Source organism: Telopea speciosissima, chromosome 3 (genome assembly GCF_018873765.1).
Source record: "Telopea speciosissima isolate NSW1024214 ecotype Mountain lineage chromosome 3, Tspe_v1, whole genome shotgun sequence".
Classification (NCBI taxonomy): domain Eukaryota; kingdom Viridiplantae; phylum Streptophyta; class Magnoliopsida; order Proteales; family Proteaceae; genus Telopea; species Telopea speciosissima.
This window is the reverse complement of record NC_057918.1, coordinates 49,526,552-49,670,730: the sequence shown is the minus strand read 5'-3', so window position 1 is coordinate 49,670,730 and position 144,179 is coordinate 49,526,552. Positions and strand designations below refer to the sequence as shown.

Below are 144,179 nucleotides of genomic sequence, written 5' to 3'. Positions count from 1 at the left end.
GGGTCGAGGCTAGCCTTTCTAGGGGTTCTTGGAGGTCCTGAAGGCTCTGGTTTGGGCTCCGACAAGGGAAATGGGTGTTGCTATACAGATTCGGGCAGTGCATACTGACGCTACATCCATAGATACACAGGCTCTAGGCGCTGGAGGGTGCTCATCATCGTTATAGGAAACCTCCGAGGGGAAAGACAAAATGAGGTGTCTACATCTGGTTTGATAAATACAATAATTAATTAGATATTTTATCAAATAGGATGTCATCCATGAAGGGAAATTCAGGAAAGACTTTTATAGGCGATAATTTTGAAACTGAGACCAGTAATATCCATGCCTTAGACATTCCCCTGCTTATTGGAGACAGTCTCAAAATAAGTCAGAAGAGGAAACACATGAAAGCGCAAGCCTATAAAGCTATCCTGACAACTCGTATAACGGCTTTTAAGAGGTCTAAAATGCCAAGACCATCAGCGATAAGGGATTGGCCAGCTGAGTGCGATTAAATTGTGAAAACTTTCTCTGAAGAGGTGGATAAGCTAGAGTCACCTACTATACTCCAAGGTCCTTGCCAAGTGAAGATACTATATCTGAGGGGGTGGATAAACTAGGATCACTATTCTACACTCCCAGATCACCTAACTATTCACCATCGCACTTTGAAGATGAGCACTAGGTTTCTGATCAGGGGGTGAACGTGAAGTGAACGTGTTCCTATGAGATGGGGAAAATTAGATGTAGAAGCCATAGGAACCATTAGATTGTTTTGTTATCACCTACCCCATCCATCCTTATTGTCATCCACACCTTGGATGCACAAGTGGGCCCCTCAGTGCTAGGAATCAATGCACAGTCTAAACCACACTTGAGTGTTGGGCCTTGGCACTAATTTATATAATAACTAGGGCTTTGTTTAGGTTAACCCTTCTTTAAAATTCAAAAGAATATGAGTTTTGCATCTTTGGGTGATACACTGGGAGTTTGACCTAAAGGCCCAGTGCAAAGTCCCAGAGAATTATAATTAATGTTTGTGTATTCAAAGCTGGATCCAATCAAACCTAGACCAACCCTAGGACATTAACCAACTTTTAAACCATGTTTGACATATTTTAATGGTCTGATTAACTTAGGTTATAACCCCGAACTCGAGGTGCAGTATCAAATACTGGCTGGGACCGAGCTAACTGAAGAGCAAGCGGGACTAGTACAAGGTGAGTGGGATTACACCATGGGAGTAGGTGTAACATGACTGATGAGTCATGACAATAACAACAAAAATATTTAATATTTTAAATATTAAATTGCTTTATATTCCTATTTGTTTCTGATTCATATCTGATGGCTATTGGAATTGAATGTTAATGTTATACTTGTGTAATTACTAGATTAGATACCGTAGTCGGCTTGGAAATGAGGTCTATGGTAGCCCGTAGAATGGGATGCGGTTGACACCACCCAACTCATACTATGCCATATAGAATGCATTGGGCTAGAGTATCATCACCCATGTTACAAACCCTTACCATCAGGGGTTAAGGTGTTGGATGTCTGTGGGAGAACCGATATCAAAGAGAAAAAGGAAAAGAACTATGTTACACCGAAAAGGTGATTACTTAGCTGAATGCCAGAGAAAGAAAAAGGTTATACCGAAATGGTGAAAGGTGATCTCATAGACTAATCCCAGAGGGCTGGTTGGGCTGACCATGGAGAGCATGTTGGAGCTGACTGGTCCTCTCCGACAACTCAATGGGTTTATTGCGGGAAGGGGTTAGAAGCCCGCACCAGGGATACATATATTGGGGATTGTAGTAGCACTTCTACCTGCCTTAGTTGTGATGCTAGGTGGCTTAATAATAAAAAGAACCTCATCTCATGTAGGACTCATTTGGTTGTGCTTGCATGTGTATCATAGTTATATTTCATTTACGGGCTCAGTGGAGCTCACACTCTTGTATACTTCTTTTTGTTAGATGATATTGTAGGTAGATGTCATGATGGCAGGGAGGCTCATTTCGAGCAGGAGAGTCGTGATGATTATGACAGTGTGGTTTTGGACCCGGTCGGAGGTTATCCCTTTGGTGTAGGTGATTACGATGACTGTTAAAGATGGCCCTTAAAGGGCGAGCAGCTGATTTCTTCTAACCTAGGGATTCTTTTGATGTAGATAGGAATCTACTAATTTGTTCCCTTTTTGTGTAGCTTTATTTGGGGTGTATGTTGCCTTGCCCCTTTTGGATTCTTTTGTAAAGCTATTGGTTGGAAATATTGGGACTACCAGGTGTGAGATGTGAGAGAACAAGAACAAAAATAGTGTTTGTACGTATATTTGGCCTTGATGGCTTATTGTAATTATTAGTTTCCGCATCACTCTGTGTTTCTATATATCCATTGTTATGGGTGTGTGGGTTTGTGAATGATATTAACAGCTTCTGGATCCTTGGGGTTTGACGAATTGCTACATGCAATTCGGGTCACCTACCTAATCCTCCCAAGGGGTGGTTTAGGCTGTGACACTAAGATTCCACCATGTTCACACTCATATTATTGCACATTTGTACTTGCTTCACACATTCTCACATCTTTTCATTTTAGCTCGCATATTCATTCTTGCATTTTTCACGCTTATTCTCCATGCTTCACCATGTACATGTATAGGAGTGCCATTTTCGTTCTCATTTCTCTTCTCCTACCATGCTTAAATTAGTGCCAATCATGCTTAGGTTTATTAAGACTTAATTCCGTTACTTTTACATTCCTGTGTACTAACCCTTGCCTTGCAGCCAAACCTCCGGATATGTGTTTCTTAACATCTCTTGTATTTTATTTTCTCATAACTTTACTTGCACTTTACATTCTATTAAAACATGTTATTCATTCTATTATGCCTAGCAATAGAAGACCGGCAAGTCCAGACGGACCGGGGTGCCTAATACCTTTCCTAGACCGAAACTTGACCCGTACCTAGACTAATAGACCATTTATCCCCAAAAGGGCATTGCATGAGAGTCATTACATTTACAATTTCTAGGTCCTAGACCCTCCTCTAGGTGGTGGTTCCAACATTCAACTCACCTCTCTCTTCTCCCCAAGGAGGGATGAGGTAGAGGACACATGGTGGCTCCCGCCATGCGGTCATTTTCCTCACATCAGATAATGATAATAACTTAGACATTAAACTAATGCCAAATACTATGCTAGTTATAACAAGACAAACTAGCTAATAATCAAGAGTTATAACCATGTCCACATTTCTAACCAATGGGTTTTGCAATGCTGTTGACCTCTTCCATTTCTTATAGGTTTCCCCAGTTAGGGCAAGAACCATGGAAGAATATTACCCTTAATAAACATCATTGAGTCACTACTATCCAGGTAAATACATACTCTAGTCTATGGGAGCATAACTTGGGTATGATATAAGCACACCAAAAGAGTAAATTAGCAAGCATAGGAGACAATACAAATCACTAGCAACATAAATCACATGAAAGTCTCAACCTGGCTATAGCTTTATCCTTTGGGAGCATGTCATCATCTATGGTTAGGTTGGAAACCCCAAGCTATAACCCTTACCAGCAGGGGTTTAGGTGTTGGGTAATCAAGCACTAGATGGTTGGAGTAGGGGGAATACCAGGATCGGGTGTGTTGATTATCGAGGTCTGCCTGAAGGTTTGGTACAAGGTGCCAAGCTTGCAGGTGGGCTTCTTATGGTATTGGCTGAGGGAGTATGGCAACGATAAAAAGAAGTGACCCAAGATGCTTCGCAGGCCAGTACTGTAGCTTGAACTTAGTGACTTAGTATTCGCTTGGTGGTTAAGTCAAAGATGGGATGTTACATGCATCATGTGAATGATAAGTTTAAATAATGAATTGTTTTATGCATCATTTGAATGTTGTGTGTTTCCCCTCTCATTGGGCTTAGTGGAGCTCACAATCGTGGAAAACCTTCTTTAGAAGTTTGTGCAGGTGATGGACTACATGTATACGAGTACGTGGACGATGGTGGCGATGAGCTCATAGATCAAGAACCCGAGGAGCATGACGGGTCTTGTATCTGTGACCTGTGTACTTTTTCATAGGCGGGCCTAATGGTTTAGGCTGGATCTTTTGTTATATCTTTTGTGTTTATAGAACTTGATGTATATAGTCTTTTGGGATACTTTAAATATCTGTATATATGAAGTGTAAAGTCAAAAGAACAAACTCTATGTAAATATTAATATCACCGAATGCCTTAACGGGTTCTTTTGGTAAATTACTGCCTTTACTTGCTTCCGCTATTCGTTTATTTATGATGGTGCGTGCTTGGGTAAGAGTGCTGCATTGTGATCCTGGTTGTCTTGGATACGAGATTGCATCAGTTCATACCATGCCTAGATAATCCAAGGCGGGGTATGACACAAGACACGAGTCGGGTCTAGGAGGTACTTCTACAACATCGATATATGGAAGACATCGTGGACTCCAAACAATGAGGGGGGCAGAGTTAAACAACATGCTACCTACTCGATGCATACCAAAACCTCAAATGGCCCAAAGAGTCTCAGGTTCAACTTTCCTTTCTTCCAAAACCATATCACTCGTTTGGTAGGTAATACTCGAAGAAGATACATGGTCCCTAAGTACAGACTCTAGGTTTGTCCATCTAACATTGGCGTAGCTCTTCTATCGCTATTGACCCACCAAGATACGGCCTCTCAACAAATCTACATTCATTGCAGAAGCCTAGATTATCTCAGGTCCCAATATACGTCGCTAGCCATTCTCATTCCAATTTATTCCTTTAGTAGGTTGGATAATAGGTTGACCCATCCACGATACACCCGAGGAGGGTCCTCAAGTATCCAAGGTATAATACTCAAGTACTCATTTCAACTCCAATGGACCCAAGATTTTCTCTAGTACACTTCACATGCATCTCAGGTGAAGTTACACACCATTACACACCCAAAAGGGGCTTCGGGTATTCCCTACGGTCTTCTTCACACCATGGCACGTACATGAGGAGTCGTCATTACTCCTAATTGTCCTCATAACTGTAACATCTCACGAATCACTGGTGTCAATAGTCACTGGGGAAACACCCACTATTAATGTTCAAATTAGCCCAAAATTTTGGGTGCGGGTGTAACATTTCCTATACCTTATAAGAAATTTCACTCCCGAAATTTGGTGTTTGTAAAGCTTCGAATAGATGGGGATTCTTACACCAAAATCAGCTTAGCTTCTTAGTTTGGGCTGGACAGTCTAGATCCCTTAATGCACATGGCCTGCATCAAATTCAAGCTCAATTCAACTTGGAATTCGATGTGATAGAAAAACTCATGAACATCGAACTCCGAACTTATACTTCTAAAATTTAAAGGTCCAAACCCATTAGTATACCTCCTCCAGTACAATAAATCTTTAGTGTTGGGCCACACAACACGAATTCACATTACCTTCAATCTACGTGGCACTTCTATAATAACTTTCACATCCGGTTTTCCACTACTCGACTCAAATTTTGAATGAATTACAATATTGATGGAATTCCTGTAGTTCACTCCCAAATACGGAGGGGATATTCGGTGATCCATTACTCTACTCATACCTATTATTAAGTAAAGTTTTGTTAATCCTTTAGTTTCAGTTACATCCCATTCTCGACTGAACTTGGCCACAACAATCCCATGAACTTTGCTTAAATAAAATTTCAAATTTGTTACTCATCTCCAACTATCCCATGACAAGCAGGTGTGTGGCCACACCGAGATTCAAATACCGGTCTAAAGTCTTTCACTAACCCCCCAGAATTCAGGTACAAAATTGGGACCGCTTACAATAGTCCAAGAACTAGTCCAAACCACAAATCAAACTTGGCCTTTCCGGAAGGGTTGCCAACAAGTTTTAAGAATAGCTATCTTGTGAGACGCATGGGGCCGTAGGCTCACCCAAGGGTACATGAGGCTACTCTCAGCACTCCTGGCACGGTTACTATAAGTCTCTAGAATGGCACTCCCGAGAGATATGTGGGGCCATAGGCTTACCCAAGAATACTCGAGACCACTTTTCAGAATCACTGATGGTTCTCAAGAAAAACTCAAGATAACAACTGAGGTCAAATGATATAGGGGAAGAATTCCCACACTAAAACAAAACTACACGACAAGGTCTTCGGAGAGTCTCCCCTCCTCCAACGAGATATTGCAAGAAGAAAACAATTCTTACCTAGGAGTTTCAGAGATCTTGCCCAATTTGAAATGTATAAATTTTTAGAGCAAAAAGATCGAATACATTGCTATTTTGGGTACTAAATTATCAATAGGGCATGGCTTCCTCGATCAATCTCATGTGTCAGTAAGGTTTTGGCTCCATTACTTGGATTTTAGGGTTTTTCTCAATTAAGAGATTAGGGCATTTATGATTCTTCCCCAAATTGAGTAATTTCCAGCAATATAGGTTGATTCTTAGGATTCGCATGGATTGTGGCAAGTTGTTTACATGGTCAGCAAGTTCTCCCAACCATGAATCCAAAATTTTGCCTCAATTTGGGAATTTTCATTCGATCAAAACTTGAAATTCTTTACTTTCCCTATTTTTATGTATTTACATTTTTGAATGCTCAATACCTTTGCAAAACACTTCATACATCGCACAATGGAGATTGCTTCATGTACGGTTTCCTAACCATGCCTTTGGTTGGTCTTTTGCATGTGTGTAGGTTGACCAAAGTGCTAAGAAGAGATGTGAGGAATCAACCTCATCCTCAGATCTATGATGTCAACTGGTTTCGATTCGAGGGACACGAGGATTTGCGGGATAGTTTCAAGGATGCTAAGGTCAAATCGGAAGGACGGGTTGTTACCGACAACTCCCGATCTTTCCAGATAGCACAACGATTCACTCGACTTGGGTGGTCGAAGATTTCTGAGCCCGAACACAAGTGCTACCCACTATTGGTGTGTTACTTCTACGCCAAGTTGATTACAAGGTTGCTGCTTCACCTACAAGTGCCATCAGTTGATGAATGGAGATGACCATGTGATACACTCGTCAATAAAACTACACTGAGGAGAATGAAAATGATGGGACGAGAGGGTAGTCTAGTGCTACCATCAAACGGAGTATAACTAGCCAAAGGGCTGAAGAGGAGATGAGGAAACAATCGGGAGATGATGGCAGTTATGATGGTGACCATAGAGGGAGGGTGGTGGGGGTGATGTAAAGTTGTTGTCCCACCCAGATGAGGTTATAAGTTGCATCATTTCTTCGCCATGGAACGAAGAATGGAAGAACACTACAATGTCCTGAGGACTCAGTTGAATGAGAACTCTGTCGCCCTACATTGATGGTTGATTCAGAATTTACTGAAATTGATGAGAGACTGAGCGGTATAGAAGGTGGTCTTAATCATAGAGAGGATTCAGAGAGGGTTGAATAAATATCATGGAGAAGGGTAAGAGAGAAGAAACAATTAGATTAGACTTAAAATTTTTATTTTCTTTTTTTAGTAGGTTATGCTCTTTGTTAATCATTAGGTTAGTTTCTAGTTGTAAAGCAGCAAGGAGAAAGAAGAACTACGATGTACTTTTCTTTTATTATTATCCAAATGTAAGGGTCTCATTATCAATGAATAATAGCATCTTCCTATCTATCACACAATCCTACTTGTCTCTATTATTATTGTGTGTTGTTAAGTCTTTTATTAGGCGATACCTATTATCGAGTAAATCATTGTGGGTCAGATCGGACAGTGAACCTAGCAGAGCAAAATCGCTTTGATAGCATGTTGTCAAACCTCGCTCCCTATGCCTAAGGACGTGTGATTGGAATACCCCATGTATTCCATAATTACCCCATGATCACTGATCCCACAATCAAGTAAATATTCAAAGTTGCAGCAAAAGATAATTAATTATATAAATGGTATCTATATGTAATAATTATCGAAAGTAGGATGATAACATAAGTATAAGTTTCAGATTATCTCAACATCCACAAATGTCTCCACAGCCATAAAATATAAATACATATAAGTACCAAAGTTAGACCTCGTCCATAAATTTACATTGTTCTCAATATCAACCAGAGATAACTACAAAGTGAAAGTCCAGTCCAGTGGGCCCATAGCCCACACTACTATGGCCCATAGGCATACGCCTCATAAACACAAACTACACCATGGTCCTCCTCACCAGGAACTCCTTAGGCTTCGTACATCTTGCCGCCTTGGTATTCCTGGTTAACCTCAATTGGTTCAACTGCACCTTCATCCACATCTAGAAAGAACAGTCCCTCGAGGGATGAGCTTCCAACTAAGCCCAGTGAGCGACTAAACCATACAAGCAAACGCAGACAATCATGTATGCACAATCCACCAGGATACAAGGAATGTATAATGAATTCATTTTATTATTATCCACCTAATAAATAGCCTAAGTCTTTGGGATAACGTACTACTGCAACGTCCCTTAGGTGGCATCCCCAACCTCCAGAGTTCACACAAATACTATCCGGCGATGACACCCGAGTTGCAGTTGGAAACCTACGAGACTGGACCCCCTCAACGGGTTGTCTGCAAGCCCCCAATATAACCCTACCTCTCACCCAAATACCGACGATCTGTTGAGAATGGCACCCCAGTCCATCAGAAGCTACCATCGGTTACCTAACACCTTTCCCAACATTGGTAAGGGGTGTAGCACAACAGAATATGATCCTAACTATATGCATCTAAATGTATAAAGATACATGCATACGTATAGGTCAGAGGTCGAGTCCATAGTGCCAAAATACCGGTCGGACCACCTATCCTCTCGCCTCCTCTAGCTTACACGTACACATACAAGTAGATTCGATGTGATACCAAAAACACGGTCGGCCGATCACATCCCAATCCAAATCCATGACACCAACACATATCACAAATCACATTCTCACATATCATTCACAATACACCATTCTCATTTACCATTCACATTTCCATATCATGGCGATCCCAAGTCCGGCATCACTCACGACACTTGGCTCCCATCAATAATATTCACCACATATTCGCATGTTCATTTCATTCACTAATTCACAATAACTAACATCACCATAATCCATATCACATGATTCACAATATTTTATAATCAATAACATGTTCTAATTCTCTAGCATTCAACATGATGCATGTATTCCATCTTCACCCAACTACCTCATTCATCATTTTATCTAAACTCATAACCACATGTTCCCGCATATTCATAAGCATAATAATAATTAATATTTCACATACATGAATGGCATCCTACGTAATCCACACAAAAACATTCCATAAAATAAGGTCAAGTGTCTAATCCACTCACAAAGTCAAAGCGCGAGTAATTTTAGCTTTTGTGTTGTGTACGCTCCTCCCGTATACGTACGCTAGCCTAGCATGCCATCATATAAGTGCACATTATGTGAGAGAGTGTCAAGGTTTAAGCTCTAGAGTTGGAACTCCAAACAACACCAAAATGGCCTAGGCGGATGATGCATTGATGGATCATGCTGCATCATCTGCCAGCTGGTAAACTGTGCAGACAGTGGCCTCAAAGGAATAGGGCGGATGATGCTCTGATCTTCTAAGCGGATGATGGCATCGTCAGCCCAGGCTAGAAATTGTAGGAAATGGCTTAGCTAGAATCCAATCTTTGGTCAATGATCGTGGGGCCTTCAAGGGTATATGGGGGTGTCTCTAGCCTCCCGGGAAGCTACCAATCATGGGGGTTTGATCCAATTAGGATCCACAAGGTAAGGATTTGGTTTCTTACACCAAAATCCCCAAAAATGGAGGTCTACAGTGGGATTTCATGGCAGTTTGATCATGGGTTTGGGAATCAGTATATTAGGGTCACAAATTGATATTAATAACACCTAATAAAAGGTCTAACTACAGTAAAGCAAGAAGCCCTATGATTTGTATAAAGATTGGATAGATTTTAGCATCAAGAATCCTCGAATTGGAGGTTCGTCAAGAGGGTTTAATGGTATTTGGGTCATGGAATTGAGAATCCATCGATTGGAGCCATTAATGGGTGTTATTAACACCCAATAGAAGGTCTAAATATAGTAGGGCAAGAAGCCCTAAAGTTTGGCTGAGGTTTAGATAGGATTTCAATCAATTCTTAAAGAAAATTACTTAGAATTCACATAGGTTAATTTACTTACAATGGAGTTAGCTTAGGACAGCAAGGGGAAAAGCTTCTAGGCTGGAATTTGGCTGTAAATCCCATTCTCCATGGGCTCCTAGCTCTAAGCTTGGATCTCCAGCTGGTTGGGAGGTGGTTTGCACTCAAGAGGGGCTCCTCCCTTCTCTTCCTTCTTCTTCCTTCCTTCTTCTTCTCCTTCCTTCTTCCTCCTTTCTCCTTCCTTAGTCTCCCATGTTTTCTCTCCTCTCTAGGGTTAGGAAATGGAAGAACTGAGCAGAGGCTAGGTTCTGTCCTTGTCTAGCTAAGGATCCTAGGCCTTGTTTGGTTGGGAGTTAGCCTAAGGTCCTAAATGGGCTTTAAAACTTGTTAATGTCCAAATGAGTCTTAGGTTAGAGGTCTTAGGGTTTAGTTAGGTCACATGGGTCACAAATGGTCTAAAATAACCAAGGGCTAAGCTCTGGGTCAAGACAAGATGGAACCAAATCAAAATAACCTTCATAGGTCAGGTCTTTACACTGTGTGGATGATGCATCGTCCGTCGGTTACCCAGGCATGATCCGCAGGATCTGACATCTGCCCATTGTTTCGGCCATAACTCGGTCAAAACATAATGAAATGGGGCAATTCAAAATGTATTATAAACTAGACGTAAAGGGCTATATTTTTCATGAAGAAACCTTTGGCCAAATCAGAAGATAAGCACCTAGAAATTGGGTTAGAATCTGGCTGTTATGCAATGACAACAAACTAGAATCGATTTGACTCTGATGATCTCCCCTACTTAGAGGATCTTTAGGTATGGGTTGAGAGGGGTTCTAATTGTGGTTGTTGTATATGAAAGGAGGGCATCCAAGAGTATAATTAATGCATATAGAATCTAAGACAGTGGTCAACAACCAATCTTGCAAGATGGGAATACAACAAAGTAAAAAGTCTAAGTTTAAAGCTTACCTAGTCAAAGTCTTCCTCCAGGACTCCGAAGGGTTGTCCAAGCTACATTACAACATGCACACAAGTATCATAAGTGCAAATTGGGTCATGGGTATAATACAAGTTATCTTTTGAGTTTTTCAACTCAATTACAAAGCCTCTTAGTTAGGCAGTAATACAAATTAAAATTTCTATAAAAACCTCATGAAAGGTTGGATTTACAAATCATGATACACCAAACTCTCACAATTTTGGTCAAATATACTAAGGATTTAGCTGAGAAATAGCTTAGGTTGTTGTGTGGAAAAAATAATTCAAAGGGCTATTTAAGTAGCCCCAATCCAACATCTAGAAAACTAGTTGTTTTCTAGTTATTGCCCCAAATAGATTTTTTTTTCCCCAATAGCCTTTGGGCAATCGACCCCAAGATATGAGGGTCAACCATGCGGTCGATCCAACTCATTTCGAGGTCGACCTCGACTATACAAGATCAAACCACTCAACCATGGGAAGCCTGCTTCCAAGGGTTGTGGTTGACCTTGGCTATTTCAAAGTTGACCTGAAAATCGTTCTTGAGGGCCTAATAATTTATTCATTTAACAATTATAATTAAATAGATTTTTTCAAAAGTTATATGTCCAATCAATGGTCGAAATTCTCTGACAAAGTCATCCCGATGGGTTTGGGTTTTTTATGGTGTTTATTGTCCATACCCACAAGCCCAATATGTTAAGTGGAAAAACTTTAACGTAATTCTTTCTATCACTTTAAGGAGTTCAGCTATTACCATTGAGGGGTATACTTATTAGTAAATAACTTCGCAACTGTTTAAAAGTGAGACTTTTAAGTAAATACTTTTATTTATATCTGACTTTTATGAGAAAACTCTAATTAGATCAACTAATAAGATCCTGCCATTTTGCATGTGATCCCTTTAGTAAATTATAGTTCTTATTCTATATATTGTTATAATAGGACTACAGACAGCAAGATGTTGTAAGAATAAAAATATCGACAGCAATATGTGATTAAATTCTATATATAACAAAAACAGTGTAGACTTACTTGTCATCGGTTGGATGTTGCAAATGAAGACAAGTTTCAGTTTGAAGAAACAGAAACCAATTGAAGTTGGATTGAGTTGTATCAGTGTGACACTCTCCTTAATGTAATACCCATGCCCAAAATACAAGGGTAATTTGGACTTTTCACTTTGTGTGCAGAATCTATACCAGTGGATCAATGAAGGATGGAATTTTTGTTGTTAGCATGCACACTAGAGGTAAAACCTTGTTAGTACTTTATTAGTGTTAGTGTAGGGTATGCTTGTTTATTTATTTATTTTCCCTTCTCTGTGCATAGTTATATATTGCTAGTATCCAAATATTTTTATTTGTAAGTCTATTAATATCTAAAAGGGGTTAGCCTACGGGTTAGGACCCTATATGAAGTTAAAGAGGTCTAAGGATCAATTTTTTAGGGAAGCAATTAAAAGAAAATTCTTTTGTTTTGCCTTGGGTAGCTTGGTGGACCCCACACAATATTGACTTTTGACTTGAGGACTATAGATCGATTTGGAGAGAAAGGAAAAACTCCCTTTGACAAGGTGTACTTGAGAAGTTGAGATAAATTAAGGGAAGGGAGAGAATTAAGACACTTGAAGTTTTATGAATTAATAAACTGTAAAATGAATTAGGAGATTAAAACTTGAAATTTATTAAAAGGGAATTGAAACCTACTCCAAGAAATAAAGAAGAAGAAGTAAAGAAGAAGTAAAGAAGGATTGAGGAAGAAGAAATAAAGATGAAGAAATAAAGAAGAAGAAAAAAAAGGAGAAAAAAAAAGAGAGGGACAGAGAGTTTCACACAAGAGCAAGAGAGAAGGCTTAATTGGGCTTGTCATTTTTCAGAAGGTATACATTGTCATATTTTCATACTCTATTTCATAGTCATTTGAATAGAGGAGATTGAGTCTTAAGGTTGTATTGCTACAGTGTACTGTTTTGGACAGATTTTGTCTGCTGTTAGAAAAAGAATTGTATTTCTTAATCAGTGAGGATTTTGGGCCCCAATTTTAGTGGGATTATGGATAATATGTATATGAAATATTGTTCCAAATTTGGGACCCATCCAATTTCATTTGATAACCCATCTGAATGAGAACTTGGGACTAGTCTGCTGTCTTGGCAGAATTTGAACTTGAACTTGGGAATAATGAAAGCCCAACTAATACTTGGTATTTAGACTTAAAATTTGATGTGAATCATTATTATTTTGTCTATTTTCATACTAAAAAAATTCAGATTAAATTAGTTTTGGGATATAGTAATAAACTTTTAAATATGTTGCATAGATTCTGGCTGAATCTATGCACTAAGATTGAAACAAATGATTTAAATATGATATATGAGAATTTGGAGATGATTTTCGGTGGAGATCTTGGTATTAAGGTAAATTGGTCCCCTATAAATTTTGAGAATCTCTGGATATGTACAAGTGGGGAAAATATTGGATTGTGAGGGCTGTCCGTGTTTGCAAGTTGGGTACAGCCTTGTAGGGGTGGATTATCCTATTGATTTTGCTATTTATGATCTATGTAGAGGATATTGGATCATTATTTTGTGAGTTGAAGTGCAGTGAGAATTGATTTAAAATTTTCTAAGGTGAATGAGACCCCGCAGAACCTATGTATTATTTTTATATACAAATTTTTTTTCTTTGATTTACTATTTTATGAAATTTCATGATTTGAAACAACATAACTATTTGTGTATAATTGTTTTGAAGTCTACTTTGAAGTACTATGCATGTTTTGAAACATAATTTGATTTCTATGGAAAGAATGCATGGTTATGACTTTATCAAAAGCATAATGAGACTTGTCATTTTATAAGATACGATTTGAATGTAATACCGTTGCACTGCAACCCTTCCAATAGGGGGTTATGTGTTGGGGTGGATTGTTGAGCACAGAAGTGAGGTAAGAGCGTGGCGTTTAAGGACATGGTCCGATCCTGTGAGCCAAGAGCTCGAAGCTTACAACTCCATTATGTTTAGGCATGTGGACCGGGGGGTGAGGCAAGAGCATGACGTTTAAGGAACGTGGTTTCCCTTCCATAGGAGCATGTTACCAATTCTGTGAGCCAAGAGACTGAGTCCCATCCCGTTGATTATATTTGTGATATGTTGATTGTTAACAATGCCACTTTATGAATCTACTGAGGCTATTAATTGGAACTGGTGTTTTAAACATTTGAACTCATGGCATGTTTTACTGGAATTTGTAACATTTTCAGATTTATACAACTTATGTTTTGAGATTCTATTATATTTCTAAATATGCATTTGTTTATCGATATTTATGTTCTGTTTTCCCTTACTCATTAAGCTTTCCCCAAGCTTACCCCTTTATTTAACCACACAGAGAACAAGAGCCATGATCCATGCTCATGTGAAGAGTGCATTGGAGTTGTTGGAGGAAATGATACTTAGATTGAGGATGATTAGAACTTTTATTGATTCATTTACTTTCTTTTATTTGGAACGGTTGTAATGATTTTGGATTTGGATTTGACCTTAGATATATGGTTTATTTTAATATTTGGAAGGATAGATGTAATTAGGATTTATTCTTACTTTTAGTTGTGGTGCCACCAACACTATAGTTTTGAATATTCGAATTCATATTAATCGAATGCAGAATTTAACTGTTTAAGTCTTCCGCTATGTTATATGATGGTATTATTGAGGATATATTTGGAGATTATGATTAATAGTTCAATTTTGGTTCATCTATCTAAAACTATTTTGATCTTGTGGATTTGTGTAACGATCCTTACCCCTAGGCCGGTTTGGGGGCATTACATTTAAGGTCTTTAATCACCCTTTAAGAGTGCAGACCGGGTTGACGTGCGATTATACCTCTAAGATAAAACAATCCACTAATCACTTAAGGCAACACTCCTAATGTGATTATAGAAGGGGTCCAAAAGCTATACTCAATACTCTTTGAACACGGATACAGGAAGAGAAACCAAACCCAAAGGAAGAAAGAACTCTGGTTTCAGAAACCAAGTATGGAACTCTGTTTACAGGGACAAAATATGAACTACACACACTGTTATGTCTCAAAGAACCAGATACCCTTCTTCTGTCTATTCTATAGTATTTATAGAAACGTAGGGGTGAGTCCATACATATACAGACGTCCCTGTATACGTACAGATGTGACTGCATAGATATGCATTTCTATTGGTGCCTCTATGGGTAAAGAGTGTGTCTGTTTGAAGTTTGAAACAAAATTTAAACTAGTTATGTACAAAAAAATAATTATGTAAGACCACACCTACACCCGACCCAACCCGACCCCGACCTCGGCCACTGCCTGACTCGGCTCAACGCGTGCGTGCACGCATGTGTAACAGCACCCCAGACTCCAACCTCACACATGGGATAAGGGAGACTTCCCTTGGAACCCTATGTCTCTTAAGGACTCATGAACACCTATATACAAGTTCACCTCTTTGAAGCTAAGCAATGTGGGACTAAAAAGAATTAGATTCTTTACCCATTGCTTGCTTTTAGCTCCAACATAACAAGTGTAAATTCAAAACAAAGAAAAGGAGGGAAACAAAAGTGAGTGATTTTGCATATTTGAATAAAAAAATTCAACAATCCCCCACAAGATTCAAAATGATGATACAGAGAAAGAAGTATTGAGTATATTAAACATAATAGGACACATCGTTGCAGGTGTCTTTCGGACTTGAGCCTGCACTAGGTCTGATGAACGTTGCTATAGAGTACGGGTGAGGTTAGACTTCTTGAACCTTTTCTCATTGGTGTAGCCGGCAAGCTCACCACCCATATCCTATCAGTCGACTTTACATGACGTACCCTTTATACATTACTACAGACATTTTTTTAATAAAAAACTGGCCTTGTCCCATATCTTGGTATCATGGATGTTTAGAGAGTTCGCCTTTAAAACTCTCATCGGTATATGGTCTCACCTCATACATCCATTTAGGTCAGCCCACAGTGTGCACCACAGTTAACACACCCCCACATTTCATGAGATCTGGCTTAATTAAGAGTTTGCAACTCATCCTTTCTTCTTGTGGTGGTAGTACCTTTCCATCTAACCAAATGAGCAACTTTTGGTAGTACTAGTCAGGTCATCCGGTGTTACCGTTTATACCCTTTGAACCTAATTTAGGAGTTAAGCTATACTTTTAGCTTTAGCTATAGCTGTCATGCTATCAAAATGAAGTGATATGGATAATACAAGTTTTAGCTATAATAAAATATCTGCCACTAAATTTTTGAGTCATTCAGCTTCAGTTCCTGTCTTTTCTACAGCAATAAATTCTGCTTCCATAGTGGACTCTGTGCCACAGGATTGTTTAACCGATTTTCATGAAATCGCTCCACCTCCTAGTGTTAATATATATCCACTAGTTGCTAATGATTCATTTGTATCTAATATCCAGTTAGCGTCATAAAAATCTTCCAAGGCAGCTGGATTTTCGTAATAGTGAAGGCCATAATTAATTGTACCCTTTAGATACCTTAATAGTCTTTCAATAGCATGTCAATGTTCGTTGCATGGATTATGAGTATATTTACTCAATTTTCTCACAGCTAAAACTATATCAGGCCTGGTACAATTCATTAGATAAGAGACAAAACCTATAATCTATGAGTATCTTTTTTTATTCATAAGTTCACCCTTGTGCCATTGTAAATGGTATCACATTTTAAAAGGTGTTTTGATTGATGGTAAGTCAAAGTACCCATATTTTTTAAGCATATTTTCTACATAGTGAGCTTTAGATAAAATAATTTCTTTCTCCTTCCTTATGATTTTGATTCCAAGAATCACATCAGCCTCTCCAGATCTTTGATTTCAAAATTAGACATTAAGAGATTTATAGTATGTATCATTATGTCTAAGCTTATGCCCATAATCAACATATCATCTACATAGAATAAGATGAACACACATTTTCCGTGAGAAATTTACTATATAAACACATCTCGGCATCATTTATAAGAAATCCATTTGATATGAGTACTATATCAAGTTTTTTATGGCCATGCTTGGCTCGTTGGTCAAGTGCTCACTTGCCGAATGCTTGGTCATGGGTTCAAGTCCTGGAAACAGCCTCTTTGGAAACAAGGGGTAAGGCTGCATACATTTGACCCTCCCCAGACCCTGCTAAACACGGGAGCCTTGTGCATTGGGTACGGCCTCTTTTTTTTACCATATCAATTTTTTCATGCCATTACTTTGGTGCTTGTTTTAGTCCATACAAAGACTTAAGAAGTTTACATACCTTATATATTTGTCCAAGTACAGAATAGCCTTCTGATTGCTTGATGTATATCTCTTTCTCTAAGTCTCCATTCAAAAATACTGTTTTTACATCCATTTGGTGTATTACCAAATTTTATATTGATGCAACAAAGATCATTACTCTTATGGTGGTGATTCTAACTACTAGAGCAAATGTATCAAAGTAATCATAATTTTTCTTTTGTCTAGAGCCTTTGATTACTAGTCTGGCTTTAAACTTATCAAGTGATTCATCTAGTTTCAATTTCTTACGAAATATCCTCTTAGTATCTAGCACTTTAGATCCTTGTGGCAAGTCAACCAATTCCCAAGTATGATTGAATAATATTGAATCTATTTCATTTTTTATAGCCTCTTTTCAAAAGACGGCATCTTGAGATGTAACTGCCTGATCATACGTAAGAGAGTCCTTGTCTACAAGATGGATAACCCAATTATACGATTTAGGGTCCTTAAAATAAATAAACCAATTATTTTTAAAGTGCTTAGATTTCCTTTGCCTTTAACGTTTTCTCAAATGACTTGCATCATTATCACTAGATATAGGATCATCTTGATATATAGAATCATATTCTACACTCTTTGACAAATCATATTTTAAGTTTAAATCACCTTTATTATTAGTATTTTCTATTTCTTTCAACTTATGAGGAAATACATCTTCAAAAAGTTTTGCATCCCCAGAATCTATTATGTTGTTTTCTTCACAAACACCATCTATGGTTTTAAGGACCATAAAACGATATGCAAAACATATCCTATAAAAATACAGTTAAAGGTCTAAGGTTCTAGTTTCCTTTTCTTTGACTCGGGTATTAAAACTTTTGTCAAACAACCCCTTACCCTTAAATACTTTAAATTAGGTTTCCTATCAAACCATAACTCAAAGGGTACCATATCAATTTTCTTGTGAGGTGTTCTATTTAATATATAGCAAGCTATTAGAATAGCTTTCCCCCACATATCAAGTAGTAACCCAAAATATATAAGTAATGAGTTCATTATTTTTTTCAATGTATGGTTCTTCCTTTCAGCTATTCCATTGGATTCTGGTTGGTATGGACCCATAGTTTCATGTATAATACCATGCTCTTCACAAAACTTAGAGAGATTAAAATATTTAGAACCTCCAACGATTCGAAGCCTTTTAATTCTTCTCCCTAGTTGATTTTCAACTTCTCTTTTATAGGATATGAAAGCATCACTTGCTTCATATTTAAACTTAAGAAGATACAATATAGTAAATCTGGAGTAATAATCAATAAAAGTAACGACATATCTTTTGCCACCTCTTGATTCATATGATTTAAAATCACACAAATCACTATGAATTAAGTCAAGATGGTCACTTTGTCTTATTACTGACTTATGTGGCCTCTTAGTTAATTTGGCTTCTACACAAGTAGTACACTTAGTCACTGGGGCCTTTACAATGTCATATATTAAGTCTAACTAGCATAAATTAGAGATATAAGGAGCACTAATATGTCCTAGTCTATTATGCCACAAAAGAGTCAATGATATAAAAGGAAGAAGCACTACACTTATCTTTCATTAAATCCAATACACATAGTGCAAAAAGGCCATCACTCATATATCCTTTTCCAATGAAAACATAATTCCTCAACATTACAACTTTGTTAGATTCAAAGGTAAGTTTCAATTCAGCCTTATTGAAAAGTGGACCCGAAACCAAATTTCGCCTAATGTCTGGAACATGAAGCACATCCTTCAAGACCAGTTTCTTATCCGAAGTGAGCTTTAAGGTCATGGTTCTTTTACCGACAATATTAGAAGACTGGGAGTATCCCATAAAGACTTGATTACCGGAATTAATAATAGAGTGGTACAAAATGCATTGCGATCTCCACAAATATGTCGAGTTGCACCCGTATCAAGTATCCAATCTTTTCGTTTTTCAACCAAATTTACTTGTGTCTTTTCAAGCTTGCCAAAAATCACCCAAAGCAATCTTTTGGTGCCCCCCATTTAACTAAGTAAAACTCAATGTGGATGGGGCGTGTAAAGGGAACCCTAGGGTGGGGAGAGGAGGAGGTATTATCAGAGATATGGATGGCAGAGTCTTAGATGTTTTCACCAATTTCTATGGGGAATGCAGAGTCTTGAGGGATGGTCTCAAGCTCTGCGCAAAGCTGGGTCTTATGGGTGTCCATGTGAATTATGATTCTTCCTTGGTAGTTCTTTGCGTATCCAAGAAGGTGTGCAATCTCTGGAAGGGATGGTATTATTTTCATGAGATTTTCTCTTATTGATTCCTTTCATCCTATGATTTCCTTTTCTTTTAGAGAAAGCAACAGGGCCGTGGATTGGCTGGCAAATTATGCAAGTGAATCGATTGCCAACACTTTGTTTAGAACTGATGGTCAGCTACCTATTGAGCTAAAGAGGATTATTCGCGAGGATGCTGCAGGTCTTCCTATTTTGAGGCTTTAGGTTTTGTTGTTATTTTTGTTTGGGTTTTCTTGTAGGGTGGTGAGTCTCTTTAGAGGGATTTGAGAGTTTTGTGTCTCCTTGGGTTGGGGTAGGGCGGGAATGTCCCCCCCTATTTTTCTTCCTGTGACTTTGATTATTAATAAAATTCTAAGGGCCAGCCTGGGTCCCAAAGAAAAAAAAAAAAAAAACCAAATTTACTTATGTTATCATTGCGGTGAAAATGTCTTCCTCCAGTAAGTTAACCTTCATCTTCTCAGATTTCGTGAATTTTCTGTTCCGACAGACTTACTTGAAATGGCCCGACTTTTCACATGGGAAGCAACTTCCCTTTTGGTTTTAAAATTCTTGTCTTTCTTTACTTAAAGACCTCTTTTGAAATGACCTTGTTTGTTTGATTCGACAAGATTAGCTTTGAGCTTAGTATACCCAAGAGGCTTTCCACCATTGTCCATGTTCTTGTTCCTTTCTTCAATCTTGATTCTGATTACAACCTGTTCAAAAGTTCATTGCTTTTTTCATATGTTTCATATTGTTTTTAAAATCATTCCAAGAGGATTGGAGTTTCTCAATAAGAGAACCTGTAACGAAAGCATCTGGAAGAATAATATTTTCCTTAGATAACTTTCCCACTAAGATTTGGAACCTACCAATTTGGGAAGATATGTTTCGTCATCCTTCATTTAAAAATTCAAGAAATTTGCGACCACATACTTCTTACTCCCTGCATCATCAAGGGTATACTTGTTGCATAAAGCGTTCCAGGTCATATATGCATACTCGAATTAGTTATACACATTGTATAGATTAAGGGAGAGAACATTCAACATCTGATTTTACATTGAAAATTGGTTTGAATCCATGCAACACGTTTTAGATCAAAAACCAGATCCTCACTTTGTGGTGGTTTGGAATCCGTCAGTGCAAAGGCAACCCCTATTTGGGTTAATGCAAAAAGAAGCATTTGGCTCCACCTCTTGAAATTCTGACCATTGAACTGTTCAATCTTATCAAATTTTCCAACAATGCTCATTTTCTCCATTGCAAGTTGGAGAGTGGTAACAGTAGGAACCACGTTAGTTGGACTAGGAACAACACCAGATGTAACATTAGTTGCATCACTGTCAGGTGCATTTTCCTTTTCAACAAGTGTATCCGTTCCAGCCATAGTCTTATATCTGAATTAATAGTATTGATTAACCACCATTAGAAACAGTCAATACTAAATTAAAGACCATAAGATTTTTATAATAGGACTACAGGCAGCGAGATATAAGACTATATTCTGTAATTGTAAGAATAAAATATAGGCAGCAATATGTGATTAAATTCTATATATAACAAAAACAATGTAGATTTACTTGTAATCAGTTGGATGTTGCAAATGAAGACATGTTTTAGTTTGTAGAAAAATAAACCAATTGAAGTTGGATTGAGTCGTATCAATGTGCCACTCTCCTTAAGGTCTCTAATCGCCCCTTAATTGACCGGGTTGATGTGCGATTATAACTCTAAGATAAAACACTCCACTAATCACTTAAGGCAGCACTCCTAATGTGATTACAAAAGAGGTCCAAAAGCTATACTCAATACTCTTTGAACATGGATGCAGGAAGAGGAACCAAACCCAGAGGAAGAAAGAACTCTGGTTTCAGAAACTAAGTATGGAACCTGTTTACAGGGACAGAATACGAACTATGCACTAAGTAGGGTCCTTGTATATGTACAGATGTGACTGTACATACATGCATTTCTATTGGTGCCTCTACGGGTAAAGAGTGTATTTGTTTGAAGTTCGAATTTTAAAAACTAAAGTACGAAATTCAACTAACTATATATGTAAGACCACATCCAACCTCAACCGGCTCGGCCCGTGTATGAAAAGCACCCCAAACCGCAACCTCACACATGGGAGAAGGGAGAGTTCCCTTGGAACCCTATAACCCTATATCCCTTAAGGACTCAGGAACACTTATATACAAGTTCACCTCTTCGAAACTAAGTAATGAGGGACTAAAAAGAAGTAGATTCTTTATCCATTGCTTGCTTTTAGCTCTAACATAACAAGTGTAAATTCAAAACAAAGAAAATGAGGGAAACAAAAGTGAGTGATTTTGAATCTTTGAATTAAAAAATCCAACATATATAGAGAGCTTGGGTAGTGGGGTTATGATATGCTGGTAGTATCCTGCCTCTCTCTCTCTCTTCTTTTTACACTTTATCTACTTGGTGATGTTAGGGTTTTGAACCATAGTGTGAGGATTAATTTTTCTACTTGAGTTCTCGCTCAATTATTGAATGAGAGAACCTCTTCATTTGAAAAAGTATTTGTGCATAAGTGTCACATTCCTTTAGAGGTATTGTGCTTGTGGTACTAAGTGGTATATTGTGTTTGCCTTTATGTGAGTGAGGACCAATTCATAGTGGAAATTTTGATTTGTCGACACTTGGCATTGCTCAAGAGTTGGATCCAATCACCAAAAGTGGTAGGTAAAGAGATCACCCACGGTGAAGTAAAACTTGTCAGACAAAAGAAAAGTGTTGCTAAGTTTAAAGTGAAAAGAAAGACTTTTTTCAATTGATTACTACTTTTCCTTGATCTTTATGCTTTCACACAACTCTAAGCAGGAAAGCAATTCGGTCGGATGAAATTTTGTTAGAAAATGTTAGTAGATTGATGGTGTTGAAGTTGCAGAGCTAATCACAGTCACCAAGGAATAATTAACATTTTATGTTGTAGCATTGAATCTTGAAGCATGTGTTGACTGACATCAACCATTTTAATTAGTAAAATAAAATAAAAACTACTGTGATTAATTTTAGAGTTTTTTTTTTTTTGCACATGCATGAAATTAAACCAATCAGTTTAATTTATTTGTCATCACAGAATTCCCTGACAATTCTAAGCATCAAGATGTGATCTGAGGCATTTGTCAAAGAGTTAGATAAATTAGAAATAGAGGTCCCCCCCCCCTCTCCCACAACTCCATTGGCCTTGTAGTAATGTGAATGTGGTTGTTTAGTTTAGAAAGTAAGCCTTACAGTAATGTGAAAGTGGTTGGTTAGTTTTAGAGAGTTAAGCCTTATAGTAATGTGAATGTGGTGGTTGGTTAGTTTTATAGAGACTCCTTCAGCTTTTTTCAGTGTGTGGGTGTGGACAGTGGAGAATGAAGATAAAGATGAGGCTCTGCCCCCCCCCCCCCCCACTTAAAATAAAGGGTGAAAGGAAAAAACTAAGGCCTAATTTGGTATGATTTCTATTTCATGGGATGATTTTTATTTCGGAAATTGTTTGGTTTGATTTTTACATCTTATTTCAGTTAAATAGAAATCAGTTGGAATAGAAATTCTGAATGACCACCCTTCTTCTCCTAATGGTCTCACCACTACCATGCCATCATTACCACTGCTACCACCACCACCACCCCCACCACTACCCCACCACCATCACCACAACCACCGCCAACACTTCCATGCCGCCACCACCACCACCACCGCCACTTCCCCATTGCCGCCACCCCCACCCCCCATCCTGGGTCCACCCCACCTTGTCCCCGCCATCACAACCACCCTTCCCAAGAAATATAGAGAATCTATTAATAGAAATTGAACTACCAAATGGACTTTTTTATCCTTGAAATATTTCATATTGATACAACCAAAACAATTTCAAATTCTTGATAAAAACTCTATTTGTTGAATATTAATGAAATCAATCCGGAATTGAAATAAAAATCATACCAAATCTGGCCTAAATACACTGGCATGCATGTTTTTTAACATAATTAGTCAATAAACTATTACTGGAGAGTATGTCTGTTAGTTTATTGAGGAAGCCCTTTTTAAGTTTTAAGAATGGATGGCTGGGGTGCAACATTAGTCCTAATGGATGTCAAGCAAGCAAGCATAACCACTTTTTATTCTATAGTTAATGGTCTCAATCACTATGATTAATATTATTGCATAGTTAATTGCTTAGTTGGGCTATGTCAGGCCTACCTTTTTCCAATAACTAAAATTTACAAATTCTTAAGTCTTCCAGCCTACCTTTTTTTTCCATTAATAATTAGAACTTCTTAGAACTTTTCAACTCTAATCTTAACGAAATCCATGATGATCTCTTCCGGATAACAAGCATAGGGATTATCTATGCATTGATAAAAAAGCATGTAATGAGAAAGTGTCATATGTGGAAAGCAAAAAAGGGGATCTGCTTCTCTCTTAGGCTTCTCTTCGGCATATTCGACTCCTCTCCTTGGAGGGCATGGCCCAATGAGGCATCCAAAGGTTGAGGTGTGCCGCACACATCACGATGGCTGATTGGACGCGCTGGATGTATGCGGCACAGTCTTGCCATTGGATGCCTCATTGGGCACTCATTCGGTGATGCTCTCCAAGTAGAGAAGCCCAATCCCTACTAGCATGATTTATATTAATGTTTCTATTTTCTTTTATGAAAAAAGAAAACTAAAATAAAGATAACTATAAAGAGTCTACATGGTGCACACAACCATTCAAGCAAATGGTTCACTTCCTGTTATAAAATGACTACGAACAGAACGATATAAAATTATAAGCAATAATGCGAAATATAATTGTATATAACCAAACACATATATTTACTTGTAACTAGCAGATTATCGTCAAAGAAGACTGAAGTTGGATCGAGTCGTATCAATATGACACTCTCCTTAAGGTCTTTAATCGCCCCTTAATAGTGCAGACCGGGTAGCGTGCGATTATACCTCCAAGATGAAACGATTCACTAATCATTAAGGCAGCACTACTAAAGTGATTATAGAAGGGGTCCGAAAGTTATACTCAACACTCCTTGTTCAACACAGAAAGAAGCAGAACCAGAGAGGAACAATATCGGATTAAGGAAAATAAAAAAGGAACGTATTCTGTTCCAGGGGCAACAGAATACGAGATAACAAGAATACTCTCCTTGAGTTGCAGTAAAACAGGCAGAAGAGAAGTGATTTTAACTTTTGTCAATACTCATGTATTTATAGGATACATAAAGGTAGGTTCCAACATGTATTGTATGTATACAGGCATCCCTGTATACGTACAGGTACTTTAAGTGTCCCCTTGTGTACGTATAGGTAGCAGTACAGACTCCTACAGGTGGTTAGGGGTCCCTAAGTCCTTATACACGTACAGGTAGGTACATTGTATGGAGTTTAAATTTATAAAATAAAATTCAAATAATAAATGTATAAAATAATATATATATACATCACCCACACCTGGACCCGGCCTCAGCACGGTTCGGTTCGATTAGGTTCGGTTCGACATGTGCGTGATTTAAAAGCACCTCGGACCTACCCCCACACAAGAAAAGACACACTTCTCTCTAAAGTACACTATGTCCCTTAAGGACTCATGAAAACTAATAAACAAGCTCACATCCTTGAAGCTAACCAATGTGGGACTAAACATCTTAGGTTCTTTCACAAGTGCAACTCAAAAAAGGAAGAAAATGAAAAATCAAATTTGAACAAAAAGTAGACATCAATAATGACAATGACAATGACCATTACATTTTGAATCTTTAAATCCAACACTTCCCCTTTAGATTTATAAATACTCTTAGGTTTTAGTATTTTCTAAAATACCCTTTGTTAGAAATGTACGTTGGAGGGTAAAAAGGGAAAGACCCCTCTCGGGATTAGCATCAAACATTCTAGCACTAATACCGAGAGGGCTTCTCCCTCCTCTCTTTTGTTCCTTTTCTACCCCTGTATTACTAAGATATATATATGAGAGAATGTTCTTTGGGCTGTAGTGCAGGCTGAGCCCAGGCACATGGGTCTACCACTAAGGGGGGCAGGGTGGTCATTACGCCCACCCCCATGTGCCTGGGTGTTACACCCGCACCCCAAATATACCCCTATACCCCGGGGCAGTTAAGACTTTTACCAAAGGCAATGCCACGGTGGTGCTGGCCAACACCTGTAATCTCAGACTTAAAATATTATTATAACTATTCCCTTGAAGACCTGGAAGTGTAGGTCAAACCCCCGCAACTTTCCTTGAAGTTTGGGCCTTGACAGTAGCACCGGAGTCACGAACGGACTCACTCGTACTGAATCCGTTTGACGATCCTCCCGTGCTGTTACTTGCCCTTTTGGTAATTTCTCCTATGCGACCCACTTCCTCATGTTCTAGATACCTTAATTTGACCTTTGGGCCATGTGGACCCCTACCCGTACCATTGATTTGTTGAGTGGGCTATGAAAATGGGCCCATAAAGCCTAACTTAAGTGAATAATGGGTTTTATACACCCTACCCTAAACCAAACAAGCCTTAGAGGACAATTAAGTCCTATGGACTTGGACTCAACCCCAAACAAGACCCAACTAATTAATTGGACCCAATGGTTATGACATGGACCAAACATGCCCTAAGCCAAAAATCAAAACCCATTTAAAACCTAAGGGATTAAAATATATTCTAAGGACTCCTAGCCAAACACAACCTAAGGCCCCTTCTACCCCTTGAAGATAAGAAATCCCTCCCATTCACTTATCTCTCATCCTCCAAGCCAAATCGTGGAGGAGAAGAGACAAGAGAAGGAGGAGGAGGAAGGAAAGGGAAGAAGTAGAAGTGGAAGAGGAATGAGAGGGGAAGGGAAGAAGATGGGAGCCATGCCAAGATGGCTGGCTGCCCCACATCTCCTCCCCCAAGCTGACCGGCCAAGGGAGAAGAGAAAGAGGAGGAGAAGAGGTGGAATGGAAGGGAGGAGGTCAAGAGGGCTCACCTAGCCTTGTCCTTACTGCCTCCATTGAAGGTAAGACTCCAAACTTGGTACTCCCCCATTCTCATCTCTGTTTTTTTAGATTTCCTTGAGCTTGGGCTGACCTAGGATTCCATTTGGGACTCAAGGTGGAGCTCAGTCCCTAGTTGGAGCTCTAATGGAGCTGACCTAGACCTGGTTTGAGCTCTCATGAACAGCATTTACAACCATTGCTGCTAAGTGATTTTAGACTTTGAAACCCCACCCTTAAACCAAATTGAGACCAATCCTCATGAGATCTTGGATCCATGGGTTAAACCTAGGCTCTAGTGACCCTAGGAAGGCTTAGACACCCCTCCCCTGACCTTGAGCTAAGGGAGCTCCAAGCTTCAAGATGGAGCGAAAGCCCTTTGAAATCTCGGACTGGATTGCCGACGGATACACGATCGGATCCACCAATCATGGTACTGTCCGTCCGCCCGCCCAGTGTAAACCCTATAAGGTGGCCTGAGCGGACGAAGGCACGGATTCACTCTGTTTGCCTCTGCCCGAGGCCTGTTGCTCTCGGGTCTATTTCAGGGATTGAATGGATGCAGGGGTGGACTCAAGAAGCACATCCGCCCATTGATCCGCTCCCTTTCTGGTGTGCCTCAGGTGTCGAACAGATGCACGATCGGATCCAAGTAAGATGCTCCGCTCATGGGTCCGCCCACTCTGTTTTTACCTTTTGGCCTAAACAGAGTCAGGGGCGGATTCACCTCTGCTGAGACCGTCCGTGAGTACGCTTGTGCTGTCTTGGTTGAAACTTGATTTTAACCTTGGGGGTTTAGCATGGGACCCTTCTATACCTGTTTTAATGGTTTCTTCTGTATGTCTAGGATGGTGCACCGGTTAGATTCATGTAAACCACGTCGGATGGCACCTAATGCTTGGGGAGATTCATGTCAATCACGCCGGATGACACCCGAGTTTGATGAGTGGGTTCTGGGTGACTTTGTTGGGTTTGAATATACATATAATATACAAATCTTAAGCATGTATTATATAATTATAAGCATTGTACGCATTGCATTGTTATTCAACTGTGTACTATTGTGGATGTGATAGCAAGCTCACCATTGTATCGAGCTACGGTATCGTGTGTGCCTGTATCGGAACCCCAAATTTAATTAATTATGAAAACTATTATATGCCATCCTGGTCTGTATGTGTCGTGTCGTGCTGGTACCCGGGTACTAAATGAAATGGGATGTTGATGCACCCAGAATACCTCTCGAGATGATAGGACCTGCATATAGTGTATCTGTGGCTTGGATGCTTGCTCCCTTATGCTACGACCCTTGCCAACAGGAGTTTACGTGTTGGATAGTCTGAGCACCTGATGGTTGTGGAGGCGGGAGAGGCCAGATCAGGGGTAGTGATTGCTATCAGGGTCTGCCACTGGGTAGTCATGATGGTTTCTACCGGTGTAGGTCCCCTCGTGATAATTGAGGTTTCACTGGGGCGATAGGATAAGTGACCCTTAGTGTCTCCCGAGTTATCACAATAGCATACACTTGACCGATAGAATTGTGTGTGTTAGGTGAAAAATGAATCTAACATTAGCATGCATCATTCTATTTGATATTGATTGTGTGACATATGCGCATTACCCATTGCTCTCTTACTAGCTAGTGTAGCTAACCCCGTTGTATAACCCTTTTTAGTTTATATGCAGATAACCTCTTGACGAGCACCGTTGGATGTGAATCAAGTGGAGCCGGTGACTGTGACTTGGATGTAGATGTACACCCAAGAGTGTGGTATTTTTAGGGCAATTAATTATTATTTAATTTCTGTATTAGTTTCATAATCATGCATAAACCATATGATTAATTAGACGAGAGATCGATTGGTTACAAACATTGATATTGTACTATGTGTTATCAATAGAGAATTGATGCTCTATAATTTCACATGATTTAATTTAATTTTGCTTCCGCTAACTCTGTAATTGGAACGATTCATTCCATTTTGGTACGTTCTTTTCTGTCGTCATAATGTGATGACAGGGTGGGTTGTGGCTCGGGATATTGTATCTGTGATCCTGGTAGGTGTTGGGATGATGAGTGATAGTCCCAGTCATACCCCTATGTGGTAAAATATCTTACATTAGGATAGGGGCATGATAGAGTGGTATCAGAGCAATGATGCTCTGCACCAACCATAGTCTAAACTTAACCTCTTGATTTACTCTCCACAAATTAAGTTCTAAATTAAAAATCTCAATAACATAAATGGTTGTGTGCAGAAATAGGGAGAAGACTGATTGCGGTGAAACAAGAATCTAGAAAATAATAGGCAATATGGAACCTAGGGCTTAAAACATAGGCTAATAAGTTACAAACTGTGTAATTGCTTGATTGAGTTTAAGTAAGTAATAGATGGGTAATCGTGTACAATGATCCATAGTGAATAATAATGAATTAAATACAACCAACCCACAATTAGGGACAATGATCTAAAAGGGGGAGTTAAATATATATATAAAGCTAAATACAACTATTTCAATGATCCCAAATCTTCCTGAGGGCAACTATGTCCTTCACAATTTGACACCTGTGATTCTATCCTGCTAATCCAATTTGTTTTTTCAAATCCAACCATGAATGTATCAAATTTCTGTTTGGGCATACCTGTGCCCTCCCCAACCTAAAATATCAGGTTTCACCTGTTCGACCCAAAACGCCTGATGTTAACCACACAAGATCAAAATATATACATTCATTAATTCTAAAAGTTTCCAGATTGTTCAAACTAACTGATCAAAAGGAAGAAAAGAGAAATGCAAGAGAACTAAAGGCAAAGCAAATAAGAAAATGGTTCCACAAACTGTCCACCATAGGGTAAGAGACTAAAAGAACTGATAAAACAACTTCAGAGAACTGCTGGAGGAGAACTGGGCTAGTCATCTGCACCATTGCCACCACCGCGGCCAAGGAAGGCATTGATGTCATCTAATCCTTGCTCTATGGTCACAAGACGCCAAGCTTGGGCATTGAGTTGCTTCGTGACTCCATCGAAGTCATCCACCACCCTCAGGCTCAACCGCTTGATGTCCATCGACACGTCACTTCCTCCCCCTGGTACGCCTGAAGGCCCTGCTGTAGATGGTTCAGAACCCATGAACTCGGGATCATCATCACTGTCATCCTCATTCTCATCTCTGACCCCTCTACCCTCTCCGTACTGAACTTGCTCCCTTGCACTGTCATAATCATGGTACAAGTTCATCTTTTACAGTACATCGAACCCAATAGGCCCCTCAGTGCTTGATTCTTTGGGTTCATGGTCCAAATCAACCTCGAAGCATAAGAAAATCCAAGTGAGCAGCTGATCATAGGGTAGGGTGTGGTTGTGGGCAGGATTCATTACAGCGCGGGCCATGTGCTTTATGATCACATAAGGAAGGCAAATACGCTGGCCAGTGTATAGAGAGTGAGCTAGGACTACAGACATCAAAGGAGGATGAGTGCTGCGTGCTTTAGAGGGAGCCAGATTAGTCTTGGCAATGAAGACGAGAACCCACTGAGAAGGAGGAAATTTGGAGAGGTCTTCATTCTCCTGATATCTATTATTTATCAGAACCCTGAATAACTTCTTACTTTCCTCTGGGTGCAGGCATTTGTCTGGGTGACTGCCTGGAGGATAGTAAACCCTTTTTCCCTCTGCTGAGACATCGAGGATAATTCTCAACTCCTCTGTAGTAAAGCTAATGGCAACCCCTTTCACAAGGGAAGTCAGCCTGAGGTCATCATCGTCCCCCTCGGTCAGCAACAGATTAGAGTAAAACTCTCTGACCAAGGTAGGGTAATAAAGCTCGGGCAGAATCAACATGTTGCCCCACTCCAGCCTCTCAAACCCAGCCCCCACCTTGTAGGCCAATAACTCCTCCACTGTCACATCCCTCTCCATAAGAATCCTTTTGTTACAGAGGTGCTCCCAGAGAATCCCCTCGGTCCTTTCAGAAGTGAATTGATGTACATTGTAGGTGGTAGAGATGGTAGGCACAATGGCAAGGTCCCTTTTCCTCTTGGGAGCCATAACTAGTTACCTACATACAATGCACCACCAAGGGAAATAGCAAAGGTAAGCCAATTTGGAAAAATGGCATATGACTGGTAGTTAGGATTAGAGAAGTGAAATGCTTAAGTGATAAGGGAATGGTTTGAAGGGAGGACTATACATGATGATGAAAGTCAAAAAGAAATAATTATGTATGTGTTATATGACATAGATATCATTGGAGACGTGCTAGGGATAAAGGGAGGAGACAAGAACAAATTTACTTAAGGAAAAAGGGAAATAAATACAAGGAACTTACTAGCAATCACATGAAGAGAAAATGTACTTGAAGATATGTCAAGGAAATGAATTGGTGAAGTTTAGATGCATACAATGGATTAAGCATGGACTTGGAGGGTTTTTTCCCAAAGCATGAAGGGATTGAAGAGTTTATCCAATCAAGCCTAGGACTAATCCAAGTCAATTAACTAAACATAGTAAGCAATTTCTAAAAAGCTTGTAAAGGATGCAATGAGTAAGTAAGAAGAAGCCGCTTCTATAGTGTCATCGATCAATTGAGCATAATTCAAATCCAAAAATCTTAGCCTAGATCGATTTTGGCATGGACTTGGTGTACATGGCCATGAAAGTGCAAACAAAATCAAGACATGATCATACTTGGAATAATTCATCACAAATCCAAGAAGAAATGAAAGAGAAGATGAAGGGACACAAGCAAAATCTCACAGTGAGAAGAAAAGAGAATAGAAAGGAGATTAGAGAAGAGAACTCTTACTTTAGCTAAGTGAGAAGTAAACTTTGAGGCTTGAGGCTGCAAGAGATCCACTCAAGGAAGCCCTATGGAGCCTTTCTTTCCCCCCTTGCGGTTATGTTTTCCCGGGAGCCAAAAGTGAATTTTAAACTCACGGGTCTATTTTTGTTAAAATTTCGCGAACGGACGAACGAACGGAATCACTTATTGTGACTCTGCTCGCCAATCCTCCCCATACAAATTTGAAAAATTTGTCATTTTAAAGCTGAGCGGATCAACGAACGGATCCACGTCCATAAGTCTGTCCGTAGATCCATTTGATTCAAATTCCCTCGGCCGTTTGACATTCTGAGGACGGACAAATGAACGGATTTATGTTCCGCATCCACCCACTAGTCTGCTCTCCCTATCCCTGCGGAGGAACCACGAATGGAACCAGAGCATTGATACCACTCGTGAGTCCGCCCGACTTCTTTTAGTATTTTGAGCCCAAATTTTTGGAGACCTTTTGACCACACCCATATGTGTTGATTGTGTGCCTATATCCTAGATTTGGACACCCCTGTGTGTGACCCATTTATGGGGGCCACCTAAGTCTAGTTAATACCCTTAACTGAAATGGGGCTAAGACTTGTACCCGACCGGGCCAACCAATGAGAGATGGTAGGCATTAATGATTGTCGTGACTCCCCTCTTACCTAAAAGGGAGGAGAGTTACTCTTGGGGATGGAGATCCTTAGACCCTATGAATTGAAAGACCCAAACCTTATGGATAGGAAGCCTAAACCTGTGGGTAATTATTAAGAAAAGAAAATAATAGGTTGGGTTGGACTGATTCATCCGAATGAGCCATAAAAGCCACATGGTTTGGAGGTCATTCGTGACACCTTAAGCTAGTGACGACTCTATTTGTACTTTACTTGGTTCATCCAAACCTTCTTTAGACTCAGAGGGAGCCCTACACCTTGAGTTGACCCTCCAAAAAGACTTAGCAAACCGCACCCGAGGACTTTTGTTCTTGTGGATTGACCTAAATGACAGATATGTCCATAGGAATATGGATGTAAGTCTTAAAATCTTGCCTATGTCTTAGTGTGATATATATGTATATATATATACGCCCCTCAGGACCTTAGACTTGGGTGACTAGAGTGATTCTCTGGTACTACGAGTACAATTTTACTTTGGCCTTACTATGATTACTTAGTTGAGACCGGACCCTTGGTCATGTTGATCATGGGATAATATTTAATGAATTTAGCAGTAACTGGGTAAACTAAATGTTTAAAACTTAGTAAAATGTTTTGACTAAGATCAACATTATTGGAGGTTGTCTGGCTCTCGAAAAAGAACCATAGTAGACTTTTCCCTGTGAAGTAAGTGTGTGATAGGGTAAAAGACCTTGAAAGCTGAAACTGAAGGATGTAACAAGACCTTCTCCAACGCCAGATATGAATGGGGTAATGGATCACCAATGCGTTCCCTCCGTACTGGGAGTGAACAATAGGAGATTCCATCAATATTCCAAATCATTCTAAAGTTGGGTAAGGTAATGAGATAACCAAAAGTGAAAGCATCCAGGATGTGAACCCTATGTTTGGGACTGGACAGGTTAAGCCCTGTAACCCAAGAGTGACAAGAGTAGTAAAGGTCGGAATAGTGCTTTACACACTAAACTAAGCCACCTGGAATAGAAAGTTCCCTAGGTTTTCCAGATCAAGTGATACCTCTCTAACCTACTGATATGTTATGATCACCGGCTCAAAAAAAAAAATTTATTGTAGTCAGGGTTATTATGGACCACATCCCTGTGGTGATGTGATCCTATAAGGAGAAAGGAATGGTAGAATCTGACTTGCTGTGTCATGTAGGCACTGCCTCATCTTGACCCGACCTTGACTTAGCCCAGGTAGTGGACAACTAGAAGTGTTGTTACTTAACAAAGCCCTTACCTTTGATGACCGGGTTGCCCCAAATTTTGGAAACAAAATTTTTAATAAGGTTGGGGGGACGTTACACCCGCACCCCAAATGTACCCCTATACCCCAACGCAATTCAAACCTTTACCAAAGGCAATGCCATGGTGGCACTGGCCAACACCTGTAACCTCAGACTTAAAATATTATTATAACTATTCCCTTGAAGGCCTAGAAGTGTGCGTCAAAGTCCCGTAACTTTCCTTGAAGTTTGGGCCTTGACAGCAGCACTGGAGTCACGAACGGACTCACTCATACTGAATCCGCTCGAGGATCCGCCCGTGCTGTTACTTGCCCTTTTGGTAATTTCTCCTGTGGGACCCACTTCCTCATGTTTCGGACACCTTAATTTGACCTTTAGGCCATGTGGACCCCTACTCTTACCATTGATTTGTTGAGTGGGCTATGAAAATGGGCCCACAAGGCCTAACTTAAGTGAATAATGGGTTTTATACACCCTACCCTAAACCAAACAAGCCTTAGAGGACAGTTAAGTCCTATGGACTTGGACTCAACCCCAAACAAGACCCAACTAATTAATTGGACCCAATGGTTATGACATGGACCAAACATGCCCCAAGACCTAAATCAAAACCAATTTAAAACCTAAGGGATTAAAATGTATTCTAAGGACCCCTAGCCAGACACAACCTAAGGCCACTTCTACCCCTTAAAGATAAGAAATCCCTCCCATTCACTTATCTCTCCCCCTCCAAGCCAAACGGTGGAGGAAAAGAGACAAGAGAAGGAGGAGGAAGGAAAGGGAAGAAGTAGAAGTAGAAGTGGAAGAGGAATGAGAGGGAAAGGGAAGAAGATTGGAGCCATGCCAAGATGGCTGGCTGCCCCACATCTCCTCCCCCAAGCTGACCGGCCAAGGGAGAAGAGAAAGAGGAGGAGAAGAGGTGGAAAGGAAGGGAGGAGGTCAAGAGGGCTCACCTAGCCTTGTCCTTGCTGCCTCCATTGAAGGTAAGACTCCAAACTTGGTACTCCCCCATTTTCATCTCTGTTTTTGTAGATTTCCTTGAGCTTGGGCTGACTTAGGGTTCCATTTGGGACTTAAGGTGGAGCTCGGTCCCTAGTTGGAGCCCTAATTAAGCTAACCTAGACCTGGTTTGAGCTCCCATAAACAGCATTTGCAGCCATTGCTGCTAAGCTTTGGTTTTAGACTTTGAAACCCCACCCTTGAACCAAATTGAGACTAATCCTTATGAGATCTTGGATCCATGGGTTAAACTTAGGCTCTAGTGACCCTAGGAAGGCTTAAACACCCCTCCCCTGACCTTAAGAGCTAAGGGAGCTCCAAGCTTCAAGCTGGAGCGAAAGCCCTTTAAAATCTAGGATTGGATTACCGACGGACGCACGACCGGATCCACCAATCATGGTACCGTCTGTCAGCCCACCCAGTGTAAACCCCATGAGGTGGCCTGAGCGGACGAAGGCATGGATTCACTCTATTTCCTTCCGCCCGAGGTCTGTTGCTCTCGGGTCTATCTCAGGGATCGAACGCATGCAGGGGCGGACTCAAGAAGCACATCCGCCCATTGATCCGCTCCCTTTCTGGTGTGCCTCAGGTGTCGAATGGATGCACCATCGGATCCAAGTAAGATGTTCCGCTCATGGATCCGCTCGCTCTATTTTTACCTTTTGGCTTGAACGGAGTCAAGGGCGGATTCACCTCTACTGAGACTGTCCGTGAGTCCGCTAGTGCTGCCTTGGTTGAAACTTGATTTTAACCTTGGGGGTTTAGCATGGGACCCTTCTATACCTATTTTAATGGTTTCTTTTGTATGTTTAGGCTGGTGCACCAGTGAGATTCATGTAACACGTCGGATGGCACCCGATGCTCGGGGAGATTCTTGTCAATCACGCCGGGTGACACCCGAGTTCGATGAGTGGGTTCTGGGTGACTTTGTTGGGTTTGAATATACATATAATATACAAATCTTAAGCATGTAATATATAAATATAAGCATTGTGCGCATTGCATTGTTATTTAGCTTTGTACTATTGTGGATGTGATAGCATGCTCACCATTGTATCGGGCTACGGTGCTGGGTGTGCCGGTACCGGAACCCCAAATTTAAGTAATTATGAAAACTGTTATATGCCATCCTGGTCTGTATGTGCCGTGTCGTGCTGGTACCCGGGTACTAGATGGAATGGGATTTTGATGCACCCGGAATACCTCTCGGGACGATAGGACCTGCATATAGTGTATCTGTGGCTAGGATCCTTGCTCCCTTATGCTGCGACCCTTGCCAACCGAGGTTTATGTGTTGGATAGTCTGAGCACCTGATGGCTGTGGAGGCGGGAGAGGCCAGGTCAGGGGTAGTGATGGCTATTAGGGTCTGCCACTGGGTGGTCATGATGGCTTCTACCAGCGTAGGTCCCCTCATGATAATTGAGGTTTCACTGGGGCGATAGGATAAGTGACCCTCAGTGTCTTCCTGATTATCACAGTAGCATACACTTGACCGATATAATTGTCTGTGTTAGATGGAAAATGAATCTAACATTAGCATGCATCATTCTATTTGATATTGATTATGTGACGTATGCGCATTCCCCATTGCTCTCTCACTAACTAGTGTAGCTAACCCTGTTGTACATTCCTTTTTAGTTTATATGCAGACAACCTCTTGACGAGCACCATTGGATGTGAATCAAGTGGAGCCGGTGACTGCGACTTGGATGTAGATGTACACCCAAGAGTGTGGTGTCTTTGGGGCAATTAATTATTATTTAATTTCTGTATTCGTTCCGCAATCATGTATAAGCCATATGATTAATTATAGGAGAGATCGATTGGTTACAAACATTGATATTATACTACGTGTTATCATTAGAGAACCGATGCTCTATAATTTCACATGATTTAATTTAATTTCGCTTCCGCTAACTCTGTAATTGGAACGATTCATTTCATTTTGGTACGTTCCTTTCTGTCGTCATAATGTGATGACAGGGTGGGTTGTGGCTCGGGACACTATATCTGTGATCTTGGTAGGTGTTGAGATGATGAGTGATTGTCCCAGTCATACCCCTATGTGGAAAAATATCTTACATCGGGATAGGGGAGTGACACTGGGCGCAACCAGCACTGCGGCACAAAGAACAGCACCCCTATATGTATATATATAATGCTTTTGGGTCTGGTCTCTCTCAATATAGAAAAACCAGCTTCTCCCTCACTCTCTTCTCTTTTCCTTCTCTTATTTTCTTCTTCTTCTTCTTCTTTCTCTTTTCTTATTTACATGACATCAGAGCTCATCTGATCAAGAAGGGCTTGCTTCCATCTCTTTCTTTCTCTCGGTTCCTTTCTAGCACAATCGATTGAAGAAAGAGGCCTCTACTCAGTCTCGGTTTGTAGTCTCAAGGGATCTCCTCTGCTGTAAGGGGTATCTTACCCCATTTTTGAAGTGTTGAAGTGTTTGGAAGGCTGCTCCAATGGTTTGAAGACATCGATCAGACCTTCATCTCTAGTTTGCTATATTTTGTATGGATTTGTAGGTGATTGAATCCATTTTTTTTACCTGATTTCTATTGCTGGGGTATTTCCAGCCTTGATATCGATTCTTAGATCGATTTTTATGGGACTGTTATGATATGATATGGATTGTTATGGATGTTATTGAAGTTTTATGGACTGTTTTGGATGTTATTGAAGTTTTATGGGCTATTAACTGTTTGATTAAATGCCTGAGTCACTGATCTTGAACTGTTATGGATGTTCTTGAGTTGTATGGGCTATGACCTGTTTGATTAAATGCCTGAGTCAATGTCCTTGATACTTCCAAGTTGTGTACTATTTGGCTGTTCTGCTCTACTCTTTTCAGTGGCTCTTTAGTGCCCATTTGTGCTTTGGTTGCTCTGCTGCCTTTATCTTTGGTTCTTGTTTGTGGGATGTTACTATTTCTTTGGGGTTTTCTTGGTGGTAATTATGGGAGAAACATCGAAGGATTCAAAAGTTGTGCCCGAGGTTGTATCCTCATCCCAAAATTTTCTGACCTCTAAGAAGCTAGAAGGAAGTCAAAATTTTCAGCAATGGCACAATATTATGACCTTGGTTCTCACAGAAAGGGGTGAGAAACATCACTTGACTAGAAAGAAACCTGCTACCATGACTGATAATGCTTGGGGAGGTTGTTGATGCTCACATCTAGGGTCAAATGTTAAATTCTATGGATAGTAATATTGTAGACCTTGTGACCCATATTGACCCTGTGAAAGATCTATGGGATTATCTGGCTGTATTATACTTTGGACATAACAACCTCTCCAAGATTTATGAGCTTTCGCAAGAGTTTTATCGAGTTGATAGAAAGGGTCAACCCTTGACTCAACACTTTACTGATTTTAAGAGGATGTATGAGGAGTTGAATGCTTTGCTGCCCATTACCTTTGATGTTACCCAAATGCAGCAACAACGTGAGCAACTAGCAGTTATGAGTTTCTTGGGCAGTTTGGGCCCTGACTTTGACTAAGTACGGTCTCAGATTCTTAGAGGTGTTACAGTTCCATCTCTTGCAGACACTTTTTCCTCGAGTTCTTCGTGTGTCTCATAACACTACTCGAGTCTCTTCTGGTGATAGTTCTACTCTTGTGAGTAGTGGCCGCAGTGGGGGTTGTCAACCTGCCAAGTTCCCCCAGCTACACCTTCTGCTAGTACCCATGACTCATCTGAGAAGTCTGAGAAATCTGGTTCTCCAAGGACTTGCCATCATTGTGGCAAATCTAGTTACATTTAACATTATTGTTGGAAGCTACATGGAAAACCACCACAGTCCAAGATAGCCAACACTGCCAGTGTTGACCCTGCAGCCCTACTTGTACCTATTGAGGATCGCCGTGTGACTTTGACTATGATAGAGGAGGAATATGCTCACTACAGCTAGAAAGATAACGTCACTACGTGTCTCTGTACTTCTAGGCCCTGGATTATTGATTCAGGGGCTTTAGATCATATGTCTAGCATTTCAAATATCTTTTCCTCTTTACAACCTTCTCATTTAAGTGTCACCTTAGCTGATGGTTCTTGTGCTACAGTCAGAGGCACTGGTATTGTTCAACCCACTTCTTCATTGTCTCTTTCTTCTATCTTGTATTTACCTAAATTTCCTTTTAATCTCTTATCTATTAGCCAACTTACCAATGCCTACAACTGTTCCATAACATTTTTTCCTGATTCTTATGTCTTTCAGGATTTATGAACGAAGAAGACGATTGATAGAGGTAGGGTCTTAGGGGGGCTCTATCTTCTTGAGGACACATCCTCAGTTGCTTGCCCAAGCACAGCTACCCCTAATCAGCTTCAGTGTCGTCTTGGTCATCCGTCTTTACAGAGTTTGGAAAAATTGTTTCCTAGTTTGTGTTCCCTTTCAATTTTAGATTGTGAGTCGTGTCAGTTTGGAAAACTCCACCATGTGAGTTATCTCCCTCGTGTCAACAAACAGGCCTTACATCCCTTCTCTTTGGTTCACTCAGATGTATGGGGTCCTTGTCATGTGTCTTCCAAGTTGAACTTTATAAATTTTGTTACTTTTGTTGATGATTACTCTAGTGTGACTTGGTTGTACTTAATGAAAAGTCGTTCAGAATTGTTCTCTATTTTTTTCTTTATTTATTGTTGAAATTAAGAATCAATTTGGCTCTTATATTAAGATGTTGCATAGTGATAATGCACGGGAGTAATTTTCTGCCCCTTTTTCTGACTTTATGACCACTCATGGGATCATTCATCAGTCTTCCTGCTCTGACACACCCCAACAAAATGGGGTGGCTGAACGGAAAAACCGTCACTTGATGGAAGTGACTCGATCCCTTCTCTTTGAAATGAAAGTGGACAAATCTTTCTGGGCTGATGCAGTGTTGACTGCTTGTTATCTTATCAATCGGATGCTCTCTTCTATCCTAGGTGGGGGCATTCCTCATGCTTTACTCTTTCCTTCTGAATCTTTGCTCCCCTTGGCCCCACGAGTCTTTGGGCGTGTTTGCTTTATTTTGGACCATACTCCTGGTTTGTCAAAGTTAGATCCCAAGGCTATTAAATGCATTTTTATGGGATATTCTCCTGTTCAGAAGGGGTATCGTTATTATTCTCCTGTTCTTCGCAAGTAGTTTATTACTGTTGATGTTTCTTTCTTTGAGTCTCAAACTTATGTGTAAGAGCCTATTGAGGATCCTTCCTTGGATGAGGATCTTCCTCTTTGTGTTATTCATCCTCCAGTGCAACCTCGTGTTCGACCTCCAATCATTCATGTTTATCATCATGAACATCGTCCAAGGGAAGAAGTTGTTACCCCTGTTGATGCCCTGCCTGTTGCCACGTCTTTGTCATCTGTAGATCCTACCCCTGCTCCTATTTCTTCTAATTTGGATCAGCCCATTAAACATTGGAAAGGTACCCGTCAGTGTGTTAAACACCCCATTTCTTTTCATGTTTCTTATTCTGGTTTATCTTCTACCTTTCAAACCTGTCTTTCCACTATTGCTTCTCATCCCATTCCTAAGGGCATTGCAAAGGCATTATCTATTTCAGGGTGGAGGATAGCTATGGAAGAAGAATTACAGGCTTTGGACCATAACCACACTTGGGACCTTGTTCCACTACCCCCTGGGAAGTCTGCCATTAGTTGTCGATGGGTCTATGTGGTCAAAGTTAATGTTGATGGATCTCTTGCTCGCCTAAAAGCTCGATTGGTGGCCAAAGGCTATGCACATGTGTATGGTGTTGATTATTTGGATACCTTTGCTCCAGGTTCCAAGCTCACCTTTGTCCGGGTCTTGATCTCTCTTGTTGCCTCTCATTGGTGACCTATGCATCCGCTCGATGTTAAGAATGCCTTCCTCCATGGAGATCTCCAAAAGGAGGTGTATATGGAGTAACCTCTAGGGTTTGTTGCTTAGGGGGAGTCTGGGTTAGTTTGCTGATTGAAGAAATCCTTGTATGGTTTGAAACAGTCTCCAAGGGCCTAGTTTGGCCAGTTTACAGAAGTGGTTCTTAAGTTTGGTTTGTCACACTGCAATAGTGACTACTCTCTCTTCTACCGACGGATAAGTACTAGAAGAAATTTTCTGGTTGTATATGTTGATGACATTGTGATTACTGGTGATGACTCTATAGGAATTGATAGTTTGAAAACTCATCTACAACAAAGATTTCAAACTAAAGATTTGGGAAAGTTGAATTATTTCCTAGGGGTTGAAGTGGCACAATCCAGGAAGGGAATATCTCTCTCATAGCGGAAGTATACTCTTGACTTGCTTACGGAGACTAGGATGCTAGGTTGGAAACCTCTTGATAACCCAATGGATCCCAACATCAAGTTTGTTGCAGATGAGGGAGGTCCCCTTGATGATCCCAAAAGGTACAGAAGGTTGGTTGGAAAGCTAAATTACTTGACATTCACTTGACCTGATATTTCATTTTCCGTCAGTGTTATAAGTCAATTCATGTCATCTCCTAGGACACCTCATTGGGATGTTGTCATTCAGATTTTAAGGTATCTCAAGAAGGCTCCTGGGCAAGGATTAGTTTACACTAATCATAGCCATACACAAGTTGAGGGATTTTGTGATGTCGATTGGGCTAGATCACCGATGGATCAGAGGTCAACTATAGGCTATTGTATATTTTTTGGAGGAACTTTATCTCATGGAAGAGTAAGAAACAGAGTGTAGTGACAAGATCAAGTGCAGAATCAGAGTACCGAGCTATGGCCCATGCTGCCTGTGAGCTGGTTTGGTTGAAGATGTTGTTGACTGAGCTAGGGTTTGAGAGCTCTACACCAATGCAATTATGGTGTGACAACTAGACAGCGGTACATATAGCCTCAAACCCTGTATTTCCTGAGAGAACTAAACATATTGAGGTGGATTGTCACTTTGTAAGAGAAAAACTCCAACAAGGCGTAATCTCTACAAAGTATGTCAAGACTGGAGAACAACTTGCAAATAGTTTCACTAAGTCTCTAGTAAGTGGGAGGGTTGACTATATTTGTAACAAGCTGATATATCTGCTCTTGCTTGAGGGGGAGTGTTAGAAGTGTATGTTGGAGGGTAAAAAGGGAAAGACCCCTCTCAAGATTAGCGTCAGACATTCTGGCGCTAATATCGAGAGGGCTTCCCCCTCCTCTCTTTTTGTTCCTTTTCTGCCCCTATATTGTTGAGGTATATATATAAAGCTTTTGGGTCTGGTCTCTCTCAATATAGAGAAACCAACTTCTCCCTCACTCTCTTCTCTTTTCCTTCTCTTATTCTCTTCTTCTTCTCCTTCTTCTTTCTCTTTTCTTATTTACACCCTTTAAGTAGGGGTGCAAGTTTGGCCCTGTCGACCCGAACCCACCTGGCCCGCCCTGAGCCCAAACAGGGCCTGGGCTTAAATATTTGGCCTTGAGGGTGGGTCAGGGCTGGAAATTTCTGGCCTTGAGTGAGGGTCGGGTCAGGTGAGGGTTGAGGCCTCGAGCTAAGCCTGGCCCGGCCCGGTCCGACCTAATTTTAGTTATACTATAAAACATATATTGATAATATATATATATTATAAACTTTAAACGTTACCCACATTTTGTTATGTTATATATTATATATAAAGACAATAAGCGATATAATACATTTTATTATAGTGTTATTTTTCATGAAAGTGATAAATTTTCTCCCCGGCCCATTCTAGCTCATGCATTTCCTTCACCCTCCCCATGATCAAGGCCAATAAGGGTCAGGCCGGCCCGACCTTGAGGGGGGGTCAGGGTTGGATTTTTCAGGCCCTGAGTCAAGGTTGGGTCAGGCCTAGACGCAGCTAAGGGGACTTAGGGTTGGACTAGGGTTCTATAAAGCCCGGCCCAACCCGACCCTGTTGCAGCCCTACCTTTAAGATCCCATTTCCTTGGTTGCCAGCCTTGTAGTTTGAACCTCCATGCTACAAGTGTAGCAGCAAAATTTCGTCCAGCTTTCGTAGCCAAGTCATTTGCTACACTAACCATAGTTCTATCAGGCTTTAGAATAGTTACAGACTTGAAATAAGTTAAAAGTTTTCAAATTGTCAATTACCAAAATGAACAGATCCTAGGACCATCCTTCTTGCTATTCTGTGATAGCCAGTCTACCATTTGCTTACAACCCATCCAAACCTTTATCTCCTCCCATCCCTGCTTTCATGTTGCTTGAAGTCCTCGCAACAGTTCCCTACTTTTTGCATTGTGTGTGTTCTGTGCAAATCCATAATCAATAAAAACCAAAAGAAAACATGAGTTAAGGAAGAATATTCATGTCCAACAAGCTTCCCCAGTATGTTGGTCATAACTGCCACCACAAATAATCATCAACCGATCTACAAATGATATCCCATGGAAAAAGCAAATCAGAGAACACTACAATAGAAGATGGCAATAGCAATGATTTTTAGTGACAGAAATTTTTTCCATTGCTAATGGCTATCTATAGCGACGGTAACATCCTCCGTCCTTAATCAAAAGAAATGGAATTTATAAAAATTGCGACAGAATATTTATCCATCCCTTAAAAATGTAATAGTGTTGGAATATTATTTCCGTCCCAAACGCATAATACTTTAGAATAGAAACTTCTTTTTTGGGTTTTATTTTTTCCATCCATTAAAAACTTAGTAGACGAAAAATTATTTTCGTCCTTTAAAAATTTCGTAGCAAACTAGAAACAAAAAAATTATTTCGTCCCTTAAAAACTTTTAGTAGCAACGAAAAAATTATTTCCATCCCTACAATGTCCAATGTATCACAAAAGCGATTTCCATACAAATAATTTTTTCAACTTATAACTATAGGTACCGCGGCCTCCGAATGTAGGTGTCACCACCTTGCGGGCGGGATCCGTTGGTTTCCATGGCCCTTTTGGCGATAAGGGATTTGGGAATCAGTCCTATTTGGTATACATAGGGTTGGATTCATGCTTGATAAATTATAATGAATGGAGTCACCACCTAGGATTAGGGCCTAGGACCCAATGGGTGTGACCTTATCCGAACTAACGAATAAAGTCACTTGATTCCGTTTGGTCTAGTCTGAGAGTGGGTAAGGGGTTAGGTTACAAGAATGAGAAAGTATTAGCACCTCATCTCGCCCTGTCGAACCAGTCTTTCCATTATAGATGCTAGATATTGAATATTCTCTCCTTATGGTATTTCTATGTCATCATGTGAGGCTAAAAAAAAAAGATTATCAAAAACCATGCACAATTGTAATGTAAGCATGCATCATATCAAGATCTATAAAAAGAAAGTAAATAAAATAAAATAAAAAGATTTAACTATTATGTACACTAAAGTGGTGAGAATTAAAGGACTACATTATGCCAAAATGAAATATGAAGATTATACCTCTATGCAAAGATGCAATGGACCTCGGATTATTTGTCATCCCCTGGCTCAGGTGGAGACGGATGATCTGAACATCACCCTTCTTGCTTAAACCACTTGATGGTATTTGGATCAGGGGTTGGTTATTCGAACAGAATAATGGCATGACGGGGACTTTGTTATCTATTTGTAGACAGAATAACAATTATTATGGCATTGGAAGAAATGTGGTCGGTAGGATCACTCCTCAAGCAAGGTAATCGATGGATCTACCCATTACTAGAGCGAAAAGGATACCCCTCGAAACTCACTCAAAGTAAAAAAATATGGGGAGAAAACACTCTCAAATCTCACAGAACGCAAAGCTGGGTCCTCATCTCTCCTTTCTTCTTTGTTTTGAGGGTAGGGGTCCCTTCTATTTATAGGGGTGACCCTCACCCTCGCGGCGCCACCTAGGATCATTGCAGTGGGCCCCCATATCTGTGGCATCGCGGGTTTTTTTGCGTCGCAAGGGTTAAAAAAACCTGCGGTGCGTGGTGGAGAGGTGCCTCCAGAGCTCAAAAATGGGCTTTTTCATGGGCTTTTCTTGGTTTTCTTGGGCTTTTCTAGGTTTTTATGGGTTGTTCTGGGTTTTTATGGGTTTGGAATGTGATCCCTTCCATCTGTGTCCTGTTGTCATCATCGCCAAGGGTGGTGGCAAAATTTTAGTGTCTACAATAAAACTTTTATCTATGGACATTTTTGTTCCTAAACAATATTCCAGTTTTTAGAGGCAAAAAATTCTCGCTAAAATTGATATTATAGTAATGGTAAAAAAGTGTCCCTAATGTATCTTTTTCTCGACGGTTGATAACCGTCCCAAATAGTAACACAGAGACAAAAATTTGACCTCCATAATATTTTTTTAGTGACAGATAAAAACCGTTTCATAAGAGAAGTTGTTAGAGACAACAATTTTCTGTTCCTAAAACCATTATATACGGGACAAAATATTTTGTCCTCACTGAATTCCATTTAGCGACGGATAAACTAACTGTCCCTTATAAACGTATCATGGACAGATGGTTTTTTTCGTCTAGCATTTGGGATAGTCCTACAAGACTATTTTATCCCCAAAATGCTTTAGCGACAAAAAATTCACATTAGGGAAGTTTCTTTATGTCCCTAATAACCAATTTGTTGTAGTGAGATGGAAGGGTGATGGTGAAAATGAGTAGCATAAGATATGGTCGGAGCTGGCAATGGCAGAGATGGGAGGGGGGTTGCGCGTGGTGTATCAGGGCTCTAATATTGATCTGCAACTCCAACGATTTGGGCACCTACAACTCTGAACAAGGCCTCATGGTCTTTTGCCCACCGACGATTCCCCCTCCCCCTCTCGTTGGATCTCATAATGAGTCCCTCTCACCCCAACAATGATGAACCATACAAAGAAACTCAGTTTGAATTGCTAATGGTCCAGCTACCTAGAAATGCTTGCTAAACTCACATGATAAAGATAAATGCCAATCATATTCTACCTCCTTATTAAACCAACAACATGTAATATCAATTTCCTTATAATTAGAAAATCAAACTTTGGTACAAACTCTCCATGCAAAACCTTCTAATATTCCCAAGTTGACACTGAGAGGGGGTGAATCAGTGTCATCAAATTTTCTCCGAACACTGCCATATTATTCACCACATAGATGACACTGTCTTTAAGTATACTGTAGGGACAAAGGACTTCCGGTGGACGAGAAGTCCTCTCTCAGCTTGATCGAAAAGAGAGTAACAAGGTCTCTAATTGACAAGGAGTCACCATCTAGATTAGAATCTAGGCCTAAACTTAAAAATAAAAATAAAAAGAAGAAGTTACATGACTCCAATCGAAACTGATCTAACCCAAAGGTTAGGGTCCATGTCAAGATGCAGTCCAAGGAAGCTTATTGTGAGCTTTCAAAATTTAAAGCAAACATGCTGCAAAATTACTAAACTACCACTCACATGCATATCTATGACATATATCATAGAAATTTGGGAATCGAAGCATTCATGCATTGAGAACTTAACTTTCATGGCACGCAACAATATGGCATCAAACAAAACTAAAAAAAGCATGCACATGGGAAATTACGAAAATATGCCTATGTCCTAATCTAGCTTAAGAGAAGGAAAACATGAAATCCAAGTGGAAACATCCTAACCTAAATCAAACAATGAAAAATTAGAAAGTCTAAACAAAAGCATCTGAATAACCCTAAGATGACTAAAAACTCGTATCCAAACTAAGACAAGTGAGTAAAATGATGAAAGTGACCAATCAAATTAAGAAAACAATAAAATTGAAATTTATCCTAGTCAAAGTGAAAAATCAAGAGAAAATGCTAAACATGCCACAAAAATTGTAGAAAAATCAAGGTAGAAAGCTAAGATCCTAAGGAATACATGGTAGGTTCCCATGAAACCCTACTGAAGATTCATACAATTGTGCACAACACTGTTGCCCCACTAAGGGTAGCAATGACCCTTGCTTAGTAGCAAATTGATTAAAAATCACAAAAAATATCAAAATTAAATGAAATAAAAGTCCTATCTACAACTTTCGTGAAGAAGGAAAAATGGCCAGAGTGGCTTAGACTCAGGTTATGACGAGTTCAAGCCGGACTTAGCCCAGCATGCCAGCAACTCAAGCTCTAAAGATGCTCCACAATGCAATAATATGTGTCTCTTTCGCGTCAAATTGTTGGAATCCCCCAAAAATGTGAGAAGTGTCCCCGATTATTGGCCTCATTTCAGGTGAAAAACTCTTCATCGTCTGGGCCTCTCCGGGGTAACAAAATGAGTTGTCTATAGAATGCCTCTCTTTGACTGAGACTGTGAAGCAATTGAAAGTCAAAGAAGTGATTTCTAAACACTTTAAATTTTGGGGGTGAGCAAATCTTTCAGCAACTACTTAAGGGTACTAATATAAAAATATGGTAAGGAGATTGAAAATGGTACTTTGTGGGCTAAATCATCGTCAAAAGCAAAACTAAAAAAAGAATGTGCAAGCCAAACCCTTTTTCTGCCAGAACTTTTACAAAGACAAGGGAAACCACCAAGGAAATCTCTTTGACTCCATGGAGAAGGAAAGCAAGAAAAAGTAGGATGCTACTTACCTAGAAGCTTTCGCAATTCTATTGGGGATGCATAATGTGTATCTTGGGTGTTGGCACACCATTGGAGAATATGAGATGATTATATCTTGATTATGTCTTAGTTATTGCTCCGCTGGGGATGGTGAATGACATGTCTGAAATGTTGTCGCTTCACTGGGGATGGGAGGTTGGTGAAGGAATGACTCTAGCTCTCCTTCTGATCAGGTTAAGGCTTTTTGTGTCTAACGCATCAACCTGCAACACAAGTTTTATGTCTTGTTGTCTTAATGTCTTGACGCATTAATCGACATGTAATTGTCTTGATGCATTTACCGGAACCTACAGTATGAGTCTTGTTGTCTCTAACATGTTATCAAACTTCACAAATTGAGACACTTCAGTGATTGCTAGGTGATGATCACGATCCATATAAGACAGGGAATGTATGATTCCCATAACTCATCAAAGAACTTGCCCATGTCTTTGGATTCAGTTCAATATTCAATACTTAGTTTAATAGTGATTCACTTATCTTGAACATAATTATCTAATCAGGCTTCCTTCTGACGGTAGGAAAACCTTGTCTTATAGGAGGATTAATGTGAATTCCTTTCTGCTCTCTACATTTGATTATGTGAATTCTTTTATGATCTTGGGATTTTCTTCATCCTTTCTCTCTTTTTTACTCTTTTTTTTTTTTGAAATGGCATAGAGTGGGATGAATGACACCATTTGTTAACCAGACGATGTTGTCTGGAGACGCAGGGTTCCATTCAGTGAGCACCATATGTTGTTTCTACAACGATGCTTAGGCTTCCTACAACTCTCCGTTTGAGTTCAAAGGTGGGCTCAGTCTCCATTTTACTTCCTTTCTTCCCCTTTTCTTGCTTCTCTGAACTCTTTGTCTTTAAAATTTGTCAAAGAATCTTTGGGTACCTGAAAATCAAGGGTTTCCATCTTCTTTTTCTGCTTTGTCCATCTTGAAACCCTAGGTGTGATTTCACTCATTTGAGGCTTTTGGAACCTCTAGGGTTTGATTTTTAGGGTGAGATTTACTTGGTTTGGGTAACAAGGACCATTCTAAGTCCTTCCATTGTCTTTCTCCCCTTCTATTTAGTCTCTTAGTCTTCCACTTGAGTTCTTGGGTGTGAAACCCTAAAGTTTTTGGGTTTGGTTATGTTGGGAGATCAATGGCACACAAAAACAAGGGAAAATGTCTGATGGATGACATCCATTAAGAGGCCAAGGACATGTGGGGGTGGCATGACCATCCTAGATCGAGCTCCAAAGATCCCATATGTCCGGGAAAATGTGGATGCTCAGGATTCTCCTTCTTCCTTTGACTCTAAGATGCTTTTCGGGAAGATAGTTGGAGTAATGACGAGTATGAACCCAATTCCTGTGCTTTCTGGTACCAGGAGAAGCATTTGAAGAACATGATTGCATATATTTGCAACTATATGTGGACCAAGGGCACGGTAAACCCCAACTTTGTCTTTTCCTTGTGTCATTTCTTTTACCGTGTCTTTTATTTGACTTGATATACATGTGAATGACTCTTTCTTTCTCTTAATGCAACATTATAGTATGGCTTATATTATATTTTTTACCACTTGTTTGTGGTTTGAATTTGATTGAATTGTACATTTTCTCTTTTGCAGGAGATCACCTGTCTGAAGAAGTTGAATGTAGATCGATGTACCATAGGAAATCTGGGTATGACAAGAGCAGGTGCATTCTTAGAGACTCTTTTGGAATCCATCGAGGAAGCTTTTTTTTAATATTTGGGACAAAAAAATAAATTTTTATGCTGAATTCTCAACCTTGTGCATTGACTTACAACTTCCTATAGACTGAATATGATTCAGAAGCATTAATTCATTGTATTAAACAAGTATCAATTTCAGTGGCTTTTGAGCAACAATGGAGATCCTTAAAGGGGTTCTTGGGATCCATCACTTGATCTAGTCTCGCGCATCTTTAGGGAAGCTAATTATGTAGTGGATATATTGGCAAAGAACACAGTATCTGAGAGTTGGATAAACTCTTGGGAGAAAGTCCCTAACTTTGTTTATTTTGAATAAGGAGTTTACTATTCTTGGGAACTCAATATTCGGTCTCCTCTTCATATCTCTTATTTCATGCAAGAATCTCCAGTGTAATATTTCCATATCATATGTGATAATACCTGTCATATATAGGTCGGCTAGTGCTGTAACTATATATTCTACTGTCCATTGAGAGAACACATCAATAAATGAAATATTCATGTTGATATGGTATCAGAGCTAAGAGGCCCACGCCCCTTTCTTCCATCTCTCTCATTTGTACATCATTATGTTTCATTGAAACTTACACCTAGTAACTATCTATCCTGGTGCAAGCAAATCCTTGCCTTTTCAAAGGAAGTCTTTTCTCGTATGTTGATGGCTTCAAACCATGTCCCCCTGTTAGTGATGCCACAGATGACTGGCAGCAACAAGATATCGCCCTTACAAGCATGCTCCTTACTTCTCTCTCGGAAGAAGTCTACTCCCTTGTTCTTGACAATGATTCTAGTCATGAAATCTGGACCATGCTTTAGGATACATATGGTTCCACTTCCTCTACCAAGATGATGACCTTGAGTATATCTCTTCCAAATGTCAAGTAAAAGCCTGATGAGACCATATCTGATTATCTCCAACATGCAAAGATAATCATTGACGAGTTCATGGCCACATGGAATCCTCTCAAACCTGCTGATTTCAACACCTATGTTCTTTGAGCACTACTTCCTAATCTCCAAGGCATTGTACCTTCCATATTAACACATTTGGAGCCACCCACTTATTCAGAACTCAATGGATTACTTCTCAGTCACGAGAGCATTCACTCTTTCCATAAACTTCAGCTCTCCGAGTCTACTCAATGCCTGCACCTCCCTAAACAAACATAGCCAACGATCCCTCCTCTAACATTGGTTCCTCCCTCGACAAAGGATCTGCCAGGGGTCGTGGTGGACGTGGGGGACTTTTTGGTCGTGGCTGTGGTGGACGTTTTCCTCCACAAGGCGGTCATCTTTTTTACACCATTTATAACCAAACAAATCATACTGCAACCTATTACTATTACCGATCTTCATCCTACCCTGGCTTCTCCCAAAACCCCTTCCCTCCTAACTACTACCCTAATCAGTTCACCACACTCAACCTCTACTTTTACCCACTCCCCATTACCTGCCACCTTTCCAGCCTTCTTTCGCATTTACCTGGTACCCGGATATAGGAGCTACTCATCATGTAACTCCTAATATCCAATCCATGGCCTCCTATGACTCTTATGGTGGTGTTGATCAGTTGCACTTCGGAAATGGTAAGGGACTTCCCATCCATCACATTGGTTACTCTACGCTACCCTCTTTCTCCCCCTCTCATTCTTTTCATTTAAATGATATATTGCATGTCCCATCTATCTCAAAACCATTACTTTTTGTTCAAAAACTTGCTCATGACAATAGTGTTTATTTTGAATTTCATCACTCATATTTTCTTGTTAAGGATCGAGCCACCAAGATCACCTTGTTGTTCGGTCCGAGTAAAAACAGTCTTTATTAGTTTTCTTCTCCAACCTCTTTTATTCCTTCTATCAATGAGGTTGAACACTCTTCCATCGATCAGTGGCATCAACGGCTGGGACACCCTCATGAAATTCTTCTTCATTTTATGCTCAAGGTTAATAATTTACTGTGTCGATCCACACAACTTGGTTCTGTCTATCCTGCTTGTCAATTGGGGAAGTCACATAGGTTTACTTTAAAAGAGACCCACACTCAGAGTTTGTTTCCATTATATTTAATCCATAGTGATGTGTGGGGGCCTTCATTTTCTAGGAAAATTAAAACTATTCACATATTGGGGAGGAGAGTATCGGTCTTTACCCTCTTATTTTCAGCGTCTTAGCATCACTCATCGTGTCTCTACTCCACTTACCCACGAACAACAAGGGTTTGTGGAATGGCGACACAGTCATATCGTTGAAACGGGTCTATCTCTCCTCGCCCATGCGTTTGTTCCCAAACATTATTAGCATTATCGTGTCCCTACTCCACTTACCCATGTGTATATTTAATTAATTGCATGCCATCCCGTGTGTCAAATAATGTTTCCCTGTTTCAACTTCTTCACCATAAACCACCTGACTATTCCTTCTTGCGTATTTTTGGGTGCGTATGCTACCCCTATCTTCGTTCCTACAATAATCATATAATGGATTACAGATCATCTCCGTGTGTTTTTCTTGGGTACAATCCATCCCATATTGCTTATTGATGCTTGAATGTTCCACTAACAGAATGTATATTGCTCGACAAGTCCGCATTGACGAGTCACAATTCCCCTTCTCCATCCCCTCTATTTTGGGTCACCCTCCTTCCTCATCGGTTGCTGCCTTGTCTCCATGGGCATCGACACCAATAGCTATCCCATCCCCCCCAACCTACTACAACCCAAATGACCACTCCTCCATCTCCCTTGGTCTTTCCCACTGTAGTGACACCACTGGCACCATCATCGAGTCCTCCACCTATGTCTCCCTTAGTCGCTTCCACTGCAACAGCACCACTGGCACCATCACCAAGTCCTTTACCCCTATCATCCACATCTCCACCCAGGCGTACTTGCCCCATGCATGACCTTTATAACTCCCCCTTACCAATTGCCTTACCATCACCCTCTCCACCGCCTCCCCACCTACGGTCCCACCTCGACAGCATCCAATGCACCTTCTCTCTCACACTCATGCATCCATCCCTAATCCCCAAGCGCTCACCACCACAACTCCTCCTACTGTGGAACCCACGTGTTTTAGTCAAGCCGGACTCTATAACTAAGGAAATTAATTCCCTCATAAAAATGGAACTTAGTCTCTTGTGTCGTGGGCTTCCCATATGAATCTTATTGGTTGTAAATGGATATACAGGATAAAAAGAAAAGCAGATGGCAAATTGGAACGGAATAAGGCTCGTCTCATAGCCAAGGATTTTCATCAATAGGAAGGACCTAATTATTCTGAGACCTTTAGTCCGATTGTCAAACCGACAACTATTTGCGCTATACCTACTATTGTTGTCTCTCATGGCTGGTCGTCTGTTAGACAATTGGATGTTAATAATGTGTTTCTCCATGGATCTTTGACTGAAGAAGTGTATATGGATCAGCCATCGGGCTTTGTGGATCCCTTCATGCCTCACCATGTCTATAAGTTGCATCGCTTACTATATGGCCTCAAACAGGCACCGCAGGCATGGTTTCATCGCCTCTCCACCTTTTTACTATTATTGGGTTTCACTGCATCCCGTACTAATCCTTCTCTATTTATCTTCAAGCAAGGGGGTGTTGTCATTTATTTTTTGATCTATGTTGATGACATTTTAGTAACCAATAATAGCTCCAAGTGTGTCACCACTCTATTGGCAAAACTTGCGGCTGAATTCTCCATCAAGGACTTGGGACCACTATATTTCTTTTTGGCGATTGAGGCCATCCCACACTCCAAGGGTCTTCTCTTATCTCAATCTCGCTATATCCAAGATTTAATGAACCGCTCAGGAATGAAGGATTGCAAGCCCATACTAACTCCAATGACCACCACATCATCTTATTTGGATTCAGGGGGTGCACCCATGCCTGACCCCACTAAATACAGATCTATTGTGCGTGCCTTGCAATATGTCACACTTACCCGGCCGGATGTCTCATTTGATGTTAATCGAGTATGTCAATACATGCACAGTCCAACCGATGGTCACTGGTCTCAAGTTAAGAGGATTCTATGATATCTTAAGGCCACCTTTACTCATGGGTTGCTTCTTGAGAGGTCAGCCAACACTGCTCTACAGGCTTTTTCAAATGTCGATTGGGTCGGCAACAGCTCTGACAAGAGCTCGACAGGTGGTTATGCTATCTTTCTTGGCCTTAATTTGATATCTTGGATGTCTAGAAAACAGAATACGGTTGCCCAGTTCTCCACCAAGTTTGAGTACATGGCACTGGAGGATGCCTCTGCAGAGCACATTAATTTGGCTTGAGGCACTATTCAAGGAGTTACACTTTCCCCTACCCACTACTCCCATGAATTTGGATCGTCTACGGCCTGCCTGACCGTAGCAGCCATAGCAGCGCCCTAATGAGGTGTGGTGCAATGACCGCCTTACCCCTGCCCAAGCACCTTGCCCGAGCAGGGGTAAGGCGGTCATTGCACCATGCCTCATTACTGCACTACTATGGCTGCTAAGGGCAGCAGGCCATAGACGATCCTGATCCGTACTCCCATATTATGGTGTGACAATCTTGGTGCCACCTATTTGACCGCCAACCTTGTATTTCATGCATGCACTAAGCACATAGAGATTGACTTTCACTTCGTTCGCGAGTGGGTGGATAATCGTCAACTCTATGTGCAATTTATTTCTACTCTTGATCAATTGGCTAATATTCTCATGAAGGGTCTACCCACCGTTTGATTCCAGTTCATGCGGGACAAGCTGAAGGGTCATTAAGAAAAAGTCTCACGTGTATTGACCGAATAAGGAGTTTCTTATTCTTAGGAATGAACTCAATATTCGGTCTCCTCTTCATATCTCTTATTTCATGCAAAATCTCCAATGTAATGTTTCCATATCACATGTGATAATACTTGTCATAAATAGATTGTTGTAACTATATATTCTACTCTCCATTGAGAGAACACAATCAATGAATGAAATCTTCATGTTGATATTGTTATGAGAGAAGTTCTTTAGGATATTCAAGAAAAACCACGTTTCAAATCTACTAAATAATTTGCTTTCCCTTGCTGATGTCAATGCCGAAGTTTCAAGAGAAGTTCTTTAGGATGTCAATGCCTTTTTTTTTTCTTTTTTTTTTTCTTTTTTTTGATCTATTAGGAATCCATTATGACACCGACCATGTGTTTGTCCCACAGTAGAACCAACTTTTTTTTTTTTTAATCAAAATTTTTATTCTCCTCCCATTCCTTGCATGGCCTATAACCTATGATTCATAGGCTTTGGAGTAAATTCCCCACGCTTTATATAGCTTTGGAGTAAGATTCCGCACGCTTCAAGTTTTTAAAGAGAAGATCTGAAATCACAGACCATAACTTATAATCTTTTATCATGAATGCTCTATATATTATATTGTGCTCCGTCCCACTGGACTCAAACCCACATATGATCCAACTTAAACAAATTAATATTCATCATATTCATCACAAGAACTCTTCCTCCATTATTTAATTAATGCCTCCCCCACATCAACATTGTCTTTTGGCAAATATATATATATAAGGATTCAATTCTCCAACTCCTCACAGCTTTAAAGTCAGATCTTCTTGCAAATGGGATCAAAGGAAATTGAGGCTCCTACTTCTCCCTCTCCGCTCTCCTCCTCCTCAACAAGGTAATCTCTCTCTGTCTCTCTCTGAGTATTAAAGTGTTAAATAGATGGTTAAGTAGTGCAAACATTACAGATGGTGGTCTAAGGAGACGGTTGCGGTGGTAACTGGAGCAAACAAGGGAATTGGGTATGCATTTGTAAAGAGGCTGGCGGAGTTAGGTCTAACTGTGATTCTAACTAGTAGAGATGTGTTGAGAGGACAAAATGCTATTGAGTTACTCAGAGCCCAAGGACTCGACAACGTACACTTCTTTCGCCTTGATGTAACAGACCCTGCTTTAATCCATGCTTTTGTTTCATGGCTGAGAGACAAGTATGGTGGGCTGGATATTCTGGTAACTACTTATTATCTCATCTCATTCGTATCCCTCCCCCCTCATATTTTCCTGTCTTATTATTTTTGGATCTGATTTTGGTACCGAGTAATAAATGGGACGGGATGGTTCTGGGATGGGACTCGCAATGGTACCAGTATCGAAATACCGATTAAGTACCAGAACTATGAGTACCCTTTCGGAGGGTATAGTTTAAGTTCTTGTGTTGAAGTTTTATGGTTTTGTAGTTTGATGTATTCTAGTGGTATTTTTTCTTGTAGTGGTTTCAGCTAATGGACCTTTAGTACTCTATCTATAAACTAGTTTTCTGATGGCATTAAAACCATATATGGGCTTTTTTATTTCATGCTCATTAATTCTTAGGCGTCGTTTTCATAAGCTTACATATGATTTTAGGGAGGAGTTTGAAGAAGTAAATCCATGAAATTTATCTTGGTTTTGTATTCTAAGTTGCTTTTTAATAATGAAACCATCTCGGAACCATTAAAGTTCTTCTCCCTTTTTTATTGAGCATTGAACCGTTTAGGAATTGGTACCGTCCCATTAATAATCGGGACTGGGTCTTAGATTTGGTATCGTTTACCAAATGAGACGATACTAAGATAGACACCTTTGGTATCAATACGGAACCGCCCCAAATGCCAGGAATCGTTCCAATTGACACCCAAAATTATAAGTCCAAAGAGATTGTTTCTTACAACATCTTGCCGAGACAGCTAGTTTATGAGCTACAGAAATACGTAATCCATCCTGCTTCTTAATACAAACATTATTAAATGACTTCAAAATGGATTTAATGTCCCATAAAATAGTAAATACCCCCTGGAGTCAACCAATTCACTAGATCCACACAATCAGTCCAGATGTTGGTAGAGACTTTGCCCAAATGGCCTATTCGTTGCAATCCTTGGAGTAATTACCCTTGGCTTCAGTTGCATATCATATTCTTATATCTATCCTATTCTTATGAGAGATCTTGTAATATAGGTGTATTTAGAGCTTGACCCCTTCTAATTGCCTTTTTTTTCTTATTTTCAAAAGTTATTTAAGTCAAGAATAAAAATATATTTTCAATAAATTAAAAATAACTTATCAGTCATTTACCTTCATGAAAAGAAAAATATGTTATAGAAGAAGAATAAAGAAGAGAGATTTTCAATCTTAAAAACTACAGTAACTACTAAAGTCTATAGATACATTTTTTGTTACAATAACAAATTATTAATTTGGAGGGGGTTGGTCACATGAGCTGTTGGGGATAAACCCTTGATGACATCATATTCATAAAATAGGGTAGGGGGGGAGGGTTGGTCATTTCGAACCCTATTGTCCCCATTCAAAGGTCATGTGTGTGACCTTGCACTAAACCTTTTGCTTTATCATTATTAGATCTTTAAGACTTAAATGTATAATAATCCTAAATGGTATATATTTTTAGAAAGAGAGGCCCTGCTTCTCCAAGCAAATTGCTCTACGCATTTATAAAGCTTTAATTGGAAGTGTGGGTAGGTTAAGCCATATAATTCTTTAATTTTCTTTATTTAATAGATGAAAGGAATCTCTGTGGAATGGACTTCTGACATTCCACATGGGATGATCCTGTACACAATTTATTAGAGTAAGAATGAAAAGAGACCAAGAAGAGGAAACTTCTACTAAAAAACGAAAAAGATAAAAAGAAGAGGAAACTTAAGATAATTTTTTTTTTATTTCACTTAAATCTATTGGTTTTAATTGAGCCATAATGAAAGCCATTTATAATTAAACTATAAAATGCCAGCCCAAACAAAATTTGTGGAGTAACACGGTTTGGCTTTAATACCCCTTGTTGGGACTTGTGTCGAACTAATTCTTCAAAGCTAGCTGTTAAACAGAGTGCTTAAGTCTTTATAAACCCTCTTATCAGATTATTAACGTGGGATGGGATGCTTTTGCATGAAATCTCAACAATTTCAAAGAATAGGAAAAAAGAGACAAACACAGGGGTCCTGGACTGTAGAGAACCAAACAAATTTACGAAAAATGCATCAGCTCATTTTTTTAAAAGAGTGACTATCACGCTAGTTTAACTTTTTTTTTCTTTCTTTTTTCTGTCTCTTTTTTTTTTTTTTTTTTTGGGGGGTGGGGGGTGGGGTTAAGGATGAGGGTAGCAAATCATTAATATACCTAAAAAATATAATGATTCTAACGGTCGTGTCGTCTATACTTCTAGATGGAGCTATCACTTAAGATTTACCTTGTACTACCTTAACTCCAACTCTCCAAGTAATAAGAAACTTAATTTGTTATTCCTTCTAGTTGGAGTTATTTGCTTAATTTGTTTCTTTCCTCCCCTGATTTTGATGTTTCATCTTTGAGAGATTGTTTTGTTTCTTTCATTTGAGATTTTTCCCTGGCCTTGTCATCATGACTGATGTATTGTTTTCTTTTTTTTTTAATATAATTTTTTATTTACCCAAAAAAAAAAAACCTATTCTTAAGATCGATGTGATTATGATATTAAGGAACTAAACCTTGATAATGAGCAATTAATTACGTACCACACTAATTTTAGGTGAACAATGCTGGAGTATCGTTTAATGAGATTGGTGAGAACTCTTTGGAGCATGCCGAGACCGTAATCAAGACCAACTACTATGGAACCAAATTGTTTACAGAGGCCCTTCTACCATTGTTCCGCCGATCTTCTTCTCTAAGTCGGATTCTAAACATTAGCTCTCAACTCGGACAACTCAATGTAAGTTAAATTAACCACTTACTAAGACTGTTTGGTATGCATTCTTGGAATGCATTCTAGGTCAATTTTGCATTCTTGGATGATAAAAATAGTTGTTTTTATAGTCCAAGGATGCAAAATCGACCAAGAGTGCATTCAAAAAAAAAAAAAAAACAACCAAGAGTGCATTCCAAGAAAGCATACCAAATACAACCTTAGGCAGCGTTTGGTATGTATTCTTGGAATGCATTTTAAGTCAATTTTGCATTCTAGCATGATAAAAATAGTTGTTTGTATTGCCCGAGAGTGCGAAATCCACCTAGAATGCATACCAAACACAGCCTTAATTGTCAATAGTAATACAATCATGTTTAACTTCCTAATTAATGACAATCTTACGAGTTTATTCATTCATGCATGCGTGTAGAAGGTCAAGAATCCTACTATAAGAGAAGAATTAGAAGATGAAGAGAAGCTATCAGAGGAAGGAATTGAGAATGTAGTAAGAAGGTTTTTTGAGAGTGTAAGGAAGGGGACATGGAAGGAAGAAGGGTGGCCAAGTATTTGGACTGACTACTCAGTATCTAAGATTGCACTTAATGCTTATTCTAGGCTTCTGGCAAAGCGTTACAAGGAGCATGGCTTAATCATAAACTGCTATTGTCCAGGCTTCACTCGCACAGCCATGACTCGCGATAAGGGCAACCACACGGCTGATGTTGCAGCTGACTTGGGAACTACATTACTACTCCTCCCACATCGTAACCTCCCGACTGGAAAATTCTATAGTGGGGTTAACCCTGTGCTGAATTCTAAGTTATAGGGTGATGCTCATCTTGGAAATTAATAGCTATATATTTTTATGTTGATTGGTGCCAAACTATTTATTCACATGATCTCTCTCTCTCTCTCTCTCTCTCTCTCTAAATAGGCTTTGGATCCTCTGCGGCCTAGGGTTGAGAGGCCATAGTGTTGGACAAGTGTGTGTCCATCAAATCCGGTTCGGTCCGGTTCAACCCGGTTCACCTTTGTATTGAACATTTATACATTTTAGTTTGATATTGTCACATGCGATATAAACTTTTTTAGCATTATGTGTCCCTAAGTTTTACTTAAAATGGTAGTCACGACTAGGGTTTGGGCTGGGCACCCTTATCACATGGTCGTCGCATTGGGTATGCCTAGACATGTGATGTCAGGGTACGAATGCGAGTGCACACATGTTTGATGTATGCATTGGCGAAGAATCTACTTTGTTGATTCCCTCATGTATTACGATCAGATGTAGGAAAGGATAGACATGTGTCACCGACACCCTATGCTTGAGAGAACCCTGTCACTGCAAAGTGTGACCGTATTCTTTGGTTCATCAATGACTGAGACTCAAGCGAGTCAAAGCCAATGTTCTGGGAATGCGTGAACACTTTGTGAGTGAAGGAGTTATCCAACATGGTCACCACTGCCCGATTGGGGAATACCAAGATAGAGACTGTCTGTGCATGGTTGGATCAAAATCTGGATCCATTACCGTTTTGGAAATGGTTTTGCAAAATTTATTTTACATAAAATGATACATTATTTATAGTTATTTTAAATAAAGTGTTTAATCGAGTTTTACGGGACCCGATCAGATGCACAGACTCTCTTATATGGACATGTACTATGGATTGGGGTTTGGCAGTACATGCCCTAGATTCCATAATGATTGTGTTGATTAGTGGGGGGGTTGTATATGATAAATTGTTATCATATAGGGAGTTATTTGGAATTTGCTAATTTAATTGGCTCTTTATTTAATTAATGGATTTGGTGTTAATTGTAATTATCCATTAATAATTAAATAAAGAATCTAATTAATACTTTCCCTATTAGATTCTGCTTCTTCACCTGTGTAGCACTTTGAGTTTAAATAGAACTGCCAAACAAAGAGAGAGAGAGAGAGTCAGACTCTCACAGGGGTTCTATTAAATCCTACTAGGATTTAATTAAATCCAAATAATACCTATAGGGGACCAAAACGCAGAAGGGAGTGAAGCTCTCCATGTTTTTTGAGCAGACACTCTCTCTCCTACGTTTTTGGTTTCTCTCTCTCCCTCTTGTGATCTCTCTTCTTCTTGCTTGCTTCTCTCATCAGTGTTTGAGAGTTAGGGTTTGAGAAACCCTAGATCTATACTGAAGAGTTCGAGAGCATCTGGGATTGGCTTGAAGAACCTTGGTAGCACCATTGGAGGTTCAGATCTGTTTGCTTGGAGCGCTCACTGGAGGAAGAACCACTGTCTGTTGGAGGAGCAACACTTGAGGCTCACCAGGTTAGCAGTTCTTTATTAATTCCTTCAGTTTATTGATTATTAATATTTATGGGATACAAAAGAAACTCGAATCGATTAATTTCTGCTGTGCATTCGAGTATGGAATGGATCCCTCTTGCCATGTCATGGACTATAGATGAATTTCTCCATCCCTATTGTGATAATTAATTTTATGGGACACAATAGGGAAGGAGAAACCCTAATAGGGATGCACCAGGGTTCCCATGGGCGACCATGGAAAACCCTAAAATTTAATGGGGCACCCATGGGACACCATGGGATAACCCAGGGTGTGCAAAACCCTAATTTTTCTGTATATTAGTTTTCCTAGGGAACCATGATTTGATCCCTGGACCGTAGTTTGGCCTACAGTGTGGTATCAGAGCCACCTTTCCCACCCATGAATATTGAATAATTAATGGATTAATATGATTGTCATGAGTGGGATGCAAGTTGGCACATGGGTGGTTATAATATGGTTGTTGTAATAACCTTCCCATGTGCAAATGGGTAGTTACAAGGTTGTTGGTGTAACAACCTATCCATGTATGATGGATTTGATTATTGATTTATTTATTCTAATTATTGAAGCATGTATCCAAGTAAATGATTTTTTTTTTTTAAATTTCAATCATGTGGGGGGGGGGGGGAGCGCACGCTGCTAAGCCTCTACGCATGCCCCTTCCCCTTTTCCTTGCCCATTTGCGTATGTTCTTGTTTTTTGGACTGCTGCCTATGGTGCCAGTCGCTTCTACCTATGGTGCCAGTAGCTACTGCCTACGGTGCCAGTCGCTTCTGCCTATGGTGCTAGTGGCTACTGCCTACGACAAAAACATAATTTTTTGTTTTAAAGGAAGAAGATGGGTGAAGGGATCCCTCCCTCCACTCACTTGCAATTAAAATATGATTTTAATTTTTGAGTTTGGATGCATGTTATCACATGTGATGTGGTGATTCAATAATTGAGGAAATCCATGTTATTTTAGTTTACTTGTTTTAATGCCCATGCGTGAAATTATATTATGATGTGATTATGGGAATTGCATTCTAATAAATGGATGGATTATTTATGTATGTGATACATAGGGTTATGGGTGGATGTGATACTTCTCTCTCTTTCTCTCTCTCCCCCTATCTTTTTTATAAACAAATGTACTCCACCCCATGGGCAGCCCAAATGGTAAGTTGGTTTCTCCATGCGGGGTTTCTTTATTATTATGGAAAGGAAAGTGTATAGAATTTTTTGTAGGTTTCCACTGTAATTTTAGAGGAGTTAGGACTCCCAGGGCATGTAGATGGTGATCCACATGTGGCGCTCAAAGTTTATAGAGATGCAAGTCACCTACTTTGAAGACGTGATCGGGTGGAGGAGATGATCGAGGCGTGGCATCCATGGCATGATAAATGCACCCAAAATTATTATGTTGTTTAAATCTATCCATGTATGTGAGAGTTGCAATAGTCCCTCTTTAATCATAATACATGTATGATATGGACTAGTCTTAATCGGTAGACATGTCCATGGCCTCCTATTGAAGATAAATATAGAGATTATGTGATACGCCCCGCATACGCTGACAGGACATTGCCAGGACCACTGTCAAATGGTTATCTATATTTACCTCTATCTAGATAGGTTAGGGTATGGATAGTGAGAGGGCACTGCGATAGTGGGTCATCTTTCATGATTCTAACTAATGCAATAGGTAAGTATATGTCTTGGATGTATGTCAGCTAACAGGATCTGGACATGGCACCCAGGTGGCCGAAAATATTAGAAGCCCATGAGGAGGACAGCCCAGTCTACACTACCACGGTGTGTATAATGACTCCCGACAGGATAAGTTATGCATGCAAGGATTGTAGGTATTCAATTCATCTTTTGGGTTATGAGGGAAACCCAAATAATGAAAGACCATTGATGTGTGTGCTCAATTTATTATTTTCAATGATTATTAATTAGCATGTGGTTATTCACTTGTGTATGTGTATATAATTATACAATAACTACCGTTAATTCTAACCTTTTGACACTCATTAGCGAATACAAACTTAATAGTACAAACTATGTCGACTAGTATAGGAGCATTAAGTTGCTCTTGACTGCTGAAGGACTGTACACAGTTTTAGATGAACAAGTTCCTCCTCAACCCAACCCGAACGATTTTGAGGCAAATGCAGAGATGCAGGAGTTCCTCATGAGGGATTCCAAGGCATCACTCTATATCCTAGGATCTTTGGAAAAGTCAGTTGTAGACTCGATCAAGGATATACGCACTGCTAGGGGTAAAATGGATAAGCTTGCTGAATTGTTCAACAGGCAGTTGACACACGCACATTCTGATGCGGTGAGTCAAATCCATAACTCCAAGATGTCCCAGGGGACTCCAGTGATGGATCATGTACTGAAAATGATCAATCTGTTTGAAAAATTGGAATCCATGGGGACTGATTTCAGCCTGCGATACAAGACCGATGTGATTTTAGCGTCACTCACTTTTGCCTATGCACCCTTTAAGATGTCCTACAAGATGTCCGATAAGGAGATGGAGCTCACCGAGCTTGCTAATGCACTGGTAGAGGCTGACGCGTCCTTGAAAAAGGACAAGGCTGAGGTCAATGCAACTGAGGCAAAGCCTTCTTCAAGTGGGAAGAAGAAGAAAAAGGGAAGTAAGGGTAAGACCCTGAAACCCAAGGGTGGGAAGTCTGGCAATAAAGGCAAAGGCAAGTGCTTCTATTGCCAAAAGGAGGGTCACTGAAAAAGAAACTGTCGTGCTTACCTGGCTACTGTGAAAGATAAGAAGTCGGATGAAACAGAGGCTGCTAAAGAAGGTACATGTGATGTTCACGTTCTTTATGAGTCTAATTTATCTTTTGAACCGACCAATTATTGGTTGGTGGATAGTGGTTCCACTGTTCACATTTGCAATGATTTGCAGGGGTTCAAGGAGACAAGGAACCTAGAAAGAAATGAGGTGCATCTTCGGATGGGCACTGGAGCTGAGACCATGGCGATGGCTATGGGAACTTTTATTTTAAATTTTAGTTCTGCTTATTTAGTTTTAAAGGATTGCTATTATGTACCCTCTTTTAAGAGGAAGATAATTTCAGTTTCAAAACTTGTTTTGGACGGATATAGTTTTTCCTTTAATTCTAAGTTAATTATGCGTTTTAATAATTCCTTTGTGGCATCCGAATATATGCAAAGTGGTTTGAATTTTTTAGATTGCCCTATTAGAACAAATGTTGTTTCAAATGTTGATTTGAAATGGAAAGCAACTCTAATGAACTCAACATATCTATGGCATCTAAGATTAGGTCACATTAATGTGGATCGAATTAGTAGATTGGTGAGGGATGGACCCTTAGAGAGTCTGAGTGTTATACCCGCACCCCGGGAGTATAATTAATTATTAATTCTTCCCCGTGATGTGTAGTTATCACTGCCACGTATGCCGGTGAGTTGTTCTCACTGGTGGTCAAACCCAGCTATAAAATTATTGACCATAATACGAGTTTGCCTGTGGAAACTAGTCGGGATCACGGAGGTTGCACCTTGACATGTCAGGGGTAAGTAGTTGACCAAATTTGTTGTGTGCTTACTGCCCTCTCAAAGCCCTCGAAGTGTGGTCCAAAGGCCCTGACCTCTTATGGTGGGAACCACCTTCCTACTCGCATCGGAGGCAAGGTTACTGGCTGCCTCCGACCCTGCATCCAATGCTGCTGACAAGGACCCTTGTGGGTGAGACCCTGTGGCTAAGGTACTATGGGTGTCTTGCCATGTTTGACCCTACCCAAATAGACCCTAGGTTACACTTATGAGGCCTTATCCAAACAGGCCATTAAAAGAGATTTTCTATATGAGGGAGATGGGTAAGACTATTCCTTAGTCTTTCTTTTTTTTTCTTTCCTAACCTAATCGTGAAAGGAGAGGAGAGCTTTGAAGAGAGGAGGCAGCAAGGAGGACAAGAAGGAGAAGAAGGTGGGATCAGCTGGTTGAGCTTGGATCTATAAGGTGGACCTCCTGTGTACCTCAAATCAGGTAAGCCAAGTTCCCCTTTTCTCTCTTTCCCCCTTGCTCGTTTGAGCTTGGGTGGTTCTTTGGTTGCAGCCCCAAGATGGGGATTTTTTTTTGGAAACCCAAAGGGTTAGCTCGAGCCATGTGTAGTTTCCCCTTGTAGGATGCTATCCTATTTTCATTACAATCCTATAAAGACCTCTATTTGACCTCTTGCTGAATCTATTTGATTCTAAAGCTTCAACCACCAAAGAAAACCCCAAATCTGGATTTTTGAGCTTTTGATCCTTTAAACCCCCTTAAATCTTTGGATGTTGGGTGTTTCTAAGACCCAAATAGACTCCAAGAGATCCCCTCCCTAGTCCCTTGAGGCTTAGAGAACCAAATGGAACAACCCTGGGCTTTTAAAGACCTTGAAATCACACTTGGGTTGCATCGGAGGCAGTCAGTCCGCGTGAGTCCGATGTTGCCTCCGATGTGTCTCGAGCCTGCAGGGGAAGGTCGGAGGCAAGACTGCGTGAGTCCGATGTTTGCCTCCGATGTGGCCTCGAGCTGCAGGAAGGTCGGAGAGGCAAGGTCGGAGGCAAGCCTCGCGAGTCCGACGTTGCCTCCGATGCGTTTTAAGGCTTATAACTTATGTAAACTGTGGGGTTTCTCTATGAGGCCTCCCCTACACTCTCTCACACTCTTATTCACTTCCATAGGCGCCAACATATGTGCAATGGAGTGATTTTGAGCGGAATCGTTGCGCTTATACAAATTCTATTTGAAGTAATTGGTGAGTGGGTTTGGGTGACTCGCTTGAGCTTGTTTACTATTGCTTATTCATGCATTTATGAATTATATTGTGACATTATCATTAAAGCATGATTGCATATTTGCATTTATTCTTATTCGATGATGATGATTTGGATGATATGGATTTGTGTTGGGTTACGGTGCGAAGTATCGCACCAAAACCCCGATTACGTGGAATTGTATATTGCATCTCATTCTTACTGTATGCGCGTGTTGTGCTTGGTACCTGGGGTTAGATGGAATGGGACGTTGACACACCCGGATGTACCTCTCAACACGATAGGATTCATGTAGTATATCCGTGGTTAGGCTCGATTCCCTATGCTACGACCCTTACCAACGAGGGTTTAGGTGTTGGGTAGCCAGAGCACCTGCTGTCTGTGGAGAGTTAGAGAGGCCAGGCCAGGGGTAGTAATGGTTATTGGGGTCTGCCTCTGGGTGGTGATGACTACGACCGACGCGGGCTCCATAGTAATAATTGAGGTTGCATTGTGGTGAGAATGGAAGGATCCACAGTGTCTTCCTGAGTTATTGCAGTAGCATATATCCATTGACTTAGCATTGTGTGTTAGGTGGTAAATGAATTAATAATGGCATGCACCATGGACTATTTGTGATTGTGTGATTGTGCATCCCCTTTCCTCTCTCACTAGCTCGATGGAGCTAACCCCCGTGTATACATTCTTTTTAGATTTTGATGCAGATGATTACTGTGGAGCCAGAGACCGTGACTGAGGATCATGGCGATGGTTGCCCATGATGATTGTGCCTACGGGCTGTATTGATACTTGGGACTTGTTCCCTTCTTTTGTTTTTTTTGGGGCCACGTGCCTTGTATAAATATTTATTGTTATACTTGTTTTGGGGTAGTTATGCTATGGTCATTCGGGAGATCCATCCAAACTATTTATGTATCACTTAGCCGTGTGAACATGAGGTAACTACTGTAAACGCTTCCGCTTGTTTTATGATCGTTGGAAATGTAATATTCCTTTATCTTTCGCACTCTGATATTATTGTATTGTAATATTGGTTTAGGACTGTGAGTTGGCCACTGCATCGAGATCCTGGCGGTGAGGTGGGATGACGCGTGTCACCCCAATCATACCCTGATATTGTATTTTATCCCTTGTCGGGATAGGGGTGTGACACTGAGGGTGGAACCATTCCCAACCTGTGAGTCATGCCTTCAGGGCAAACTGACCAAGAAACCCTTTAGCAATAAAGGTACTAGAGCCATAGATCTGTTAGAGTTAATACACACTGATGTGTGTGGACCCATAAACATACAAGCGAGATATGGGTATAAGTACTTTATCACATTCACCGATAATTACTCTAGATATGGTTACATATACTTGATGCGTAGGAAATCAAAAGCCTTTGATAAATTCAAAGAATTCCAAGCCAAGGTCAAAAGATAGCTCGATAAACGCGTCAAGTCCTTACGATCAGATCGTGGAGGGGAGTATCTATCGGATGAGTTTAAAAATCATCTCATATCCCAAGGGATAATTAGTCAGCTAACTAATCTTGGCACACCACAACAAAATAGTGTATCCGAACGACGCAATAGGACCCTATTGGATATGGTTCGGACGATGGTCACTTATAGTGAGCTGCCTCTCTCTTTCTGGGGGTATGCTTTAGAAACGACAATTTACATCTTGAATAGGGTTCCATCCAAGTCTGTAGCCAAGACAACCTTTGAGTTGTGAAAAGGGCGTAAGCCCAGTATTCAACACCTTAGGGTATGGGGTTGCATAGCACATGTGCGAAAGCAACAGACAGACAAGTTGGAATCCAGGACTTCAAGATACCATTTCATAGGCTACCCCAAAGGCACGATAGGCTATTACTTCTATGACCCAGTTGACGAGAAGGTCATTGTAAGTAAACATGTCATATTTCTGGAGGAAGAAATGATGACCCAGAGGTCCGAACCAGTAGTCATTAAAGAGCTATCAGATAGCTCAGAAACGTCACTTCCTGAAGTGAGACCAATTGATATACCCGCTGAAATACCAACACCTGAAGAACCTCGACGTAGCGGGAGGACTATTAGACCACTCACCAGGATTACTCTTCTAACCGAAGAGGAAACAATGGAAGAGTTCCACATGGTATCGGTTGAATCGGATGATGATCCAATGACATACTCTGAGGCTCTAAAGGATGTTGATGCCACTATGTGGCTGGAGGCAATGCGCTCTGAGATCGATTCAATGGATTCCAACAAGGTCTGGACTCTAGTCGATCCACCACTTGGCGTCAAGCCGATTGGATGTAAATGGATCTTCAAGAGGAAGAAGGACGTAGATGGTAAGGTCGAGAGATTCAAAGTGAGACTGGTGGCAAAGGGCTATACCCAGAAAGAGGGTATAGACTATGAGGAAACCTTTTCACGAATGGCGATGATGAAATCCATCAGGATTTTATTGGCTATCACCGCACACTTGGATTATGAAATCTGGCAGATGGATGTGCAGACTGCATTCCTGAATGGGTTCCTACAAGAGGAAATCTACATGGAACAGCCAGAGGGGTTCTCTTCCTTGGAGGAAGAAAGAAAGGTGTGCAAATTACAGAGGTCCATTTATGGGCTGAAGCAGGCTTCCAGGAGCTGGAACATCAGGTTTGATCAATCAATCAAATCGTTTGGTTTTAATCAAAACATGGATGAACCATGCATTTACAAAAAGATCAGTGGGAGGGCAGCATGTTTTCTTATTTTATACGTAGATGACATATTGTTGATTGGTAATGATGTAGGTTAATGATGTAGGTTTTCTTTCATCAGTAAAACAGTGGTTATCCACAACGTTTTCGATGATAGACCTTGGTGAAGCAAGCTATATCCTTGGGATCAAACTTGTAAGAGATCACCAGAAAGGATGCTAGGTTTGTCATAGGCTACCTATATAGACAAAGTCCTGGCCAGATTTAGTATGGAGAACTCCAAGAGGGGAAGTGTTCCCTTCAGACATGGAGTCAGTCTTTCCAGATCTCAATGTCCTCAGTCTTAGTCAGACATTGAAGAGATGAAGAGGATTCCCTATGCCTCAGCAGTAGGGAGTCTTATGTACGTTATGTTGTGTATAAGGCCGGACATTTGCTATGCAGTAGGTATGGTAAGTCGTTATCAATCTAACCCTGGACGCGAGCATTGGAGTGCTATCAAGAATATCCTTAAGTACCTGAGAAGGACTAAGGAATATTTCTTGGTTTTTGGATCTGATCAGTTGTCAGTATTGGGATACACAGATTTGGATTTTCAAACTGACAAGGATGATAGAAAATCCACGTCCGGTATGGTATATCTAATGGGTGGAGGTGCCATTGTGTGGCGGAGTGCGAAACAAAAGTCTACAGTCGATTCTATTGCCGAAGCAGAATACCTTGCAGTTTGTGATGCAGCAAAAGAAGGTGTTTGGCTGAGGAAATTTCTATCAGATTTGGAGGTAGTCCCTGATCTTGTCAAGGGCCCTATTCCCCTGTTATGTGACAACAGAGGGACCATTGCACAAGCTAAAGAGCCTAGGGCTCATCAGAGGAACAAACACGTGTAGCGGAAGTATCACCTCATCAGAGAGATTATCTAGCAGGGCAACGTGAGTATCTCCAAAGTGGACACAACTGAAAATGTGTCTGATGCCATGACAAAGGGTTTGTCACCAGGTGTGTTTGAGAAACACATGGAGGGCATGGGTTTAAAATGTATGGGGAATTGGCTTTGATGTACAAGTGGGAGATTGTTGGACAAGTGTGTGTCCATCAAACCTGGTTTGGTCCGGTTCAACCTGGTCCACCTTTGTATTGAACATTTATACATTTTAGTTTGATATTGTCACATGCGATATAAACTTTTTTAGCATTATGTGTCCCTAAGTTTTACTTAAAATGGTAGTCACGACTAGGGTTTGGGCTGGGCACCCTTATCACATGGTCGTCGCATTGGGTATGCCTAGACATGTGATGTCAGGGTACGAATGCGAGTGCACACATGTTTGATGTATGCATTGGCGAAGAATCTACTTTGTCGATTCCCTCATGTATTACTGCCAGATGTAGGAAGGGATAGACATGTGTTACCGACATCCTTTGCCTGAGGGAACCTTATCACTGCGAAGTGTGATCGCATTCTTTGGTTCATCAATGACTGAGACTCAAGCGAGTCAAAGTCGATGTTCTGGGAATGCGTGAACACTTTGTGAGTGAAAGAGTTATCCAACATGGTCACCACTACCCGATTGGGGAACACCAAGATAGAGACTGTCTGTGCATGGTCGGATCAGAATCTGGATCCAGTGCCGTTTTGGAAATGGTTTTGCAAAAATCTATTTTAAATAAAATGATGCATTATTTATAATTATTTGAACAAAGTATTTTATCGAGTTTTGTGGGACCCAATCAGATGCACAGACGCTCGAATATGGACATGTACTATGGATTGGGGTTTGGCAGTACATGTGTACATGCCCTAGATTCCATAATGATGGTGTTGTTTAGTGGGGGGGTTGTATATGATAAATTATTATCATATAGAGAGATATTTGGAATTTGCTAATTTAATTGGCTCTTTATTTAATTAATGGATTTGGTGCTAATTGTAATTATCCATTAATAATTAAATAAAGAATCTAATTAATACTTTCCCTATTAGATTCTGCTTCTTCACCTGTGTAGCACTTTGAGTTTAAACAGAACTGCCAGACTGAGAGAGAAAGAGTCAGACTCTCACTAGGGCTCTATTAAATTTATCCAGGATTTAATTAAACCCTATTATTATAAATAGGGGACCAACACGCAGGAGGGAGGTGCAGCTCTCCATGTTTTTTTGAGCAGACACTCTCTATCCTGCATTTTTGGTTTCTCTCTCCCCCTCTTGTGATCTCTCTTCTTCTTCTTTTTGCTTCTCTCATTTGTGTTTGAGAGTTAGGGTTTGAGAAACCCTAGATCTGTGCTGAAGTGTTCGAGAGCATCTGGGATTGGCTTGAAGAACCTTGGTAGCACCATTGGAGGTTCAGATCTGTTTGCTTGGAGCGCTCACTGGAGGAAGAACCACTGTCTATTGGAGGAGCAACACTTGAGGCTCACCAGGTTAGTAGTTCTTTATTAATTCCTTCAGTTTATTGATTATTAATATTTATGGGATGCGAAGGAAACTCGAATTGATTAATTTCCATTGCACATTCGAGTATAGGATGGATCCATCTAGCCATGTGATGGACCAGAGATGAATTTCTCCGTCCCTATTGTGATAATTAATTTTATGGGACACAATAGGGAAGGAGAAACCCTAATAGACATGCACCAGGGTTCCCATGGGCGACCATGGGAAACCCTAAAATTTAATGGGGCACCCATGGGACACCATGGGATAACCCAGGGCGTGCAAAACCCTAATTTTTCTGTATATTGGTTTTCCTAGGGAACCATGGTTTGATCCCTGGACCGTAGTTTTGCCAACAATCATCGCATACATCAGACTACCTACTGCTACCGCATATGGTATTTTGGACATTTGGTTTCTCTCTTCATTGGTCTTAGGGCACTGGTCTAGAATTAAAGTGCATGCCTTGTCCATTGGAGTGTCTATGGGTTTTGAGTTTTTCATATGGAATCGCTACAGGACTTTCTTTATGTAAGTCTCTTGAGACAAATTAAGAAGTCTCCTAGTGCGGTCCCTCACAATCTTCACGCCCAACACAAAGTTGGCCTCACCTAGGTCCTTCATCTCAAAAGTAGAGGACAGCCACTCATTAGTGGCGACAATCAATCCAATTGTGTTCCCAGCGAACAAGATGTCATCAACATATAAGGATAGGATAAGGAATCCTGCCTTAGACCGTTTAACATACACGCAGTGGTCCTCTTTAATTATATCAAAATCTATAGAGGTAATGTCATGATGAAATCTAATATACCACTACCTGGACGATTGCTTAAGGCCATAGATGGAACATTTGAGACTGCATACTTTGCACTCTTATCCCTTCTTCTCAAAACCCACGGGTTGAGCCATAAAGACCTCATTGTCCAGTTCTCCATTGAGAAAAGCAATTTTAACGTTCATTTGAAAGAGTTCCAAATCCAACTTTGCGAAAATGGTTAGAATTAAGTGTATAGAGACCATTCTCACTACAGGGGAGAACGTCTCATCGTAGTCTATACCCTCTCTTCGGGTATATCCCTTCACCACAAGGTGTGCTTTATACTTGTCAATTGAACCATCTACCTTACGCTTGACCTTCAGGACTCATTTGTTCCCGATGGCTTTGCATCCAAGTAGAAGGTCAACTAACTCCCAGACTTGGTTCTTACTCATAGAACTCGAGTCATCTTACATTACAGCTTTCCACATTTCCTTAGCTGGAGAGGAGAGTGCCACACTTATTGAGGCAGGCTCTTCCTCATCCCTTGGAATACAGACTAGGACATCCCCCTCAATCTGAAAATGATGACGGGAAATGTGTCCTCGTGTGCTCCTTCGCACAAAGGGATCTTGACTTTTGGGTTGTGCGCTTTCACTAAGTGGGGCACTCCCATTGGGCTGATGATCACTCTTATCCTCTCTGGCGATCTTATAATAAGTTATTAATTCCTCATCTTCGCCAAGAGTAGGTGAGACATTTTCATCAGTCCCTATCTCAAAGAGATCAAGATCTCTGCTAGCGTCTCTAATACTAGGAAAATTGCTCTCAAGAAAATCAACATCTTGGGAATCAGTTTTGGCCATTCCTCCATCTTAATGTTCACCAAACATTACATAGCCTTTTGAGCTATCAAAATATCTTATAAAGATATTCTTTTTAGCTCTAGGGCCAATTTTCCCAAACATATAGGAGGTACTATGAACATATCATGCACATCCCCATGTCGCATATGCTCCAAAGCGGGCTTTGTGCATTTTCACAATTCATAGGGAGTAGAAGGAACTGACTGTGAGGGCACGCAATTAAGGATGTAGGCAGCGGTCAAAAGAGTATCCCCCCAGAAGGATATTGGGAGATTGGTCTGCACCATCATCGATCTAACCATATCTAGTAGTGTCCTATTCCTTCGCTCTGTTACACCATTTTGTTGCGGAATTTAAGGAATAGTTAATTGCTTAGTGATTCCTTTTTCCTCACACAGTTCTTTAAACTGATCTAATAGATATTCGCATCCTCGATCAGTGCATAGAGTTTTTAAACTCTTTCCTTGTTGATTCTCAACCTCTGCTATAAAGTGTTTGAAGCATTCTAATGCTTCGTAGCGGTGAGCGATCAAGAAGACATAACCATATCACAAATAATCGTCTATGAAAGTAAGGAAATATGAAGCACCATGACGTGCCTTCACATTCATCGGTCTATAGATGTTCAAATGGATAAGCTCTAAGGTCTGGGTTACCCGGATTGCCTTTCCAAAAGGCTTTCGATGGGCCTTACCAGCTAAACAGGGCTCACATGTCGGTAGGTTGATTTTAGCGAGTGGGCCAAGAAGGCCTTCTCTAGCTAACCGTCCCATCCTATCTCGACCTATGTGTCCTAGTCTAGCATGTCATGCAATTGATTCTGAATAAACACCAGTATTAATTATAAAAGATGAAGAAGTAACCACAAGAGTTATTAAGTCTAATTTAATATAATCATTCTCAAATTTGCATTGTCCAAAAGAACTATCATCCAAAAGTATCTCAAAAGTGTCATCATAAAAAACAAATGAATAACCTAAAGTCAAAAGTGCAGTAACGAAAAATAGCTATGTTGGATTTTCGGTGCGTATAGTACATCATGAAGAAACAAGATGCGCCTAGTGCGTAAGGTGAGCTGATAGATACCAATACCTCGAACGCTTCACTCGTGCCATTTTCCATGTAGATGTTTTGGGCGCCATCCAAAATCTTTCTATAATCTACGAACCCCCCGATCATGCTCTATATGTTGTTACTCCTGTATCCACAATCCAATCAGATTGCGTTGGGGCGACCAAAATATGTGTACAAACAAAAGTACAGGGAGATACTGATAGAAATGGTACCTTCTTCGCTTTAGTGCAATCAAGAGCAAAGTGGCCCATCTTCTGGCAGTTATAGCACTTGACCTTGGTAATATCTCTTTTTCCACCTCGCTTGCCACGTTTGCACTTGGTGGATTTGCCTCCACTTAGTGCAACATTCTAAGCCTGACCCTGATTTCCTATGTTCCTTTGTCTCTTACGTTTAGACCCAGAAGTCTTGCGCTGCCCCGCTTGGGCGACAAGTGCATGTAATTGGGTCGCCTCTAAGCACTCCGCCTTTTGCTCCATATGAGCGGCAATGTCATTGAAAGTTTTGACACTGTCGTTATTTGTGAGAACCACTTTCATTTGGGCCCAGAAATTAATGACGACTTGAACTTGCTGGTCATCGGTAAGGTGTACCCTAACATCATCTAACTTTCGTATCATGTCTTTCACAACCCTAAGGTGTTCAACCATGTTGTGCTAGGGGTCCTTACGATACATCTCAAACTTCAAGGTCATGACCCATAGCCTTGTAGTTGATGTACCGTCACACTCTAACTTAACCACATCCCACATGGACTTGACAGTTTTGCACTTTTCATACTGGCCGATAAGATCATCGTGCATCGAGCTTAACAAAATAAAGCGAGCACTATGGTCTCTTTTGAATCAAGCCTTATAGGCTTCCTTTTTTTGACGGTGACGAGCAGTAGTACCCTCATCGGGTTTAGCCATTTCAGCGGTCAGATGTTCAAGGTAATCTTGTTCATTAAGTAAGAACTTTATCTTACAATGTCACATGTCATAGTTGGTTCCATCCAACTTGTTGCCTTGGTTAAGGTCAGCAACAACATTCTTGGTAGCCATCACTACAATGTGCAAGGGAGGACATTTAGTATACATTCACAAAAACTTTTGTTCAAGAAGTCCTAATTAAAATTAATGGTTCTCTCTTCCACACGGTGAGACCAAAAATTTCGCTAAGCTCATAATCAAATCTCCCAATGTGTGGGCTTGAGAACATATAATTTTAATTAATTTCGAACAAAATAGGAGGAAAGGGCATCTCCAAACCACAATTTAATGTGTCATACATCGGATGCGTAAGGGACTCACACAAGAGACCTAGATTGGTACTTGGAGTGATATGTCGAGTCGATATGAGGTTATGATACGCAGTGCAATAGGTTCTCATTACATGGCTTCTCAAAAAATAAAATATTAAAATTTACAACCAACTCTTTACATTCAAGAATCCTACTACATCACTATTGTGGAGCACTGCACTTTACACCATGTCCAGGTACCAACTCTAACGCATATTCATCACAAAACATATCCCTTACACAAGTACCAATATTCCATCCAATGAAATTCCAAAAATAAAATCATATGGGTTGCATGGGATGAGGGTTTGACAACATTACCCAAATGGTAGAGTCAAATAAGGTCAATACCGCCACGGGAGGGTAAATTTGCCAATTTAAATTTGCAAACACATTAAAGCAAAAAATAAAAAAACAAAGGGCAATTAAAACCAAATTTAGGAAAAAACAAGAATATGGGTGAAGAGATTTTTTCTTCACCCATCTTCTTGCCAAAACCCTAAAACAAAACTTTAAAAATTGCCCTTCCGGGTCCGCAGCCCGCTACCACTGGTACTGCCAAAGTGTGCGCAAGGCACAACATACACCAAGAAACCAAAAAACTTCAAATCATAATGGCCAAAACTCTTCAAATCATTGCATATATAATGATTATTTTTTTTTTAATGGAAAGCAATCATTATAAAAAGTTGTCATTATTGCTTTTAAAAAGCAATCGTTCCATGTATAATAGTTATTTTTTTATTAAAAACAACCTGCAAACTTAAAATCTTGATTTCGATGGCTCGTAAGAGCAGGGAGCCATGGCCGAGACTTGCAACACGCAGCCAGAAGACGTGCAAGCAAAACAAAATGAGCATAGGCCGTGAGGGCTGGCAGCGCAGGTGCACGTAGAGCCAGTTGGGGGTTGTGGGGTTGGCAAGCATGCGCAAGGGGCCAGCATGCGCGGCAGGCAATTGCGGTGCACGCGTGCTGCCATGGCAACATACACCACTTCTGGTTGCAAATCTTAAGAAACCCAATAAATTTATTTTCTTACATCAAAAGCGAATCATAAACCAGTAGCTCTGATACCATTGTTAGATCATATAAACCAGATCCAAATAAACTCGGGTTTGGATCATACCTGAATATGTACGAAAACGCAGTGGAAGAATGATCAAAAGCCAAGCTTATGGTTATGAGCACACGAATGAATCTCCACGATCATGATAGGCTTCTCCATAGAGAACTCCACATAACAAATCCCTAGGAAGAGATGGAATCCCACAGAGAACACAAACACTTGGACAGCAGAGAGAAATTGAAAATTGGTTAAATAATAGCCTAGTCTTAGGGTTAAGGAGTTTATCTATTTATAACCTATAACCCTAAAATTCCCTTCCCCTTATAGACTCCCTCTGGGAATCGTCCAAGAGAAAGAGGGGGGAGAGAGTCAGCCACTTAAGTGGTCAGCTCTCTCCCATGCTCGTGGATTGGACCGGCCTGCCCCATGTGGGCGGCCTGGACCGGGCCTCAGGCCCATATTCGATTAACACTGTGAAAGTTTCTCATACAAAGGCTTCACCTTCTTTAAATACTTACAAAAAATGTCCTTTGCCAATGAGCTCGTTCTTCACCGAAGATTCCGATACAGTCACGTTCTCTTGATCTTTGCTTTTGCGGAACACAGAAGAGAATCTCGCCAAGGAGAAGTAATTGGGTTTTAATTTGCTTTGCTAGTAACTCTGGTTATTGAGTCGCTTGATCTCATCTTCCTCGGTTACAGAACTCAGTCGGGAAGAGTCGCACTCGGTGAGTAAGCCAAGAAAGAAGATGAAGGGGTGCCGTTGAGCTCCAAATCTCCAACTAGGGTTGAGGGAGTGTTTGATCGAGAAAGGGAAAGGGAGAAAGGGAACGGGCGAAGGTTGTTTTGGGTATTTTCTTTTTCAACTTTTGTCATTTTTGTTTTCTAACTTAAGGGCATTTTGGTAATTATACCCTAGCAAGGGTATAATTGTACTATATATTTAAGATTCGTTAGCATTTAAGGCCTGATATTAACGGCGTGGACTTCAATGGCTTTACTTTGAAAAGTAGGGGGTGCATGTGGAATTTTCAAGGGGTGCATGTTGAATTGTCAGAATCTGAGGGGGCATGCGGAATATTGGGACGATTTAGGGGGTGCATGTGTATTTAACCCTTAAAAAGGCAAGAGATCTCTAATTGGTTGCATGGTCTCTATACAAGAATCTGGGTCAATGGTGAGAACGCATTATGAAGTTTTTTGATCCTTTGATCATAAACCTTCGTGATTCAGCATCCATGGGCTTAAGCTACCCAGGCCCACCTTTACAAAGGCATTGCATGGGTTCCTTGGGATATTGCATTTTATTATGGTATTTTTTTTTTATTTTGCTTGAAGTTGCAAACACCCAAAAAATTTATTATAAGTGCTTTATCAATATTTGGCATGCATAGCATGTTCTAATTTATTTTATTTTTTTGGTAGGGATTGGTGAATCCTTAAGCTATGTTTGGAAGCTAAGAAAAGAAAAGGAAAAAATTCAGAAATTTTGAATTTGAAGAAAGAGATAACACATAAACCAATCATTGTATCATCATGATTTTTGTCTTTTTGTTTTTTCTTTTCTTTTCTTGGCTACTTTAATTTATGCGAGATGAATGTTGTTTAAACATACATTGATTGAACTTGTTTAATTTAATTTTATTATTATTATTAATATTTGGCTTCTTATCAACTTGGATTTCCCAGTGACAATGGTAAATAGAATTTAACAAATCCCAATTAGATTTGGGGTTGGACAAATAAATAAAATGGGAAATAATTCAACCCAATATTTTATTCCAGTAAATAGGTGTTTTTCTATTGATACCAAAAATTTATGGACCGGATTGACAAAACCATTTTGGCATCGTGACATTTAGAAATTTGACATATCATTATTATTGTTACATTTTGTATTGTCACTACATGATGCTTTAAATTCTGTTAAGTTTAATTTGGTTTCTCAATGTCACCCTCGCGTTCTAGGGTTGGCCCTTTTGTTGGGTTTGGATAATTTAGCCACCCTGAATCCGATTTTTGATAGTTCTGATATCAGATTATGTACCATTAAGTACATTAAGTAAATGACCCAAATTAATGTAGTTATGCAGTTAAAGAATGCTTTAAGGGTCCGTTTGGATGCAATTATTAAAGCTTAAATAATTTTACTTCTAGAAAGCCTATATGTTGAACATTAGCATGAATCAATAACTACCAAAATAATGAATATAATGGCATAACACACTCACACTAATAATTACAAAATTTATAGAGAAAGTCTATGTCCATGATTGCCATGTTGGGATGCATGATGATACATTTGTACGGGTTTTCATAGTGGGTCGCTTATATGGCCTAAGCCTAGAATGTTTCCTGTTGAGTGCAGATCGAAGTGGCCCATCGTATTGTGTGCACCCAAGTTTGAACCCATGGGCATTATCTGTAATCTTGTCGATGATTTTCCATGGCCTGAATGATGATGCTTCTGCTCAACGGGCTAGTTGCTCAGGGTATGGGATCGCCGCCGACAGTGTTTTATAGATTGCCCTCGAGGAGACCATATGGCGAATATTGTGCTCTTGCCACCACAGGTAGTGAGTCTTCGTTTGGTCAATCCTGCTTGATCGAGTGAGATTGATGTTTTTGAACATCACAAAATTAGGAGTCTTTGTCTTGCCACCACAAGTGACGGGATTTCTGAGGAAGTGTTACTTCAAACATCTCGCTTTGCTCAGAAAAAGTTCATTGCTTGTTGGAGATCTTGCTACCATAGGTGTGAACCCAATGACACCGAACCTTTCACCCAGTTCTTTTGGGCTTTCCTACTATTACATTTTAGAAATGACACTAGAAGAAATTTGATCAATTGCCCACTTGTTCAGGTTTATTACTATTCTTAGTGGCCTCGTTGTGATATATGTTTGATTATGCATATCATTTTTTTTAAAATTAATGTTTGTGTTTACCAGCTTTGGCACCCCATATTGCGTCTATCAAGTAGCTTGAATCCCTTATTGTGACGCTTATAGTCATGCGATTGAATACTGCTTTGTTGATTGATGAGCTACCCAAACCCACCACTGAAAGTACTGTTGAACCCAATGCTGTCTCTAAGGAATGGTACGAATCAAACAAGTTTCATCTAATGATAATAAGACACACTATTGACAAAAATATTAGAGAGAGTATTGTTGAATAAAAGATAGTTAAATAATACTACTCCCACTCCACCTATAGATGATTCATCTACTGTAAATATTGCTTGGAGTTTTCTAGACGTTCAAGATTTTTTTTTTACCAAGAATGGAATGGTTGATTAATGATGGTGTTCTTCCCCAAGTGGTTTAAAAAAAAAATTGGTACATGGACTAGTTGTGTCAAGGGAAATTCACTAGAACTAGAAACACAGGGACAATTTGTGGTCAGTTTAATTGATGACTACTCACATATGGCTATGCTTATCTAATTCATGAAAAGTCAGAATCCCTAGATGTGTTTGAAATATTTAAAGACGAGTTTGAATTTAAAATGGGAATGATAGAAAACCTAGTTTATCCCATCTTTAAAGCCTGACACAATGGAAGCGTGGTGGACCCATAGCCCACAGGTCCTAGAATCATTAGTGGATATTTTATTGGTTATTCTAAGAGGCCAGAGTGGACTTGTCAGACAATGGAGTTTGAAATTCGATGAGGTTTGCACCTTTTGGTTTCAAGGATAATGTAGCTAATCAAAGTATATGTATCTCCAGATCAGTGGAAACAAATTCATATTACTGGAACTCGAAGTTGATGATTTACTCCTAGTGAGTAACGATGTTGACCTTCTGCATGAGACAAAAATGTCTATTACAACTAACAGAAGTGTAGCTCCAAGTGTGTCTCAGGAACACATTACAAGTATATGATTGGTTAAATCCTTTGATGTATTATGTTAGTGAGAGTTTTCATTTCATTAATGTAAGCAGTTGCTATTGTTCTTTGATATTATTGTGCATTTATTGTTGCAACTTTATTGATGGTTATGTTGTGTTATTTATTTTTGTACATGTACATGTTATTATTGCCTTTGAATGATGATAAAGATAGCCTTGAATGAAAGTAAAGGTATTGACCTCAAATGATAGTAGAGGTAATGCGGACGCTAGTAGATCTCAGATGGGGGACTTGGGCTAGTACATTTTGGGGACATATGGATCCAGTCCCAATAAGCTTCATTAAGTGAAGTAACTATGGCAAGCTTCTGTATGAAGTAGCCGTTTTGGGTAGTATGTTCATGTGGGATGTGCCAGTGAGCTCTTAGTGATGGAGTAGCTATTGGCTTCAGTTGGAAGTCAGAACCGATTTGGATTTGGCATGTTTGACCACTGTGACATGCATTTCCATACCACACCTTTGCACCAGTGTAGCCTATGGCGAGTGAGGGTGCAGACACTTTGATGTTTAGGGTCCCATGTCGATTTAAGATGTGATGACGCTTACGATTGAATATTTTTATTCTTGCTTGAACCTGGGTGTATTTTTTAGAGCGGGTCATAGTCAACACTTTCTATTTGCGCTCATTTTTCTAGTTCTCGGTTGGAGCAAAGACTTCCTACTGCCCAAGTGGGAGAATGTAATGTTTTCATCATATGTGGGTTTACATCAAGTTATTATATGGGTATGGACTAGTGGATGGGTGTTAGCTGATTAGCATGGTTGGATAAAGCCCTATGCGAGAGGTGGTATCTCTAGTGGTAGAGGGTTCAGTGTACCCGTTCTAATAAGAGTAACTTATGATTTTATGTGTGGGTCTACTTGCAATTATGTTTTATTATGGGAGAGACATAAACTGTTCTTAATTACAGAGTTGGTCTATGCTCACAGTCTATATAATGGTAGTAATCCCCATTAATTGCTAACCCTAGCAATTGTATAGAGAAGGGAGTAGACAAGATCAATAGAGGGAGAGACAACGACTGTGGAATTTTCTTCGTCAAACACTATGGATTCATGTACGAAATTCCATTCACTAATCTCCTGTTTGTGGATTCATGTTCAATGATTCATCATGTTGATCCTGAGAATATTTCTAATAGAGGGTAAAATCTAGTAGCACCCATTCTTTGAGGGCCTAAACTGGGCACTTATACAATGTGCAATCCTTTTGGAGTTGTTGAAGTTCCTGGATATTGTGGTTCCGATAATGGAGTCACAAAAGAAGGAGAGAAGTGTTTAGAGTTTAGGGACATGGAGGAGCGACTTGAGAGTATTATTTTATGCTCTGCTCCTCCCCCTTACGACCTACAGAGGTTTGCAACTGTAGAAGTGCTCATCATCATTTCCCAAATCTCTTCGCTTCTCAATCTATCATTCCTAAACTCTATAACATCTTAGGGCTTCTGAAACAAGAAACAATACTCTCATCACAAAACAATATCATTTTTTTGATAAAGAATAATATCATATGGGTGAAGGATAGGTACACGCCACACCGTGTGCAGTAAACTAGTGGGCAACACCAATAGGGGCGCATGTTGGAATATCGTATAGGTAGGGCAACATGATCATTTCAAAGGGAGAAAAGAGATTGACAAAATGGGCGCTGGTTTATGATACACCAGTGGTAAGCCTGACCTTTTCTATGAAGAAACCTAAACAAGATTCCAACCATGTGTCTTAAATTTTTACCAAAAAAAAAGAAAGAGAACAAACATGTGTCTTGAATATCGTTTCCCAAGATGCAAGATACTCTTTACCAAAGTAAGGAAAGATGCAAGATATTAGTGAAAAATAAGAGGGAGAGACTGAATGACAGTTAAAGAGTTGTTTTTGCAATGGTTTTTTTTTTTGGCTTTTTAATACTTTATTTAATTAAAATTTTTTTGTTTTTCTTTTCGATCCCAACCAAGCTGAAAGCAACTTTTTCATTTCTTTTTCCCTTCTTCGTTATTTTCCAGAATTTTTTGTCTTCTTTTCTCAATTCAAACAAACACAGCCTAATTGGTCAACCCGTTTCCGTTGTGCTTTCCTCCCACGCAACAACCCGGCACGGGCCTAATGAATTGCCTCCCTTCCACCCTTCTCGTGCCACTACTTTTATAGGCGTTGCTGTTGATGCTTTTTGAATTTTCTTCGCTTAAATACCCCTATTATTGTAATTTATTTCATCCTATCTTACCAAAAATCTCTGATATTTATGTTTAAAAAGCGTTGGGTATTTTAGTAATAAGGTCACCATAAATACCTCTCTCTTCTTTCCCTTCCCTCCGAGTCAATGTCACCGTATAATTTCTCTGCATCTCTTTCTAAAGAAAGTCTCGTTTGACTTGTCTCCAAACCATTTATGGGCAATTGCTTCCCTTTTCGTTGTCTCTTCCTCTTATGGGTCTTCAGTATTCTCAAAACCCTATAATTTCTGAAACCCAAACCGTAGAGTTCTCGATCCCTGTTTATCCTCCCTCGGAAATTCATCTCAATATGGCAGAAATCCTTCTCGATATTCTCGTCCCCTCCTTGTGGGAGATCGAAATCACCGTAGCCGCAGCGATTTTTGTGATCGCTGCGTATAAGCTTTTGTTTCCCAGAAGTGGAGGAAATTGTGGCGGTGGCGATGGCTCCGTCAATGAAGATGGGGGACTCGGTGATGACAAAGATAAGGTCAGTACCGTTGTATTTTAGCCGTTTTATGGGTTTCTTGAAGGGTTTGGGTTCTCCTCTGCTTGGTTTTCTTATTGAATTTATTGTTTAATGTTAGAATTCAACTTGAATTTGGTGTTGTCTGTCAGAGCTGGAGAGATGTAAGAGTTCAATTTGAATTTTTAGTGTAAATATGCTCGTTCCATGATCTTCGTTTCTTCTAATATTCCTTATCTATATGGAATTTTGAAGATATATCCGTCCACGGCCTGTATAGTGAGGGGAACTATTCTTAATCTCTACATAAGAATTTTCTCTTGATAAATTTACACTCGTTAGAAATATATGAACCCATGACACCTATCAAGGTAGAATTAAATTGATTAAGCTTTACATGAGATGAAATTCTATTAGTGATGCAAAGAAAGGTTAATTGCATTGTATTTTTATGTGTTTTCTTTGTTTTATTGAGTTTCTGAAGGTTTTGGATTTGCTTGTTGAATTCGTTGTCCAATGTGAAACTGGACTTGAATTCGTTGTCTAAGTGACAGAGGTTTAGTTTCTATTTGTTTCGTTTGGCATAGAAATTTTTCTGTAACTAATAATGTTACTTATCTACATGTGAATCTTGAAGATTTTGAGGTTTATGGCCTGGTATAATGATGAAACATGGTCTTCATCTGTACATAAGTTTTTGGTCTTTATCAAGGTGTCGAGTGTTCCAGTATTGGTATCGGTAGCAAGTACCGATACGATACAGCATAAATGCGAAACTGTTAAAAAAAACTGTATCGAATCGAGACAGTTCAATACTAGCTCAGTTGCCTGAGACGGTTTGATACCGGCTTGATATAGTTTGATATGGAATACTTTCTAGTTTCTTCAACAACAGAACAGAGGTGAATGAGCTTCCGCAGTGCATTTTGCTGCCTTATTTTGCTCGATTAGAGCTTGGCGGGTGATTAGAAGTTGAAATTGACTGTGTGGGAGTGATTAGAAGTTGAAAACTTGCATAAAATTTCAAGTAATTTGAGATCAAGCAAAAAAAGAAGAGGAGACACTATGATGAGCTGCAAAACAGAAGAAGGAGCAGCAGCCGCCACCGCCACTACCACTGGATCAGCAGCAGCAGCATCACCACTGCCACCATCACAGAAGGAGGACGACGGCGGCATCAAGGGTTACAACAGCTTTGGCATCCATGATGAAAGAACTCCACCCCTCACCAAGACCATGTTGGCTCCCCCTCCCTCCCTCCCTCCCTCCCTCCCTCCATCCACTTTTATACTGAGGAGATAAAATTTACTGTGATATGCCACCTACGGAAGCTTCCATCCACTGCCACCTAATGTTCCATATGGAAGGATGATTTGGCAAATCCAACCGTTGAATAGGAAGGGTATAGTCTAGATTGGTTACATGTCAATTTTCACAGCAAAACTCAATCGTTTAACACCCATGTATTAACATCTTTCCCTTGTGTTTTCAGCCATCCATTTCTTTTCCAAAATATAATGATCTTCAAGACTTTGGACTGTGACATGCCCAACTCTGGTTGAGTTCAAAATTAATAGTTAATCAGGGTATCATCGGGCATACTTATACCTAAAATTTGGATCCTAATTGATGTGCCACATAGCTGAGATATTGGGTCCAATCACCTAACGTTCTATGGTTGAACCTAATTATTGTTTATTTAAAGTGTATTGTGCTTCAAAACAATATTTTGCATGTTTCCTATGCATATCTATGTGTTTCTAAAGCATTTCCATCCGTATTTTGTGTTTCTCTGATACGTCTCTATGATGCCTTTTAAAACCACCCTCCCAATAAGCTAACTGATACCAATACTATACACCTTGATTAGGAGGTGGTTTTAAGAGACGTTTCAAAGACGTACCAAATAAATGCAAGATACGCTAAAGATACACATGGAAATGGTCAAGAAACACATGAAAATGCTGAGGATTGCAAAATATGTAAAGATATATCATGTATAAAAAGGAGTACAAAGATATATCATTTATAAAAAGGAGAACAAAGTACTATGAGTCATGGGCATTCAATTGATCATGTATATAGGAAGGTTTCTTAATGTTCAAAATTGAAAATGTAAAAAAATAATGCAATTTTGCAAAAAATACTGCAATCAAAGAGAACATGTATTTTATCCTCCACTGATAATTTTCAATCAGATTAACACTCATTAGCATTATTGTTTGATTTGTTTCCATAAATTAAAAAAAAAACGGAAAAAATATTTCAATCAATTTTAATCCCCTTCAGAACAAAGTACTACAAGTCATGGGCATTCAATTGATCATGTATATAGGAAGGTTTCTTAATGTATAAATTTTTTTTCCATATTTCTTTAGGGTTTTTCTTTTCATTTTTATTTACCTACAAATTGAAATTAAAAAAAATAAAACAATTTTGCAAAAAATACTGCAATCAAAGAGAACATGTATTTCATCCTCCACTGATAATTTTGAAACAAATTAACACCCATTAGCATACTGTTTCCATAAATAAAAAAAAAGGGAAAAAAAAATACTGCAATCAATTTTAACCCCTTCAGTCATTTATAATTTTTTCAAATCAGAAATAAACGTGTTATTAGAAGAAAATAAAAATTTCCCCAAATCAATCTAGTTTTCTGTTTTGGGGAAAATTTAAGGTTTAGATGCACAAATCATTGCAAAAAACTAGTTTGTTGCAACCATTAAGGTTTTTTTTAGCTAATCTTGTGATCCCTTGCCAAAGCTGGCATTAAAAACCAAAGAATTGAGCAAAAAATTCGAAATTTTGAGAGTTACTTCAATTATGCAGATCTGGTTTTGATTCGAAATTTCCGTAAATTTAATCCCCCTAAACTTGTTGAAATCACCAGCGGTAGACTCACTTTTTATGCTAGACCTGTTTCCTCAACTCAGATCGAAGGAAAACTCAATTTCGAAAGAGTTTGGAAGCTCTCGGGTTGTATAATAACTAACATTTCTCTATTTGCAGGTTTTATCATATGTATCGACTATATTGAACCCTATTGAGCTGATATCGAACTGTATCGAGAATATATATATATACTCGCAGTTTCGTCTTTGTACTGTATCGTGTTGGTACCTACGAATAGAGATATGTAGAGGGTGTTGGCCCCATACTATTGATACCATTGTTGTCAAGGTGTCGCCTAGGCATACAAGAGGATTTTTTGGGGTCTAGCCGACTGTTGCCTTAGTGGTATCGAACTAGGTTTGACCCTTATTGATGTAGGACAAAACATGAAAAAAGAGGCCAAAACACTGTTCATGTTACTGTTCACATGAACAGTGCAACAGCCCTTTTATTGCCTTGGTGTGAATGCTACTAGAAGATCCTGTGAGGCCCAGGACCAGATTGTGTGAAGACTTTTTTAGAAGGGTCAATTTTGTGTATGCCTAGGGATTTAGGAGTTAGTTTAGTTTCTATTTTAATAGTTATTTTGTTTCTATTTTCTATTTTAGTAACTTAGTCAAGTAGGCTTTCTATTTCAGTTAGTTTCTAATTCAGTTTAATATTGTAAAGCAAGTCTCAGCCATATAGGAGACTGCTATTTTATTTCCTTCTATTTCTTGACTCATCCCCTTGAGTCTATTTATATGTAACTGCCCATAGAGGCTCCCCACGATTTAATGAATTATTGAATGAAGTTTTGAGGCATCCCACTCAGTTATGGGAGTAAATCCTTGTTTCAACAGCTGGGATAGCTGTGGGTCAGAGACCCAGGGCTGAGAAAGCCCAGCCCCCTACCCCCTTCTTCTATCTTTCTCCTCCTCCCTTCCCTACTTGATCAACACTGCTGTGCTGTTTTCTGTGATTGCAATTAATCATTGTGAGAGTATACTTTGAAGATCTGAATCAAGCCTCTGTCAAGTTCTTATTAGTTGCTGGTGGTATACAACCTGAGGAGGCTCTAGACACCTGCAGATCTGCAGTTTCAGCCTAGTTTCTCCTGCAAACTTCGAGCCTCAATTTATCTGCAACCTGAACTCATTTTGAGCAGAGGTTTGGAGGGTTGAATCACACAACCAAGGGCTACACTTGACCCCTGATTTGGAGTCCAAACTCCCACTGGTTTGCAAGATCTCAACAAACCTTCTAATTTTGAATCTGTCCCATACCTCAGCAAACCTTGATCAGAATTGACTAAGATTTGGAGAGCTTTTCACTGCTGCCTGGACCTTTGCTCAATTCCAGTTTTAGCATCTCCTGGTGGTTGGTTTGGTGTGTAGCGCTTACTTTATATGTAAGGCTTTTAGAAGCCAAACAGACGATTTTAATGAAGTTGATTTGATGTTGTTTTGGCAACGTTTCTTATCCTAGTGTGAGGATGAAGGGCTGAGAGAGCCGATCCCTAGGGCTGAGAGAGCTGAAACCCTATCCCCCCTTTTATATCCCTTTCTTCTTCTTCTTATCCTTTTTATGTTCTTCATATATAACAGAAAAGTAGCAATAAAAAAAAGAGTTGTAGTTTTTAATTTGTTCTTTTCATTGTATTGATCCTCCTGCAATCGATCTCCCGCTGGTTTCCCTGGTTCGAGGTCGACTTTGCATTATTGACTCTGGTGCTAGACAACATGATGACAAGCACAAGGTCAAGTTGGAGCTCAAGGAATATAATGGGAAGGCTGATCCATTCTATTCTATGACTGACTGTGTGCATTGGGCAACTAGTTTGACTGGTTCTCCTTGTCTAAAGAGCGAAACATGGAGCTGGCTCGTGCCAAGCTGATTGGGGCAACAAGAGAGTGGAGGCGTATACATGAGGAAAGGTTGTACTGTTGTCGTGAAGAGCCTACCACATGGAGGAGATGAAACCAATATTGAAGGATAAATATTTATCCTCTACCTTCCGGCGAAGATTACATGATCAGCTCAACACCATTCGCTAAGGCTCCATGACCGTTGACATTTTGAAGATGGAAGAGCAACAAGAGAATAAACCTCAGATCAGTGAATCAAAACATAAAATTGATGTTAATGTTGAAGAAGTGCCAGCGATTTCTATCGTTAAAGAGGAGCTAATCCTTGATGTTTCAAATGTTGAGGCTTACAATTAAGAAATTGATGCAAGCAAAGATGAAGGCATGGATGATGTGGAACTTTGCACTATAATTGACGAAGTGGTTGTGGAAGCCATTGAGGAGACTATGAATGACAAGGAAGAACTTAGAGAGCTTGAGTCTGAAGCAATGAAGATCGAAGAAACATTCGTGGACAACCCCATGAACACTACTGATGATGTGGAATTAAACATGTGGAATTTGCTATTCCTCCAAAGTTCTTTGAAGAACAAACTCCACACATTCTGGATTACATCTGTATCTTCAAGGAGCTGCAAGAATATTTGTTTGGACAGAAACTTGACGTCCACCACACCAAGCTTATTCCTACCATCTTCAAAATTCGAGGTCTAATTTTTTCTAAGAGGGGGAGAGTTGATGTAGGACAAAACATGAAGAAAAAGAGGCCAAAACACTGTTCACGTGAACAGTGTCACAGCCCCTATATTGCCTTGATGTGAAAGCTACTAGAAGATCCTGTGGGGCCCAGGACCAGATCATGTGAAGACTTTTTTAGAAGGGTCAATTTTGTCTATGCGTGGGGATTTAGGAGTTAGTTTAGTTTCTATTTTCTGGTTTAGTAACTTAGTCAAGTACGCTTTCTATTTTAGTTGGTTTCTAATTCAGTTTAATACTTGTAAAGCAAGTCTCAGCCATACAAAAGATTGCTATTTTATTTCGTTCTATTTTTGACTCATCCCCTTGAGTCTATATATATTAACAGCCCATATAGGCTCCCCACGATTTAATGAATTATTGAATGAAGTTTTGAGGCAGGCTTGCACTTAGTTATGGGAGTAAATCCTTGCTTCAACAACTGGGATAGTTGTGGGTAAGAGACCCAGGGCTGAGAAAGTCAATCGCCCTACCCCCTTCTTCTTCTTCTATCTTTCTCCTCCTCCCTTCCCTACTCGATCAACACTGCTGTGCTGTTTTCTGTGACTGCAATTAATCACTGTAAGAGTATACTTTGAAGACCTGAATCAAGCCTCTGTCAAGTTCTTATTAGTTGCTGGTTTTATACAACCTGAGGAGGCTCTAAAAACACCTGCAGATCTGCAGTTTCAGCCCATTTTCTCCTGCAAACTTTGAGCCTCAATTTCTCTGCAACCTTAACTCAGTTTGAGCAGAGGTTTGGAGGGTTGAATCACACAACCAAGGGCTACACTCGATCCCTGATTTGGGGTCCAAACTCCCACTGGTTTGCAAGATCTCAATGAACCTTCTAATTTTGAATCTATCTCATATCTCAGCAACCCTTGATCAGAATCGACTAAGATTTGGAGGGCTTTTCACTGCTGCCTGGACCTTCACTCAATTCCAGTTTGAGCGCCTCCTGCTGGTTGGTTTGGTCTGTAGCACTTACTTTCTATTTTGGAGGCCTATCTTCTAATTTCAAGTCCAACTCATAACTCCACATTCTGCCATCAGAATTGGCTGTAAAATGAAGCATAGGACCTGATCAAACTCACCTCCACTCAACCTAAGTTTGGTGAAGTTCTATTGGCTTACTTACTTTCTAATTTCAACCTTTCTTTTTATTTTCTGTTGTGGGTTTATTTGGGGCTAGGTTAACCCTAGTCTAGTCTTACATTACTTACTTATGCCAAATATCATTTAAGTAAATATTTCTTTACTTAAGAATTAAGATAATATTCATAAATAAGCATATACCCCCTATTTGAATCCAATAAAAATAGTTAAAAAATCAAATTCTATTCTAATAGGATAAGAGTCAACCCCCCAGTTCAAGAACAAAAACTGGATCAAGGTTTTAGGACTCGGTTTCGCCGAGCCACGAAATTGAGTTATGCTGAGATCGCAGCAAGTTGATGTATTTTTCCCGTCAAGACTCGGTGGTGGGTTTCGGTGGCCATATGGCCAAGAGAGGTCCTGAAACTTGACATCCACCCTATTTTAGGCCTTCTAAACACAATGGTATTTTGACGTTGGACCCTAGGTTGGTAGTCTACGACATAGGTGAGCTCTATCCTAGGCTATTCCACACATATAATTAAAGTAGAGGTGTCAAACAACTTAATTAAGCATAAGGAATTAATAAACATCAAACCATAAACCATTGAAGCATCAGACATCATATTCATAATCATACATGCTGATGGTTTGACGATTTGTTAAATGTTAATAATTGTTAGAAACTTGGAAAGAGACATAGATTAAACAAATACAAGTGTAAGTGTGTAACAAGTCCTACCATTTAACAGTAGCTAGTACTGAAACGAGTGTCGAGATGAATCATCAAAAAGACCATGTTGTTGTTGTCGAATCAAGCTCTGCTCTAATTGAGTCACAAACGTTGGCCATGACATATTATGCTGGAAGTAATGCTCGAAGTCGTCCACAATAGCCCTATAACCTAATCATCAGTGTACTGGAGGTACCCTAACCTAGGATATATATCTCCAAAACGTAAGGAACTCGATCGAGAGCCACCTCTATTAGATGGTGCACGTGGAACCCGAACCCGCACCAACATGTATAGCTGGGGGGGCTGGGAAACCAAAGATGCTTTCCACAAAACCTGACCTAGTGTGTGACTGACCCTCATACTCATAGGCAGAGGGTAATGATGATGAAGAGCTGGCCTACCTATAGGCCCGAAATTGACCATACCCAATATAGTGACTATACTCGGAACCGGTGCTCCCCGTGCCATATATAGATGAGGGTGCACGCTACTGCTCCCCATGAATACCACTCTCCATACCCATGCCTCCAATCCTGTTAGTTAAGCTCTTGATCGTGTCATCCTTGCTATCTTGCTGCTCTCCAGATGATGGTGTGAATCGGCAACATGAACCTCTCCTGTAGGCAAGTCCACCATGGTCCCTCATCCTGTGTGGCATGAGTGCATTGAGTCGCTCCTATGAAGTGCATTGTTTCAGGCATAGGTTCAAGCTCAGGCTCCTACTCCTGGTAGTGATACCTCTCGTGCATCCCCCATCATCCCCATCATCCCCATCATCATCATCACTACTAGTATCATAACCATCACCACAATCACCATCACCACCATCATCATCACCACTTCTATTTCCCGAACTTGACAACTTAGGGTTCTCCTCATCAACCCCACCAGCCTGAGACTCGAAAGGTCGGGGTTTCTGTGAATGCACACAGCCCTTGCAAGAAGACATATACTCATCCACGTCAGTACCCATCTGAGTAGTTATCTTGGGGTCGGGCCTACTCTCAGGCTGATCGATAACTGGCTCAGCTCAATCCCTCACCCACTATTATATGGGATCCTCATTATATTAGTAAATCTTGAAAATGTTAGCAAGATCGATTGGCACGTTTTCACCCTCCAGGCTTTGGTGTATGTGTTGCATCCATAGTTGTCACGGCGTCACGGCGATCCAAGTCGGTGGAGGGGTGTCACGTCGATATATCGACATGTCGCCCGCCATGGCGTTGCCATGGCGAGCATGTCGACCATGTTTTATTTTTTATTTTCTCTATTTTTAATGTGTTAATAGATGTATACTCAAGCCATGTTTTATTTTTTCTCTATTGTTTCTCAAGTTTTAAGAAGAAAATTCAGAAATCGAAGAAGAAATCGAAGAGGGAAAGAAGAAATCGAAAGAAATCGAAGAGGGAAAGAAGACAGGAAGAAGAAATCGAAGAAGAAATCGAAAGAAATTGAAGAGGGAAAGAAGAAATCGAAGAGGGAAGAAGAAATCGAAGACAGGAAGAAGAAATCGAAGAGGGAAAGAGAGTCAGGAAGAAGAAATCAAAGAGGGTCGCCATGGCGTAGGTCGCCATGCAGCCCTCTCCAGCGCCAGGACGCCATGGCGTGGCCATGGCGACGCCATGACAACTATGGTTGCATCCTCAATCTCATGTTGTAATGCACAAACTCCAACTGCTCCAATTGTTTGTGATCTAGTCGGTTCCGCCTCTTGCTGTGGATGAGTGAGAATGTACTCTAGTTTTGCTTGCATCCGTAGGCGGAACAAGTTTGAGAGAGCACCTTGATTGCTATCCTTTTTAAATGAGGTGCATCTTTCTCATAAAGGGTCCACCATTTGCCTGCATTAGAAGTTGAGAATGTTAGGATTATTTATAGGTACATGCTTTAATGGAGACAAGATGACAAATAATGCAGTGGACCTATCAGGGTCTGCGGTTTGTCTACCATGCACTCCGGCTACACAACTGAAACTTTTTGTTGCATCCCTTCTGTGCTTATTTCAAACATGCCTTGGATTAGTACACAATATAGTAAATTACTATAAATAACTACCAAGTACCAACTCTTTCCTCATTGTGTCATTTTGACTGGTCAAAGGCTTTAGGGACCAACTTTGCCACCATTGACTCCACTGCTTCTATTAGTGAATCATCTAGCCCAAGGTTATGCTTGTATGGATACCTTGGATTGAGATAGTATGCTGAAAATTCCATAAATAATTTGTTAGTGTTTATGAATATGTAAAATTGTAAATCGAATGTAAATTAAATATCTTGGACCAAATATATAAAACTCACCAGCTGATGCAGCTCCAAGAAGGAAGAAGAAGAAGAAGAAGAAGAAGAAACCCTGAAGGAAGAAGAAGAGCAGCCTTGACTAGGCTGAATTTCGTTGGAGCCTTTTAGAGTTTTTTTAGTTTTTTTAGGAAGGGCAAAACAGTCTTTTTATTATGTTTTATTTCTCTTAGTTCCCCTCCTCGATTTTAGAGGGATAGGTATTTTAATTGTTTGTTGTTTTAACTTATACTCCCATTCAGAGTATAAGTCTATTTCTGTTTTATGCTTTATTATTAGGACTCAGATTAGGACTGCCCACTCCTAGTTTGACTAGGACTTGCTTTAGATTGATTATTTGTAAGGCCTTTGGCCCCCCTTTATTATTATAAATAGTAGAATCGTGGGAGGCTCCCCCACAACAGATTTGAATTTAAAAAAAGTGTTTTTCATGGCTGCTTGCTGCTCCTTGCTCTCCAAGAGTGTTTGCATCCTTGTGGGCTTATCAAGGTGGAAGGGTGGGTGGAATCCTGCGACTCCTTACGCCGTGACGGCTGGGAGGGTCTTTCTTCGAAGGAGATTTCATCCTTCATCCCTCAATTTACTGCCGGTGGAATCCTATAGTAAGTTGGGATTTAAATTTCTGTTTTTAGTTTCCTTCCCTCCCCCATTCGATCTCCCTTTAATTTCTGTCTTTTCTCATAAATCCTAGAACATCTAAGTTCTGCCCAGCCCTACCCTTTTACCCAAATCCCCTCCAATTTCAGGCATGACATCCTTGCCATAACCCTCACACTCGACCTTGGTTCCAGCCCTTAAATCCCATTAAAACCCTAGATTTTAGTTGTTTTCTTATTTACAAAACCCGAAACCCTAACCCTAATTTCTACAGGAATTTAAAATTTGTTCAAATTCAGATATTTTTATATCATAATGACCCCCAAAACCTGCAGAATAAAACCATATAAACCCATTCCCAAATTCCCATTCTAAACCCTAATTTTGCCCTAATCAGCCCCAAACAGCAGGCTTGACCAGACCTTGTTTTTACTTGGCTCCTAGTAGGATTATTTCCTATTCTAGGACTACATTACCAGCTTTATGTAGTGGATGGGACAAGTGCTTCTCCCATCGGTCCTCAATGATTTTAATATAGCCCTTCCCACCTCTAGGTATTGTTGCTCTCACTCTTTCTTTCATTAGTTCCATGGCAACATACACGTGTGGCAAGGTCTGCTTCCTCTCTGTGTTTACCATCCTTAGGACCTTTACCATTGGATCCAATATAAGAATGACCCTCATCAAATCATGCCAGAATTGGTCACTAGAGATGGTAGTTTGTGTTGCTCTACCTCTTGGTGAACCCGACTCTCTCCAACCAAACCACTCGTCATTAGCAAACATAGATTTCAAGCCAACCATCTTATCCTGAAAGCTTTTTAATGTAGTGTAGTTGGTGGCAAATCGAGTAATGCCAGGCTTCACCAAGTCTCTCCGCATTTTTCCCTCAATAATTGTAAAGCAAATCCATGGTTATACCCAAATGTGGTTACTTGTCTTGCTCGCTCGACCACACCCGCTACCAAGGATTTTTTACCCATGTCTTTAAGCATGAGGTCAATGCAATGGGCTGCGCATAGAGTGTAGAAAAGATGCATACTCTTGCTTTTCCTATTCATCAATTTCTCTCATGCTTTCTTAAAATTACTTCCATTATCATCACTATTTGGCCAATGTTTTGTGGCCTTCTTCTACAAGTTCTTTCAACAACTTGTATAGGTACATTGCATCCTTTCTCTCCTTGGATGCATCCACTAACTTCAAGAAGATGGTCTTGCCATCACAATCGACCATGAAGTTGATGATGGAAGTTCGTCTAGTGGGTCCAGTCCAACCATCACACATAATAGTGACTCCATAGTTCTTCATCTCGGCCTTAATGAGTTGATGTACTCTTCAAGCTCCTATTTTTGCTTGGGCAAATACACATTCATCAATTCCCATGGAGTGGGCCCCTTCGCTCCTGGGCCAACCCTCCCAGCAGTGTCAATCATAGCCTGGTAGTATATCCTCTGAGCAACATTAGCTGGGATGCTATGATAGAAGAAGAACTTGGACATTGCATCATAGCCTGGTAGTATGTCCTTTGGCAGAATTGGCTGTCATGGTTGCAAGGAAGGCCGTGTTGCTTGTCTCGGGTTGATTTTAACTGTTACCAGATCTCAGAGAGGATATCTTTTTCGATTTGTAGGGAAAAAATAATGTTGTAAATGGGCGTAGAGTGAAATTGTGGTGGTATCTTTATTTTTGTGGGAAATGGGCTTTAGTTACAATGTTTTGTTGTTCCCAATCTTTTAAAAATTTTATTTATAACTTTTTTTTTGGATAGTCACCAAAATAGGTATTTCCTGGATAAAATTAAATCATGTACAAGAAGTAAAGACCGAGGGTATATAGGAATGCAAAGTATACATCTCTGCATGGGCCAAAGTCAATATTCCAATAAAGACCATTTGATGATGGCATGAAGGTGGCATGTGATGAATGTGACTGCTAAATGGGCTTTTATGAACTGGGACTTTAGTGTCTATCTTTTTCTCTTTTGATCTGAAGTTCATGTTATATTATTTGTCTTGTTGTACCTGGTCTTTTGTGTTCTTGGTACATTAAAGTTTTATTGAAACTGACATTGTTACTTATGTTCTTGAATATTGCACTTTGTTTGTGCTGTTATCAAATCCATGGAGTAATTTTCCGTTTGTTTGACGTGCAGTTGTGCACTTATTTTGTAGATGGGCCAATTGAAAGGCGATTCTCAAACCAATTCTGCATATGTAATTAAGGTATTTTTAATCCTGTAGACCACATACTTTATCACTTGCTTGATTTGAAGAATTGCATCAGTTGTTCCTTTTCTTTTTCCCTGTCGCTCTAATCTTGATGTTTCTCATGATATATCAATAAAAGAAGGTTATTTATTTATTCTGGTAATTTATAAAGAAAAACTTGCTCTCCTACCCCCCCAACCGATTGAATATCACATTAGAACAGGATAGTGGTTATTTATTTATCCTCGCTGGTGGATTTATTTTGACAAGGAGGTTCTTTCTGTTCTGAATCCTAGTTGGAGCTATTGGCAGCCAAGAATCTTATTAGTGCTAACTTGAACGGAACATCAGATCCTTATGCTATCATTACGTGTGGTGAACAAAAGCGATTTAGGTGATGAACTCTGCTTCTCCATTTCTTCTTGTCCCTAATACCGTGGATGATTTTATTTTTGGACTTACTTCTTAAGAATCTTTGACCTTTTTTTTTGCCTATTTTTTTTGTATTTTTTTTTGTACAGCATTGATTCAGTTACATGTAAGATTAGACAGGGCTATCTGTAATTTAAAATTTTATTTTATTGTGTTGAAGTTAGATACTTTAATAGCAGTTGGAGTTTGAGTTGGTTCCAAAGTCTATTACAGAATACATATAGGAGTGATTTCTTTTAGTCTCTACTCTTTAAATATTCATGTAATCATTTAGAGTTGGGAGTTTTGAATGAAGTTTTTTTTTTCAGTGAATAAAAATTCCATTACCAAATCCCAAAGGGGAAAGGGAGGGAAAAAGGAGTGGGGGGGGGAGCTATACAGGCCTCAAGCCCTAGGAAGGCGGGCCAGAAAACTGAAAAAGAGATACATCTAAACCCCAGGATACAACAATATGCTTGTTCTTTGGGGAATCTGAGAGGATACCATGGGGGAGCATATGAAGCCTAGAGCTGACATAATAGAAGATGGCTTTCCAAATCAAGTCAATGGAACGGGAGTTGGAGGTCCATCTTCTAAGGTTTCGCTCCATCCAAATGTGAGAGATAGCGGCCCCAATCACTAGCTTGCCTACTGTATCACAGATTGAACTGCTAGAAAAAGTCATAACCAACCAAAGCCATTCCCGAGCGGAGAGTAGAGGTCTCCCATAACGGGGCCAAATGGAGTCTAGGGTTTTTGTCCAAATAGAGGAGGCAAAAGGACAAGAAAAGAAAAGGTGATCGATATCCTCTATACCATTCCAACAAAGAATACAGGAGGGGGGGGGACAGGGATGTGGCGATGGAGGAGAAAAGATTGGGTGGGGAGGCATAGGTTAAGGTTTCTCTAGACATTAAATCTATGGTGGGGGATATGGCCTTTGAACCAAACTAGGTTGTGGCCGTTGTGCCAAGGAACTGAGGGGGCTGGGGTCCTACAAAATTCCAAGCAGATCTAGAGCTAAAAAGCCCATTAGTGGAGGGGAGGCAGGTAACCTTATCTGTATCAGAGGGATGGGGGGGGGGGTAATGTAGGTGGGGTTCAACTAAAAACCACTCTACAGTAGGATCGATGATAGGTTGCAGCAGAACATTAAATTAGAAACAAAATCAGAATTAGTAACTTAGTAAATAAGAACCAAACCAGCCAACAGAAGGTCACCAAACTTAGGTCGAGTGGAGCAGGGGCTGGGTAGGTCTTGTGTTCCAAATCTCAGCCAGTTCTGATGGCTAACAAGGGAGATATGAAGGGAATCCCAAAATAGAAAGTTAGGACAGATCTCCCAAACCAATGGAATTTAGAACACCAAAATTGGGATCGAGTGGGGTGGTTAGTGGTGTGGATCTATGCTCCAAAACCCAGCAGATTTCGATCGAGGAATGTGGAGATTTGCAGCAGGAACTGGGGGTGAATAACCTCCTTATGTTGATCAGCAACAGTAGCAGCACTTCAATTGATGGTAGGTTGACCCAAGTCTTCAAAGGGTATCTTCACAATAGTTTATTGCAGTCACAGAAACAGCACAGCAGTTTATATTGTACAAGGAAGGGAGGAGAAGAGAAGATAGAAGAAGAAGAAGGGGGTAGGGGATGGGCTTTCTCGGCCCTGAGTCTCTCACCCACACCTATCCCAGTTGTTGAACAGGGGTTTTACTCCCATAATCTAGTGCAAGAATGCCTCAAAACTTCATTCATTAATTCTGTCAATCAATTACAATAGCTGCCTTTATATAGACTGAGGCTAGGCTACAAAAATAGAAAGTAAAACTTAGCAACTGTTTGGAAAATAGAAACTAATGAAAATAGTAACTAATGGAAATAGAAACTGAATGAAAATTAGAAACTACTAGAGGCTTTATAACTCAGCCTTCTAAAAATGCAAAGATAACCAAACTAGAAACTAATATAAACTAGAAACTAATATAAACTAGAAACTATCTAATATAAACTGAAAATAGAAACTAAACTATGGCAACATTAGGATAGACTCTTGCTCCACTTGATGGGCCCACAAGCTCTTCTAAAAATCGATCCCAAACAAGGCAAATTTTAGCTGACACTGTTCACGTGAACAGTGTTTTAGTCTTCAACTTGGGTCTGTGACACCGTTCACGTTCCATCAAGGCAATATGGCTGTGACACTGTTCACATGAACAGTAATTCCTGACTGTTCTCTTCTTCAGGCTTTGATCTACATCAGGGGGGAGGGAGGGAAAAGGCCCAGACGTAGGTGAGACCGGGGGGAAGGGGAAGGGGGGCTGGGATCAAGTACTGTGGGAGATGATTGTGGAGAGCGGGGCAGATTTGGGGATACCAGATGTGTAGATCGACCAGGCACCTAAGAGATTGTAAAGGACTCCTAGGGGATGCCAGTGATCAAGCCAGTGGGAGATGGATGTCCCATTGGCGATCACAAAGGAGGAGGCACTAAGGGCTATGGGGCGGAGGAGAAGGATTTTACGCCAGACCCAAGAGGAGTTTGCAGGTTGGGGGGCAGTCCAGATGGAGTCATTTTTGAGGTGGTAGAAGTAGACTCAAATGTACCCAAGTAGAATCATGCCTAGTGGAGATTTTCCAAATTAGCTTGAGAATATCCGCAATGTTATAATCACGGATTCTGCGGAGGCCAAGACCTCCTTAAGATTTGGGGTGGCAAATGGTTGCCCAGCTAATCGGGTGAAGGAATTTAGAAGATTCTATTCCTTTCCATAGGAAAGCATAGAAGGGGGATTCTATTTCTTTGATGGTGGATTTTGGGAACCCATAGATGTCACACTAGTAGATGTAGGATGATTGAAGGACTGATCTAATCAACTCAATCCTCCCCACATAGGAGAGGAGTTTATCATTCCAAAGCTGAAGCCTTTTACGGATGAGGTCTAGCATAGGGGGTCCAGTGATGAACAGTCAGCTTAGCAGGGATAAACGGGAAGCTGAAGTATCTTCAATCTGATCCTCCTTCCTGTGATTCCAAAGATCCTGCTGATATAAAAGCCTATGAGGAGTGGATGCGTGAGAATGATACCATCCTTGTATGGTTGTGGAACAGCATGGATCAGGCTTTGCAGCAAATATAATATTCCACACCATTTCCAAAGGAGTGGGGGATGATTTGAAGCGAACCTTCTCCCAAGAGAAGAATATATCCAAGGTTTATGAGTTATATGACAAATTTTTACCTTCAAGCAGCGGAACTAGTCCTTGAACAGATACTTCAATGCTTTTATAGGTATAAGAGAGAAGCTCAATATTCATCAGCCACATGCTACTTTTTTTTTTTTTTTAATAGGTGCCACATACTACTAATCTGGAACAGGTGCAACTTCAGCGAGAAGAATTTTACGTTACAAAGTTTATGGTGGATTAAACCCTGATTATCAGTCCGTTAAAAGTCAGTTACTTGCTAGGGGAAAGATATCTACGCCTAATGAGTCTTTTGTACGTCTTCAGTGAATTGTTAACCCTTCTTGCCACGATACCTCTCCTAAAGACAGTTCTGCATTTGTTGCTGGTTGTGGCCAAGCTCTAATTTCTATGCGAGAGGGTGTGGCTCATGGGGAGGACGAGGCCGTGGTGGTCGCAAACAAATGTTCTTTATGTGGCAAGTTAAATCATATTGTTGATACCTGTTGGGCTAAGCATGGAAAACTAGACTAGGCTCCACAATCAGCCAATACAGCTACTACATCTGATGGTAATTATGAGGTGTTTTTTAGCGACATCAATATGCATCCTCATTTGTAGCTCCATCATCTAATTTTGAACCTTTAGCCTTCCACTGGTGCTTCCTTATCCATTATCACCTTGACTCACACAGGTATATCCGCCTTGCTCTCTGCCACTTCATCCATTCTATGGATAATTGATTTTGAGGCCTCTACCCACATGAGTGGTAAGTCTCACATTCTCACTTCACCTCAGAAGATTGCATATCCCTCTTGGGTCATACTTGCCGATAACTCCTCTATTCATGTGACTTCTTGTGGGTCCGTCTCATTATCCTCTTTTCCTAAGTTAACTTTTGATTGTCATGCTGTTGACTTACCTTCAAATCTTATGTCTTTTAGTTAATTGAAGAAATCCTTAAATTGCTCAGTCACCTTTTACCCTATCTGTTGTGTTTTTCAGGATCTCTACTTCATTGGTATTGCCGGTTGGGACATCTTTCGCCATACCTGAAAGAATCTACTCTACAGCGGCATCTGCGTCATCTTCGTTGGTTGCAGCAGCATTGAGCTTCATCGAGTTCCCCCTTCAAGTTCTTCTTTCTCTTCGACTTCATCTTCGCCAGAGTTGCAGGAGCTGGAGCTTGAGCAGAAAAATAACTGAAACAATCAGAATAAAGAAAAGAAAAAAAAAAAAAAGAGCCGAGGTCGGAGGAGGGGAAGAAGAAGAAGAGAAAAGGAGAACTTAGCGGATAATCGGAGCCAAGTTTGTGGTCGCCAGAGTCACTGGGGGCGAGAGTTGGAGCAGGAATCAAGGGTTTCATCTTCTCGTGAGCCAAGGCATGATCGAGGGTTAATTTGATTATGTTACCCACACAACCCAATAGGAACATGTAAATAAAATCAGATTTAATGGAGAAGATGGAGAGGAAGAAGATGGAGAAGAAGAGACGAGGCTGCAATCCTTTGGGGAGAACAGCCGATTAGTTTGAACTCCCCCCTTTCATTAATCTATATAAGAATAGGGTACACAAGAGACAAGATGGGATAAAATCCCCAAAATAACCCCACTAAACCCAACTCGGTATTAGGGCCAGGTGCTAATACCGACATGCCAAATCTCGATATCTAATACTCCCCCTCAAGCTGGAGCATAGATGTTAACCATGCCCAGCTTATTACAAATATAATCAATTCTCGCACTTCCCAAAGACTTAGTAAACATATCAGCAAGTTGCTCTCCTGTACGAACATGTTGTGGGGCAATAAAACCTTCTTGTAGTTTCTCTCGAACAAAATGACAGTCAACCTCTATATGCTTTGTCCTCTCATGAAACATAGGATTGGAAGCTATATGGATAGCAGCTTGATTATCACACCACAGCTGTATAGGTTACTCCGTCGTAAATTTCAACTCAGTCAACAACTGCTTCATCCACATCAGCTCGCAAGTAACCTGTGCCATAGCCCGATACTCTGCCTTTGCCTCTGCACTAGATCTTGCTATTACTGGCTGTTTCTTGCTCTTCTAAGACACCAAATTTCCCCCTACAAAGACACAATACCCAGTAGTAGACCTTCTATCCACAGGGGAACCAGCCCAATCAGTATCACAAAACCCCTCAACACGCCTATGACCATGATCAATGTAGAGTAGACCCCTTCTGGAGCTTTCTTGAGGTATCTCAGAATCCGAATCACAGCATCCCAATGTGACGTCCTAGGAGAGGATAGAAACTAACTTACTATACTAACCGGAAACGCAATATCCGGTCGGGTCACAGTGAGATAATTTAATTTTCCAACTAGTCTTTTATATTTTTGTGGATCATCAAGAGCATCACCACTATCAGCTGTCAACTTCAAATTTGGGTCAATTGGAGTATCCAAGGGTTTAGACCCAAGCATACCTGTTTTGGAAAGCAGGTCAAGAACATATTCCTTCCGAGAGAGAAATACCTTTGCTAGACTGAGCTACCTCAACTCCAAGAAAGTACTTCAACTTACCAAGATCCTTGGTTTGAAACTTACACTGAAAATGTATCTTCAGTTGCTTAATGCCTTCAACATCATCACCAGTGATGACTATATCATCTACATATACCACAAAAAATATCCTTCCAGCCTTGCTATGCCGGTAGAATACTAAATGATCACTACCACACTGAGTCATCCCAAATTCTAGAACAACCACAGAAAATCTTCTAAACCAAGCCCTGGGAGATTGTTTCAAACCATACAACGACTTCTTAAGCTTGCACACTAAACCAGACTCTCCCTGAGCAACAAACCCAGGAGGTTACTCCATATAAACTTCCTCTTGGAGACCACCATGAAGAAACGTATTCTTCATGTCCAACTGAAAAAGAAGCCAATGATGGAACGTGGCAAGAGAGATCAAAAGACGGACAGATGCAAGCTTTGCAACAGGTGAAAATGTATTCAGATAATCAACCCCATAAACCTATGTATAACCCTTGGCAACCAAGCGGGCCTTCAAACGAGCCAAGGAGCCATTAGGGTTCACCTTAACCACAAATACCCACCAACAACCAACAACCTTCATGCCAGCAGGTACCAAGTCCCAAGTGTGATTGTCAGCCAATGCAGCCAATTCCTCCTCCATAGCTGTCCTCTAGCCAGAGTGGGATAATGCCTCTGAAACAGACTTAGGGGTAGGATATGACTCAATAGTAGAGAGACAAGCAGAAAAGTTAGCAGATAAGCCTGTATAAGAAATAAAATGAGATAAAGGATGTTGCGTACAACTACGAACACCCTTACGAAGAGCAATGGGAACATCAAGATCAGAAGAAGGAATACTTAACTGAGGAGGAGGATCCGCAGGCGAAGTTGAAGTTGGAGGATCAGTAAAGACCGGGGGTGCTGGATCATCACGAGGACGCCGAACAAGTGTGAACCGAACAGGAGGACAGGCTGGCCGAACAGGAGGAGGCGGAGGCGGAGGAGGAGGCGGAGGCGGAGCAGCAGCCGGTTGGCAAAAGTAGTTGTGGAGGAAGATGTAGAGGGTTGAGAAATCTGAAACTGTGTGAACCAAGCATAATCCTCATCAGACAATCTCACCACCTTACCCTCAGAAGGTGTAGCAGGAGACTCGGTACTAGCTGCTGAATTAGCATACTGTTGGTGCGGTGGCTTCCCATGAAGTTTCCAACAAAAGTGTTGGATGTGTTCTGGTCGACCACAGTGATTTCAAGTCTTCACAGAACCAGAATTTTCACTACCATTAGCACTACCACTGCCTCTTCCACCTCCACGGCCAGCTGTACCACCACCATGGTCCCCATTACGTCCACCATTACCTCTCTCTTGACTAGAAGCAACAAGGGCAGAGCTCTCACCATGAGCAGTTGCTGGTTCATGGGAACTATCACGAGAAACACGAAGAACGCGAGAGAAAGTCTCTGCAAGTGAGGCAACTTTATCACCTCCAAGCATAGTGCGTACTGAGTCATATTCCTGGCCCAGTCCTCCTAAAAATCCCATGACCGCAAGTTGTTCACGTTGATCTTGCATCTGTTTCACATCCGAACTAATGGGCAGTAACGCATTTAACTCTTCAAACATGTGTTTATAATCAGCAAAATATTGGGTCAACAGATGCCCCTTCCTATCAGCACGATAAAACTCCTGTGACAGCTCTCATATATACGGGATAAATTATTCTGTCCAGAATACAAAACATGTAAGTAATCCCATAACTCCTTTACAATATCTATGTGAGTCACTAAGTCAACAATTTGTGAATCCATACTGTTCAACATCTGTCCCAGAATGCGTGCATCTACAATTTCCCACGCTTCATCATCCTTTGGTTTGGCTTTTGTAAGATGTTTCTATTGGCCACGGCCAGTCAAAACAACCCACACAATTTTCTTCCATTGCTGGAAATTATTCACCCCTTCCAATCTCTTCTTTATAATAGGCTTGGAAGAGCCCGAAACAACCTCAGAGATAACACCTTTGGAATCTTTAGTTGGGTCACCCATCTCGACCAAGCAAACCGATGCAGAAATTCACAAATAACTAATAGACAAGAGCAAAAGTGATAAACCAGTAAGCAACCTCTATCGCCAACAGCAACCGAAAAATCAGAGATCGATACAAACTCAATGTCCAGCAAAAATCGATTCAGGGAGAACCTTACAAATAACCTTAAAATCACCAAAAAAGAGGAACAGAGATCGAAGAATAATCTCTTCCCAAAACCTTGAATCGAGATCAAGCAACCACCATAAAATCGAGACTAGGTTCTTTTATATAATCATGAACCAGTCTCAGCAAACTCCACCAAAATGCAGCATAGGTGCTGCAACCCCTTCAAACTGTGGTCATGAAAACCTGCAAACCTGAAGCCTTCAAAACCGCAACACTATCTTGATTAATCTGAGAGTAATCGAGTAGGTCCTAGGATGTAGAATCGACTCCTAAGATCCTAGCTCTGATACCATGTAAATAAAATCAGATTTAATGGAGAAGGTGGAGAGGAAGAAGATGGAAAAGAAGAGAGGAGGCTGTAATCCTTTGGGGAGAACAACCGATCAGTTTGAACTCCCCCCTTTCATTAATCTATATAAGTATAGGGTACACAAGAGACAAGATGGGATAAAATCCTCAAAATAACCCCACTAAATCCATCGCGGTATCTAATAGAACATAACAAATAGAATACAAGATCTAAAATAATAATAAACAATAATACAACGCCTTGACACCAAGGCGCCAATCACCTTGACTCAACAATTTCTGCCTAGATGCCATGGCGACTCCTTGATAACTATGGTTGCGAGTTTTGCATATTGAGTATGAAGCATGTGAACTTGGAAAGCATCATCGTACCTCATTCCCATCTCATGATGTTCCTCGTAGTTCACTTTGATGTTTGGGGTCCACGTCATGTCAAGAGTCTTTTAGGGTTTGTTTACTTTAATACTTTTGTTGACAATCACTCTCGTATGATGTGGTTATATTTGTTAAAGACCGTTTTGAATTCTTATCTACTTTTAAACAGTTTTATTTTGAAATTACGACTCAGTTTGATGTGTCAATGAAAGTCTTTTGTTCAGATAATGCCTTAAGAGTATATCCAATGTGAAATATTTGAGTTTTGCTCTAAGCATGGTACGATACATTAAACTAATTGCTCTTACTCCTTAACAGAATGGTGTTGCAGGAAGGAAAAACAGGCACTTGCTAGAGGTCGCTTGTTCATTGATGTTGCATATAAATGTTTTCGAATATTTGTGGAGTGATGCTATTTTATTGCTTTCTATTTAATCAATCACATGCTATTTGTTGTTCTTGGTGATGAATCTCCATTTTCTCTATTGTAACCTTGGCACTATGGTTAAGTTGCACTATTGTAACCTGTTGGTTGCGGGTTCAAAACATGGAAACAACCTCTCTTGCGAGGCAGGGATAAGGTTGTGTACATTTGCCGCTCCCAGACCTTGCAGTTGTAGGAGCCTCATGCACTAGGTCGCTTTTTTTTTTTTTCTTCTTCTTTTTCCTGACGTTAATCTATATGGTTTTCCTCCACGGGTATTTGGTTGTGTTTGTTTTGTTCACAATCTTCGCCCTGGAAATGATAAGTTATCCCCACGTACTACCAAGTTGGCTATGTTCGCACTCAGAAAGGTTACAAATGTTGTGATCCTATTAATCGTCAATATTTTGTCAGTGTTGATGCTTCCTTCTTTGAATCTACACCATACTTTTATATTGAGAGCCATCAGATAGTTGATATTCTAAATGCTCCACCAATTCCAGTCCTTATTCCTTTTACTGACTCTCCTTTTGATGATAGTGCTCCAACAAAACAACTGTAGGTCTACAAGCGCCGTCCAAAGTCAACTTCTACTACCCAAGTTGATCCTTTGCAACCGCCCTCTACTTCATCAAACTCCTTACTTGGGGATCTTCCATATCTTGACTTGCCAATTATGATTCATAAAGGTACTCGAACCTATACTACACCGTCTCATATTGCTTACCCTATGTCTCATCTTCCCCTTTTACTAAGCAATTTTGTCTTGTCTTTATCTACTATGTTTGTACCTATTAACTATTAAGTATCTGGATGCCTTATTGCACCCTGGTTGGAAACGTATTATGGATGTTGAGATAGATGTCCTATTAGATCGTCAAACTTGGACTCTTAATGACTTACCCTCATGGAAGGAGCTTGTAAGATGTCGTTGGGTTTACACAGTTAAATATTTTCCCGATGGTTTAGTTGAGCGCCTCAATGCTTGGTTGGTTGCAAAAGGCTTTGTTCAGACTTGTGATATCGATTAATTTGAGACCTTTTCTCCAATGTCACGTCTTAATTATGTTCGAGTTTTCTTATCTCCTTGGCAGTGAATCTTGATTGGCGTATGTTTTAGCTAGATATCAAGAATGCATTTTTGTATGGTGATCTTGAGGAAGAAGTGTATACTATGGAGCAACCTCCATGGTATGTTGCTCAGAGGGAGAATGCGTCCAAGGTATGCCGTCTTCACAAGGTCATATATGGGCCGAAACAGTCTCCACGTGCTTGGTTCAATAAGTTCAGTAAAGTAATTGGTGATTATAGGTTACTCAATGCTTTGATTACTCTGTGTTCGTGCGTCATCGGGGGGATAAGGTCGTGATTCTGGTTACGTACGTCATAGTTTACAATCTCGTTTCGGTGGGCCATTTCGGCTTGACTGCAATATCCGAGATACCGAGATTTTTGCTGAAATCTTGTCCTTTTTCGCATGATGTTTCGGTTGCCTATTTCAGTGGCGTTTATGCTAAATTAAGGCTTGATACTTTATGGAAACCCTATTTTAGGCTATATAAACATATGTAAGTGTTAACAGCCCTATGAATTGAATGCTTGAATGATCAAAATCGATCACCCAGGCCCTTTATTTATATTAAATTGAATTACAACTAATCAAAATAAAAATAGGAATGCTGCCTCAGTCCTAATCCTATTAGGAATTCCTAATACAACTAGGAATACCAAAATAGAACTCGGCTGAGGGAAAAACAATAAAAAAGAGAAAAACAAAAGAAAGACAAACATAATATGACTAGGACTAATTACCCCAATCGGGTAAGTAGCCTATTTCAACACTTCCCCTCAAGTTGGAGCAAAGATGTCGATCATGCCCAACTTGACTAGATTGGGATGAAACAATTTCCCAGACAATCCCTTGGTGAAGATATCAGTAAGTTGATCAGCAGATGTCACAAAGGGAATACAAATCAGCCCATCTTCTAACTTTTCTTTGATGAAATGCCTATTCACCTCAACATGCTTGGTACGATCATGCTGTACTGGGTTGTGTGCTATGCTGATCGCAGCCTTATTGTCACAGTACAACATCATAGGAAGACGAATAGGAACACCAAGATCTTGTAGCAAACCTTTAAGCCAGAGTAACTCACAAATACCTTGTGCCATAGCCCGAAACTCAGCCTTAGCACTAGAATGAACAACCACATTTTGCTTCTTGCTACGCCATGTAACAAGATTTCCACCTACAAAAGAGCAATACCCAGAAATAGACTTGCGATCTGTAGAACCAGCCCAATCAGCATCAGTGTATGCTTCTATCTATAGGTGACCATGTGCCGGCAGAAGAATTCCTTTTCCAGGAGCGGACTTCAAATAGTGCAAGATACGAAGGACAACCTCCATATGAGAAGAGTAGGGATCATGCATAAACTGACTCACAGTACTCACGGTGACAGCAATGTCAGGACGAGTGTGTGAGAGATAAATCAGCTTCCCTACAAGTCTTTGGTACCGGCCTTTATCAACAGGCTCACCCTCTTTTTCCTTGAGTCGAACAGTAGGGTCCATAGGAGTATCTGAAGGATGACAGCCTAACAACCCGGTTTCAGCCAATAAGTCTAGGACATGCTTCCTTTGGGAGAGAAAAATGCCTTTAGCAGATCTAGCCACTTCAATCCCAAGAAAGTACCGTAGTTTCCCTAGATCTTTAATCTCAAATTCTTATCCAAGGAAGGTCTTCTACCGTCTGATCTCATCACCATCATTGCTAGTAACCACTATGTCATCAACGTAGACTATAAGAACAGTGAGTTTTTCACCAGTCCTCTTTATAAAGAGTGTGTGATCATTATTACTCTGCTTATAGTCCACAGAAATCATGGCCTTGTGGAACCGGCCAAACCATGCTCGCGGTGACTGCTTCAGCCCATATAGTGCACGTCTCAGCCTACACACTTTTCCTTGGTTTTTGTCGCAAGAGAACCCTGGTGGAATGTCCATATACACCTCCTCATCCAGTGCTCCATTTAGGAAGGCATTTTTTACATCTAGCTGCTGCAAATCCCATCCAAGGTTGACTGCACAAGATAATAACACACGAACAATATTTAACTTTGCAACAGGTGCAAAAGTTTATTGGTAATCAATGTCGTATGTCTGAGTGAACCCCTTGGCCACGAGTCGTGCCTTATACCTATCCACAGTGCCATCCACCTTCTGTTTTACCATAAACACCCAGTTACATCCAACGTTTTTCTTCCTAGGTGGAAGAACCACAAGCTCCCATGTGTTATTTTTCTTCAAGGCTTCCATTTCTTCCATCATAGCTGCTTTCTACTTTCCATCTGATAGAGCTTCCTGTCAATTGTTAGGAATACGAATAGAAGAAAGAGAGGAAACAAACGCACGAAAGGATGGGGAAAGGGAGTCATAAGAAACAACATGAGATATAGGATGCTGAGTGCAAGTTCTAACACCTTTACGAAGAGCAATAGGTAATTCAGGAGAAGGAACATTACCAGATGGAGAGGCAGGTTCTGGATTCGGGTTTGGCAATTGGATGGGTTCTAGAGCAACAGTTGATTGAACTTGCTTATGTTTCCTTGCATAGGTCTTCATAGTACTGTCATCAATCCTCCGCTGAAATTCACTAATAGTCCTCTGGATAGGAGTCTAGACCGGGGTAGATTGCTCCCCCTAAATAGAGATAGTCTCCCCTAGACTCAGGGGGAGTACTAGGGGCAGGCCAAACTGGTTCAGACTCGTGGTAAGCAGACTGTAGTGGAGGTGGAGAGTCAATAGTCAGCACATCTTCACTAATACTCTCCCCCTGAAGAGGTGGGGACACATAACATGGAACACTTTCATGAAAGACAACATCCATGCTGACAAATGTCCGGCGGGATGGAGGGTAATAACATTTGTACCCTTTCTGTGTAGCCGAGTAACCCAAGAAAATGCAGCGGAGACTACGGGGTTCAAGTTTACTAGGGGACCTTGTATCTCTGGCATAACAAACATAGCCAAATACCTTAGGTGGGACTATAAAGGAAGAAGAGCCAAGTAATAGCTCAATAGGGGCTTTTGAATTAAGCGCCCGACTAGGCAGCCTATTAATTAAATAGGCTGCAGTAAGGACAGCATCCCCCCAATACAGGTAAGGGACATTGCGAGCAAACCGAAGAGCTTTAGCCACCTCCAAGAGGTGGCGGTTTTTTCTCTCAGCCACACCATTTTGGGCTGGAGTGTCGACACAGTTGGTCTGATGGAGGATTCCATGGGTAGCAAGGTATTTTTGGAACCGACTTTCCATATACTCTGTCCCATTGTCACTCTTCAAAATTTGAAGAGTGGCATTAAATTGGGTATTAACCAACTGATGAAAGTGCTGAAAACATGAAAAAACTTTATTTTTTGTGTGCATAAGGTAGACCCAAGTGAACCTAGAATAGCAGTTAATAAAAGTGACATACCACCGATGTCCAGAAAGGGAAGTTTTCCTACTAGGACCCCATACATCATATGAACAACATGAAATAAGGAAGAGGATCTTTTATTAGAACTAGGATAATTTGAGCGTGTCTGTTCAGCCAAGACATAAGGCTCACAAAAAAAGTCTTCCTTAGTACAATCTTTAACTAATGCTGGAAATAAAGTTAATAAAGTACCTAAAGGGGGATGGCCTAGCCTGGAGTGCCATTTGTGTAATTCAGAAGAGAAAGATGCAGAAGGTAAAGCCTGGGTAGGTGTAGGATCTCCATCAAGCAGGTACAATCCGCCATGCATTTTACCTGTTCCAATCGTCTTCCCCGAGTCTAGTTCCTGAAAAACATAGTGAGTGGGAAAAAAAGTCGCTTTACAATTCAGGGATTTTGTGATACTGCTAATGGAAAGGAGGTTAGTTGTAAATTTCAGAATATGCAACACAGATGACAGTGTAAGGGAAGGAGAACAACCAATGGATCCTTTCCCTGAGATAAAGGAGAGGGACTCATCAGCAACTTTGACTTTATCCTTACCAGAAGCAGGAGAATATGTATTAAATAGTGTTGGCAGAATCGTGGGTTAGAAAGAGAGAATGAGAGAAAATAATGTGTTATATTCATTGATAGGTAAGCCCCTCTATTTATAATAGAGGGGAAATTACAAAGAGACTAAACTAGGCGATGTGGGACTAAAACCCACATAGCCCACTTACACTTAATAACATAAGAAGAATAAAACTACCCCAAAAAGGCCAGAATACCCCCACGGTATTCTGGAGTACATATTCCAACACTCCCCCTCAAGCTGGATTATACAAATAAGTAAAGAAAGAAGATCCAGCTTGAACTAAAGAAAAAAAGAACTCCATCATAATGCTAACACTCCCCCTCAGGTTGGCGCATACAAGGTACTAATGCCCAACTTGAACAAAATGGGAAAAAAATAAGTTGTAGCAGAATCCAACTTCAAGACGATGCAACTCCCAAATAAACCTTCAAGAACTGGAAAAAATAGATCTTCAAAACTTGGGCAGACTTGATCAGCAAACTGGGACTGAAATGTCTTCCAAAAAAGGCAGCTTTCACCAATCTTCTATTGCTGTCCAGTGATGAATCTCTGAATGATAATCTTGAAGATAAGTAACTAGGGTAGTGAGCAGATGAATCAAGCAGCAAAAAAGATCAAGCAGTTGAAAAAATCAACCCAACTGTAGAACCTTATATAGGCAGGCAATAACCAAACATCTTTAATACTTTAATACTTCAATCTCCCCCTTACGGCAAAATCAACCCAATAACAAAGTAGATACCCATTGGCAATGGTGAAAGCTCTGATCTTCTATGTTTTGCACCAAGTGTTCCTGCAAGTTCTGCTTCTACAATGTCTGCAGGTGTACTGTACATAATCCCGCCCTCACGTGTAGTACACGTGGACATAACAGAGATGATGTAAGAGATAGGGCAAAAACATAATATTCCAGAATTTTCCAAAGAGGTGCTAAGGGTAATGGAAAAGGAAGAAATGACAAATTAGAGCATACCATTAACTTCCAAAGGAGTTATGGGTATATGCCAAAGGTATGTTTTGGGAGGTGGTGAATTGAAAAGAGCAATGGGATAATGAACCATGGACAAATACAATGCAACACAGTAATCTTCAACCTTTTTCAATCGATCAAACTAATTCCAAATACCAATCCCCAATGATCAGATCTGAATTATAAAAAAACAGGCCTGATTTTTAGAAGGAGGAGGCACCATTCTTCAAATACTTGATCGATCTTCACACAAGGAAGAACCAGTGTGCAAAATTCCAAACTATAAACTCCCACATGCTAAATAGAATTGACGAAGATATCTGGACAGTAATGGATGTAAGAAGTTTCAACAAAAAACTTGGATCAGATCTGAATTAATGAATAAGGCTAAGATCAAGCTCTCAAAGTAAGCCGGATATGAACCAAAAAAGCTTTACATAATTGAATAGGTTTGTAGTTGCAACCAATAACCTTGGAACACACTGTTGTAATCCCAAATAAGCTGATCTCCAGGGTATTAGATTCGAGTCTTCAATAATGAAAGAAATTCGATCTCCAATAGTAGGATACTCAGTCTCAATGATAGGGCAGCAGTAGTCCACATAAAGGCAACAGTAACATGTTAACCAGTCATGCTTACAGAAGCCAATCAATAAAACCAGCAAGATATGTAGTGAAGCCCAATAGAATCAGCAAATATAAGATAAATAACTCGACAGATCTATAGGTAGTTGAAGTAGCCAGCCACATAGGAACAAGTAAAAAAAAGATTGATAATTAGAGAAACCAAGCCATAAGAATGAACCTGAATTTTTTCCAAATATAACTGATGAATGATGCTGAAATATTGGTTGAATACTCCTTTGATGGTTATAAAACTCTCCTCAAAAGAACAGCAAGAGAGGACTGCCCTAACCCTTAGATCGATAATAGTCAGGGTTTTGTATAAAACCCTGAAAGTGAAGATCGATTGTAGGGAAGGGGGCTTCAACAAAAGTGATGATGACTTGCCAAAGGTGATGTCTTCTGGTAATAGATGCTGACCTCAACTGCGGGAATGGATTTCCAGTTCAAATAACCAATCTCCTTGGTGATTGAGACTTGATCTTCAAGTGGGAGAAACACCAAAGTGCAGAAAAAATAGGGCAGTAGCTATCTTGTGTAAAATAACTTCTTCAAGCCATGAATAATTGAAGTAAATTTCCTCTCTTGATAGTTGAAACACCTCCAAAAAACTCCAGCAGCAGCAAGCAACCCTAACCCTAAAATCGATGTGTCAGGGTTTTGTAAAACCCTGAAAAGGAGGATCGATTGGGGTCAGTGGTCTTCAAACACTTGGAAAGAGGCTAATACTGAGGTCGAGTGGTCCTTGTAGTTGGAGTAATCAGCCCACCAAAAATTAGCAAAAATAGAAACCTGTAACCCTAATTTCGATTTGAGTCAGGGTTTTAGCAGGTAACCAACCAAAAATAGCAGGTTGAGAAGGTTGTGCTGTGAAAACAAATCCAGCCATCAGAAAGTGTCCAAACTTAGGTCGAGTAGGGCTTGTAGTAGTAGGGACTCACCCCCAAAAAATCAACTGCATTTGAAAAGGGAAACCCCAAAATTGATTGGAGTCAGGGTTTTGAAAAACCCTGACAAGTTGAGATCGATTTGGGTATGGAGGCTGGAAAAGTTAATAAAAGATGGAGAGAAAGAAAAAAAGGGAAGGAAGACTATGGAATGGGGTAGACGAGTGCTGGAAAAGGTTGCATAGGAGGCTCCAACAATGGAGGATCAATCTTCATTAGGTAGAAATCAGATCTCCAAAAATTCTGAACAGCTCCAATATCGCACGTATGGCTCCAGCAGATTTTGAACAGAATTTTTTTAATAAAAAAAGGTAGAAAGGGAGGGGGGCAGCAACTAAATCATTGGTATGTTGTATTTACCTCATTAGGGCTGCCCCTTTACAAGGTTGAGAAGAAGAAAACAGAAGAAGGAGAAGCTGAGAAAAGGAGAAGGGAGAAGTTGATTGAAGAGATGGATTAGGGTTTTCTTTCTCTTTTTCTAACCTACATCAGACCAGCTTTGATACCATGTTGGCAGAATCGTGGGTTAGAAAGACAGAATGAGAGAAAATAATGTGTTATATTCATTGATAGGTAAGCCCCTCTATTTATAATAGAGGGAAAATTACAAAGAGACTACACTAGGCGATGTGGGACTAAAACCCACATAGCCCACTTGCACTTAATAACATAAGAAGAATAAAACTACCCCAAAAAGGCCAGAATACCCCCACGGTATTCTGGAGTACATATTCCAACACTCCCCCTCAAGCTGGATTATACAAATAAGTAAAGAAAGAAGATACAGCTTGAACTAAAGAAAAAAAGAACTCCATAATAATGCTAACAAAAAGGCTGGAAGAACCTGTCATGTGATCAGTAGCCCCGGAGTCTATGATCCATGGAGTGGAAACTACTGATGCACAATGACCAGCAAAGGAAATACCTGTACGGGCAAAGAAGGAACCTGAATTGGCAGCAGATGTAGTAGAGGTAGCGGATGTGTTCAACATACGACGTAGAGCCTGGAGTTCTTCCTGGGAGAAACCGATGTCAGCAGTGGGAGTTGGAGCTACACTTTCAGTGTGATTGGCTTTGTTTTTAGACTTAGCACGACCACGTTTGGCCTCAAAATCAGCAGGCTTCCCATGTAATTTCCAACACTGAGCCTTAGTGTGATATGGTTTGTGACAATGCTCACACTTCACAGGCTCTTTGGTAGTAGTAGTAGCAGCATAGTTGTCATGGCGTCGCCATGGCGTCCTGGCACTGGAGAAGCATGCATGTCGACCTACGCCATGGCGTCCCTCTTCGATTTCTTCTTTCCCTCTTCGATTTCTTCTTCCTTTCTCTCTGTCTCTGTTTAGTTGATTTCTGTGATGAGTTCTTACTGGAATTGATAGAACATGATGTGGCGATGCTTCGCCTGAAGGTTTAGACTGGACCGAGAAGAGTTGAAGGAGTTATCTCCTTCGTACTGTGCTGTTTTCCGTCCTAGGCTGAAGTCGTAAGGTTGAAGACAACCATAAATCCATAATCCGATCGTGGGTTATTACAAACCCTTATTTTTGTTTTTTTCCTAAAGTAGCCTTCTCTTCTTTTATTCTCCTTTGTTCGTACTTTACACATCCCTCCAAGTTTACCCTTAGTCATTAAATCAAAACCCTTTTATGCCCTTTCTTAGATTTTGCTTAATTAAAAGATTGCTATCCTTAAAACTTGAGAAACAATAGAGAAAAAATAAAACATGGCTTGAGTATACATCTATTAAAACATTAAAAATAGAGAAAATAAAAAATAAAACATGATCGACATGACACCCCTCCACTGACTTGGATCGCCATGACGACGTGACAACTATGAGTAGCAACAACACTATCAGAAGAAATAATAGGAGTGGAGCCAGCACCCTACCATTGTAATCATCATGGCAGCCCTTTGTATCTCTTCACTGTGAACATAAGAAAAAGTCTCCTCTAAAGTGGGAAAAGGAACCCTACCAAGGACTTGCACCCGATTAGGGTCATAATCATCATTGAAGCCAGCTAGGAAATCATAGACCCGAAACTGATCAACATACGAATGATAAGCAGTAATGTCAGCAGTAGTAGTAGGTGGAAACTGAGCATAATGATCCAATTGCTGCCATAAACACTTGAGAGCAGCATAGTATTTAGTGATAGACATCTCCTTCTAAGTAGTATTTTGGAGTGTCTTCCTGATTTCATAAACCTGAGCACCACTTCCTGATCGACCATAAGTTCCCTTGACAGCAGTCCATATCTGAATAGCAGTGTCAAGGAGGAGATATTGATTGGAAAGGTTAGTGGTCATAGAATTCAAAACAAACGACATCACCATAGCATCATTGGCAGCCCATTTAGTACGGGCAGCACCAACTTTCATAGGTTGTTTGGTGGTGCCAGTAAGATGGTCAGTAAGTCCCCTACCAGCCACGGTCAAGGATAATGATTTGGCCCAAATTAAGTAATTCGTACCATCAAGTTTAATGGCAGTAGCATAGGGAAGAAAGTCATTCCTAGTATGACCATCTCCTCCAGAAGTAGTAGCAGTCATCTCTGAGTCCCTCATAATTCAGCCAGGCAGAAAAAAAAATCAGTTCTTCAAAAACTTGAATTGAGTGTGAAAGATGGGTTTTGAGATTGCAGAATTTTCAACCGTTAGAATGGGCTGAAACTTAGGTCGAGTTTCCCTCTAACAGTAGGGAAGATATCCTCCAAAAATTAGCTCCTTCTGATGAGCCAATAAAAAGCCTTAAATTTGTCAAAATTTAGGAAAAAAAAACTGATTGTAGAAAAATCGCAAGGTTGAATCAGAATTTGGTTTTGATCCAGATCTGCAGTCTTCAAACAGGGAATGGTGTAGACCAATTACAGCAGGAACCAATCTCCACAAAAGCAGAAATCAAACTTCAGTTGAAAGGATAGCTCGATCACCAAGGATGGAGGAAACCTGCCGGCAGATTTAGGTCACACCACTGTTCTTCGATCTTCAATGAGGTGACATTGAGGGCAGCAGCTAAACTTGCATTAGATCACCTCATAGTTGCTGCCTTGATGGAGAGAAAGAGACCGAGAGTGGTGGAGAAGAAAAAAAACTGAAACTGAGAGGGGGAAGAACCAGAAAACCTGAGAAAAGAGAGAGGGGGAAGAACCAGAAAACCAGAAAACTGAGAAAGGCTGCTCTTAGATCAGAGTTGGCTCTGATACCATGTTAACTGCCCTATGAACTGAATGCTTGAATGATCAAAATCGATCACCCAGGCCCTTTATTTATATTAAATTGAATTACAACTAATCAAAGTAAAAATAGGAATGCTGCCTCAGTCCTAATCCTATTAGGAATTCCTAATACAACTAGGAATACCAAAATAGAACTCGGCTGAGGGAAAAACAATAAAAAAGAGAAAAACAAAAGAAAGACAAACATAATATAACTAGGACTAATTACCCCAATCGGGTAAGTAACCTATTTCAACAGTAAGTGTTCATATTGCAAAAGTAGTCACCCAAAATGGTGTTTTGGATTTGCACCCTTGATTGGTAGTGTACGGTCGAATCCTAATGTATACTTACACATTGTCTAAGTACTAGAAGATATAATAAGCAAGTTAAACAACTAAATCATACAAACATAGAGTCAGCGAGTCATAGAATTAAGTATATAATTTGCATGTCAACACACTTTTCTAATACAAGTGTTTACTAATAATAATTACTACGTTGTTTAGGATAGATCCCACTCATGGTCCGATAGAACTGACATGCATTGTCCTTTGACTATAGGACAAATGAATGCCACGTGATAGTCTGGAAGAAGAAACGAGTATATTCCTCCATAGTTGCCATGTAACTTGCATCATCGACATACTGAAGGTAACCTATCCTAGGAGATATGGGTCACCAAACTATAAAGAACTACCCACTGCTGATCCACTGTCATATGACACCATTGGTAGCATGTACGGCTGGTGGGTTGGATAGGAGAAGATGTCGTCCACAATAGACGATCCAGTATGTCCCTGTGACTGAGAGTCATACTCAAAACTGGGAATGGAGCAAGCTTCAAGGATGTGCTAGGAAGCTTCAATGATGTTTTCCCAAGTGATTCCGGCATTGATGCGGCGAAAAATCAAAGAAGAAAGCAAAAAACAGCAAAAGCCAGCTTAAACAGTCAAAATGGGAGTCACCAGAGAGCTTTCGACCGAGAGTCGCGAGACATTGCACTTTTATGACCTGAGTTTGTAAATCTGGCCGAAATTTTGGCATCTCGCCAAAATTTCGACCGAGATGTATTTTTTCATTTCAACTATGCATCTCGTTCTCAGCCTGGTTGAATATTCGCTGAGATTTAGTACTATGACGTATGTTAATGATATTATAATCTTAGGAAACGACTCCTTAGGCACAAGGAAGAAGAACTTGTCTCGAGTACAGGTTTCGACATGCCAAGTTTCCGAATTGGGTCGAGATCTCTACTGAGTTGGGGTAATAATGTAGTCTTAGATAGGTAGGAGACCTACTAGGAGCCAGACAACAGGATCAATCGCAAAAGGGGTTGTTGGTTTGAATGGACAGCACTAGGATTTAGGTTAATTCTAGCGTTTAGGATGGGAATTTGGGAATGGGTCTTATATGGCTTTAATATGCAGGTCTAGGGGGTTATTATGGGATAAAAATAATTGGATTTGGTTAAGTTTGAAAAATCTGCAGAATTAGGGTTAGGGTTTTGGGTTTTGGGTTTTAGGAATTAGGAAATAGGCTGAATTTAGGGTTTCTAATGGGAATTTAGGGCAGGGTTTTGGATCGAGTATAGGTAGGGCAGTGAGGGTACTGTGGTTGAAATTTGATGATAAATTAATGGGGAAATTTATTTGAATTGGGAAATTAGGGTTTAATGGAGATAGGATTAATGGAGGTCGATTGGAGAATGATTAGGGTAGACTGTAAGGAATTATGAGAAGAAGATAGTTGCCGAAAATTAAATAACTCACTGGGTTTGAAGATCAACAGTAGTAGGAGCTTGAGAATTGATTGAAGAGGACCTCCCGATCATAAGCAGATGCAAGGAGTCGTAGGAGTCCATCCACCCTTTCCACCTTGATAAACCACAAGGATGCAACACTCAAAGAGCAACAGCAGCAACAAAGGCAGCAAGCATAAAGCTGAGTTTTTATTAATCAAAATTCATGTTCAATACTTGGCCTCCGTACAACCTTATAGAAAAGACTCAAAATTAGACTCCTACACTAAAAAGGAAAGGTCTAACCCAATCCTTAGCCTATTAGGTAACTTAAACTAACTAGGAAACTAAAATATTAAAAGAAATAGACTCAAAACATGGCTGGACAGATAGAGTCCTAATCCAGCCCAACTTACATCACATGACCACTTAAGTTGTCACATGACCACTTAACCAAGTCATCTGATCACTGAAATTGAACTAATTGGATGCAACCAATTTGAACCGGTTCAATTAAAAAAACATAAAAATAAACTAAGTATTGGGTTAATCCCGTATGCAACCTATGTACCCCTAGTTTAGGCTCATTAAAGTGGCCTAATACATAGAAAACCCTTGGGAACAAAGGCCCAACATGTATATAACCCAACCCTAGGCCTATTTCTAAAGAAATAAGCCAATTTCTATGATGAACTTGCATCAGGTAAATTTTTTTCCCAACTCGAAGGCTGGTTTCGGTGGGTTTTAGCCCTAGTTTGGGTCTGAAACTTGGTACTCAGCCTATTTGAGACCATTTAAACACAATGACACTATCAGATTTTGCAAAAACAAAGTCCAAATAGGAGTTTCACTTTGGACGCTAGGTTGGTAGGCGACGCCGTACTAAAATACCCTACGCTACACATAATTTAGTAATAGAAAGCAATCAAAGCATTCAATTAATGTAAAACAACTTAAATAAGCATTAGAAATGTTAAAGTGTACAATACATCAATCTGTTTAAATATTACATCTATGATCTATCATCCCATAAAATGTGATGCATTCACTCATTCAGAATGAGTCGTTCCACATATTCTTCCCATGTCATACTGCTGCTGTAGTATTGCACATAGTTTTCCATAGAACTTATTTAAGTGTTGTCATCAACATATTCCAAGTCCCCTATCTTAAGGTATATAAGTGTCGGTTGCCATGAGGCGTGAGATTCACTGCTACTGTCATATTGAGGCATGTATGAGTGTGGCTAGTTTAGGACTGGGAATATGTCCACAAAACTTGACCAGTGCTTTGATTTTCGAACTCAAGTGCTGAGTACCCAAACTGACCATAGCCACTATATTCGGAATCGGTGCTCTTCTGGCCATAATCATAGTCATGATAAGGATGAGACGAATGCCACGACTGACGCTCACTAGTAGTAACTATACTCATGCTTCCGAAACTTGCAAGCATGGTGTTCATACTCATGTCATCATCCGGAGCCTGTGACTGTTTGTGACCCTTCTGTCTCTTATAGTTATGTAACATATATTAAATTGACATGAATCTACCAAAGTTTGAACAAATTTTTTTTTTGCAAAAAAGAGATTTGGGGAAAAATTGTTTGTCTTTCAAAAAATCTTCAAATTTTAAATGAATAATCGCAAATATGTTGCAAATCCTTCAGTTTTATAGCTAAATGCAGTCTCCAAAAGGTTGTATGTTGAAATCCAAGTGCAAAATGAGGCAGCAACAGCTCACAAGGGAAAAAAAAAGGGTTGAAATTTGGCACTCAATAGAGAACTTGCGAGTTCTGAAAGTTTTTAAAGGCCAAAAGGGTCGAAATCTAGGTCTGGTCGAGAGATCTCGACTCGACCAAGATTTCGCCCGAGATGGTGTAGTTTTTTAACTTGCATATCATCTCATCTCGACCACTTCAAAAACCAAGATCTCGCGAGTTCTTCTTCCATGATTAGGCATAGAAGAGGTCAAGGCATATCTCTGCCGCAATTTTCAGATGAAGGACTTAAGGGTGCCCAAATATTTTTGGGGATTGAAGTTGTTTATTCCAAGAAAGGTGTTAAGTCTTATAAGAGATATGCTATAGATCTTCTATTTGGGATTGGTATGTTGGGCTATAACTCTGTTGAGAACCCTATGGATCCGAATTTGAAACTTGGGGTGTGTGATGGCAAAGAGTTTGAGAATAAACATCAGTATCGAAGACTAATTGGGAAACTTATTTATCTGATTATCCTTCGTCTATATATTTCCTTTGTTTTAGGAGTCATTAATCAATTTATGGAGAACCCTAAACATGCTCATTCGGATGTTGTTTGTCGTGTTCTGCAGTATCATAAAGGTCCTCTTGGCAAAGGTCTTATTTATCGTCGTCATGTTACACTGATATTGTGGGTTATTCTAATTCTGATTGGGCCGATGCTGCCAACGGTCATAGATCAACCACTGGATATTGTGCGTTTTGTTGGTGGTAACCTTTCTTCTTGGAGGAGTAAGAAGTAGATTATTGTGGCTGGGTCGAGTGCAGAGGTTGAGTATAGAGCTATGGCTCATACTACAGCAGAGTTGATGTGGTTGAAGTCTCTCCTAAAAGAGTTGGGGTTCTCTGTTCTTCAACCAATGAAGATGTATTGTGATAATCAAGCTGCAATTTATACTAGTAGCAATCTAGTTTTTCATGAGAGGACCTAGCATATCGAAGTTGATTGTCATTGTGAGAAATGCAGTCATACAAAAGCTTATTTCAACTCTGTTCGTCAACTCCAGCAATCAACTTGGTGATATGCTTACAAAGGCGTTGTTTCGACCTGCATTTCTTAGTGGTTGTTCCAAGCTGAGTATGGGAGATATAGATACTCTAGCTTGAGGGGGAGTGATAGAGTGCGTATCGGTTGGAGGTCCATGGGGGTCCACGGACCTCTTTACCGTGGGATAGTTTTTCTTATAGTTCTCATCTAAGTAGGTTTCTGTTTCCTAGTGTCATTAGATTAATCTTTCCTATTGCTATCATGTTTTACTTCTTAATAAAAATAAAGTGGGCTGGCGATAGATTGATCTATCTATCGCATATCCCTTTTCTTCTCCTATCTCTCTCGACTTCTCCATCTTTCTCGCCTCTTATCTTCTCTATATTATGGTTTCTTAAGTTTTAATTCCATCACAGAAACAAACATTGAAAATAATATGGCTTGGATCCTCCTGATTAGTGGAGAAATCGCAATGGCCCATCTACACCCTGTGAGTCTGTGACATAGAACCAGTAGCCATCGCTGGATCACCCTCTCCTGGAATCCTTTGAAAACCCTCTCCAGGGAGTATGGAAGCCCATGATTTAGAGTGAAGGGCTCTGCCGCCATAGAGTCATCCTCCCCTAATGAGCTGGAAAACAATCCTATCATCTCACCTGTCTCATTGTGATGGATCCTCCCAACAAGCATGTTCCAGTTCCTGTAATAGATACTCACTGAAATCCTAGTAAAGAGATCAGACATACTCATCGCATATGCTACCCTCAAAAGACTCTCCTAGTGATATGCTTTGCCAGCTACTCTGCTCCTGAAATATTCTCAATCTCTCTTCCTAAAGTGATCATAAAAGCACCGAAAGAGGCACCAATGATCAAACTAATACCCTAAGAAACCAACAACATCCTCCAAGAATCCAGTCCCTGAAATGCCCATTCAGTTTTTGATTTCATAATGTTACTAAGATATGTGGATAAATTTAGATATACTATTTCTGATTTGTGCTTGTTTATGATTGCTTATTTATTTTTGTTGCTGGTGCAGTTCTATGGTTCCTGGATCGAGAAACCCAATGTGGGGAGAAGAGTTTGACTTTTATGTTGATGTGCTTCCTGTACAGGTATTTATTAGTTCTCATCACATATACTGGCATATGTACAGGATCCATTAGGGAAATGGTAAACATTTACTGTGTGCAATAGTATAGTATTGAGCAATTTATTGTCTTCCTATTGTGTTGTGTGTGTTGAAAAACAGTAGAATAATAATCTCCATGTTTCTTACACAAACGTAATCAGTTCTAACTTTGACTTTAATTGGTAATTTTCTTGATGTCTTCTTGATTTATAGCTGTGAAAAGCTTCTCTGGTAGGGCACTCTTCATGCCATTTTGTATCGTCTTGGGGAAGGATGCTATGCCAGGCTTTTTAGAGATAAATTTGCCTCTGAGCAGTAGGTTATGCTGAGGGGATTGTGAATTAGGTTGTCTCATTGGACAGAAGCAATGTTTCAAATATCAGAAAATTGACAAACAATCAGAGTGGATTGTTGATCTGACTGAGTGGATCATACTCTTTAAAAAAATATATATTTTATTAATTTTATAAAAAAAAAAAAATGTGGCCTTGGCGCAATGGTAAGGTTGCTCCATTGCGATCTAGTGGTCGCGGGTTGGAGCCTGGAAACAGCCTTTCTGCAGAGCAGGGTAAGGCTGCGTACATTATGATACTCCCCAGACCCCGCAGTGTTGGGAGCCTCATGCACTAGGTACTCCCTTTTTTTTTTTATAATTGATAAAAAAACAAAGAAGTGAGGAAAAAAGAAGGGATAATAGTCCAAGATACATTGTAGGTTTATGCAGCCCCAAGAAGTGGTTGAGGTTAGGGGTAGATGGGAAGTTTGCTGGTGTTGGCTTTGCTATCCTTCAACTTTCCATCACTTGCGTCAGAATTCGTTGGATCGATATCTAGTCCCACCAGCGGCAGAGACAATTTGATAGGTACCTCCAGCAGTTGCTTCAGCTGCTTACCTTGAACCAATAGGAATAGCACTGCCCATATAATGAGTCAATTTGGCTGATCTTCTGACTCCTGAGTGATTGGCTGATTTTCCTGATTCACTTGGTCGATCCACCGAGTCAGGAAACCGATCCTCTGGGGTGACTCACGGGCCTGATATGATCAGCAGATTCCTGACTTGACTCTGATTTTTAAAACAGTGAGCAGCACTGGGTTTGTTCAAGGACATTCCCCTTATTTACCTCTCTGGATTGGTTTCAAATTGCCATGTCCAAAATCCACGCTGAAAATGAAGCAAGACCTACTGGCCACTAATCATGTGGGTTACACGATTTAATCCAATACATGATCATTAGTATGCTTCTCCATCTGAGAAAGAAAAATAAAATTCCATCGCTTTATTTATTTAAAGAAAACATTTCTTTCTCGGGCAATTCATTATTGATATTTTTGTTTCCATTTTTTACAGGCTTGGTTATATACTGTTTGAGCAAAGCCACTTGTAGTTCTCAAAGGGGTCTAGCTTGCTAAGTTACTGTTAGAAAGTTTGTGATTGTTTTCATCTCCAGTTAGTATTAATTGTCCAGTACAGTGCTGTGTGTGTTTTCTTATCATATGTGAGAAACATAAGATATATTTGTCTCATATTTTCCTTGATTTATATTTTTCATTGAAGCTGTTTAGGTTTGTGTTCATTGAATCAGTTTTTGCTAATGTAGATTAATGTCACAATATATGATTGGGATATAATTTGGAAAAGCACAATTCTTGGTTCTGTGACTGTTCCCATTGAAGATGAAGGTCAAAGTGGAGCAGTCTGGCATACTTTGGATAGCACTTCAGGGCAGGTAGTTAAGTTCTTGACATCTACCATATTCTTTTTTCGTTTGAATTTTGTTGCACTAAGCCTATATATGTATGTATTTCAGGTTTGCCTCTTCATTAAAACATGTAAAATCCCTGGAAACTCTTCTAGGTAATAGCAATCTCCTTTCTCATAAAGATCTTACTTGGTTCAATTATGAAGAATTGCATCATGAATTCCTGTTTAAAAATATCTTCCAAGTGGGATGCTGTAGCATGCTTGATTGTGTGTGTTTCGATGACACTGTCCACCAATTCCTTTTCACAAATGAACCACTAACACCTTCTGCTAACTATCACCAAGAAGCTTGGTAATACTAGTATCTTGCATCTCTGATAGTGTAAAAGCTAGGTTTGCAGGCAACGGCAAAGGATTTGGGAATCTGCACTTCTAGGTGCTTAATATATTCATATTAAACGTCAAAGGGTTAAAACGTAGCTTTCATTGTACTGTTTCTTTTCAGAGGATGAATAGAAAACAGATTTTGAGTCACGTTTGTTACTGATTCTATTTTGTTCCAAGGCAGGTGTTAAATTAATTGCTTAAAATTTTGAATAACCTTGGGCTCTTGAATTTAGTCTTATACTTCATGAGGTTCTTGGGTTTGTAAGTAATTCAGAATAGGTAGAATTTTCCAACTTCCATAGTGACCGTCAATATAAGCTTATCCACATGGTATTGAGGTTCTAAATATCGGTTTGAAGCTGATTTCGACCCTGGCCGGAACTTAGATTTTCCAGGTTTTGACCGAAACCTGGTATTTTTCTGGGCCTAACTTGAAATGTCATGGGTTGTTGAACTTGAAACTGGTCGAAACCATAGTTATCAAGGTGATAAGGTGACCCAAGGCGGTGGAGGGATGCCTACGCGCTTAGGCGACAAGGTGCCTGCCTAGGTGACCAAGGCATCCAAGTGTTATTTTTTATTTTCCCTCTTTTTTAACATTATTTAGTATGCTACAATATATATCTTATATCATCAAAAATCAATATTAAGCCACATCAAGTCATCAAAAATCAACATTAAGTCACATCAAGTCATCAAAAATCAACTTAGAACTAGAAGACAGCAGAACTGAAGAAGCAAGCTATTGGAAGTTTGAAACAATCAAAACATACATTTGGTTTATATAGTTATTAGAATTGGTAATTGTCCTGGTATACATAGTCTCACATTTGGTTTATACTGTTTTTAGAAAATATGATCCTTTTCTATATGTAATTAAACTGCTCTTGATTTAGAGAAATGTTCATGTTCTCTAAGAAGTTTGAGTGGTCAAATGATTTTATTTTTACATGAGACTTTTTGTATTAGGTAGAGCAGAAAACCAGCTTTCCAATAAATCTAAGATTGCTTAAATCTGATTTATATTGAAAGAGTTTTGTTCTGGTCAAACTTTATTTGGTGTGCGTGAATGCTGTCAAAATCGATTTGAATTAAAATATTTTTTTTAGATATCAAAACAAATGAATATTTTACCGCTCTTTTTGCTTTTTAGCAATGTTCTACCATATTAAGATTTATGGAATTTTTAGATTTGAAAAAAACCCAGCATTAGAAAGTTTAAAATTTCACATATTGCCGAAAATCCAATTTTTGTTCTTAAATTGGAGGGTTGACTTTTATCCTTATAGAATGTGACGAAAGATAATACTAACTAGAATCTGAAAAAGAAAAATTGAAGAGATGAGAGAGAAAGGTGGACTGTCTAGAGAAGTAACGTCGATACTAGCAATCCCCCCCAGAGCCTTTATTTATATCTGAACGAGTATATAGCAATAGACTTGTTTGTAATAGGAATTAGAATAGAAACTAGTTACAACTCAAATAGACTAACTTAGAGACAACTTCTAAACACACTAGGACTCCAAGACACCAAGTCACGATAAAGGGAAAACTGCCCCTATCGTGTTATAATAATTAACAGTTCCCCTCAAGCTAGAGTATACATATATCAAAAGAATGCTTCATCTTGGACTAATAAGAATAGATTTTAAAAGCAGCACCAGTCTTGAATAGCAGTTGTAGATGCCAGTGAGCACGGAGAGAGAAATAAGCATCATTTAGGTAGCAATATCAACTCAAGCACACAAATCATCAGCAACATCAGTAGATAATAACCGCCATGTCGAACAAATCCAATCAACAACCGGCAAAATAAGCGGTAGTGAACACTAACTGCAATCCACGATATCATATCAGCAACAGCAATATCAAAAGCACTTCACAAAAAAGGCTAGTAGTAGGTAGCACTTCTCAAAGAATGATAAAAGTGGTGTGTAACTTTAGCCTCACTATGGCATTTGATGAGGTGGTCGATATTGATGATAAAGAGGTACCTCAAAGTGATTTTTTCAGATACCTGGGCTCTATCGTAAATAAAGAAGGCGATATAGAAGGTGATGTTTCCCAGAGAATTAAATTAGGATGGTTTAAGAGGAGAGGGGCAAGCGACGTTCTCTGTGATTGGTGTATTCCGTTAAATCTCAAAGGAGAATTTTGTAGGACTGCCATTAGACTAGCCATGATGTATGGTGCGGAATGTTAGGCAGTGAAGATTTGGCATGTAGATAAAATAAGTGTGGCGGAGATGAGGATGTTGAGATGGACGTGTGGCAAGACTAGGAAGGATAAAGTTAGAAATGACCATATTAGAGCTGAGTTGGGAGAGGCCCATATTCATGAGAAGCTACGAGAGAGTCGTTTGAGGTGGCATGGTCATGTTCAAAGAAGGCCTCGGGATGCACCAGTGCGGAGGAGTGACCTGATTTAGATTGAAGGATCTAAAAGAGCTAGGGGCAGGCCTAAAATGACCCTAGGAGAAGTAGTGAAGAAAGACATGCATAGTTTGGGCCTTCTCTCAAGCATGGCCTCAAATAGAGATGTTTGGAGGACAACGATCTATGTTACTTACCCCATTTAGGTGGGTTTTCCCGAGTTTCTGCCGATGTTGTATTTTTTTTTTTTTCAGTCTTTGCAAGGATCCATGTAGCCAACCCCATTTAGTTGGGATAAGGCTGAGTTGTTGCTGTTGTTTTCTTATCTTTGATTACCCCACTTTCCTAGTTGTTGCTGTTTATAACCCTTTGAATATATGGATAGGGTTTTAAACGGGTATGCTGGAGCTAATGCTCGAAGAAGAATCACATTAGATAAGCAAGGGCCCACAGTGGTTCATCAGAAACCTGGCCATCTGCAAACCATATTTAATCTCCCTCCTGATGAGGTAAGTGCCACGAAACTGTCATATTTAAAAAAAATTATCCATTGGTATTTGTATATAGTCTTCCCCTCCCCCTATGTACCCTAACAATCTGCGTAAGAAAATATCCAGCCAATGCAATCAGCAGCCTCATGACTAAAATTCATTATTTTAGGTTGTTGATCGTAGTTATTCATGCGCACTAGAGAGGTCATTCTTGTACCAAGGTCGAATGTACGTCTCGACATGGCACATTTGCTTCCATTCTAATGTGTTTTCTAAGCAAATGAAGGTTAGCTTTTCTTGTTCTCTTTTATTATGTTCTTTCTTTTTCGTTTTAAAGATTTTGTATTACACTTTTTTATTTTGATCTGCAGCCTTTTGGAGGCACATGATGTGAAGATAAGTTACAAAACCTGAAAGCTGTAAAATTTCAACAATATAAACTGAGCTTTTTTTGTTTTAAGAGTGTACCTTTTGGGGGAGAAGATGTACACCAATATATATACATTTACTAACATATGCTATCTATTGCATGTTCTATTCATTCTGGCTGATTATGTGTTTAGATAAATGACTAGAGACCTGCTCTGATATGGCCGGGTCACCAGTGACCTGGCTACCATCTAGGGGGGCATCTCAAATTAATACCATCTGACAGTTTGGGTGAGTTGATTCCAGGTCAACCCACTTCTCTCTCGTTCTCTCTCTTTTTTTTTTTTGGCTTTGGTCCGTATCAGATATTGAAGATTCTTCCGCATAATACCTCCCAGCTGTTTAGCCTTTGTAAGGGAATTGATCAAGTTGATTCATGCTTTTATGGTCAATCAAATAGCTTCATTCAGATCCCATTCCTCTTCGACCACCACTTTCATTTGTAAAATTTGCTTGAGTCCTCCAAAAAACTGTGCTGTCTCTTGTGAATCAGTCTGAACAGTACATTACATAGTTGTCAAGGCATCGCCTAAGCGGTCAGGCGCCTTGAACGCCTTTGTCGCCTTGATTTTGACCCTCTCTGCTGGCCTTGGGTAGCCTAGACACTGTTTCAACTGCGGTACATTATGGACCAAGTGTCTGAAGCATTATGTGGCATAATCTTGTCATAGTTCGAGAACTTGCGAGAGCTCGGATCTCTTTTCGAGATCTCATTTTGAACCATTTTTATGAGGCATCTTGTCCATATCTCGCCGAGATCTCGGATATCGGGTCGATATCTCGGTTTGATCCATTTTTAATGCCCATCTACCCTTTTAATGGCCCATCTACCATTTTAATGCCCATCTATCATTTTAAACTACGTGTAGAGTCGGGTATTTTAGTACGTCGTCGCCCTCGACGCCTACCAACCTATGGTCCGAAGTGAAACTCATATTTGGACTTTGTTTTTGCAAAATCTGATAGTGCCATTGTGTTTAAATGGCCTAAAATAAGCTGAATACCAAGTTTCAGACCCAAACTATGTCTAAAACCCACCGAGATGAGGCTTCGAGTCAGAAAAAAAAATGCACCAACTCGGCGAGATCTCGACTCGACTCGGTTTTTCCCTGAACTGAGTTGGAACCGAGATCTGAGTTTTAGAACCTTGAATCTTGTACACTTCAATCAACTTGTGAACAATTTTTATCCTGGTGGAACAGCACTTGGTCATAATTTTTGGTGACTTGCACCTTCCCTTGTCATCAAACTTTTTTTCCCCTTCGACTCCCTTTTCCTCCTGCCACTTGATATGGGAATACTGCAAATGCATGCTATATTGCTATCTGTCATTATTAAATTCACAGGTAATGTGTTTATGTCTTAGTGTGGTTGTAAGGATCCATGTAGCCAACCCCATTTAGTTGGGATAAGGCTGAGTTGTTTGTTTCTTTGTTTAAGCTGACTGAACTAACAATTTCATCTTTCTGATTAGATTCACCTGTGGATTCTTTTGCTATATTTCCACTTTCGAATAGTTAATTTCTAAGCAAAGTGAACCTTACTTCAGCCACCTCTCTGCTGTCACCTTTTGATTAGTTTCAGGGTTGCTTTCAAGCATATAACCAAATGCTGCTTTGTTGAGTTCTGGTTTGGTCCTGTTTGGTAGAATAATGGACAACTTACATGTTCTAAAAGTGTTTGTGCTTCCATTTGCTAGGTCATTATTCCATTTGAAGATATAGATGAGGTACACAATTTCACCGATGCTTTGTCTTGTACTCTTGTTATTGTTTTGTTCTAATGAGACTGAACTTTATTTAAGTGTTGACATCTTGAATTGTTATTTTTATAGATAAGGAGGAGTCAGCATGCATTCATTAATCCTGCTATTTCAATTATTCTTCGTATGGGTGCTGGGGGGCATGGTGTACCTCCTTTGGGAAGTCCAGATGGTTAGTGTTGAACTTGATGAATCCTGTCGGTCTCTGTCTCTAGTCTTTTATCGTGATCTGCTGGATTTGGAGCAAAATTGTCTTGTATTTCCGACACTTCCTAGTAAATAATAATTGTATATTTGTAACTTTCCTCTGGACTTAAAATCTATACGTAGTAGGCCAATAGGTATCGGAAAGCACCTTACTGACAAGGATCAAGGTTTCAATTTTGAGGGCCGAAACCAAGATATCTTGGGTTTCGACCAGGTTTTGGTTGAAACCTGGGATTTTTCTGGGCCATTTGAAACTTAGATTTCGGCGCCCAGAAAATGGTTTTTTTATTAGTTTGTTTTATGCTTTTGTTTGAGTTTAAAATAATACCGCAAGCGTATGGGTCAATCGTAGCTACGGGTCGAACACGAGGAGGTCAACCTTGAATAAATTTCCACTTTTAATTAAGGCGAAGTGTACAACTTACCAAATATGGAAACAACTTATATATGGAAACTACCAATTATGGAAACTAGCAAATATAGAAGCAACTAAATTACCAAAGTTAACAAATTAAAAATAGAAACTAGGGCAACCGCTAAGGAAATGGATGAATTAAAAGTAAGAAAGTCACTTGGGAATGGGTCCACCATGAGAATTAGGGCAGATCAATGATTAGAATATTAGGGCAAAGCATGCATACAACCTAGGTCTATAAGATATGCGGCGCAGCTCATATACGGCTAACATATCCTATGAAAATAGCGCTCATACAATCTACACTGTAAACAAAAAACATGAACATAATGGTGTCACAATGGATACAGCTAACGAACATGTATATAGTTCCCCTTGGAATGACATACAAGCTGTGGGCAGTCATCCATTATAAGTCCAATATTGATCATGTCCATTAATCATATAAACAATGCTAGCCATCAATTCTTCCTTCTCTCATGGTTTCACCCACTCCCAAGAGGAGAGGTTTAGTTACCCATGAAAGCAATGAAGAGGGAAGGAAGGATTGATGGAGAAAAAGACATGGAAATTACTAAAACTGAAATTTAAAAGAAGAAGAACTTAGCTGATTTGAATAACTCCAATGAAGACAAATCCATTCACTTTAACACCATCACTTGAAGCCGCATCCAATATTGAAGAACAAATTACCAAAGTGTTTAATGAAAATTACACATATGATCGAAGGGGGGAAAGGGAGATGAAATTAACCTAACAATGAATCTAAGAATTAAAGTTACATAAGATGAACCCTGATTATATAAGATATCTAAACCAAAAATAAGAAGAAGAAAAAAAAACAGAAGACAATCGGGTATGGAAGAGAACGAGAACTTGAAAAAAAAAAAAGAAGTAAAAAACTAGAATCTGCCAGAGAGAGCTCAACCGTGCAGGACAGATCGGATATTTAATGGAGAGTTGGGAAAAGACGAGGGATTGGTGACATGGGAGAGAGAGGCTTTGGTGGAATTAGAGGGATAGGAGAGAGATACGGTATGGGGATTAAGAGAGTTGGGATGAGAGAGGGATTGTAGGAAAGAGAGAAAATCGTGGGATATGGGAACCGTGAGTGATTTGGGGTGAAATTTTAATTTTGGATTTTTTTAAATCTAAAAGTCAATCTAAATTCCAACTTAGTCAAAATCCTCTCCTTCCTGACTTCGAAACGACTCGACCCAAGAACGAAAAGTGCACTGAATATTTCTACGAACAGAACGAACCCCATATTCGATATGTTCTGGAGATTTCCAAAATCATCAAAATTACCATTATGCCCTTATCTCTCTTTCTCCGGGGCCCGGCCTGCATAAGTGCATGAAACTTGAAACTTGAACTCTTGACTTCGAAGTTGACGTCTCTTGCTTATGTGGATAGAATCTTTGACCAACCTTTGACTTTTGACCAAAAATTTAACTTTCGACTTTCTTCACACTTTAGCTCCAAAAATAGCTTCTTTTCCAGAATTTCCTTCTCTTCCACTTGAATTGACCTACAACCTAAAAACAAAGACAAAACACCTGAGTAGCACTGTTCCAAGTATGAAAATGCATGCTTTATGTACCTAAGATTCACACATAAATGTGCTCACAAAAAAACCAACCAAAATGGTACTTGTGGTTGAGACCCAAGTTTGTTAGTTTATGTTGAATGCTGCTATACACTACTACACTAGCTCTACTATAAGCACTGACTACATATAATTTAGCTACTGGAAATGTAAATATGCAATTAAAACTATCAAAACATACATTATGTTAGGGAAACACAAGCATAGGACACTCACCACTCAATACATGGAGGATGGAGCATAGTTGTCAAAGCATTGCCTAGGCGTCCAAGCGGATTTTGGGGGACCTAGATGCTTGTCGCCTTATTGTTATTGAACGTCTTGGCCCTTATTTATGCGGTGCCGCCTTAGTGGTATTGAACGCCTTGGCCCTTATTTATGCCAAATATCATTTAAATAAATGTTTTTATATTTGTTATTGGTATTGATCGCCTTTGCCCTTAGTAGTATTGAACGCCTTGTCCCTTATTTATATTTGTTATAAATATAGTTACTTAAGATATTATTCATAAGAAAGCAAATGCCCCACTATTTGAATCCAATAAAAATAGTTAAAAATAAATTCCAAAAGGATAAAAAGTCAACCCCCCCAGTTCGAGAACAAAAACTAGATTTTCGACAGTCAGTGAAATTTTCCACTTTCTAATACTAGGGTTGTTTTCAAATCTAAAAATCGCATAAATCTTAATATGGTAAAAACTTGCTAAAAACCAAAAGAGCGGCAAATATTCATTTGTTTTGATATCTAAAAAAATGTTTTCATTAAGAGCGATTTTGACGGTATTCGCACACACCAAATAAGGTTTCACTGGAACACAACTCCCTCGATATAAATCAGATTTAAGCAATCTTGGATTTGTTGGAAAGCTAGTTTTGTGCTCTACCTAATATAAAAAGTCTCATGTAAAAATAAAATCATTTGACCAGTCAAACTTCTTAGAGAACAAGGACATTTCTCTAAATCTAGAGCAGTTTAATTACTTATAGATAAGATCATATGTTTTAAGAATGGTATAAACCAAATGTGAGACTAGGTATACCACGACAATGACCAATTCTAGGAATAGTATAAACCAAATGTATGTTTTGATGGTTTCAAACTTCCTATACCTTGCTTGTTCAATTCTGCTGTCTTCTAGTTCTATGTTGATTTTTGATGACTTTATGTGGGTTGATATTTATTTTTTGTGATTTTATGTGACATAATGTTAAATTTTGATGACTTGATGTAGCTTAATGTTGATTTTTGATGACTTGATGTGGCATAATGTTAATTTTTGATGATATAAGGCATATATTGTAGCATACTAAATAATGTTAGAAAAGAGGAGAAATAAAAGATAACACTTAGGCACCTTGGTCGCCTAAGTGCTTAGGCACCCCTCCACTGCCTTGGGTTGCCTTTCCACCTTGACTACTATGACATGGAGTGTCTTTGCAGGGCTAATCCACAAGTTGCGTATCACTGAAGGTGTCGGTGACGCTCCTCCGAATGTGGTACATATGTATCCCATGACATATTTTGTGCCTAATACTATGTCTATATACTAATTCTTCCAAAAATTAGATTTGGTGGAAAAAACTGTTACCTTCAAGCTCTAATCATGCAAATCCAAGCCGAAGAGGGGTTGAATGAGTAGAAGAATACCAAAAAGTAGGAAGAAATCTAGTGATTTGGCCAAAAAACTACAAGTTCAAATTCCCCCTTGGCAGTGTCGGAACTTATGAAACTCCCAGCTGTCGGTCGAAATTTGCAAAACTGTCCGGTTATAGCCAGAACTCCTGGCTGCAGCAGCCACCACCACTGGCACAGGCACTGGTCAGCTTCAGCCACCTGCCACCACCACTGCCCGACAACAGCAGCAACCAGCGCCACATCTGGGAAGAGGCAGCAGGAGCAGCCACTGCCTAACAGAAGAAGGAACTCACCTGGCCAACACTATGAAGGGCCCCACCCCTAAGGAAGGGGGAAAATGGATGAAGACAAGTCAAACTACCATTTTGGGTGTGATTTTTTAAAAATTAACAGTTCCACCATTTTTATAGGGCCTAAAATAAGTTTTACTGAGTTTCATGACCTAATTAGGTCATATAGCCACCGAAACCAGCCAAGATACCGAGACCTCGAACCTTGTCCTAGTGCTCTTATCTTCTCTAGGGTAGGATTGGCCACATTAGACTTCCTTAAAAATCATTGGGTCATGATGTGATCATGGAACACAGCTAAGGTCAATAATTTAAGGTAATATTAATGTGGTTAGTCCATCCATAGAAGCCTCCATGCATTGACCACCTAACGTGCCACATGGAATGATGATTTGGCACATAGTTGTCAAGGTGTCGCCTAGGCACCTTGACAACTATGGTCGCTTAGGCGGGTGCCTTGGTCGCCTAGATGCCATTACAACTGTGATTTGGCAAATCCAACTGTTGAACAGAAAGGGCATGGTCTAGATTGGTTACATGTCAATTTTCACAGCACAACTCAATCATTTATTACCCTTTTTATGTTTTTAGCCATCAATTTGTTTTTCAAAATGCATTGAATTTTCAAAGCCTTATACTGTAGTATGACCCTGATTTAGTTCAAAATTGATAGGTAATTAGGGTATCATGGGGCTTGGTTGTACACAAAATTTGGGTCTTAGATGATCTGCCACTTGGCAGATATTGGTCCGATCTCCTAACATACTATGGTTGGACCTAAGTATTATTACTTCATTATTGTTCAAAATAGTATTTTGCATGTATCCTAAGGCCTAGGCTTCCAGGCCCTTTCTTTGGTCCAAGGCAACAACACGCCTTGTTGACACTTCATGAGTTTACGTTGATTTATGTTTATTGTTTTGTTTTGTTTTGATGAATATACTTTATATTTTATTCTATACTTTCTTAATACTTCTAATTTTTGGGTCTTCAATTAGTGTTGTTAACTATGCATGGAAACGTGTTCACAACTTCACATAGGCTTCATACCTTTTCCTATCTCCACATTTCAGGTAGAGTTAGATACAAATTTGCATCATTTTGGAACAGGAATCAAGTGTTTAGGGCTTTACAACGTGCAGCAAAGAACTTTCGTGCAATTTTAGAAGCAGAAAAGAAGGTAATTTACATGATTATTCTTGCAATGTGTATGGTAGCATAGTTCAGGCCTGTAGTTAGCCAACTATGGTTCTCTTTTTGCCATATATGTTAATTTCGTTGTATTTGTTTGTAATTTTTTTTATTGAAATAGTCCTCAGAGAGATAAAAGATAACAAAGAAAGTAGTGATTTCTTATGTAATCATTACATGTTTCTTAAAGTGTGAATGGTCCTTTTTTTTTTGGATGAATAAATAATTTCATTACCAAAGGAAAGAAAGGGGGAGGAGGGGGGGGAAGGGAACAAGCGCAAACCAATTACAACACCTGCCAAAACGGCAAGGGCTAGCAAAAAAAAGGCAAGAGCCCAAACAAGAACTACACACTAAACAAACCAAAACAAAGGACCAACAAGACAACAAATAGGCAGACTCAGCGAAGCAAGACCTCTAGCCCGGATCCACAGTGTGAATGGTCCTACTTGTAGTAAATATGATTTTGTGTTAAAGTATAAAATATCACTCCACTTTTAGAGGGCGGGCCTTGGTGCAACAGTAAGGTTGCTCTACGGTTCAAGTCTGGAAACAGCCTCTCTGTGAAAGCAGGGGTAAGGCTGCGCACATTATTGCCCTCCCCAAACCCTGCAGTGACAGGAGCCTCGTGCACTGGGACATCCTTTATAAAATATCACTCCTCTTTTACCATTGCATTATTTACCGAAAGTAAGGTTCAAGAACTCGGTGCCAAGGCTGGTTTCTACCATCCAGAAACTGAGATATACTAGGTTTCGACCATATCTTGGTTGAAACCTGGTACTTTTCCCAGGCCAACTTGAAACCAAGGTTTCGAGGTCCAGAAGTTGTGGTTTTGCAATGATTTTTTCTGTGCTGCATAGTTTTGGCATTTTGAACCCATCCATGCATTAGTTTCGCAAAAAGGACACTCAAAAATGGTACTTGTGGTTTTGACCCAAGTTAGTAGTATATACTATTCATGAAAAAACTTATAAATTCTGGGGTTTTTCTTAAATCAAAAAATTCTATAAATCTTAATATGATAAAACATTACTAAAACCCAAAAGAGCGGTAAAATATTCATTTATTTTGAAACACTTCTTGTCACACCCCTAAACAACCCCCTGGGAGGATTAGGTAGGTGACCCGAATTGCATGATAGCAATCCGCCAAATCCCACGGATCTAGAAGCAGTTAATCCATTCACAGACGCACACATCCACCATAGTACATAATGTAAAACTCAGAGTGCGGCGGAAAGCTATATTTACATTAAAAGATTTAGAAAGAGTAGTAGTACAGGGAAAGAAAATATATACAGTTCTATGTTTGTTCATTCCCTCTCTCACTCCCACAAAGAAAATAGTAGTACCTATCTCTACCATATACAGCTCTTAGTCAAAAGAAATATATACAGGGTAGGGTAACCTGAGCCCCAAAAGGAAGAAAGCTGTAAAATAAAGTGGGGAAAAACTCTGACAAAAACAAAACGAGTCCCCAAAGACAAAAAGAGTCAGCAGCAACACCCTTCACGGGTCATCCTCAGCCGTCACAGAAAACACTCGTGCCATCGGTATGACCTCCGTTCGAGTCCATACCAATACAATCATACCCACCATAGCTCGCCTCCGGGTGATAAGCCTCCCCGCCACAGTAACATCCACCTGTAGGATCATCTAACAGAAAAACATATATAACAGAGTGTGAGCTCCACCGAGCCCGTGAATGAAATACATCACCATGCATGCACATGCAATCACAACCATATGAGTCCTACATGAGGTGATGTTCATTTTATTTATTAGCCAACTAGCATCACAACTAAGGCAGGTTAGTACTACTACAATCTCCAATACATGTATCCCTGGTGCGGGCTTTTAACCCCTTCCCGCGATGCACCCATTGAGTTGTCGGAGAGGACCGATCAACTCCCGCATCAGTCACCAAGGTCAGCCCGAGCAGCCCTCTGGGATTAACTTGTGAGGCATTCATCCTTTTTATCACTTTTCTTTTCTCTGGCTTATAGCCCATAGTCATCTTTTCGGTGCAATATCATTTCTTTCTTTTCTTTTTTTTTCTCATTCATATGGTCACTCCCACAGGCATCCAACACCTTAATCCCTGTTGGCAAGGCAAGAAGAAGAAAAAAGAAAAAAAAATAGAGAGTACTATGGTTGTAACTGGAATAAATCCCTCCCCCCCCCTCTGTCTCTCGACTATCTCCCTGTCTCTGTGACTGTACAAACAGTTGCGAAGAAAAAAAAAAGAGAAAAAAAAAACGAGAGGCCCCCTCTGTCTCTCGACTATCTCCCTATCTCTGTGATCTACAAGATTCTGAAGAAGAAAAGAGAAAAAAAAAAAAAAACCCGAGAGGACTACTAATCAAAATAAATCCCCCTTCTGTCTCTCGACTCTCTCCTTGTCTCGTGTGTAATCACGCATATGTGTGTGTGCAAGGCAAGAAGAAAAATAAAAAAAAACGATACTACTAGTACTTGGTGTAATCACTAATCATTACGGAGGTGGGAGGAGAAGAACTAAAGAAGAAGAGGACTGCCTGGGAGGAGAAGAACTGAAGAACTGAACTGAAAGATCAAGTTGCCGGAGGACTGGGAGGAGGAAGAAGAACCAAATTAAAAAAAATAATAAAAAATTACTTGCCTGGAGTCCTGGAGGTTGCCGAAGGTGTTCGCAACTTCGAACTTCGAAGGAGTGAAGAACTCTCTCTGTCGAGAGTTGCAGGAAGCTAAGAAATAAAGCTAAAGTCGCCGCTTGCCGGAATCTCGATCCTCTGTCTCACGAACTGTTCCTCGTCTCGACTCTCTCCTCTCGACTCTCGAACTTTCTTTGGCTTTTGCGATTTCTATTTCCCCCCAATTAGGGTAATATGTTTGATGTTTTTAACTTTTATGTTAATGTGTATTGTAGGTGTATATTTTCAAGTTACACCTCCAATAGACATTAACAAAAAAGTATCTAAGCTATTAAATGGTTTAAAAAAAAAAAAATTAAGTCTAACTTTTATACATTCAAATGTACAAATATCGACCGATATGCCCATATATCGTGGTATGGCGTCCATGGCGACGCCATGGAAGCCATATCTGACGATATTTTTACATTCACCATGGCGTAGCTCGATATGTGACTTTCCCCAGCGCTAGGACGCCATGACAACTATGCTCAATGGGTGCCATTCGGTATGGTGCCTTGGATACCGGTGCCGCACCAAGGATCAGATCGATTGCGAACTCTGTCTCACGATCAAGCGGTAACTGGGTCAGATCTTTCGGAAAAACATGGGGAAAATCTCTTACAACGTCAAGTTCCTCCAAAGGCTTTACTTTTGCCTCGGTATCCATTACTGTGGCCAAATAGCCTTAACATCCATCATCCAGCAACTTCTGTGCCTGGAGGGCGGATAAATTTATTCTTTTGGGTTTCCCCATCGGTTCACTTTGGTAGGTGAAAACTGAGCCATCCTCTAACTTGAATGAAATCTTCTTCTCCGCACACATGACGTTCGCTCCATAGGCAGATAGCCAATCCATGCCTAGTATCACATCGAAGTCCTCCATGTCGAACTTAATCAGACGTGCGGCCAAGTTCTTCCCACAAATTTCCACCAAACAGGGGTCGTAGACTTCTTTCAGACTCACGACACTACCGGTTGGTGTACTGACTACTAAATCGTGCCCGATGTCCCTTGGTTGAACAGTCATCCTACTCGCAAAGGTGGTGGGAACAAAAGAGTAGGACGTGCCCGATTTGAATAGTACTCATGCGGGACGGACGAGACAATCAGGGTATCTAGGGTTTGTATAAAATTTAAGTTCCTTGCATCCACAAGTTATTTCCTACAATTTAGTAGTGTTCAGTGGACTTACCTATCATTACTTCGGGATTCGCCTCCGCTTCTTCGTTAGTCAGCGCGAACACTTTTCCTCGAGTCCGATTGTCCCGTGGCTAGAAGGGTCAAGCGTGGGACTGGTTTGGTGAGTAAGTGTTATATCCGCGGTGTATGCACTCCCTGGCCATCTGTCCTGCCTTGTGGCACACGTAACATCTGTTGGACAGCACGACCGGTGATGAGGCCTGGCTCACTTGGCTTGTTGCAGGTCGGGCTGGCGATGCCGCAGTTGTCGCTTGACAAGCAGTTGGTTGGGCAGGCCAGTTATAAGTGGGGCAGAAAGGGTTCTGGCCCACATCTGGCCGACAATATTGAGTCGGGCTGGGGCTCGAGCTAGCTCCTCGGAAAACCTTGTTCGGCCATCCGAAATTCTGATAGTTGCTTGGCCTCTTGCCCAAGTCGGGCAACGTTGTAGTTTTCTCTTTCTCTTTCTCTTTCTCTTTCAACCTGTCTTCCATAGTTTTCGACTTTTCGCCTTGTCGACCATTTGTGCATAATCCCGAATATCTAGAATTGACAAGATAGACCCGATCTCTGGTTTGAGTCCTTTCTCAAATTTCTTCGTCTTACTAGCTTCCCCTTTCAGGTGTTCCGGAGCAAAGTGGAACAAATCTTCGAACTTCTGCTGGTAGTCTAGCACAGACTTGGTTCCTTACACAAGTGCAGAGAACTCAGCTTCCTTCTTGTCCCTAAAGCTCTCAGGGAAGTAGTTCTTAAAGAAAACTTCTTTGAATTGCTCCCATGTGGGATTTGGATGAGCTGCTTCAAGGTTGGGCTTGGTTGCCTTCCACCATGCTTCTGCCTCGTTCTGTAGCTGATATCCAGCACATATCAACTTCTGCGTATTCGTACATTCAAGTACGTCAAACGCCTTTTCCAGGGCGCTAATCCACCGTTCCAGCTACATTGCCTCAGAATTTAACTTGGAAAACACGGGCAACTGAAGTTTCTTGAATCTCTCCATCACCTTAGCTGTAGAGTTTTCCGCTATGTGTTGAGGCACAGGTGGTGGGAATTGTATTGGCCGGTTGGGTGGTGGTGGTGGTATTGCTCGCTCTTGCATCATGGCCGCAAATTATGTAGACATTTGGCCCAGCAGCTCCTGTTGTTGTTGCATGGTCCGCATCATGGTGGTCATGAAGGTGTTCACCTCTCCAGCTCCTATACCTAGCTGAGGTGCAGCGGCAGTAGCTTGGGCAGCCATTGGTACCCTCGGCAAGGTAACCGACACCTCAAAATTCTGAGCTTCGGCTCCGCCCGGTAGCTCAACTTCTAGAACAAATAGAGGGCGTCTTCCACGACGACTACCTCGGTTGGATCTAGTGTAGACCATGATTGATTTTCTAAGACAAGCTATATGTTCAATATTTCCCCACACTTATATCGGGAGCAATATATAATTCCTATCTATCACATGTACATTACCAATTCCACAGTTCCAATGTAACAATGTTATCATCCCAGTAAGGTGTGTTATTCATTGAATGCTTTTTGTTAAGTGTTTTATGTTCGTGGAGTGTTTTATGCCATGGTATGTTATGCATGATGTTATGTAAAGATTTATATTAAACAGGAAAAATAAAAAAATGGGAAGTAACGGATGGGGTCGCAGGAGGAAGAAGAAGAAGTTGGAGGAGGGTCCATATTTCTAATTAAACAACGAAATGACGCTCTTACCCTTTGATTTTGAGACCTATGAGCACGTGTTCATTAAAGTCCCACATAAATAGTCAAAAGTGATTTTTGGCCAAAAACTATAAACGGCTTTTGATCTATTTTTGGTTTTTGGTTTTTTCAATATTTTCTAAATAGAAACAGGCTCCATAAACGATACCAAAAACGTTTTTTAAGGCAAAAATAAAAAATGAAAACTATACCAAAGATGCCCTAAGTCACTTATAATAATGTCAACCCAACTAAAGAACTAACAAATGAACTAATCCCATTACATGCACATGTGCATTTATTATGCTGTCCTAAATTGATCATAACTTGCTCTGACCCGCCAAAAAAAAAAAAGACCACATGTTGCTCTACGCTGTTCAAATTACATGATCTTGGACTCGTTGGAAAGGTTGAATGACCCCTTTGTAATGTCACTGAAACTAGTCAATGCGTAAGGGTAAATGATGACATACTTGTGCCTTGGGAGATGGTTTTATGCTGGTTATCATAGCCCACATATCCTTCGGAATTCCCTTGCACTCTTTGGTACTTTTTATTGTATCTTTATTATCGTTTAATTTGTATTCAAAGATCTAGATTATTAAAAAAAAATGATTTTTTTGCATCGAGAGATCTGTTTTTCCTTTCTGAATATGATACTGACCCCAGAAATGGTTTGTGCTCTTTCAGATCCACTGTAGATGGTCTCTGGAGACTATCTCTGAATCCTCTTGTACTCTACACATAAAAGTTGGTAAGTTTCTGATCTCTTTTGACCCCTTGTATTATTTTTTTCTCCAATAGTACCAATGTTTTTCTTCCTAAGGGAATTTTTTTTCTCCCTCAATGATTGCATTTGATGACTCCTATCTTACATGATACCTCATTGCTTCTTATCCTCCATGTAACATGCCATCTTCCTTAATTTGACAGAAAAATTGCCACTCATAGCTCCTTCAAGAGAAGCTTCCCTTGATTGTCCACGAAAGTTTTGTGATGTAAAAAAATGATGCGGCAATTCCGATCGTTGGATAGACAGTGGATGGTCTGGATAGGCCACTTGTCAAATTTTAGACTCACATTCAATCATATACTCCCCTGTGTATTGGTATGCATCCCCATTTATGTCCATGCACACCTTTGGTACTCCGACCTCTATGCGCATTTTCCCATGGTCCTGGATGTTCGAACTTCTATTTGCCACTTGGCAAGGGTTTTTGGGCTGAAACTTTACATGTGAGCAGGGGACTTTGAGGTCTATCCCCATGTACATCCATTACCATATCTGCAGATTTTTGGGCTGGCTAAATAAACTAATCTATTCAAGCCAATAGATATACTTTGCCTTAATTTCAAATGTCATTCTTGGTTGACTATTACTTAGGATGGCCAGAAATCTATTGAATTCATTCTGTTCAAGCCTACTCTGGAATAGGATCAGTTTGATTTGATGCAGAGTATATCTTTTCCTCCTCAATCCTTACTTGGTAATCTGTGGTAAAGGAGGAGCTGTAGGCATCATAACCCAATTATGCCTCAAGAATGGAAAATAAGATTCAATTGGATGGAACTTCTGGGTTTCTGCAATACAGACTATAGAGTAATTGCAAATAGTAATTTTATTTGCTATAACAAACCACTTTTGCATCTGGAAGTTACATGTACCTGTCACAGACCTTAAAAGAACACTGGAAATTTCTGGTTTTTCTGCAGGTGCACATTTCAAGAAGTGGTGTGTCATGCAATCTAAGATAAAGACGGGAGCTGTTAACGAGGTTTGTATGTATAATTTTTGGCCGACTGATCAATATTTTAAGTGCTTGAGTGAACTCAGTACTGCCTTTTGTTGTTTCCATCCATTTTTCACCAGAGTAATAGCAATCTTCTGAAAGTATTATGTTTCACATATTGCAGTATAAGAAGGAAATGGAGATAATGATAGAAGCAGCTCGCACATACCTTAAGGTCAAAACTTCCGGTGGTGAAATTGCTGGGTTCCCATCCTGTCCTTCGGTAGAATAAAGAGTTTGGTGTCATGGATATTCATCCCATCAAGCCTTTGTAATTTTTGTTATCATTATAGCCCTTAGGATAGGCCATTCTAAAGTATGTAGAGTTTTGTTGGCCTCCTGAGAAGTCTAGAACCTATCGACTTTATACTGCAGACAAGCATGTCCATTACCAATGGCCAGTCAACACAAGAAATTGGTGGCATGATTTATTAGAGCAACACAGAATTTGGGAGAAAGCCCACACATATGGCAAAGGTTTGTTCAGTATATTTCTCCTGAAACCTAAATGGGGAATCACACTCCCTTGGCAGTGGGCATGTTTCTCACTGAGTCCACAGTGGCATGGATCCAGGCTCCTGTCTTTGAAGAGAACCAGTAGATAAATTTTTTCAGATCATTTATGCTGTATTGTCGCCCTGTCTTTGATGTAGAGTACCAGAGGCGTGTTCTGACATTTGTAATAATTTTGTGTAATGCCAATCAAATTGTTTTTAACATATGGTCTCACAATATGAACCGTATAAAACAAACATCACAATGGTTCAGAGGAGAAGTTTACCACATGTGTCTTTCTTATGTTTGGTAAATTGCTTGATTAGAGAAATATTGAATGGAGTAAATCAAGGGTGTTCCCACCTATGGTGTACTTTGTTATCCCACTTTTGAAGCTGATTTTTACAATTCTAAACATTTGAGTGCTTTTTCATTGGGTAGTTAAAGGAAAAGTTTGGATCTATTACTTTTGTTGTGATTGTGTAATTGCATCAATATCATTAACCACTCAGATGTACATGTTGCTCTCAAGTACAGGAAAGTGATGAATCTGCTTCTGCCTATCAGTTACAGGAGTTATCTTTAGGATCCTATTTGCTGTCAAATTATTCAGAGACCTACTGTCACAGTTATTATTTGCTACTGCAGTGAATTTGATGGAAGGTGGAGACAACCTCCCCCACCCGCCAAGTCCCAACACGCATATTACGTGATTGTTTTTCCTCTTTGGCTTAGTACATTACCCCTAAAACCCCAAGATGGCTTATTACATCACTCTTTTTTTCTCCTTGATGAAAGCACTACCTCTTGTTGATGAAGAAACAATTAAAAGATCTGGAGCTGCAACTAAATTAAAACCGACTTTCAAATAATGAAAGAAACAAGTATATTGGCTATTTATAATCATCATCCAACGACTTGGAAGTTCTACTTAGGATGGTGTCAGTCCTATAGGAATCTCCTGACGAAAGGAGCAACTTGAGTTAATCAGACTGTATATTAAGGTTATTTTGGGTAGGCTTTATTGTGGGATTCCAGCCGATTATAGAATCAGGAATTCTAGCTCGATTCTTAATTTCATAATTACGTCTGGAAAGTGCAAATGATTTATCTTTGATTCTAATAGCTTAAGACAGAATTATATTGGATTTGCATAATTTGTGGAACAGATTAATTTTTTAAAAAAAATAAAAAATAATTCCATTCCCTACAATACAACAATTCTTGGTACAGTTTTTCTCTCCTTTTCTCTTTTCTTTCAGTCTTCTTCCTTTATTTTTTCTTTTCCTGGCCTGCTATTTCTAGGCGTTGGAAATGAGGAATTTTTGCTGGCAAATTGGGGTCTTCATCGGAGCAGAAAGAGGGGTTTCGCCGGTTTTAACCCAAATTCCACGGCTCAATTGATTTTCGCCGGTGATTTGGCCGACTCGCTAGCGAGAGAGGTGTTTCAGCTCCGTTGAATCCGCTGATTCATCAGAGAATTTATGACTTGTCAGTGCCGCCTCTTTTTGGGGCACATTGTTGTGTATTTTTGCGGGAAAACTTCCAGGAATGATATCTCCCAATCTGGTCTTCAGAATTTGACGATCCCGGTATCATCAAAACCCGATATTATCAACATCAGGGGTAAATTATGTTGGAAATCAGGTCGGAGATGTTCCAGACTGTAGGAGACCTGTACTTAGTTGTTTGGAAAGGGTGTTGTTTGGTCGTATCTCTTTTCGCAGGTACGACCAATCTTTGCTATGTGAGGGTTGGTTAAGAGGGGCGAAATTTATTTTTTTTTTTTTTGGTAAAAGAAGGGCAAAATTCAGTGTCTACACAGCTGTGAGCTTTGCTAGAAGAAATAAGTGGATCAAAACTTATAGAAGCTACTCTAGCCTTTGTTCGTTGCTGATATCGCTCTCGAAAGAGGCGATTATTTTCCTCTGCCCAAATCCTCAGCCGCTGCCTCCTTGGCTTCCTCAACTAGCACACTTGAACTGATGTTGATGAGTTCTTTTTCCATCGTATTCAAAAAAAAAAATACAAAATTCTCTTTGGAGATCGATACTGTCTGCAGCTTCCTTGCACCAGAATCCTATCGGTAGGTTTCTCTCCACTTCCTTCTTAATCTCTGTTATATCTAAGTATAACTCTCCAATTAGATCACGCCACGTAATCAAAGGGCCACACCCCCATAGTAAACGAAGACCACCGGATCGCTTCCGTATTCTTTTTCGATAAAGAACCTACTAAAAAAGGCGCAACCCGCCACGTTGGCACGGAGTATTCTCTTCTCGTGCCAACCTACCTCTCTAAGGAAACTATCAGAAAAAAACACCCCAGATCCCTATGAAACAGGGATCACACTTCTAAAAGGATTCTACAAGTAACGCTCTTACCATATTGGGACTCTCCTTCACCGCCTCTACCAACCATAAGCAATATATATACTCAGGTATAGCCACACACAAGCCATCTGAATTATCCTGAATTGTTGCTCAGAGAGATCTGACTTAGGTATCGAAGAGTCCCGCACTGATGCAAACCGGCTCTCTGGTGTCTTCTCTATCCGTCTATGCAGGCTATAGCACAGGAGAACTACTTGTGAAGATTTCTCAATGCAATAATCTCAAACTTGAATTTGTCGTTACTGGTTTTCATGTCTTCCTTGCAAGCTGAATCCATATTTGATTTTTTCGCATCCTCAAGTGAAAACACAATTTTTTTCTCAATTTATAGAATTTCCCACTTAGAAATTTGGATTGAGGAATGTATGTTTCTCTATACTTCCAGCTTACTATCTTAAGTTGAAAACTTCTTCGAGGATATCTCGTTACATGTTATGTCTTCCTCGGAAGCTAATGTGGGGGGGGCGTTCACCAATCCACCTCTGATAGTCCAGCCGTTGCATATGCCAGCTACTTCTGCTTGTCTTGGGCGACAAGGACACGGATTGGATCAAACGGAATGCCTATGCCTCTTCTTTATTGATAGGATTGGCACCATTTGTAGTCTCCCGCGTAGGAGACAAAGAGCAAGGCACTGAACCCTTTCAATGCATCAACCTCCATCCGTCATTAGTAATCTCAACTCACGCACTACAACTAGCAGCCTGCGGAAAAAGCCTAGCACGCTAGCTAGCTACAACTAGGGGTTTGTATACTTTGATAGAAGACGGTGAAGACAGGCAAAGACAGGGATTGAGAGAGAGAGCAGGACGAGAAACAACGGCATCCTTTGCAGCAGCAGCGTTAAATCAGGAGATAAGGAGGAGAAAGAGAGATGGTGCAACAGCAGTAAAGAAACTGAGCTGCTGACTGCTGCATTGGATAGATTGAACGGCTGAAATACATGGAAGGGGATGTCAGTAAGATGACTGGATAAAGGAGCGTGGGAGATTCCATGCTACCTAGTTTGCTCACAGAATCTTTTCCCATCATTGTATATTAAGGAATCATCATTAATTTCCATGAAACAAAATTGGGCCGCTTTTGACTATTGGGTTCCACGTTACTTTCCTCCTGCAGTCAGATTATTAAAGGCGGCATGGGAACGGTGCTTGCTGCATTTCCAGACTAAGCTTTCCTGAATTTCAGTAACTCAGATGATGAGGGAAGAAATCTCAACAACCCCTCATCACCTGGTAAAAGAAATCCTAACATAAATCTCAGTTGAACCCAATTTATCCGTTATCTGATCAACAAAATTGTATGTTCTACATCTCATACGGCCCTGCTCAATAGGGCATGCAACTAATATATATCCTGTAACAATGATGCTCTCCTAAAAAATTAGCAAACATAAATTGGAGTAATAAGATAAAAATGAAAATTATCCATGATCAGCAGATTTGGTCAATCACTACCAATGGAGAGCGATGCCTTCAACCGATCAACAATATGTGGCAACTGCTGGATCCCATCAGTGATCGCTTGCTCAACACATGATTCCATCTCATCAATGGCTCCACTCTTGTGCTGTTGTAGCTTGGCTGCCTCAAACCTGTCTTGGCAAACCATCAGAGACCTCTGCAACCTTTCCTGTTGCATGAGAACAAATGCAAATTACTGTAGCTCTCATAAGCATGTTTGATATTAGTGCAGCAAACAAACAATTCATTCAATGTAATATTTTATCTCTAGATGGTGAGTAGATCATACATACGAGTAACGCTAGCTCTCCAAAGTCAAAAATCCTTGAAGCACAACACAGCCGCCTAGGGTGTCTCTGGCCAATAAATAAACTATTTCCCCCAATACCAAGAAAAAACGAAAGAAAAAAAAACAAAGATTGCTTTTATAATCTATATACACCCCCATTCATGTATGAAGTGT

At 40.0% G+C, this 144,179-nt stretch overlaps 3 protein-coding genes across 4 annotated transcripts in view; 2 read left to right on the top strand and 1 right to left on the bottom strand.

The window, feature by feature from the left end:
- The first annotated feature begins 54,247 nt into the window (after positions 1-54,247).
- LOC122656449 ((+)-neomenthol dehydrogenase) lies at positions 54,248-58,194 on the top strand. Of its 2 annotated transcripts, none has more exons than XM_043850966.1 (4): positions 54,248-54,310; positions 54,381-54,642; positions 57,197-57,379; positions 57,789-58,194. In XM_043850966.1, exons 1-4 carry the CDS (start codon positions 54,249-54,251, stop codon positions 58,179-58,181), a joined length of 900 nt encoding a protein of 299 aa, XP_043706901.1. In that variant the 5' UTR covers position 54,248; the 3' UTR covers positions 58,182-58,194. The 2 variants fall into 2 exon arrangements, with proteins under 2 accessions (XP_043706901.1, XP_043706900.1); XM_043850965.1 differs by having other exon boundaries at positions 57,786-58,194.
- A 22,738-nt stretch (positions 58,195-80,932) lies between these two features.
- LOC122655243 (BAG-associated GRAM protein 1-like) lies at positions 80,933-139,612 on the top strand. The gene is made up of 14 exons (XM_043849452.1): positions 80,933-81,264; positions 93,623-93,673; positions 93,955-94,052; positions 119,433-119,508; positions 121,126-121,254; positions 121,336-121,382; positions 124,374-124,497; positions 124,649-124,765; positions 126,608-126,637; positions 126,743-126,842; positions 131,901-132,040; positions 138,245-138,329; positions 139,289-139,350; positions 139,490-139,612. Exons 1-14 carry the CDS (start codon positions 80,989-80,991, stop codon positions 139,595-139,597), a joined length of 1,443 nt encoding a protein of 480 aa, XP_043705387.1. The 5' UTR covers positions 80,933-80,988; the 3' UTR covers positions 139,598-139,612.
- Positions 139,613-143,506: 3,894 nt separating this feature from the next.
- Positions 143,507-144,179, bottom strand: part of LOC122656113 (protein FAM136A) — a 10,027-nt gene continuing 9,354 nt past the window's right edge. The window contains exon 3 of the mRNA XM_043850562.1: positions 143,507-143,885. Coding sequence (XP_043706497.1) covers positions 143,700-143,885 — 186 coding nt within the window. The 3' untranslated portion in view covers positions 143,507-143,699. The remainder of the gene's footprint in view (positions 143,886-144,179) is intronic.

Excerpts from the sequence above, each read along its gene's own strand:
- LOC122656449 (XM_043850965.1), top strand. The coding sequence starts at position 54,249 with ATGGGATCAAAGGAAATTGAGGCTCCTACTTCTCCCTCTCCGCTCTCC. Across the intron at positions 54,311-54,380 it reads CTCTCCTCCTCCTCAACAAG|ATGGTGGTCTAAGGAGACGG; the intron begins GTAATCTCTCTC and ends CAAACATTACAG. Across the intron at positions 54,643-57,196 it reads ATGGTGGGCTGGATATTCTG|GTGAACAATGCTGGAGTATC; the intron begins GTAACTACTTAT and ends CACTAATTTTAG.
- LOC122655243 (XM_043849452.1), top strand. The coding sequence starts at position 80,989 with ATGGGTCTTCAGTATTCTCAAAACCCTATAATTTCTGAAACCCAAACC. Across the intron at positions 93,674-93,954 it reads ATTCTGCATATGTAATTAAG|TTGGAGCTATTGGCAGCCAA; the intron begins GTATTTTTAATC and ends TCTGAATCCTAG. Across the intron at positions 138,330-139,288 it reads TACTCTACACATAAAAGTTG|GTGCACATTTCAAGAAGTGG; the intron begins GTAAGTTTCTGA and ends GTTTTTCTGCAG.